This window comes from Parasteatoda tepidariorum, chromosome 11 (genome assembly GCF_982258835.1).
Source record: "Parasteatoda tepidariorum strain Cologne lab strain chromosome 11, Ptep-v5.0, whole genome shotgun sequence".
Classification (NCBI taxonomy): domain Eukaryota; kingdom Metazoa; phylum Arthropoda; class Arachnida; order Araneae; family Theridiidae; genus Parasteatoda; species Parasteatoda tepidariorum.
In genome coordinates, this window is record NC_141765.1 from 100,951,421 (window position 1) to 101,073,316 (window position 121,896).

Below are 121,896 nucleotides of genomic sequence, written 5' to 3' on the forward strand. Positions count from 1 at the left end.
AACTTGTAACAAATCGTTTTCAAAAAGTTGTTTTAAATGTTTCGGAAACAAACTTGCCAGAGGAAGTCCGGTTGTAAGATTAAAGACATGACAACTGATTTTAAGCGCAAAAAGATTCCCCAAAACATTTGAGATGCTAAAATGAATTGAAATTAAGTATTATCTGGACAAATAATTTAAAGGTGCTTTGCTAAAAGTGAAGCATTGGTAGATGGGAAAAAAGGGAAAACAATCAGAAGATCAACATAAACCTATCAAGAAGGCGGAAATTAAACAAAGAAGTAAACGATATTATAGATGAAGTAGCAAACCAAAAACGAATAAAATATCCAGATAAAGGAAGAGGGTTAATGACGATATGCTAAAGAAGAAAACAAATATAGGGTAGACTCTGAATCATGAAGAAAAGAATATGTAAATCTATTTGAATATACATAAAAATAAATAGGAAAAAATTCAATTACATTAACAATTACATGCAAAGATTTAAAAATTCAGTTACATGCAAAGCAACAAAGTAGCAAATGCGAAATTATTATATTCTTCTTCAGGAGCGCAACAGCCCTTTGCAGGCCTTGGCTGCCTCAACAGCACGCCTTCTCCAGCTCCTTCTGTCCATGGCAACTCCCCTCCAGTTTTTAAGTTTTAGGACTTTGAGGTCGTTTTCGGTGTCGTTGAGCCATCGAGTAGATGGTCTACCTCTAGAGCGGGACCCCTGAGGGTTCTTGAAGGTGGCAATTTTTACAGGGCTATCTTCAGAGCCTCTCCAGATATGGCCGAGCCATCTTAAATTATTAATTATTATATTGGCAAAGTGTAAAATGAAATGTTATCGTGTTGACGTGGTTGGAAAATTTTGTCACTGAAACTGTAAGATGAGGACGAAAAATTTGATAATGTGGTTAATGTTGGTGAAAATGAAGATTCAAAAAATAGTTGCTGAAGTTATAAGAAAATTTGAAGAAAAATTCCTGATTTTAAAAAATAATGAATTCATGATATAAGTTACATAGCTAAAACTTAATGTTCTTAAATATTATTAACAGCAAAATCATTCATCAAAATTTCTAGCAAAAGCCAAAATTAGAATAAATATTCTAAAGTGAAATTGTTTAGCAAAGATTGTGAAAATATATATACTAAACGAACGTAGCGTCAGCAAGAATGTTGATTTGTATGTAGGTACTTCTATACTGTTACAATGGCAAAGTTATTTATTTTTACCGAGATTAAAAAAGTTGAACTAATACATTATGTAGAGCTATATTGTACATAGTTTTAATTTGTGCAGACATTAGTTTTATGCGTAGCAACAATTAAATAAAGATTTCGGCTAGTAGGTTATGTAGGGCGTTATAAATGTTTGTTGCTCACAGTTAAGTTTGTTGCTCAAAGTTATGATTCGTGATTTTTAAATGACGCAAATTAACTCTTCAATTGAGAAAAATTTGCCAGAAAAGATGCGCATTTTTTATTTGTCGGCTAAATATAAATAATTCGAAGCCTTCTTATGCTATTAATAAATTTAAAGCAAAGAGTGGACAATACTAGAATTCAGCGATAGCAAGAAATACGCATAGAAAAGTTAACATACTAAGCAGAAGCTTGCATGCTTGTGAGAAAAGGGAGAATAAGTTTTTTTGAATAGATGAAACTGGAACATGTGGAGAAATGTTTGTATCATGGTTGAAGACGGCAAGCAACGAGAATATTAGTTTTTATATTACGACAAATGCTGTATTGAGATCTTCAAAATGTTCAAATTTTTTCTTAATTTAATAAAGTTTTGAAATTACTTCAAGTCAAACAGATTTATCTGTACCATCAAAAATAACTAGTTTTTCTGAACTGTTACTGCAGGCCTTGACGGCAAGTCCTGACACTTGTTAAGAAATATCGTGTTAAAATTTAAATTAAGTTTAATTTACCGTACTAGAAATAAATGGCCCATGAAAGAGATCATGACATTATGTTTGAAGGTTTACTGTCGATAGAAACATAGGCATCAAAATATTTCTGCACTCTGAGCATGAAAAATACAAAAAAGTCATAGAACTAAGAACAATTTAAATAGATTTTGTACTAGACGTCCCTCTGGAATCTACAGAACTCTCATTCGTGGTGGTAGTGCCTTTTTTTTAATTAAATTTTGCACATGATATATGAATATGAAGGCTAAATATAAAGACATATTTTCTTATATTAAATTACAATTCTATTTATTTCTCAAAAATGCTTATTTAGGATGTAGTAGGAATGTTCTTCCTTAATCTAAACCTATATTCAATTTTATGAGAAAATTACAAAGCAAAAATAATAATTACCACGGGAATAACTGAGCAAAATATAGATACTTTTTTGCCAGATTATACAAAAAGATGATTTTGGTGGAAATATAAAATACTTCATTCAACTTATATACAAAAAATCTCCTTCAGTTGGAAATAGATTGTGAAGCATATGCTAAAGTGAAGAAATAAATTAAATATAGTATTGAAATAGCAGTTGCTAGAGGCAGTATAAAATCTTCCTGTTGTAAAACCAGTAAGCGAGAGTAGTAGGAAATTCATTGAAAATTCGATGGTATTGTTTTGACACGAAATTAATTACCTTCGATGAGAAAGTAAAAAAAAAAGTTAAACATTTTGAATAATTTCCCAGTGAGATAAAAATTGCTTGATTTAAATTATTCAGGAAAAAAAAAATACGCGTAAAAAGGGCTGGTAGGATTCAAATATGAGAAAATGGTACATCTGGAATTTATAAATCACAAATTCCTGTACCAGCTGTAAAACACGACCGATTGTAATTGTTAATAAGCACATTAAAATAGGATTAAAAAAACTGTAATTTTTGGTTTCATACTTCATTTGTTTCATATTTCATTGAAACGTTAAAGAGATAATGAATTTTATTACATTCATTTATTAAATTAATAAAAGAAGTTGTTTCATTTTGAAGTATTTTGATACATTTTAAACCTTTAATAGCTAATATGGAGTTTAAAAAAAGTTTGTAGTTGTTTCATTATGAATTATCACATGCTGGAGGTTGCCCGATTTTCCATAGAGTCTTACACGTGATGAGCTTATGATGAATTAAAAAAGAAATATTTGCAATATTATAATACCAATATTACTGAAAATGTTTTTATAATATCCAAATAGATATGCTGAATAATCAAATTTTATACTGAATATGCTGAATCATCTATTAATTTCTAAAAATATATCCCCCCAGGGGCACACTCTTGTGTGACGGGTACGGCGCACCCGGGGCCCCGAGCCGGACCTGAGCATTTTTCCATTTCTCTCTTGCGACGGTCCTGTTTTGAGTTTCCGACTTTTTATCAAATATTTATAATGACCTAGTGAGCGAATGTTATTTCATTTCATTCAAAAACACTTTATCATTTACAGATCTTCAGATTTTTGTTTGTGTTTTACTGTTTTTGTCAGGTTTCCTGATTTATCATGTTTCACCTATTTATTTTAAGTAACCAATTTTTCTCTAAAGCTTACAGACTAACAACGTTAGCTTTTGCTGACCAGCACGTTTGCCGTGTGCTGCGTCTCGTAAGGTGGAAAACGGGAGCCTGGAGCTACCTGTCTGCTCGCTCATACGAGTGTGGCGCCCAAGGGGGCATTTCAATCTCGGAGTTGGTAGACTGCGTACTCTTTGGCCCGAGCTTCACTGTAGACGAGTGGAAGGAGGTTAGGTCCCCCTCCCTTTCAACCGGCTGGTAGGGCATGCTTAGCATCCTGCTAGGGACTAGCGCTGCATAAGGAGAGTGCCCCTGAACTCTGATAGTTTTGGCGGATACACACTCCCCTGGTGTAGTACTATATCTGACACTACTCTGGGCAGAGCACCGAGGCTGAGGTGTTCAGAGCCGGTGTTTCTACCCCCCTTGTTGGGCTCGGTGGTGGGCGTGAGAGTGTTCAGACGAAAATTATCTATTGCTATGGTTTCAACTGGTGTTTCACCCAGTCTCAACAAATATCCACCTAGATTTGATCTTTCCAAATGTCCAAACTTTGATGCTGCAAAATCTAGATTCTTAATACTTAGCTCACCAGAAAAGAAACTCTCCACCATGTCCCCATTTATAGTACAAAAATTTCTAGAATCACAAATAGGAAATCCGAAAAATGTGCGTCAAATGCCATCTGGCGATTTACTAGTCGAAACAGTTTCTAATAAGCAAACTATGTCTCTTCTGAAATCAAATAAAATAGACAATATTCCTATCATTGTAACTCCTCATAATTCTCTAAACATATCCAAAGGTGTTATCACTGTTAAATCTCTTCAAGACCTTTCTGTTACTGATATCGTTCAAGGACTCTCTAATCAAGATGTAATCGATGCTCTCCATATAACTATTAAAAAAGGCAATGACATTATAACTACTCAACACTTAATCTTGACATTTAACTCAGCCACGCTACCTACCGACATTAAAGTAGGCTATATCAATTGCAAAGTGAGACCATATATACCAAATCCATTGCGCTGCTTCAAGTGCCAGAAATTCGGTCACTCAACCAACAACTGCAGAGGAAAAGAAACATGTTCGCGTTGCAGTCAACCTAATCATACATTTAAAACCTGTACACTCCCTGAGCAATGCATAAACTGTAACGAACCACACTCTGCTAATTCTCGTCAGTGTCTGAAATGGAAACAAGAAAAACAAATTCTAAACATAAAGGTATTACAAAACTTATCGTATACTGAAGCTAAAGCTAAATTCCTGAATTCCCAGCCCCGACAAAATATTTCATATGCTGCCGCAGTTTCTAACACAAAAAGTACAAAATCTATTGGCATCCAATATGATATCAATGAAACAGAGCCACATAATGAAAAACTAAAAACTCTATCACCAAGACAAACAGCTAGCAAATCAAAAACAATATCTTCCCAATCTCATCGACAAACACAAAATATTGAAAAATCTATAACACCTTCACAAAGCACTTCAGAAAAACAAAAATACTTGAAATTGACTCCAAAATTAGTAAGTGTACTACAACAGAAACTAACCCAGTCTCCATTAGTTTCCAAACACAAATACATACCAAAAAGCAGGCAAAACAGATTTCATAAAAACAAACTAAAACAATCTAAAGATCAGCAAGAACATCAATGTTCCCAATCTGATGCAATGAGCACAGATGAAAATACTGCAGATGAACTTCCAAACCCACAAATGCAAATCGATGTAGGGTTGGATACTCCACCAAACCTCTGTCCGAAAAATACAAAACTTAAAATTAAAAGGTAATGGCCAAAATAATATCCTGGAATTGCAGAAGCTTTAACTCTACGAAACCCGACGTCATTGACATTATTAATAAATTCGCACCATGTTGCATTTGTATTCAAGAAACCTCCTTAAAGCCAAATCAAACAACCAAACTTCGCGGCTATAATGTAATTAGAAAAGACAATACAGACAATAATAAAGCTTGTGGTGGAGTCATGATCATGACTTCCATTGTATATCCATCCCATACAATCACAATTAACACTCATTTACAAGCAATTGCTGTTCAAATTTCCATTCAATTTCTGCTTACAGTTTGTTGCATTTACCTCCCTCCTCGAGATAACGTGTCTCAAACTGATTTAGATAACTTGATCTCTCAACTTCCGCAACCCTTTATAATATTGGGAGATTTTAACGGCCATAGCCCTATTTGGGGAAGCTCTGATTCCAATAGTAGAGGACTCATAATTGAGAAATTTATTGACGATCATCGCTTATGCATTATGAATACAGGAGAAAACACTCATTTCCACGCACCTTCACGATCATTTCACGCCATAGATCTAGCTATCTGTAGTCCATCTCAACTTCCATACTGGTCATTTCATGTGCATGACAATCTCTTCAATAGTGACCATTTTCCATTAATACTTACTCATACCGCCTTCAATAATTACCAAATTCCCAGAACTCCTCGACTTAAGATGAACACCACAAATTGGACTAAATTTATATCATGCATACAAGTCGATGAAGATTTGATAAATCAAGCTAGTATTAATAATGCAGTTGAATATTTCACAGACACATTACTTGAAGCAGCTAAACAAAGTACAAAAATGTCATCACATAAATTGCCAAAACATCCAAAACCGTGGTGGAATGATGATTGTCAGCAAGCACAAAAGGAACAAAAACGACAGTGGCAAGTTTTCCGCAGACACCCTACTATAGATAACCTCATTGCATTTAAAAAAGCTCGCTCCGTAGCTCGTAGAGTTCGACGGAACGCCCAAAATATATCCTGGAAAAAGTACGTTAATTCCATAACATATAATACACCCTCTAACATTATCTGGAATAAAATTAAAGCAATATCCGGTAAATACACTCAGCATAATATTCCAATCCTCAAAAGTAATAATGTAACTTTCTCGCACATTCCAGATATTGCAAATGCTCTCGCCGATGCTTTTGCTAAGGTCTCTAGCTCATCTAGTTATCAAGAACCATTCGCCACAACAAAAAGAAAGAGTGAAAAAATTAAATTAATGCCTAAGAACTCAAACAGTGATTATGATAAACCTTTCACACTTAATGAAATTCAATATGTTTTAAAAAACACCCATTCAACAACGCCTGGTCCCGATGGAATTCACTACTCTATGTTACAGAATCTACCAAATACAGCCTTAAACCAACTTCTGCAATTATATAATCGCATATGGACAGAGAGAATTTTCCCCCAAAACTGGTCGACAGCATTTGTGATTCCCATTCTCAAGCCTGGAAAAAATCCCGAAGAGACCTCAAGTTATAGGCCTATCGCACTAACAAGTTGCCTTTGTAAGATGTTCGAAAAAATGGTCAATCGACGTTTAATCTCTTTCCTTGAAACCCGACACTGCCTTACTCAATATCAAAGTGGCTTTCGCAGAGGGCGAAGCACTATTGATAATTTAATTAAATTAGAAACTGATATTCGCCTTGCCTTTTTAAAAAATCAACATTTAGTTTCAGTTTTCTTTGACATGGAGAAGGCCTACGACAGAACGTGGCGCTACGGAATACTTCGGGATCTTATCAATTGCGGTATAGGTGGAAATATGTTTCATTTTATTGAAAACTTTTTATCCAACAGAACTTTCAGAGTAAAAATTAATTCAATTTTATCTGACATTTACCCTCAGGAACAGGGAGTTCCCCAGGGAAGTGTATTAAGTGTGACGCTTTTCATTTTGAAAATAAACGGCATTTTAAATGAACTTCCTGCTTCAGTTTATGGCGAGTTATTTGTGGATGACTTCCGCATTTCATGCCGATCAACAAATATGTCACTCATTGAACGACAAATGCAACTGGCTGTAAATAAAATTTTAAAATGGGCAAATGAAAATGGTTTTACCTTCTCATCTCAGAAAACTCATTGTGTGCATTTTTGCCGCAAACGTGGTCTTCACCCCCATCCCGAAATCACTCTAAATAACATCGTCATTCCGGTTTTCGAAGAAACAAAATATCTGGGTCTGATTTTTGATTCTAAATTAACCTTCAAGCCACATATTAATTATATCAGGAAAAAATGCTCTCAATCATTAAATATTCTAAAAGTCCTCACAAATTGTTCTTGGGGTGCTGATATGGACTCAATGATTAAAATTTATCGTGCAGTTATACGCTCGAAACTAGACTATGGCATCCCTATATATTCATCAGCTCGTCAATCTGTTTTAAAATATCTGGATACCATCCATCATCAAGGTCTAAGAATCTCATCAGGTGCATTTAGAACCTCACCAGTTGAAAGTCTGTATGCGTTGTGTTCTGAGCCATCTCTTCATTTTCGTAATCTTAAACTTTCATTGGATTATTATTTTAAAATTAAATCGAGTCTAAATCACCCACTGTATTCAAGTATTACTGACCCACAGTACGTCACTCACTTCTCTTCACGGCCCTCTTATATTCCTTCATTTAGAATTAGAATCATCCGCATTTTAAATGACCTTAACATTTTAAATTTCCATGTTTTTACTAATACAGAGACAATTCCACCCTGGGTTGATCTTTCAGTTTACATTTTAGATGTTTTTAATAATTTAAAAAAAACTGACACGAGCTCAAGTATTTTTATTCAAAAATTTTATGAACATCGTAATGATTATGTTGATTTTATACCGATTTTTACAGATGGATCTAAGCACGATAATCATGTTGGTTGCGGTGTAGTCATAGAAAATTTGACTATATCTGAACAGTTATATCATGACTCATCAGTTTTCACTGCGGAATGTTATGCTATTTTGTTATCACTTAATTTTATTTCAAACCAAACTTACCGTAAGTGGATTATCTATACAGACTCTTATAGTTTCATTTCAAGCTTTTCTCACATTGGAAAAAGCCCCATATTGCAGAAAATTCAAAGTCGCTTCACAAAATTATGTGGTGAAAATTACAGTATTCACTTTTGCTGGATACCGTCCCATGTTGGCATACACGGGAATGACCGCGCTGATACCGCGGCTAAAACCACTCAAAACGTATGCAGGAACCTCTTAACACCTTTGGATCTGAAACGAATATGTAAATTTGCAATACAGCTGGCTTGGAAACAACACTGGAGCAAACAAAAAGACAATAAAATGCACGAAATTTTTCCCTCTCTAGAAGACCACAAATTAGTATCCGTTGATCGCAAAACCAAAGTTATAATTAATAGACTGCGTATTGGTCATTCCCGTTTCACCCATAAACATTTACTGACTGCTGATCCTGCACCTTGTTGTTCTCTATGTCAAGTCGACATAACAATTAAGCATGTTTTAACCAACTGCAAACGATTCGAGTACTTGAGGAACAAACTCTTTGGCAGCTCTTACCCTGATCTTAAATCCTTAATCGGTGACCCTATACATCACAACCTTATTACGTTTGTTAAAAAAATAGGACTATACTCCCTGCTTTAAAAATAAAGTATTCTTTAACCTAGTGGCTGGCGCAGTATAGCCATGTCTGGCTCTTGTGCCAATAAACTTTAATCAACCAACCAATCTAAAAATATATTTATGCATTTTAAGCTCCATTCCACAAGTGGCACTTTCTTTGATCATTATAGATATTCTATTTTTTGACTTAAAAAAGAACATTTTTTTAATTAACAAAGAAAATATTCACTCTATAAAATCATGAAGAGTACATAAAATTTCTGCATTGTTTTAAAGAAAAAAGCTACATTAAAACACATTTAATGTTAAAAATGTCCCACACGTAATCATGGAATGATACAATGTTTGAAGTCGATGCAATTGGTGAAATGGCCTATATTGGCCTATATTTTTTAGCTAATTTACTTTGCTTAGTGCAACTGAACACTAAAATCGTATTGTTATTCTGAAAGACACTGGTTATTTCTCTTTAATTTAAATCGTGGTTTTATGTCCATTAAGTCCTTGGCGCTATGCAGCCTAATTTGACTTTTATGTAAAAAACATGCATTAATATTGAATGAAGAGATAGTTTACAATAGAGACTTTGAAAAAAGTGCACTACATATTACGAATTATTTTTAAATGATTTCTAAAATTCCATCACACACACTTCAAAGACGACTGGTTTGGAGAAGATTCTGTCAATACCCCATCGTAAAAACCCGTCTACTACACAGAAAAATTAGAATATAATGTCAAGAAGAATCCTGGATGAATTTTATCAATACCATAAATAATACAAAAATCAAAAGAAATTTGGAATAAAATTAAAGCAATTTATCTGGACAAAACAAATTAAAAAATAAAGCAACAAATAAAATAAGTTATAAAAAATAGAAATTAATAATAATAAAATAAGTAAGGTAAATTTAAAATTGATCACAATGAAAAAAAAAATAAAAAAGTGAATTCATATCTTTCTATTTGAATCAATACTGCCCTTTAAAAAAAGTCATCGAATAAAGAACATCAAACCACTCAGCGCCCTGAGTCGTACGAAGCTGTCAGATTTTTCCGCGAAGTGGCGTGAAAAAAGTTATTAGTTAAGAATATCATCCTTGTAAGTTAAAAGATTTAATTTTTAGACAATGACTTACAAATTTGTTTTTCTAATAAATGAGTAAATTTGGCCTACATGGGAAATGGAACTGAAAGGGTTTATCTGGAAATACGCTGCTGGACAATTGCTAAGGACGGATAACACTATCATCCATAGCAACCACAAAATGCAAGAAAGCAAAATGTGTAAAATTAGAATATGTGCGGGGATATAGTAAGAAGAGTTATGCGTATGCAAATTTTTTTTCCACGTCTGTTCATCACGCGATAGCGCTAATAAGATCTTGAAAGGTTTTGACGCGTGTGGAGAGTTGTTGTTTCAAGTCAAAGTTTTACAGGAAAGTTTTAGTTGACGAACTTGAAATTTTCGGCACGTCTTCCCGATATCATTTAGATGATTTTAAGCCTGGCCGAATTATTGGAAAGATCGAAGAAAAATAACAGATGTTGCCAGGAAGTTCGACATCGCTCACAGCGTTGTTTCACGGCTGTGGAAATCATTTAAAACTACTGGTAGTAGGCGGCACGGGGGAGGTCGTGGTAGAAGTACGACGCCTGCAGAAGACAGATACATCGTCCTATCCGCAAAAAGGAACACTACAGCTCAGCAGGTGGCAAATCAGTTTCTTGCTACCACCGGAAAGCAGATCTCCCGAAAAACTGTTGCCAGACGTTTGAGGGGAGGAGGACTATACGCCCGCAGACCTGTTGTGTGTGTCCCATTGACCAGACGGCACCGTACTGCCCGTTTGCAATAGTGTCATGAGCATCACAATTGGACTGAACAGGACTGGGCATGCGTACTATTCTCAGATGAGAGTAGGTTCAGTCTGTCATCGGATTGTAGACGCCAATTGATCTGGCGTGAGAGTGGTACTGGTTATCGTCCAGGAAATATCCAGGAAAGGGACCGATATCCGACATGCAGTGTCATGGTGTGGGCCGGCATCATGAAAAATGGCCACAAGGGCCTACATGTGGTTGTGAATGAGACTATGACGGGCCAACGATACTTTGATGAAGTTCTACTTCCTCATGTTCGTCTTTTCCGTGGTGCTGTCGGTGATGAATTTGTTTTTATGGATGACAGCGCAACATGTCATCGAACACTCGCTGTTCAGGATTGTCTAGACAGCGAGGGTATTCAACGCCTCGTATGGCCATCACGTTCTCCAGATCTAAACCCCATTGAAAATGTTAGGGATGCTTTGGGGAGGTAACTTGCTGGTCGAAACTATCCTCCGACAAACAAGAACACCCTCATCCGTGCACTGACAGTGGAATGGGATAAATTGCTTCAACAGCTGCTGGATAATGATGTGCAAAGTATGATACGACGTGTAGAATGTTGCATCACACTCCACGGTGGACATATACCGTACTGACACCTTTCTTCAAGTTGCCTGCTGACATTTAGATGCATTGTTCCATTTTTCCGTACGCAGCATCAAATGAACATTTTTTTTCTTTTAAATGTTTCATAGCTTTTGTACTTTCCAGAACAATGAATATTCTTTATTCTAATGTCTGAACAGTGTGGCAACTATATTTTATCATACTAGGCCTCAAGCCTAGCTTAATGTTATGCTACATTGCAATTTGTGATCCGTCCTTAGCAATTGTCCAGCAGTGTATCTAAACAAATAAAAAAAATAGTTATGATTCAGAAGAAGAAACATATTCTTATCTTATGAAAGATTTTGAACAGTTTTTCAAACAAAAATACGCTTTAAGAATTAGTATTTTTAAAAGCTGAAAAAAAAATGAAATATTACATTTGAAATAGATAAAATGTTTTCTTTATTACATTTTTCAAATTCGTGTGCTTTAAAAAGAGTTTAAATTATAAATATTTTACAATTAAATATGCGATTAGTCTAATATCCCTAGTAGTATAAAGATATTTTACAGAAAAGATGATGGAATTTGAAATTCTTTTATAGATTACTTTATAAATGTTAAGTCAAATCATAAGTATAAAAAAATGTTCCCTAATAAGTGGAGAACATTATTTGTAAAAAATTTGCTTCTTTAAAAGAATTAAACTAATTAGAGGAAATAGAACAAAATTTACTTGATTAAATTAGTGACAAACTATATAAGAATTACAAATATAAACCTGTTATAGTTGAATTATTAAATTTATATGTATTAAATTATATGGAAATGAAAATAGTTAGGAATTTTTTTTTATTCTATAGGTAAATTCTATAACAATGATTTTAAAAACAAAAAAATAATAATAATAAATATATAAATAATGATTATAATAAAACAGAAATAAAACTGACTTTTTTGATTCCAAATTATGAAATCAATCATTATATAAGAAATATATTGTAAATCGAAAGTATAATATAACTAAATTTAATAAAATTATATCAAAGCAGTATCATAATGTTTTAAAACTTATTTAGAAATTGAAAACTGTTGGAAACATTTGTAAACAAGTAGACATTTCAATACACAACTCATTATTAGGTAAATTCTTTTACCCAAAATTAAAGCGTACAGAAAAAGCTTTCGAAAGTTAGCTAGAAATAATAACATAGAATTTAAACAAAAAATCAAATATCACTTAGTGTACGAGTAATATTAATTTGATTTGAATGAAGAAAAAGAAGTAAGCATCTAAAAATAGTTAATGATGAAACAATTTCGAATTATTTAAATAAAAAATTGTGATAATTAATGCTTAGCTATGTTTATAACTGCCCTTTCAAAACAAAATCCTGATTTGCTATGTGATGAATTATAAAAAATCTCTTTAAAAGATATCAATGAAGGACGGTATGAAATTACAAAAAACATTGGCAGAAAAATTACATGAATTATGCAATATACTGTGTAGAGAAAATTTTAATGAAAAAATATACAATGTGATAGATGTTTTGTACAAAATTCTAATTGTGAAGGAGAGTAGGTGTTTTGTAAAAAATGTTTTAGACAATGTAAATGTAAAGAAATGTTTAGATGATCATAATATGATATATAAAAATGAAAGTTACGTCCGCAAAATGTTTAAAATGCAAATGTAACATTAATAGAAGTGAAACTACTTAAAAGTATAAATGTGAAGAAATGAAATGTAAAAAGTATATTTGTTTCGAACAAGAAGTAACGAAGGAGATAAATGCGACGCTAGTTAAAAAAAAGAAGAAGAAAAATCCATTTTGTAGGTATGGTTGTTTTAAATAGCTATTAATCAACAAAAAAAACACCATTTTTTACTGTTACTCAGATAATACAGAAATATTTTTTCGATTTCAAAACAAATAACTAATGAAGTAAATCATGATTGCAATTGTAGAGAAAACAAACTCAGTTATGAAAAATGAATTGTTATTTCGTCTAGAGCATTGTTTCTCAACGAGGGCGATACCGCCCCCCTAGGGGATGTGGAAGTATACTGTAGGGAGCTAAATTTGTTTTGGGTGGTAGGGGGGCGATCAACATATTTGGTCATTCAAATTTTAAAACTCGGAAATAAAATTATTAAAATGAGATTAATTTAATAAATAAAATTAATCTAAAATTATAACATTGAAGAAAAAAAGATTACAATAATATAACAAATCCGATTCAGCATTTGTATCAACCATAAAACGAACTTAAAGCGACACCCATTCTTCAATGCGAAGCCATGAGTCAGTTGTTTTTGCCACATTCAAGCTATTTGGAATTGAATGTGGGGTTTAGTAGCACAAGGTCCAAAAAAGGACATACTGCACCTAACACACTGTTTTAAAAACAGATTAAAAGGTTGAGTAAAGGACATGTATAAAATCAGATTAGATAGTGAAAATTGTAAAACAATTTTGTAAAGTTACATACATTAAAATCAATAAAACTTCATGGTAAATTTACCAAAACGGTAAGTAGTATAAAACAATTTTATACAACTTAAAATTCCAATAGAACGTAAAAATACAAAGATGTTAGGATGGTGATTTTTATCTAACAAGTCTTTTATGCATAAAATCGTGCTTCCAAAAAAGATAAGGCGTTGTTGGTTAAAACATGGGCAAGCGATTAAAATATGGTGAATTGAAAGCGAAACGTTACAATTATCGCATCCAGGAGGCGGTTCTCTGAACAGCAAGTGAAGATGAGTCAGTCGAATATGTCCTATATGTAGGCGGGTGAGCTTGACATCTGCTCTGCGCAATTTCAACACTGGCCAAGGCTCTAGCATAGACTTAATTGTATGCAGTTTGTAAATGTAAGTGTTGCTGCCACAAAGACATAATAAAATGTCTATACAATTCTTCATGTCAGAAATGGGGGCTCATAGGATTAATGGAGTCGTAGCAGATCGGGCAGCTGAGTCAGCCATGTCATTACCTGAAATACCTACATGGCTGGGGGTCCAACAAAACAAACTGTTGAAATCATTTTTGTGATGACTAACTAACAGATGTTTAATGATACATAAAATAGCTTCGATGTTTACATGATTATTCAGCTGACGTAAAACACTTTGGCTGTCAGAGTGAATGTAAAACTTTCAGTGTTGAGATAAGTCGTAGAGTAATGAGAATGGCTTCAGCAGTAAATACAGAACATATGGCAGATATGATATAACTGTATGTTCGATCAGCTATAATGATTCCACATGCCCAGGAGATTTTGACCCATACGTAAAAACAGAAACATACTGACAATACTCATGACGATGAGAGATGAATATTCACGCTGGGAGATATACTGGATTTTCTGTATGAAGCAAATGGAGAATAAAAGTGATATGACGGAATAACCCAAGGTTTGTTAAGAAAGTGATCAGCTGATTGAGATAGTGATTCGCAAAAATTGAATGACTGAACGCATACGAGCATTAATGAGCGTAAGCTTAGTGGAATAACCTCATGTCGAAGAGGATGGGAGTTAAATGACATAACACGAAAGTAAAATGTAAGACAGAGCTGCATACGCCGAAAATAGAGTGCGGATAAATTACATATACTATATAAGCTTTCGACTGAGGACGTTCGAAATGCGCCGCTACAGATTCGCATCGCAGTATGATGCACTGCATCTAACAGCTTCAAATTTGAGGCAGTTGCAGTGCCATAGACTGCGCAAGCGTAATCTATGCGTGATAATATCAACGCTTTGTAGATTCTGATTAGGCCGATGCGATCCGCAGCCCAGAAAGTATTTGAGAGTGTTAAAATTATAATCAAAACCTTTAAATCCTTAAAACCTTTTAATCGTTTACCTATTTTGTATTTTTGTGTTTTGGCAACGCCTCTCTGCTTGTAGATCTGTGTGTTCACAAACAAGCTGCGTGCCAGCTGTGTGCTAATTTGTTTCTTAATTATTTAATCTAGTATCTAATAAATTTATGTCAACTGTTAATGTCTATGTGAATTATTTATAATTGGTTATGGGCCCAGTAACGCGGATTAACTTGACATTTAGAAAGATAGCTAGGGAAAGCTTTGATTAGGCTTACTGGAAGTGAAACTCATGCTGTGTTGCATTCCTAGGACTAACACCTTTTTTTAACAATGGAATTTAAAGCTCATGTCGACAAACTTGTTGGTGCTTCTAACTGGAGTAAATGGAAACGTCAGATTGAACTTTTGCTTCGTTATCACGATGTTCATGATTTAATAACTGGTGAGCAGGTATGTCCTGCTCTTTCCGAAAATGCAACAACGGAAGCAAAGGCGCTTCATGAAAAGAACAGAAAATCTTTCATGAAGAATGACTCTCTAGCACAACTTGTTTTAAAATAGCAGCATGGATGATGCAAATGTTGAACTCACAGCAACATGCGACAGTGCGATAAGTATTTGGCAAAAGTTACTTTCTATTTATGAGCAAAGCTCGGGTCAAAGGCTCCATCGCTTAATGGAACAATTCTTTCGCTGTGAAAGGGATGCAAATGATGATGTTGTCACACATATTGCCAAATTGCAAAAGAATTTTAGTGAACTTAACGAAGAACTTAAAAGAGTTGCTAAGACAACTCTTCCAAATTTGCTACTAATGAGTAGAATCATGTCAACCCTTCCATGTGAGTACTTTGAGTTCAAGAGCGTATGGGAGTCTATTCCAATTGAAGATCGTTCTATAAGTATGCTGACAGAACGACTTCGTCTAATTGAAATGAGATTGCCACCGAAGAAGTCAGATTCTACAGCTTTTCTTGTAACAAAGAAAAAAGCTCCAAAGAAAGTGGAAAGAAAATGCTACCCTTGTAGAAAAACAGGGCACATTGCCAAAGACCAGGGCTCGAAAAACCACCCGTCCGCCCGTCCTCGGCGGTCAAAAATTCCCTGCGGACAACAAATATCTCGAATCCGGCGTCCGCGCGGACGGCCAGTTTTCCGTTAAAATTCGTGATACATTTTAAATTTTTGTTATCTTACAAGAGTCTAGCGCCTCACTTCTAAAATGACCCTCTAATCTAGAAATACAGCAACATACTGCGCTTGGTGGAATTGATGTTTTCTCTGTCTGGGAGTACTGCAGTGGTTGAAAGAGGCTTTTCAGCAATGAGCTTACAAAAAAAACACATTACGTACTGGTCTTATACAAGAAGCGTTAAACGCAATTATGACAATCCACCTAAATGGAAAATTCCTTTCGGATTTCTGTGCAGAAACCACTGTAAATCGTTGGCTTGATTGTGGAACTGGCAAACGTCATATTTGTTTCATTTAAAAAAGGAAGTACAGTGAAACCTGCCAAGTTGACCACCCTTGTTAACAGTCCCCACGACAACATCTTCTCATACCTCAAAGCCATTGGTTTTGATACATCAATATAGATATTTAATAAAAACCAAGTTGTAGGTGCGATATAGCCACAACTGGCTCTTGCGCCAATAACTAAAAACTAACTAACTAACTAACCACCCTTGTAAGTTGGGCACCTGCATAAGTTGACCTCAATTATCAAGAACGGAATTTTTCCTATATAAAGAAGCGAAACCTTTGTAACTTGACCACCTGTTTATCTTGTATGTTGACCACTGAAATAAGTCAATTTTATCTAGGAGTATTATGAAATTCTATTCTAAAAACCTCATAAGTTGACCAGAAAAAAAATTCAGAAAATTTTCTGGCATTTTGGTAATGTATGTTAAAATTTCACTTGTTTGGTGAAATAGTGTAAAAAACTAATCTAAACCCTTATGTGAGTTGACCATCAGGGGAAACTGTAAGGAGTCAGCTTTTTACCATTTCTTTCATCCGTTCATTGAAAACAGGTGTGTTAGTTGAAAAGTTGCTCTTCCTGTTGCAATAGTCAGCATTTGAATAAATGAATACTCTGAATCTTTGATCTTTAAGTGTAGTAAATAAATTTTAAAGTTTCCAAATAATTTTCTTTTGTGAAAGATTTCAAATTACATGTTTTCGTGTTCTGATATTTTAAGAAATTATATTTATTAAACACTTCACATGCATAACTAACCAAATAATTTTTAAAAAAAAATTAGTTAAATATTAGAATTATATGTATCAAATTGAAGTTCATTCAGGTTTAAATACATTTCTTAACATATTCATTTGCATATTTTCTGAATAAAATTTTTAAGTCAAGTAAAAAAAAAAATTCAATATATAGCAACATGATATAGGAAAAGAAAAAGTAAACAATGACCCACCCCCTCTATAAGTTGACCACTGAAACAATGCACCACAAGTGATCAACTTACACAAGTTTTACTGTACCCTCGGATAAATTGACATTCCAGATAACTTGACCTATGTCATTTAAACTATTTCATAAAAGAAATACTAGGTTTTACTATTAGTAACCCAGTATTTGTAATCCTACTAACTACTAATTCATTGTGCAATTTATAATCATGGTTGTAATAAATAAGAGAAAATTATATTTTTATTTAATTATAAGCTACGGGTTAGTTTCAAAGGAGGACGGGTACCTTGTTGAACAAGCTTGGCTTAACCCCGACCCGTCCCATAGCGGGACATCCGGGAAATACGTGAAGACTATCGTAGCTGCAAACCTCGAATCAGTCGGAGGACCCAGTGGTGCATGGATACGTGGTTCCATGGCCCCGAGTCACGCCCGACGAGAGCAACACTGTCGTTCGACGGACAGAGGAGGCCGAAGGGACAAGCCCGAGACGGGTGCGGCGGTGCCGGCTGCGAACGACTCACCAGGAATGTTGCACCGAGAGACGACCGCCACGACCCATCGAGGCACCCTCTGACTGGAAGATTACGAAACCCCTTAGAACTTTATTAAATATGCAACAAAATGGATTATACAACAAAATGGACCACCAACTCGGTAATCAAACAAAGGAAACAGATTTAAATAAAATTAATTACAGCATTAACGCCCCAGGAAGGGGTGGAGGACGCCTTAGAACCATGGGCGGATCGTGAATTTGTGGGGCCCTGGGCTGAAACTACTTTGGGGCCCTAATAGCCGTTTTGTCAAAAAACTGTTTTCTATAGGAATGTAGATAAGTATATAGAAAAAAATAGGACAGTAAATTAATCTTATTTATTTATTTATTTTTTTTGTCTATACAAACAGCAACTGTACAACATTATTGCAAAAGAAATAGACAGGTTATGTGTAGTTATGTTATATAAATTATAAAGCAACCTTTCTGCATTTTGGAGTTGCAAATTCCTTTATTTACTCATCACATTGTAAGTCCTTCGTTAAATCACAATTTATGGAAAGAACTGATTAATGATTTAGTCGATGGTTCGACATTGTTGTCCTATATTTGTTTTCTATATATGACATCCTGGAGAGAGAGCGCTCAGCTTCACAGCTAGTAATTGGCAAAAGTTAAAAAAATCTTTAAGACAGTGTAGCAATTTGGGAAAACATCAACAAATTTATTTTCATAAATTAGCATAAAAATTTCACTGCAAGAGGTGTAAGACTCTGGCTTAGACTGAAGTAAATAAGATTTTAACTGAATGCACTCATTCACTAAATGCTCGTCTACGTCATCTGGATAATAATCATTATTATTACGTACACTTTCCAGATTTCCATATTTTTGTCTTGCAAATCCATTAAAAATTTGAATTTCTTGTTATACATCTCATAGACTTGACTCCTTTTATTTAAATCCATAATCAGCTTATCCAACGCAACGTTTAAAGTGTCTCTTTTAAATTTTTCTGCTCCGTATACTGAGAATTTATCTGTAGACTTATCTGAAAATTTTGGAGTAATGCGTCTCTTGTTTATGTCATTGTAGTCTATTCCCACACTAGTACTTAATTCTTTAGCTTTCTCTCCGTATTCCTTTAGCTTCTGATCTGATTGGTGCCTTATGTTTTTCACGAGGTCTTTTAATGATACAATTAATTTGTTGCCTTCACAAATAACTTGTTGCCTTCACGTGTCAACCACACTAACATTGATTTCTTATATTCATTAGAATTTTCATGATTTTCTAAACAAGTTCCTATGTGTTTCCAATCAGAAAATTCGGTTGTGTATTGAGAAGAAATTTTAGAAAAAAGTTTGCAAGTCAAACAAAAAACAGTACCAACCCTGATTGAATAACATAACCAAGATCTTTCCAATGATTGACCATTTTTCATTTTCTTAATGAAATACCTATTTGAAAATGTTCTGTTTTGTTCTTTGCATTTCTATATTGAAGCTGAATATATATTTTTCGGATCTTTATTTTGAAAATCAGTCATTTCATGTGAGAGTATGTCATTAATAAAATCATTATTTAGCAATTCTGACCACAAGCCCACGTCAACATATTTCTCAAACTTAATATTCTCTAAATTTCTTTCCGCCTCGGTATTACCGTCCTCTTGCTGCTGAACACCAATATAGTTTTCAGTGGGATCAGGGGGTTTCTGGTAGTCAAGACAGTTATTAGTAAACTAAACAAGTTTGTCACTTTGACGACGAGAACAGAAGTGTGGGAAAAAAACAAAATTGCATCGGGCGTTAAGCGGCGCTGCGGGAAGTCCCCCATAATAGACGCGAAAAAATACACTGACCAAAAACAAGCGACGTGTAATTCCCTGTTCCGTTCGATAGACGCGCACATGCATGGGTTGATTGATCTCAGGGTTGCCTACCTTATAATATATATTTTTTTTAATATTAGATATTTTTTTTAATTCAAAATATCACATATTGTTTCCAGTGGGGACTGGGGCCCTTTATATCCACGGGGCCCTGGGCTGCAGCCCAAAAAGCCCTTAAGTAGATCCGTCCCTGCTTAGAACGGCTCACAAAAAGTGGGTCAATATTTGATGTGTTTTCGCAGGGCTGCTATTGCTCTTTGGAACGATGGGCAAGTTCTTTGGTTTGCTGAGTGATTCATGTTTAGCTTTAGGCCAAATCTTCGGTTTGCTGTCTCGCAGTTTACGCATTTGCTCTTATTTTTGCAGTTATTTCTTTTGTGCCCTTCGTCGCCGCAATTTGCGCAGCATTCTTCCTTAGTGCAGTCTCGCGCCATGTGTCCGAAGCAGTTGCACTTGTAGCACCTAAGGGATCTTAGGTATTCTTTGATTCGGTTTATAGACCATCCAAGTTTTAGTATTCCTTTTCTCATTATGTTCTTAAAAACACTTGGGTCAGTTTGAATAACGCAGTTGGTACCATTTAAGGATTTTATGGGAAAACAGATTTCAAATTTGTCGTCTACCATTTCATTATTTTGGTCGCTTAGCTTTTGCTTTAGCTCTTCTTTTTCCATTTCTTTGTCAACATTGAAGAGTATGACTCTTGGAAATTTCTTTATCGGCAATGAGCACTTCAGTTTGGTATCTAGTCCCTGGTCCACGATTTCTTCGTGAACTTTCTTAACATCTTTCTTGGACACCATTCGAACTACAATCCCGCCTTCCTTGATTGGTCTTATGTTTCTGGCGCCAATAGCAAGCGCTGCTGTGTCAATGGTCTCTTTTAAGGTTTTTTCAGTCTCTTCGGAGGTGCACGGGACAGCCGGACGAACAACCAGCACGTGGTTCAGAGCCACCTTTGAGGCTCCTGTTTTGGTTCCGCTCTTCGCAATTTCTGCGTAAGATTTTTGCACTTTCTTCGCACTTTTTTCTACCACTTCTTTGAGAGTTTTTTGTGCCTCGTCGTAGAGCCCTCTTGTATAGGCCAGAACCTCTGATTGACTCACAAAAAGATTATTATGAGAAAGAGCAATTTTTAGTAACTCACTGATTTTTAGTGCATCAAGTTTTTTATTATAAAAGTCACTTGTAAATTTCGTAAATCGCTCATTCAGCTCTTCAACCGACTTAGCCCATTCCTTCCTTGACAGATCAAAAGATTCGTTAAAATCCTCCGGGATCGAATCCCCTTCCTCGTCGCTGCTCATATCCAGAATACAACTCGTATTCGTCAGGGTTCCTTGATTGAAAGGCTCTGTAGTCAGCCTCGATTGGGAAATTTCGTTCAGGTCTTGAGTGAACCAGCTCTTATGAATAAATCGAGCTTTCTTATTATTTGAGGATCTATTGCCCAATTGGCTGTCTTCGGTCTACCGTCCCCTCTGTCTGCGTTAGCCACCCAAGGTGTTACTCCCTCGTACCACGAAGAGGTGCAGAGCAGGTACTATAAAGCTGATGATTTGGTGTTAGATGGTAGACCTTTTAAGAATTCGACGCAGGGAATAGACTCTCGGCCGTTGTTCCACTGCGAGTATTCGTTCTCGAATTACTTAGCTAGCTCGTTCGAATTCTAAGGGACACGAGGGACCTTGTTGAACAAGCCGTCCTCGGGGACAGGTAAAATTTCTGACTTTCTTCGAGCCCTGCCAAAGACTGTTGAAAGGCAAATAAATTGAAAGCCTCTGGTGATGCATTTGTGTGTGTTGAAGGAGTGGAGGAAAACGAACTCTGGATAGCTGATAGTGGAGCGTCAGCTCATATGACCAGTTTTAAAAATTATTTTCTCGATTTTAAGAAGTTTCCCTTTTCAAAGCCAGTGCATGTCGGCAACAACAACACAATTTTAGCTTATGGACAAGGAACAGTAAATGTTGAAATGAAAGCAAATGGAAAATGGGTCAGCAACCATTTCTCAGAAGTATGGTATGTACCTGATGTGAGCAGAAATCTGTTTTCTGTTAGTCAGACACTTGAAAAAGGTTTTGCTTTTCAAGCTGAAGGAAAAGAATGCTTTTTCACAAAAGATGGAAGTGTACGCTTAAGAGGCGTTAAGACAAATAGACTATATGCTTTAAAAATGAGAGTTGTGTGTCCATTAATGTCTGCTGAAATATATGTTGCTTCTGCAGATCAGTCCTTTCAACTATGGTATGAGAAACTATGGTATGAGAAATTATGTCATCAAAACAATACTTACGTTAAAGAGTTTCTTGGTCGAAAGGGAATTAAAGTCTGTGAAAGTAAGGAATCTTGTGAAGGATGCTTGTATGGTAAACAACAACGTGGGAGATTTCATGACAGACCTTGTCGACCAACAGAAACTGGAGCACTTACACACGCAGATGTGTGTGGACCTATGCAGGAGAAGTCAATAAGTGGATCTCGCTATTTTGTGTGTTTCAAAGACGATTTCTCAAAATTTCGTAGAGTTTTCCTCATGGAGGCAAAGTCTGAAGTGCCGAATTGTCTCAAGATCTTCTTAAATGAAGCTAAAATTGCAGGTCATACTGTTAAAGAATTTCTCAGTGATGGAGGAGGAGAGTTTAAAAATTCTCAGGTTTGTGAAATGTTGCAAAATAGGGGAATAAATATCAGATACTCTATGCCTTACACCCCAGAGCAGAACGGTGCTGCAGAAAGAGAAAACCGAACTATAGTGGAAACTGCTAAATCTATCCTTCATCATAAATGTCTTCCTCTAAAGTTGTGGGCGGAGGCAGTAAAGCACTGCAGTATATGTCTTAAATAGAACAGGTCCAACTAGACAGAAGAATAAAACTCCTATTGAACTTTGGTCAGGCAGCGCTTTTGATATAGCGAACTTGAAAATATTTGGAAACAAGTGCTTCGTGCATGTTCCTAAGCAGCGAAGGCAAAAATGGGATCCGAAAAGTGTTTCCGGCTATTTTGTTGGTTACTGCGGCAATAAAGATGGCTATAGAGTTAGGGTAAAGGATCAAAACAAAATCGTTTTGAGTAGAGATGTTATTTTTCAAAATGAATCCTATTGCTCTATGATACCTCAGAATGAGAAGTCGTGTAATGATGTCAACGAACCATCAATTAATCATGAATCAGATATAGAATTCATCAGACCCTCTGACAAGAAAGATTTAGATGTGAGCCAGGAAATAGGAGAAGATTCATCTGATCCAGTAGATTTTGAAAATTTATCTGATAAGCAAGAGATAAACTTGCGAAACAGGTCACTGATAAAGAAACCAGCAAGATATGACAATTGTGTTCTTCTAGCTGAATATACAGAGCCTGAAACATATAAAGAGGCTATTGCTTCAAAAGAAAGCAATGAGTGGCTTGCAGCTATGAAAGAAGAGATGAGTTCTTTAGAAGCCAACAATACCTGGAAGCTTGTGAATCTACCTCAAGGCAGAAAAGCGATTGCTAGTCGCTGGGTTTATAAAGTAAAGAAAAATACTGATGGGACTGTTCAGCGTTTTAAAGCACGCCTCGTCGCCAAAGGCTACAGCCAAAAAGTTGGTGTTGATTTCAAAGAAACCTTTAGTCCTGTTGTGCGTTGGGATACCATCAGAACAGTACTCAGTATTGCTGCATTTAATAAGCTGAAACTAATTCAATTTGATGTCAAAACTGCATTTCTCTATGGAGATTTGCAAGAAGATATTTACATGTATCAACCTGAGGGCTTTGAAGATGGTACACTGAACAAGTCTGTATATTGCTCAAGAGCATTTATGGATTGAAGCAAACTCCAAGAGTTTGGAATGAACTCTTCAAAAGTTTCGCTGTGAATTGTGGTTTGAAACAATCAAACTCAGATCCCTGTTTGTTTTTGAATGATGAGAAATCAATTTATCTCATTGTGTATGTTGATGATGGAATAATTGCATCGCTAGATGAAAGTGTTGTAAAACAATTCTTATAGAAACTTAAAAGTGATTTTAGTTTTGTGATTGGTAAGGCCAACTACTTTCTAGGTATGCAAATTGAATGCCTTGATGATGGTGGTATATTTATACACCAGGAAGCTTACTGTAAGAAAATTTTGAATAGGTTTGAAATGAATGAGTGCAATTCAGTAAGTACTCCAATAGAAAAAGGTAGTATTACCACTGATCAATCAGAACCCCTCCCAGCTGTTGTGCGTTATCGTGAAGCTATTGGTAGCTTGATGTTCTTAGCAATTGTTTCCAGGCCTGATATATCGTATGCAGTAGGAGTGTTATCTCAGGTCTTAGACAAGCCTCAGCAGGTGCACTGGAATATGACCAAAAGAATTATGCGTTACCTGAAAAGAACTGAAAAATGTGGGATTCTGTTCCAAAGTAAGAAAGATTCTCAGATTACTCTTCAGTGTTATACTAACTCTGATTATGCAGGAGATCCTCTTTCGAGAAGATCCACTTCAGGAATGATTTTCCTATCTAATGGTGGTGCTGTTTCATGGAGGAGCCAACGACAAAACTGCATTGCTCTTTCAACTACTGAAGCTGAATTTGTTGCAGCTAGTCAAGCTGCAAAGGTGGCCATTTGGTTAGGTAATCTTTTAAGAGAATTACAGTGTATTTCTACAATACCAGTCCTACAAATGGACAACCCAAAGTGCTATGAGATTAGTGAAAAACCCTGAATTTCATCACAGAACCAAACATATCGACATCAGATATAAGTTCATACGTGAACAATATGAATCAAAACAACTAGATGTTAATTATTGTAATAGTGATATGCAAATTGCTGATATCTTAACTAAACCTCTAGTGAAAGACAGGTTTCTAAAGCTCAGAAATTTAATTGGAATACATAATCTTAATTAAGTGTATCTGTGTATTTATGTTAATATTTATAGTGCTATATACTATTTAAGTTTTTATTGTGTAATCTTTGCTTTTCAATGTGCTTAAGAAGACAAATATTGCTATTAGTAGTATTTTGATTTAGGGGAAGTGTTAAAATGATAATCAAAACCTTTAATCGTAATCGTTTACCTATTTTGTATTTTTGTGTTTTGGCAACGCCTCTCTGCTTGTAGATCTGTGTGTTTACAAACAAGCTGCGTGCCGGCTGTGTGCTAATTTGTTTCTTAATTATTTAATCTAGTATCTAATAAATTTATGTCAACTGTTAATGTCTATGTGAATTATTTATAATTGAGAGAACACGTAACACATTTAAAGTTTTTTCACAACGTTTTCTAAGATAAAGAATATGGGTCAGAAAAGTGAGTGTGTTGTCAAAAATCACGCCTAAATATTTTGTTTTCGAAACAGTATGTATATTAACGTTATGAATAGAAATAACAGGATCATTGTGTAATCTGCGTAATTGACAAAAATGTATGCAAGAGCTTTTAGTGGGTGAAAGTGTGTGGCCATTTTACTCACACCATTTTGAAATTTTATTGAGAGCCAGCTGGAGCTGACGCTCAATAACGCGCATATCAGAGCCAGAACGGAAAACATTTAAATCGTCCACATAAAGTGAGCCAAACACATGAGGTGGTAATACGTTCGAAATGAGCACCTTCGGCCTGAATGAAGAGGTCTGAAAACGTAGAACCCAGTTTAACACGAAAATACCATTTCATCAGAAAGTTCTTCAGGAAGATGGGTAAATTACTACTGAGTCCCATATCGTAGAGCATCTTAAGAATTCCATATCACCATGTCCGATCGTAAGCCTTCTCAATATCGAAGAAGATAGAGACAAAATGGTTACATCGGACAAAGGCGTTACGAATTCTTGACTCTAAAGCAATAACCAGACCTCCAGTAGACCTCCCCTTTTCGAAAACTACTCTGCAACCCAGGTATATGACGGTTCTTTTCTAGGAAATATACTAAGCGGGTATTAATCATGCGCTCAAAGGACTTTCCCAGGCAGCTTGTTAACGCTATAGGGAGATAGCTTTCCGGTTCCTTAGAATCCTTGCCTGGTTTCAATATGGGGTTCACAATTGCTCGCGCCAACATGATGGATAAGTCTGTACCTTCCATATTCTATTAAATAGAACCAGGACGTTACACAAAGACGTAATATCCAAATGGCGGAGCATGTGGTAAGTTCGAGACCAGGGGTAGTGTTCGCAGCTGTTGATAAGGCTTTCTGTAGTTCCAGAAAAGTAAAATTGCCATTGTATGAAGACGATCGACGAGTGTGAAAATTCATGGTATGTCATTCAGCGTTTTGTTTATAGTATTGAAAAGACAGGCTGTAACTTTCTGCATTAAAGATTGCGGCAAATGTCTTACCAAGCATATTACATACATCAATGGGGGCAGAGTAGATTGTATAATTCTTTTTTAATATAGAAAAATGAAATTCGCGGTATATGCAGTTTGCCTTTTTAACTGTCGATCAAACTTGTTTGGGAGATGTCATTTAATATGTAGCTGAGACATAGCGCTTCCAGGATTCTCTTTGGCTACTGCGTCGGACCTTACGAGCAAACGCTTTAGCTCGTTTAAATACTGCAAGATTTGAAGTGGAAGGGGAACGACGGAAGAGGCTCCAAAGTCGTTTCTGCTCCTTGTAAGCTGTGGAACACTCTGAATTCCACCAATTACGATGGCGAGGAGGAGTAGATGAAGACTTTGTAATAATCTCTTCTGCAGTCTTAATGATTACAGAAGTTACAGTATTCACTGCAGCATTTACGTTTCTACCTGTTACCATCTGTAATCTGATCAAGTCGAGTAAATAAGTGCCACTGATGGTCTCCTGGGACTATTAATAGAATATGAAACTATGGATGAAAAATGATCACTATTGTGAAGATCATCACTCACGGAAAAGTTTATGAGAGCTGGTGAACATAATACTAAATCAATGGAGTGAAAGATACTAGTCGGCATATGAAAGTAAGTCTTTTCGCCTTTGTTTAACAAACATAGATTATGGTCCTGTATAAGTTGCTTTATTTTACGTCCCCGATCATTGGAGGCGGAACTGCCCCACAATTCATTATGACCCTTAAAATCCCCGAGCAAAATGGACGGTGAAGCTAATTGTACAATCAATTAATTTAGTTCTATTTGAGAAACAGATGTATTAGGAGGTAGATAAATTGAACAAACAGTGAGGAGTACATTAATGTGGATTTGAACAACAGTTGCTTGTAATGAAGTTGATAATAAAAAAGATGGTAATGCATTACAGATTAAAACGCCTCCATGAGGATCACATGCATCATTGAAATCCTGTCGGGAGTAATTACGAAATTTAAAATTATGAGAAGACGTTAAATGAGTTTCCTGCAGAGCAAAACATGCAGCTGATAATTATAAATAATATCCTTGATATCTGAAAGCTTATTTCTTACGCCACGACAATTCCAGGAGATAAAATTAATGGACATTATGAAGTGGATGGATATTATTGTAATTTAACGTCAAGTATTTTAAGATGAGTCAAGTATGAATTCATCGTCGGAAGGGACAATTCTACGTCAACATCCATCTCCTTCAGAGCATCAGAAGTGGATTGATTGACGTACTGATTGATCTCTCTTCTTCTGAGATATGTCAGGTTTTTTACTTAGGGGTATTTTCGTTGATACAAGCTGCTGGGGGAAAAGTAGGGTTCGTCCTGAGTTGTCAATTTTGGAAGTCTTTTTAGAAGGAGGAGATGTTGTTCTGTTTGATGTTGATGGTGTTTTAAAGTTAAATTTTGGTTTTTTAGTAGTATTTTTAACCTGCTGATGAGAGGTAGATGACAAAGGTGGAAGGTCCGTTTGCGTATTGACAGAGCAAAATGAACTCTTGGCTACTGCAGAATAGGACACACCCGGACGAGGAGTGACTATTCGGTGGGCTTCATTGAAGGCCACGTTTTGCAATACTTTGACACTTTGTATCTCTTTCTCTTGGGATCATTTTGGACAACTCCAGGAGCATGCAGCATGAGCTCCCTTACAGCTAATGTAAAGGGGTGGCAACTCACAGGTAGCGTCTCCATGCTCGGAACCAGAGCATCGAGCACAAATAAGCTTGCTACGACAAGATGTTTTAGAGTATCCAAACCTTTGGCACTGAAAGCATCTTAATGGGTTTGGCATATACGGTCGTACGGGGCAGTTATGCCAGGCAAGCTTAACCGAAGATGATAATTTCGGTGTGTCAAAGATAAGGATCAGATGTTTTGTGGAGATCAGTTTTCCTTCTCTCCTAATTTTGATCCTACGGACGACAGCAGTAACATGCTGTTCTTTCAAATTTCCAACAATTGTTTCCTCTGCATCATCGAGGAATTCATACTCTGATATGACACCTCGAGAAGTGTTTAGAGTCTTATGGGGTGATACAGTAACAGTGAAGGAGCAGATATTGGTGCATTTCGATAGAATAGTTGCCTGTAATTTTGAAACCTCAACTAAAATGTCACCTGAGAGTTACTTTTTTACATAAGCTACTTCTCCCAATACAGAGAGCTGAACCTTGTGAATTAAAAATGGCGAGATCTTGGTATATGAAGTGTTGGACACTTCTGGGTTTGTGAGCCTAATAATGTAAAATCGTTGTTCGGCTGTTTTTGTTTTGGTGAGCGGAACTGGACACCTTACTACTTTCAGCCTTAGAAAATATAAAAAATCACTTCGACTATCAACGGCACCACCTGGGAATGCAAATAACAGATAGGTACTGAGACTAATCTGTTATTTGAACATCGATGCTGACTAATAGCTATACGTCCGCAAGTCACCCCTGAAGAAGCCCCCACCCTTCACGTGGTGCCCAGTAAGTGACCCCGGGCTTGACCCTAGCCACCAGATGACGTTCGTGGCTAGCCGGTTGATGCATGCAGGTCAATATGCACCTCCTTCCGTTTACCTGAAGCAAGGGCCAAAGCAGTGTATTGGGGTACCAGGATGCCCCTCAACTGCTAGGATCCCCTTTTCCAGGGACACGGGTCTCCACGCACGGTGAACACGTGGGTGGTCTCTTCCCATCTGGGTCCGAAACAACAGGGTGGTAATCGAACACAGACAAAAAGCCCTTACCAATAAATTCGACAACCACGACAAGGGGGAAGAGGAGAGAGAGGAAACAGAAGGGAGGAGAACCCGAGGCGTGACTCCCTGTGTTTACCTAAAGAAGGTAACCCCCCCCCCTCGAGGTAACCGTAAAGTAAACCGTTTATAAACTCCAACGTGATTTTAGTAAGAAGAATTTGTAGTAAGCATTTTACTTATGATTTATTTTAAAACCGTTCGTTTGGCACAGCATGCCCCTTTGTGGAGTTTGTGCCATTCAACTCTACACCCAATTCAATTCATTAGTTTCGAGGGGAAAAAAGTTAAATATATTAGAAAATAGATGGTTTTTATGAAAACACCATCCATCAACTTCATGGATGTCACTGGCTGAAAGTAAGAGATGCCGTAGAAAATCAACAATGAATTTTCAAGCAAATACATGCATGAAATATTTGTACAATAAGACACAAAAATTAATTTAAGAAATGGTTTTTTCGTAATAATAAAAATATTAATAAGTGCATTAAAACGGAGAAGGAAAAGAGATGTTGTAGAACCATTGAAACCTAAAGAAGCTTCATGGACTTACAAAACTGAAATATGAAATGAATAATAAATAGATTTATATTCTTTATATCGTATACTGTTGTTATGTATTTTGATGACTATTCATAGTTATCTTATCAAAACCTAATGAAATTTGTCACGGATATATATAATTTACAGTATTACAGTCTAGAAAATTATATCTTCCTGTATTACCATACAAGGAAGGAAGATTAATAATTAGTTTAAGTGAATCTCGATCTAAAACAATTTACAGTAAACATTTTAGCAGTACAATCGAAAAGAAAAAATGGATATGATATGAAATAAGAAATTCAATATCATTACGATATTGAAATAGGTTTCGTAGAAACACAGGAAACTGAAGAAGCGAAATTAGCAATCGAAAGGAAGTTTGAAATGTTGGAATATTTCATAAGTATAGCATTCTGAAAAGAAATCAAATAAGCTATTAAAATAAATTATGTTAGGCTTTTAAAAATAAAATTAGAAATGAATGATAAACTCAAAGAATATGGAGACTTTGAAACTAGAAAATAATACGAATTAAATGCTAAGCGCTACAAGAAAACTGCTAAAGGTGTATTATACACAGAATTTGATAAATTGGGTAAAAAATCCAGGTCAAAGATTTATGCTAGTTTAATTTTTTTATAGCATGGGGCAACTTTGGACAGAAAGAAAATGTGTTTAAAATAAAAATTTTATAGAATTAGAAGATTTTTATAAAATAATACTTGATGGGGAAATTAAAGATTTAAAATTATTTCTATGACCGATGTTTGCACAGAAATGTTTTATAACTATGAAGATAAAAGCACAAAAAACAATTTTTATACAAATTTATACATATCAATCTTTACAATTAGTTCTGCTAGTAGAAAGTTGTACGAAATACTCGATAAATTGGGTGAAAAAGTAAAGTACTATGATACAATTGATATAGTATACATAGATGACAGGAGCAACACAGTTCAAACAGGTCGCATGTCAAGGAAGTTAAAAGACAAATATGGATATTAGAGCCATTAAAGATTATGCGTGTATAGTAAATGATAAAACTGTAGAATGAGTTACGTAAGTGAAACAACACTAATTTTCAATGAAAGAATGAAAATAATTGCAGGTGAAACAGTTTATTGAAATGTAGAAATAAATCAGTTTAAAATGTAAAGTGGCAGATCTTCTCAAGTAAGTAAAATGAATAAAAAAGACTTGTTTCGAATTTCAGAAGATTTCAATACTGTACCTTTCGGCTTTTAAATATTCAATAAAACGTTTTCAAATGAATGGAAAAATTCAATTCACTGAAATCAAAAATTGAAGGAATTGAAGCCTAGGATATGTAATCTAATATAATTGAGAAAAAGTAAATATGAAATTTGGTGATTCTATACTTGTAAATTCAGAAAAGGAAGAAACAGAATATTTTGTTCCAAAAAAAATAGAACTTTCAGAGAGAATTTGATGAAATTGATCGTAATGACGATAAAGGTATCGTAGCATAGTGAAGGCATGGTTGAGGAAAATATGAATATATTTTTATGGATGAGATATAAAACAATTTATTTCTGTTATTTTCTTTATCGTCATTTTAGTTAACCTTGTAAAACAAAAGAAATGACTATTTTATTGTCTAACATGGCAATAAATTCATAATAAGGATTTTTTATATAAGAAAATTGGAATTTTTTTACGATTTCCAATTATTAAGATTAAATTAGTTATTAGAATCAAATGTGGAATTTTTTATGGTTATTTTTCAATGTCCTGTGTAACCACATGAAAAAGAGGTTAAAGTTTGTCATTTTGCACATGAGTCTTAAAAATAAAAGTGCGTCATAGTATGGATCATATACTACTTCCAAACACCAAGGGCTGCTCCAAAAGTATAAACACATAGAAAGTTGTTTAAAAAATAGGGACTAAGGAAAGGTTGGAACAAATTAATAAAAAGAAGGGTTACAAGAAACAGGTGAGAGGGCTTAGCCGAAACCCCTGGGTAAAAAAGAAGAAAAAGATGAAATTAATATAGATTTCAAAAACTTTAAGAAAGGGTGGGACCCCCGAGAAGTAAGAGGCCTGCTAGCTTGAGGAATGAGTCACCGCATCTAGGGGAAGGGGTATACTATTCGTCGTGGTAGAAGATGATCGCGGAGTATCGTGTTTACAAAATCCTTTTTTTTTTTTCTTCCTACAATTTTCTTTCTGAAGTCAGTGAAAAAAAACTCTGGATTATATCAGGGTTTGTTGATTTAAATCAATTGATTTTTTTTATACATATATTAATTTAAGAAGTTAAAAAACAATGTTTTAAATTATTGATACTTTTATTATGTCTTTTCGTAGTTTTAAAATTTATTCTAAATAAATTGCTGCATTAGTTTTAAAATTTATTACTGCTGCATTAATTAATTTCAGCTAATGAAATTACTTTCTTTCTTGGTATGTTTTAAATTTCAACACATTTGAAATAACATTTTTTCAAATATTTCGATTCTGGAGATTGAAAGGACACATTCAAGCAAACATTTAAGCATTTTTCTCTCATAATATGTTTACAGTATCTTTAACGTTATCAGATTTTCTATAAAGTAATTTTGTGAGAAAAAAAATTCCAATGAGTACATAGATTTTTTACAAATTTTTTTAGCTTAACTTCTCTATTTTGATATCAGATTAGAAAGGAATATTTTAATATAAAAAGTCAAAGTATAGTCATAAATCGAAGTTCTTGCAGTGTATTTGAATAAAAAAAAAATCTTTTTTAAATAAAAAAAATCAGATTTACATCAAAATTTTTTTTTCATTTTCAAAAAATTCAAAAAAGTCACGAACCCTGGTTTATATTTCGGAGTTTTTAATAAGCACTAATTTTTTAATTCGTTTTATGTTTCTTCTGTCAGATAAAAACCAAAAAGTTTATACATTTGCTCGAACCACACAATTAAATGAATAAAAATTTTAAGACAGCGTGATTAAAAAATTTCAATATTGCATACAATCCCATTAATTTTTACCGTATATGCTTTAATGATACTATAGCCAATTTTCATAACAGCTAATTGTAATTGGTTTACTTTGGTATAACACATAAAAAAAGATTATAAGTATTAATAATTTTCATTATAAGTTAGATAAAATAAACTTTTCTGATATAAGATATGCATAAAAATATTTTTATAAAATTAAAGTCATAATAAATGTTACAAATGCTTGTAATATTTTTTATTGGTATGTTTTGAAAATAGTTCACTGAAAGTATAAGTTTATTCAACTATAAGTTTAATACTGTTATAAAATAGTTTTTAATTTACACAACACAATTAAAATCATTATAAATTGAATTGAAATAAATGACTAATCTAAAAGTAATTGCTTAAGTGAAAAAATGACTGAATGCAAAAGACTACTTTCATTTAAGAAGCATTAATGTCATTATTTCAATAATATTTTACATATTTATAATTTTGTATTAATCAAGTGCCTTTAAATGAGACAAACCTAGATCTGTAAAAATTTTAGAAATAATTTATTATTCTATATGTTAGAAAATTCTTGTTCTATGTAACACGGTTTGTTTCTAGATAAAGTTTAGAGACCTATTCAGATTGAAAACAATAAATTTATTCAATTACACAAAATATAATAATAAAGTGAGCTAAAGTATTTTAAGCATTGATATTAATAATGAATGCAAATCTCCAAGTATACAAATAAAACAAACAAAAATAATTTAAGTATTTATTTTGACATTGCATACAAATCTCAAAACATATCAAGAAAGTAACTAAAACTATTTAAAGTATCGAGGTGAAGAATTATACATAATTACATATAAACATCAGATATTATTTTCGAGATATTACATACAAACCTTAACATAAAACAAAAATTTTTTGCAAAGTAGAAACAAAAATATTTGAAGGATCCTGATGAAAAAATATTAATACTGTATAAAAATCTCAAAGAACACAGATAAAATGATAATAATAAAAAAATATAACAATTGAGATGAAGGGGATTTGACTCTTAAAGCAGCCAATGCTAAAAAATTTACAAATAATAAAATTTAATTTATCATTTTTAAAAAAGGAAGGTAAAACTGATCAATAAATGAATTAAATCCAGATATATTAGAATTATATTCATTAAAATTGGAACAAAATTATCTATACTATATATTAGCTTCATCTTTTTCTTTATTGAACTCTTAGAATAAGTTTCCAATTTCCTTTTATTTTTTGTAACTACGGTAATGTTAGGAATTTTCTTAACTTTTAAATTATCATTTTTTACCTTACAATAATTATTTAGTAAACTGTTAGTAGCAGCTTTTAGAATTATTTTTATTAATGGTAACAAGTCATGTCCCTTTAGGCAGGTATCAAAACACAGAAATGAATCTGCAAGAACCTGGAACTGAACAAGTGTAGACCATCTGCAAGAAAAAGCATAATTTAAACTACTAAAAAAGTTGGTTCATTACGACAAATAGAGAATTTTTTCCCATCTTAAATGTATAGCTGATATTTTTATAAACTTATCACACTAATTATCAAGCAGTTTTAACTTAAAAAAATGCTAAATACGACTCTTAACATTAATTATATTAATCTTTATATTAATTTATAGAGAAAAATTTTAATGCACATACAAAATACTACAGCTATCATGCACAGTCAATGTTGCATGCACTTTAAAAAATAACTGAACCTAAATTAAGGCTGGAAATATTTATTTAATTTAGTCATATCAAAACTTTTTAAATGTTCCATAAATACATTTAAATACCTTTTTAATTATATTTAATATAGAACATATAACAAACCTTGAATTCCTCAATAATTTAGGCTATCAGAGAATCAGAGCACTGAATCAGAACAAGATGGCACATAAGCTAGAAAAGAAAAAGAAATATATTAAAACAAATTTCTATTAAAGAAACAATAAATATTTACTAATAAATCACTCTATTGAATATACGTATTACTTAAAATAATATGCATCAATATAATAATACTGTGAAATAATATTAAAGTAGCAATTATATTTAATACAGAACATATAACAAACCTTGAATTCCTCAATAATTTAGGCTATCAGAGAATCAGAACACTGAATCAGAACAAGGTGGCACATAAGCTAGAAAAGAAAAAGAAATATATTAAAACAAATTTCTATTAAAGAAACAATAAATATTTACTACTAAATCACTCTATTGAATATCTTCCTTAAAATAATATGCATCAATATAATAATACTGGGAAATAATATTAAAGTAGCAATTATAAGGATAATCTTGTCCTCTGTTTGACATTTAATTAAAAAATAAAAACCTTTAAAAATTAGAGATCTCTATGAAAACAGTAACTTAGAATAAATAGAATTAGTATACTTAGAATAAATAGAATTTGTATATTTAGAATTATGCTAAACTCGTTATCTCTTCTAAGGCTGCGAGTAATGTCAATAACAAAATTTAAAACATTAAAAATCACTAAAACATTAATTGATTTTACATCTGTTGCAATTATTTTCAGACTGGGAAAAAATTATTTTCAAAACCATAATTACAATTACAATTTACTAAATAAATAAGATTGTGAAAGAAATTATATCAAAAGTATAATTTTAACTACTAAAAAAGTTGGTTCATTATCACAAATAAAGAATTTTTTCTCATCTAAAATGTATAAGTGATATCTTTATAAACTAATGAAATATAACTTTAAATGAAAAATCAAGACACCTGAGAATAAATAAAATATAAGCTATTTTCAAATAGTTCTAAATGTAAACAAAGCATGCATAGGCCTGTAAACAAAGGATGCATAGGCCATACACATTACATCTATACTAATTTTTACTTTATCTACCTATAAAAACATAAATAAACTTACCCTTTTAACGTCAATGCTTTAATGAATTGATATCGTACGTGCTCACTTTCCTGTAGTTAATTTTAATTGCATAGTTTTAAAGATGAACGAGACAACATTCCACCATTGCTTTACTACACTCGTCTTCACCTAAATAGAATGACTCATACACTGGAGGGAGAGCAAGCCTCCTACTTCTCGGGGGTCACGTCTATATCCTTTCCTCTTTGTGTGAATGTGACCCGTCCTATAAACGGGTTTGGGGTTGTGTGACGTGGGCGACGCTGCTCCACCGCCGTGGCTTCGCTACAGGTGCCCACTGGGTAACGTAAAAAGAGTAGCAGTTCTGGCATTTCTGTGGCCAATGGGACAAAACCCAAGTGCCCGCCATCAAAAAAAAAATATTTTTACTTATAATTAGAGAGCTTGAAAATATGTATAAAGAATACCTGTGTCCGATCTGCGTCGGTTAAAGAATTTTTCTCATTGCGTTCTAATATGTTAACAAACTAAATTCCGTTATTTTATGTAATCCTTTTTATTCATTGAAAGCTCTTTATGCACCTCGTTACCAAATTTAAAAAGTTTTTGTATTTAAAAATTAGATTAATGAAGTTTCTGAAATTTTAGAGCATTTTGAAAACTTAGTTAAATTTTATGAATAGGTCAAATAGAACAAAATTTACTGAATACAATCAACTATTCAAATGGTTCACTTAGCTTCTTCAGAATTCTCATTTTCCAAATACTGAAGGGGTGGAAAAAAAACCTTGTCAAAACCATTATTAAATCTTAATCTCCATTATTACACGAGCGTAATATTCTAGCTATATAAGTTCTCCATTATGCTAAGCAATGTCGACCAAGATAATTTTCTACTGACAAAAGTGTACACACCAATAATGAAGTTTTTTGAACTGTTTTATATCCTCGAAATTAAATTCGAATAAAACAACAAATGGTTTTTCATTGTGCTTAAGATACAGAACTGGGTACATACTGAGGGTAAAGAACTGGAGATGGATTGTTCTCTGCTTTAGGTCTAAATTACGATCTGTGGATGTATGAACGGATCCGCCCTATAAACAGGTGTGACGTATGGTGTGGCAGAAGTCGAATTCTTGGCCATAGATGGCGCTTCTGAAAAAAAAGAACAATCGCACCCATCTACCTTAACAAGCGTACGAGAGAGAGAGAATTGAATGGTTCCACTTTTGTATAAACTCCTTATTGACGGGGAATTTGTAATCCAAAACATTAGGCCCATTTTTATAATAACTTATACATTTCGGTACTGTACATGTATAAATATAATATTATTTATACAATGATATAAAGAATAGCATATCCGACGGACATACCGAAGCTGTTGTTCAATAACAAATATTTAAAATTGTCGGTTTTAATCAGTTAAGAGCTACTGTTTGTGACGTCGCTAAAAGACCTTGGAGATCTCAACGGCTTTATTTCTCGGAGGCTATGGTTCAAGGTCGGAGTTTTTTCTTTTAAGGTTAAATTTTATAACCGTGGTTGAACAGCCAACCCAATTTTATGGGTTTACGACTACTAATGTTTAACTCCGCAGCCTTGTAATTTTTAGCCCAATCCAGAAGACAAGGTAACTCCTGGATTGAGTATTGGGAGAAATTTGCCTTCGTGATGGACTTTTTGATGGAGCTATCCCGCATCTGCGCTACATGGAGAGGAAGACCACGAGAACCTGGCATTGATAACCTGACGGCAAAGGGAACCCATGAATCATCTACTACTACGGAGAATATTTCTTGTTAGTATTGTGGTCAGTGCAAGCGGGATTCGGACCCGGTTCGCCTCATTGGAAGGCGAACCCTTAGTCATCGCGGCTCTTTAAGCTTAAATTCGTGAAATCTCCAAAACATAAACGCGTTTTTTGATAATGTAGATTAGACGTGGTGGCTCAGGGGATAAAGTGCCCGCCTTCTAACGAGGTGAATCTGGTTCGAATGCCAACTGTGACAAGTCGATACAAAATCCGCACCGACTACAGTGCTGACATAAAATGCCCTCAGTGGTAGGCGGATCATTGGCCACCTTGTTGTCAGGCTAACTGTGGGAACTTTTCTTCTCCATATTGCGCCAATGAGGGTTAGTTGCATCAAAAAATCCTCCACGAAGGTAAATTTCTCCAAATACGTGATACAAGAGTTCCCTTGGGCTCTGGATTGGGATCAAAATTACTTGTAATAGTGTGCCCTACCAGAGGAAATAATTATAGGCTACACAATGTTGCTGCCCTATAGGTTACTATGTATATATATATATATATATATATATATATATATGAGTGTGCTAAATAGCGTTAAAATGAGGAAATTCGAAACCAATATTTTGTATTACAGCATGGTCCTATATCTCCCCTTAATATTGAAATTGAACCACGTATTATATTACCGGGTACTAGTGTACCCTACATGATTTTAAAGGAGATAATTACATGCTTAATAGGGGGCCCACAATGTGGCCCTATAAGTTACTAATTTATTTTTTTTATTGTTCTTTACTGAAAATAAATCGACACGTATTTTTGAGTTTTTGTTTAAATTGCATATTTTTGACTAAACGAATTTTTTAAAATTTCGCTTTTTTGAGCGCACGACTTTGCAAGTTATTTCTTAACGTATTGTCATCCAACAACAAAAATATTTAAATACACTTTCTTGAAGTGATTTTTCTCAAATTTTAAGAAAAACAACATTAAAATATAAAATTTTTTGTTTTTGACATAAAAAAATTCATTTTTTGAAGAAAAAAAATTTTTTTTTTGCAATTTGGACATCTTTGATTTTTTTAATATTTCGACAGTGTGAAGTATAATCAATAATGATATTAATTCCAAATTTTTGGAATGGTAAGACACTTTGTTCGAAAGATATAAACGAAACAGCACGCACGCCTCGCTCTAGTTTAGTAGGGGTAGAGGATGAGTTCGAGAACAACCGAGCCATATTCTAAATGCATACGCGGATTTCACCTCATTTTGAGACTCTAAAACAATGTTTCCCAACCTTTTTTGTGCCATGCCCCACCTAAGCCTTTTTAAATTTCTTATGCCCCCCTATGTAACCTATACATTATTTTTGCCATTAAAAAATTGAATTGTTCACTTAAAAAACTTAAATGATAGGTTTTCAGAAGAAATCACTAGGAAATTGTTAACGAAACACAGTATGTAAATTTTCAAAAAGTATAATGAAAAACTAAAAATTCAAATGCGAAATAATTTAATCAAAATTTTTCTACAATAATTTAATATTTTAATTTAGTGAGATCCTTGCAGTTGATGCTTGCTGCACAGAGATTTTATGTTAGGTTCCAATTTCGTTAGCTTCAGTCTCAAGTCTCCCCGTTGTGTTATATCCAGACGATTTCTTTTTTTTAACAGTAAATCATTTACAGCACTAAATCCACATTCAGCAAAATATGAAGATGGAAGCGGTAACAATAGTTTTCTTGCCCATTTGGTTGAATTTGAGTATTTGATTTCTGTTTCCTCTCAAAGCCGTGCCATCACTCCTTTTGTATTAAATAAAGTTTTAACTGACTCATCATTTTGCATTTCTGCGAGCTCTTTTTGATACTGCATATTTGGTATATCTGACAAATCCATTAACATTGGCTGCATCATCCATGTTGGAAAATAATTAATTTTAAATCAGAAAATCTTTCTTTTAAATCAGTCGGTACAATTTTCAGTTGATCGACAATAACAAGTAAAGCGGTATCATTTACTTCACATATTTGGAGCCAATGAAACTGTTCGAAGATTTTGTTGTTAATATATTTCTGACATAACTCAATAAGGTAATGAAACAAAATATCTTCGCTTTTGCGTCAACAAGAGTTCTATTTGTTCCTTGAAGTTGCTTATTTAAAATATTTAGTTTTTCAAAGATATCTGCTAAATAACTCACAAATGCTTTACCATCGACTGTTAACAGATACTTCATTTCAGGTTTGTTGCTTAAAAAATCACTAAGAGTATCAAACAATTCCATAAATCTCTTCAAGCAGTACCCTTTAGAGAGCCATCTTACATCAGTGTGAAGTAAAAGTCACATGGTCTGCATTTTGTTCTTCACAAAATAGCTTGAAGAGACGCTCACATTTGGCATTAGCTTTAATAGCATTGATACACTTTATTACTGAATGTAGTACTTTATTTAGAACAGTCGAGATGTTTTTAGCTACCAAGCTTTCCCTATGAATAACACAATGCACAAGAATCATTTCTGGATTCTCATATTTCATCAATTTTAAGCAACCATTTTTTTTGCCCATTATATTAGGAGCACCATCTGCAGCACAAGATGTTATAGTTTTCATTGGAATATTATTGATATCTAAGTAGTTTTTTAGCTCATTATATATATCTTTGGAGGTAGTGGTGCTTTCTAATCTTTTACAGAGCAACTTTTCTTCAGCAAAATGTTTATCAATATCTTTATCAATATTTACAATATTATCAATCTTTATCAATATATCTTACATAAGTTATCAATACTGCAGCACTATCTATCTAAGCTGATTCATCCATTAGCACTGAGAATTTTCTTGTTTTCAGCTTTTCAACAAGTTGTTTTTCAATATTTTCCAGGGGTCGGTCCAGGCCGAATTTACTACCGTTTAACGGTACCTTCACAAATTCAATTTTAGGAAAAACAGTAGTTTCACAAAATACATTTTCTTAAAATTTTATTTTTTTATCCCTTAAGAAACGATAAATCCATATTTTTGTGTTGATCTTTTAATATAATTTTTAATTGTTCACAAATTATGACAACATTTTCACAAAATGGGTACCTCTCAGAAAAACCTAGACAGACCCCTGTTCACTCATTTCGTCTATTTTTCAGATGCAAACAACTGCAGTGTTTAGCGAGATTTTAAAGCGTCCGAGGGTTCGAGCGGAGCCTGCAGCAGCGAGGTCAACTTGACGCCGCCAAAAACCCAGTTGATATTTTGGTCTCGTCAAACAAATTTATAATATTAATTGGCTGCAATTATTTAAGAATTTGCTTTTTTCTTTCAATTTTGGCATCGAAATCTAGTATTACATTCAAATGGCCCAGAGCAAAAGGGTTAAACTCGTGTCGAGTCCATTTTCATTTTGCCCCCCCCCCCCAGTGGGGCGTGGGCCCCACGTTGGGAAACACTGCTCTAAAATGATGGCGGTCCCGTGGGCTCGAATCACCAAACTTTCGGTTAAAAATGCTCTACAGTGGACAAATATTCAATCAACATAATATACTTCATGTATTTTTTGACTATAAGTTTTATTGCACTTAAGTTGAATATTACAGAGCGCCCCACCTTCAGGTGACCATCGGTAAGATTAACGTTCTAATGAATGAAAAAAAAGTGCGTAGGAAGTTATTAAAGACCATAGGATAGCCTGGTTGGTAGGGCACTGGGCCCATGTTCAAGAGGTTGTGGATTCGATCCCCGCCGGCCGAAGACTCCCTGTGTAGTAAATGGTGACTCGTGCACGTTAAATCTGTGGAGTCACAACGTCCTCCCTGTTCACAAAACAAATCATACCTTTGGGGGTACTGATCCAAGAATTTCCTTGTCTTTAATATAATATCATGTCGAGTTTGTTGTTAATTTACGTCGCACTAGAGCTGCACAATGGGCTATTGGCGACGGTCTGGGAAGCATTCCGGAGGATGATCCGAAGACATGCCATCACAATTTTGATCCTCTGCGGAGGGGATGGCACCCCCGCTTCGGTAGCCCGACGATCTGCGCGCTTAGTCGCGCACTTTACGGTAGCACAGTTTAACGAGGACCAATACCGCACACCCTCGGTCCCTACGCAGACTGATCCAAGTGGTCACCCACCCGCACACTGACCGCAGCCAGTGATGCTTGACTTCGGTGATCTGCTGGGAACCGTGTCTTAACGATCAGTCCACTGCGGGACAGGTCGAGTTTGGAAATTATAGTTAAATATTGAAGGGAGATATGGGGCCATTTATATGTACAGTATATGAGCAAGAATTTCTCCATTTTACTGCTATTGTATGTGATTAAAAATAATAATTTTTAAAAAAATGTTTTATTTAAGTTACAAGATTTAAAAATAAATAAAAAAAGCACATTTATTTTCATTAAATATAATTTTTAAATATTGAACATGACCGAAGCTAGAGTTCCGAACCCTCGGGACTAGAAATACTTGTTTCCTAACACTCAACCCATAGATGTAGACGGGGAAGATGAATCAGTTCACCTGAAGGGCGTCAGGGTAAACTTGAACATTGTAGTCTTTACTCTATATTCGCGCCATCTAATGATCATTTATATAACATTTTGTTCTCAAATATTTTTAAAGAATTATCGAAGAGCTTGGTTTTGAACATAACAATATAATGTAAATAATTTTTAAAAATTGAATCTTCAACGATATCATTGTTCAAAATGATATTTATTTATAAGGAACGACGGTGCGAAATAATATTTTTTTTTTTTATTGAACACTTTGCATTTTTACATTTTCCACAATTTCCAAATAAAATTACCAAAGATCAAAGTATTTTTCGTAAAATTTTTTTTATTTGTTCGCAAATTTCAAAGAAAATTCTTTTCGTTCAAAAATAAAAAGGTCAAAATTAAATCATGGCAAATCAGTTAATTCATAAATTAAGGAACACATAAAACGTTTTTAAATTAAATAATCATCTATATGAAAAATAAAATGAAACAAAAAAATAAATATGTTTACAATAGTTTTAAAAAAATTTCTTTAGAGCTGACATTTTTGTAATTATACCTTAAGATTTTATTTAAAAGAAATTAAAGGCTAATAAGAATACTAAGTTTTCTTGCAAGAAATTTACACAATTGGCATATTTGGAATTGCTTTACAATATAAGTTTGGATTGCTTTATTATTTCAGTTTTAATGGTACTTTTATTCAATTGTTAATTCCTTTACTCTAACAATGTATTTTTATTAAAACTAAAGTGTATTTAAGTTTTTTTGTTTAAAAAATTAAAGAGAAAACTTTATTTTGACTTAATATCAAGAAAAATAAATTAATGCCCAATTATTATTAATCATAATTAAGTTCCTTTAAAAAGTTGTTAAAAATCATTTCTCACTATATATCATACCTTACGATAAAAAAAACTTTTATTTATTGCCATAGAGTATTAGTGTAACTAACACAATTTCAAACTCTACACATACTATAAATAATAATAATAATGTATGGATACCATTACTCATTCTTAGGAAGGATAATATTCTTCCTCACATCATAAAAACTTTTTATATAATATAAATTTTCTAAACTTTTAGTCACTTGTTACATTTAAGACCTTTTTTAAAACTTTCAGGACAAATTTTTAAGGTCATACAAATTATGCTGTTATCTCTATCTATTTGTTTAATTGACTTAATCATATGATTTTGAAAAATAGCAAAAGGTTGCATGGCCCTGCATACAAGGTTAAAAATCAAAAATTAATAATATAAAATTTCTACTAAAAACTAACAAAAACTTAATAATTTTGTTAAATATCTTATGATTATTATATACATACCTAGATTTAAAATCAGGAAGGATAATAATTTCTAACCTTCTATACCAACCTTTTCCATAAAACTCTACGTACAAAACTCATTCAGCTAGGATATAGTATATACTCAGATTACAATTAAACCAAGCAATAGCTCTTGCTTCACTGTCCACCATTTGGCCAAGAAGTAATCCAACTAAATATTTAAACTATATTGGATTTTTGGCAATTTCACTGAAACCCTAATATAGTTCACCATTTAGTTCACGTTTGGATATGTTAAAAATCTGAAAATATAGCTTAAATCTACTGGGATTTTATAAAATAATTTTCAAGCAGAAACTAAAAAATAAATAAAAAAGTGTAGTTTTACATAAAAAAATATACTATGCAAAAATATAATAACATATAGGACTATGTAAAAATATAATACTATGTGAAAATATAATAAAATGTAGGACAAAATTAATTTTAAAAAAACTAGTAGTTTTGAAAAAAAATTACTAAAAATATTGCAATTTATTCAATTATCAAAGAATTCATTTTAAAAATAAACTATTGTAAGGACGCAAGACGATGGCAGAAAAACACCATCATAAAGAGCTCAGTATTTTTAATCATACTTTCACATTAAACATTTAACAATAAAGGGTAATAACATAACATTATCTAACAAAACAAAAAAAAGAACTTGAAAGTTTTACTCAAATGAGTGGGAAAAAGGGAACCATGATGGTTCGCAGAGCTCGTCTTGCGTCATCTCCAATTAAGTCAGAATGAAGATTATTGTCACTGTTTTTGCGGATAGAGGGGTAGCGCCATCTGGTGCTATGAATTAACTATCCGTTACACTATGAATATTGTTAAATACATACCAAAGTAAAACATCATACAGGAAAGTAATTTTCACCACATTCTAGAAATTATGACAAACAATAATAATAACAACAATTAATAATATCAAAGTTCCAGACGCTAATAAAAGCATGCATTAAGAAAGAAAATATTATAAAATTCTTAAAAATAAATAAATAACAAAACTGTATTTAAACCTATAATTTTCCCAGCTTCAGCCTGATGCAAAAATCACACGCAATATAAAATTAATTATTATTATATTTATTTATAATATAATCAATGATGAAAAATTTCAAACATTAATAAAAGCATGCACTGAAAAAGAAAATATAAAAGTAATTCTTATAAGAAAAAACAGTAGGTATAAATCTCTGTACAAAGTTTCCAGGCTCCAGCCAGATGTAAAAATGATATGCAACATATATTTAATTATTATTATATTTATATATAATAATATGGTTCTAAAACATAACTATGTCAACTCAAAATATTATTTTGAGCAGCGCCAAAGTCTAATAACTTAGATACTTGGCACTACTGTGCCACTAATTCTTTCTCTTAACGATAGGAATAAAACTGTTTTTTAAAAAGAAAATAATTTAAATAAAAAGAAACTTTGAGAATCAATATTTAAAAAATTGAGTAATTTATTTATACATATTTTTATTCAAAACATTAAAATCAATGTATCAGAAATATCTGTAATTAGCATTTGTGACCAGTTTGGTTCTGATAAGGAACTTGTCATTTTTCTGTTCCTCACTACATGGTCGGGTGTTGTGGTAATATAATATTTCAAATATAATTTAATAATTTATAGAACCAAACTTCAAATAAACCTTTACTGGCCTTTATGGATTGTGTGCCTGGTCAGAACATTATGTCCAAGGCATACACACATTTCAGTTATATCATTTTATTTCAATTAGTCAGTAATATTTAAACAAAAATTTCAAATAGTCGCTAGTGGTCTTTATGAAATGTGCATCAGTTTTTTTACTGTACCCAAAGTGCACACAACAAAGCTTGAATTCATAGTATATAGCAAAGAGGATGTTTGCAGCTTTCAAAATCCAATTTTTTTAAAAAATTTATTACTTGTTTTTTTAAACAATTACAGCAAAAAGTATATAAATCATAACATCTTTCAAGTAGGTAACAAATCAAAGTAAAGATATTTATAATCAAATTTTAAGTTGAACACAATAACAATAAGCAAATTAATGAAAATAGCTAAATATAATTCTATGCATAGCACTAACAATGAAATTAGATTTTACGATTTAAAATCAAAATTATTTTTAAAAGAAATAAATCTATGTATTTTTTATTGTTTAGTTATTGTAAAGTAAATTTTTTTAAGTGAATTTTTATGTTATTCTCAATTATTTTTTTTCTTTTGAGTAAAAGAACAATTGATTACATAATGTAAAGACTAACAGAATAAATAATATTGATTTTGTTTCATTAGAAAACTGTAAATGTAATTTAAAAGCCACTTTAAAGCACTAGTTTTTTTAAATGGTTTAAAAAATTCCTTGATGTAACTTTATTCTTGGATGTGATGGTCATAAAATAAGTTAATTGTCTTGATATGAAAATACTTACATCCTCTATTAATTACAAAATGTCAACCGTTAGAAACTGACTATGTAGCTTTGTTATTGATTACTATAGTTGCTATCAACTTGGATAGAGAAAGAAGGAATTTAATGAAACAATAGGGAAAGATATATGCAGATTATATATGACTTTGCTCAGGTATCTGAATTGTTTTCCATGTGCAATAACAGAACAGTGCATTTTCATGAGCAAACAATTCAATTTACGCCAAAGGAAACCCATAAAATTCTACATATTTTATACCAATGTGATGAAGGTTACAAGATGACATGCGATGGTATATGATAATCTCTGATAGACAGGATTTATTATCCAGGAAATAACAACGAGAAACAATAAACTAGTTTTAATACTAGATCTGGTAGGAATATTTTACCCTCATTAAGAGTTAGACAAACAAGAATTTCTTAAAAATAAAATTTTATGAAAATTTGCTGCAAGACCATGGTGAACATTTCAAATTATATCAAGGACATGATATATGACCCATTTGAAATAATGAATGTGATGCAAGTGTTTTATAAAAAAAATTTAAATTGTCTTTAAAAATAAATTGTTTTATAGTAAAAGATAAATCTAATATTTAAGCTGTTTTTACTTTCATATGTCATTCTGGTATCATAACAGTTACTGCTCTTCCATTATCATTGGAAAGTAAAAAACTAAAAATTATGTTTGTTTATAGAACACAAATAATTAAAGTCTGTGTCAAGACACTGAAACAAATGCCCATTGAATGAGAGTATGGGGCCATGCGTCCAAGACATAAAAAAGAGATAAATTTAAGAGTGTAACAACTACAGAGTAATCACCTCTTTAAACAAAGCATTTTAAATCCTAACAAACATTTTAATACAAAAGACTGTTACCATACATTGCAAAAGTCATCGAAAATTATCAATGTGGATTAGAAAGAGAAAGGTCAAGACCAGATCCACACAAATCTGGGGGGAAAAACAAAAGAAATTAATATTTATACATACTATATACTATTTTTTGACTTTAAGACAGCATATGATGGCATAGATAGAAAAAAATTATATTATGCAATACTCGATTTAGAAATACCCCCGTAACTAGATAAATCTTACAAAAATGACAATTAATAGAGTTAAATGCAAAGCAAAACAAGGTTAAGTAAAACCTATACGAATATCTATAAGACTGAGATTCCATGTCATTGAAAAAGTTATTAAAGACACAGTATAACAGTTTAAATGTTAGATTAATTTATTAAATATAGCAAACAAATGTTAATATGGATTAAGAAATCACTTGAAATTAAAACACTTAAGCATAAATTAAAGACTGATCAATATAAAACTTTAGTAAAACAAAAAAGCATGTGTGGAAGCGCATTCTGGACCATGAACAAAACAAAGGAAAACATGTTCTAAGAGAAAAGAAAATATTTGGCACTATCAAATAAATAATGTCTGGAGTATAAAAACCAAATATTGTGAAAACTAAAAAGGTATATCAATTAAAATGACATGTCTACAGATACAATGATTTAAACCCAAAGAAAAAGATGGCAAACTTGAAGTGGCTTGATACACTTGAGAAAATGTCACATAAAATTGGGATCAACCATTGGAAAACTGTAACAGTGGATCATTCCCAATGAAAGAAACTTAAGGAGAGAGTCTTGGCCTTCAACAGGCTGTAAAAATGCAAAAAAGAAAGAACTATTAATTTTTTTTTAAAATGTTAAAAAAGGTTAAAAATAATAAATCAATAAGATTATTAAATAAGGTTAAGAATTGTCCTTAGAAAAAATAATTAAAGTGAAATATGCAAATTTTTTCAACAGGTAAAATATTATTTTGTTAATAAGTAATACGTTAATCAAAAAGAATATCATTTAAAATTATACAGATATCAATGTTTAAAAGGGTCAACTAATAAAATTTCAGTATGGTCGAAATTTATTTTGAAATAATTTATCTAACAAATAGTAGAAAATACTGAAGGGAACAGCAACAATTTTTTTCTGGTCTGAATTAAGAGAAAAACTAGTCATTTCATCAAAAATTAATTTTAACACAATATTTTCAATTTAGAAAAAAATCATAAATAATATTTATTGCTAATAGATGTGACACTTTCTCATGAATCAGGCATACTTTCAGTTTGAGAAACAAAAGATTGCACATAGCAGTTTTTATACAATTTTTTGTATAAAAATAATATTGTTCATTAAAGATTAAAAGAAATGCAGGGTTATTCATAATTCCCTCTGGGGTATTGAAGCGTTATAGTAAAAAAAAGAAGACGAATATGAAAAAAAGAAACATATGAAATTATTCCGAAACTATTAAAGTTTTACTTACATACATTACAGGTGTTCTATGTGTGAACCCTTGATCACACGGCATACATCAATGCGATAGTCCAGTTCCTGCCCGGAGGGAGTTATGAATAACCCTGTACAAAGAAACTCCAAATGTAAGCTTCTTTTTCATTACAGACAGCATATTTTGCAGAAGAAAAAAAAAGAATTACTTTTAACATAGGTGAAACAGCAGGTATGCAAAAGTGATGATGGAGCAGCAGCTGTGGGTTTGACTCCTTATGTTTCCATTGCTAAATGAAAAGAAAATAATTAAAGAGAATGACAAATACACAAAATTACTATGCTATTTCTGGTTATTGTGAAAACAACTACATAAAAATATGCATGGAGAAAATTTCTTAATAACAAAAAATGGTTACATGGAGAGAATTTTTTTTTTTTATCAAAAGCAGTTATGTTAAAAGATTTTTTAATAACCTGTTGACACATTGTTCAACTATCTATAGAAAAATTAACTAGTTCATTAATAGTAAAACCATGAAATTTAAACCTCTTTTACAAACATTTCTGTTTTATATTTTAAATATTATATAGTAATAAGTAGGAAAACTTTTAAAACATTCATGATTCAAGTAAAAGTGTAAAAACAATAAAAACCTATAATCAGGAACCTTAAAGTTGACTTGATTTCAGATTTTTTCACCTTGAACATTAATTACATAATAAAAAGTATCAGTTAAGAAAATAGTTTTAATTCGACAGCATAGATACAAAAAATTAAGTTCTTCTTAAAATACACAGTGAGATGGCAGATAAATGTTTTCAGAAATCTTGATTACTAAATTGTAGTTTATAAGAAAAATTTGAATTTTGTTAATTATGATTTGTTTTTATAAGCTAAAATTCAATACAGAAGAACCTCAATCGATCCTTCTCGAGGAACTATTCTTCACAAACCACAGATGCAGGAAAACGACGACTGAGGGTTAACTTTTAATAATTTGGAAATGTATGAAAATTAATACAATTGTAATAAGTATAAAACATTTAACTGAAAAATTATTCAAAATATTTACAGTGCAAAAAAGGGATAAATAAATGTATTAACTTCCTAAAAATATTTGGAAATTTCGGTTTTCTTTTTTCTTAGGACAAACAATAAATTTTTAACAGCTGCTACAGATTGTAGTTCATTTTCTGAAAGTTCCTGTGAATACAGAAAGCTCCTTATTGTTTTTAAGGCTTTCAGACCTCCTGCAAATGTTTGCTTTAATTGGTTGTGTTAAGTTCAGTCTTCATTGGAATTATATTGCACTTCTTCTACTTTTACAACTACTTCTTTAACCAACTACATCACAATGTTTTTATCAATTGATGCATAAACATCAAACCTGTTGCTTCAGGTATTTTACCCAAATTGTAATAAATCCACACTTTTTCTTTCACTATTAGCATTAGGATTCAGAAGATATTGTTTGGCTTCTCAAAACAAATTAATTTCAATATTTTTATCAAATGTTGGTAAAAATTCTTAAAAAGGAAAAAAGTACATGTAAGGAGCATAAATATATCTTGATTAGAGTCAATTCTTTTTAGTGAAATATCATCTTAAAGTAAAAATAAACAGAAATTAAAAAAAAATTGCAAGCTATATTATTTCAAAAAATAAAAATACCTTATTTTAAGAAGCCTTGACACTGACTTAGCTTATTATTGAGTAAGCGTACATAACTCAATAAATCTACTCATCATTATTTTTTCAAGATAATGATTTGTGTTAGCCTTTATTTAAATGTTACATATTAAATTCTAAGTTAATTTTTCTTAATTTAAATTTAATTTTAATGTTACAAAAAATTAGACAAGAGTCAAAACTTTCCTCTTTACACAGATTTAATATTACCAATATGCTTTTAAACATTTAACAGTTAAAACATTTGCACAGATTCTGTATTGTAATGCATGAATGAAAGTCTACAGATTTGCTTGCAGTTTATGACCACAGAAAAATAGTAAAAATCTAAGTTGCCGCTTTAAAATATAATAATTTTAAATACACTCTCCATTCATTATGTAGAATAAATAAGTACACCTATGTGTCTCAAATTGTTACTATACATTTTTGCATACCTTGAAAGTTTTACTTGTCAGAAAGTATCATCAATAGTTATTTCATTGGACTGTAAAAAGAAATATTTAAAGTATGGAAATAATTAGCAATTCAAAATTATCACAAAAATTAAAAACCATGTAAGCAATAAAAATTGAAAATGACAGTTTTTTCCACGTTCAAAAAAATACTAGTACATGAAAATAAGGATTGCAAGCCAAAAATAAAATAGTGCAAAATTTTTAGCAAATATATAACATCTAATCTATCATTTTTACTAAATTAAAGTCCTGTATAAAATAAAATGATCCAAAAATAACGAACGATGAATACCAAAATGAGAATCACATAGTTTCATACACTTATGCTTCAGAGACATGGACTTTAACAAAAAGGGAAGAGAAGTTATTAGCAACCTTCCAAAGGAAGGTCCTACGAACCATCTTTGGCGCTATCCTCGATAACAACAACTGGAGAAAAAGATATAATTTTGAAATATATAAGATCCTTAATAGTGATGATATCATTAAATCTATTAAACTAAGTAGAATGAGATGGGCTGGGCATGTAGTGAGAATGAGCCCAGAACGTACAGCATAAAGAGTCTTTATTGCAACCCCCTCCAATAAAAGGCCAAGAGGAAGGCCCAAAAAGAGATAGAAAGATGGTGTAGATGAGGATTTTGCCATCCTTAAAGCAAAGAACTGGAAATCAATTGCTGGGAGAAGGGCAGAATGGAAAAAGCTTCTGAGTAAGGCCCAGGCTCACAAAGAGCTGTTGTGCCAATGCTGATGCTTGATTTAATGATCCAATATTATATATACATAATTTTATTCCCTAGCGACGTTATTGAAATTTAAAATAACTTTTATGTGTGGAAAAATGAGTACTTACATCATATTTACTCCGTTAATCACAAAGCTATGGGACTAGTAAAAATAGGAGTCTTTATTACTCAAAATTGGAAAAAAATTTCTAAAATAATTCTACCAAAATAAGTGAACATGAAAATATTTAGAGTAAAGCTGTTAATTGTTTCAAAAGTTATAGAAAAATGTAGATATTTTAAGTTCAATGTGAGCTTTTGAAGCTATCTTGAATTTACACAAGAGGTCAGAGTGGTACAAAACTTAAACTATGCTATCTAGACAGGGAGGTGTAGTTTCTGATGAATTTGTTCATGTCAATAGAACCAAAAGTTTAATAGTTAATATGATTTAATGAAGAAAAAAAACAATACAAATTTAGACTGATAAATATTTAAGCATCAGACGCTGCTGTCTGGGCAAGTGAGGTAATGTTTCGTAAGTTTCCTTTATTCTAAATTGAACATGATCAAAAGAAAATAAATAAATAAAAATTTTGTTTTTAAATCTGAACCAAGTAGTTGGCGCCAGAACAGAATTTGAAGACATTCAAATAGTCAATGATGAAATAATAATTTCTCTCAAAAGACAAGAGCTTTAAAAGCTTTGAATTTTAATTTGCACTTTTCAACGCTTAGCTGTCAAGCGAAGTTATGTATTTTTTCATGTGCTTTTTTTTTAAGTAATATCAAAAAAGGCAAGATCCAAAAACCTAGATTTTAAAATTTAGAAGTAATAAGAAAATAAGAGAGAAAAGAAATAAGTGTGTAAAAAAATACAACTTTACGCATTTGTGTGCTTAAAATTGCTATTAAATAGGTCCTGCATATTGTTTTGTTCTGAATATGATTTAAAAAAAAAGACAAGAATACAAAACTAAAAGTTTACGTATAAAAACTTTTAAATTACTATTTATCTAAAAAAAATTAATTAATATGCATCAGATATACAAACAAGTAAAGGTATTGAAGTTTGAAAGTTTCATAGTTTGGAAGTTATAAGGGTTTTAATATGCAAATAGGTTTAACTGAACATATTTACTTTTTATGAAAGAGTTGGGATTTAGCAATTTTTACTGTACTATGATCAGTTTAAGTACTCAAAGAGCTTTTCCAGGGTGTGTAGTTAAACATCTCAAAATTAAGTGAAAAAAGTACTTTTTAAGCACTCAAAAAATATTTTTAAGCCCTATATACTTTCACAAAATGTGAAATAATTTTTAAAGACCTTACATGATCCAGATAAAATAACTAGTTTCTAACAAAGAACTCCAAATTTTAAAATTATTATCATCCTCATTACTTTTCCCCATATCTCATAAGGATAGATCCCATATCTTGTAAAGATAGGAACACAAATCCACAACTTTCTTCCAGTTGGCATTCTAAGTAATATAATCATGCAGTACCTGCCTATTTTACAATACCTAGACACTTTAATAGCTGCAGACATTTTAAAATAGCTGCAGCTGTTTGGAAGTTAAAAGGGTGCATTGATACTTTAACTTTACTGAGCACTATGTATATATACTGTATTAGTTTATTTCGTTATATAGAAGCTCCCCTGATTTTGATGTACTTTAATTTAGGACAAAATAAACATATGCCAAACATTTAAATGGTTTAATAATATCTGACTCTTACTAAATAAAAATTATCCATTAAAAATTATACATTTAATTAGTATTTGAATACGGACTTATAAGTTTAGAAATCTAACAAAAAGTTTTTATAATAAAAATTTAGGGTAAGTCAATTTTCAAATAAACTTTTCTTTTGAAGGTAGATATTTTTTGCAAAATAAGCTTGTTTAACTAGTAAAGTACATGATTATTATAATTTTATGTTGGAATATTTTCTTAATATTTTATTTAAAATCATATGATCGATTATCTTGACTTGAAAAACAGTGGACTGCACTTGAGAAAAAATAAATTAAAACGTAGGAAAACAGAATATGTCATACAATACAGGCTTTATAGTGAGCTAAGGAAAAATTTATGAAAAAATAAGAACATTTTTTTGAAAAGAAGACATATGCCAGACTACTTTTAAAAAAGACAAAGGGCAAACTAAAAAACATATAATTTGGTCTACAGAAATATATAAAAAAATAATTTAGTGATTTGTAAAACAATTAATTTGATTTTCTGTGTTTTATGCTTGTTTCAAAATTGAAAGTTTTTCCTGATATTTCAGAATCAATAAAACTCAGAGTTAATGACTCATATCAAACAGGTAAAATTCAAACATATATAGCTAACAATTCAGATTATTCTCATCAAGAATCATATAACAGTATCTGTAGAGTAAATAGAAATAATCATTTTAATGTAAATTAGACATCAAATGCATATTTTTTAGTACAAATCTATTTTTAGAGTAATAATGATGGTTAATGTATAAATGTAATTTTTAGTAATGAAAAGCAAAAAAAAATTTAAAAAGAAATAGCAAATAAAATGTATGCTTTTCAACAATGCTTTTAAAATAAGAAAGGAATTATTAATAGAAAATTTGAGAAACTTCACAATAAAAAGGAAATTTTATAAGAAAAAAATAAATCCAATTCTTTAACAATTGCAGCAGGCCTTAAAGTTCATCAAAATATTATGAACAAAACAGTAATTTAAGCACAGTTGCTGGAGAAAATAATTTTAACAAAATAATTTTACAAATCATAAATGAATTCATACTTTTAAAATATGCTTAAAAATGCAGTTAATTATTATTATTTTAACTAAACTCTTTTCAGAAATTAAATAGTTATAATTCATAATTAATGAAGTTTTTTTAATGCTTCATATATCATATGACAAATATTAGGCACAGTCATTAAATGTAGCAACAGCAACTGTTTTTACAAATCATAAATGAATTCATACTTTTAAAATATGCTGAAAAATGCAGTTAATTATTATTATTTTAACTAAACTCTTTTCAGAAATTAAATAGTTATAATTCATAACTAATGAAGCTTTTTTAATGCTTCATATATCATATGACAAATATTAGGCACAGTCATTAAATGTAGCAACAGCTACTTCATAAAATTTATTTGATGAAACTAAAAATGATTATCAATAATTTTAAATGCATTGTAAATTTCAATGGCATATGGTCCATTTTTGGCCTACAACATATTATAGTTAAAATAAAGATTTTGATGACATTTGCAGTTTTGGATACTTCTGCAATATTAGAGAAAGTTTTTCAATTTTTGGGGCACATTATTTGTTTCAGGAAGGTAATTTTTCCTTTTTAGAGCAAATGTATTTTTTTTTTAAATTTTTTGGAAATACCAATATCATTCTTACACCTTAAACAGAAATTAAGTCTAGAAGACTATTCTAGTTATAAATAACTTTGAAGTTAACTTATAGCTGATACAAAAGTACAGTCTATTTAAATATGAATCTAAACCCTCTAAATCTAGTCTTTTGTGAAAGTTTATTTATGAACAATGTTCAACGGTGCATATGTATCAAAACAATTTTTCTTTCTTTAGTCTTTTGTTATTTTAGATCTTCATATTAATTTCAAAGTATAATAGAAATTACATCTCATTTTTTTCAAGTATTTAAATACAATTGTATGTTATATGAAAGTTCAGAAAAGAAACCATGTCTCAGATTAAAATTTTTATTTAATTACAAAGGATTTATTTATTTTATTTTAAGAGCATTTATGGGCATTTTTTATTAACAGAAAATTACTTTTAGAAATAACAGAAATGATTTGGTCATTTTTCTAAACTCTAAAAGGGAGTATGACACAGGATTAAAAAAAAAAACAATCGAAAAAAGTCATGTTAGTATACAACCATGAAATGAGTCAAAAACAAGCCAAAAAAAACTTCAAGAAATTTTCTTTAACAAAATCATACCTTTTTATGCTCAGATCTAGATAATTTTCTGTTCATCAGATATTCTGTTATTATTATAATAAAAAATTATTATTTATAAGCTGCTTACATACATTCTATACTCCCCCCCCCAAAAAAAATTTTTTTTTTTACTATCTCAAGCAAAAAGGGAGTGAAAGACTATACGAGGACTTACAATAGCTCAGAAATATGTACGAGAATCAAAGTCATATCCAAACAAGGGCAAGGGGGAGGGCGATTTCATAATGTTAAAAACTTTGAGTGAGGACAGCAAAATAGAAAGGAGGGAAATATTGATGAAGATATTGAAGATTTTTTTCACCTCTCTGTTTGACATGTTTCACGGGTTACGCTTTCTACAAAATTTTGAAACATTCCTTGTGGATGATTATAACCCAATGCGACAATTTAATGTGATTGCCACAGACCTCTAATATCATACAATAAATTACAAATTTTATTAAACTTTGAGTTAATACCATTATTGATTACATTTTAAAATGATTTTGTACACTTAAAAATTTAAACGTTTTTACCGTTTTAGAATGAATGATTTTAAAAATTATATGTGATTAAAATGCATGCTAAGTTTCAAAAACCATTTTCCTGGCATGGCACCAGCGATCTTTTCAATAATTACTGTTGTAAAATTGCATACATGTCTGTCTGATTTTTTATTTCTTAACTGCTAAAGACCTTTCTGAACAAGGAATGATTTCCAAAATATTTTTTAAAAATAAGTTTTTCAGACAATTTTTTGTTTACCAATTAAAAACTCTTGCCCTACAAGATTAAGAGTGTTTTCGGAAATTCTTTTACAAAGGAAAATAAATAAAAGCCAGTGCAGCAAACATGAAAGTTATAATTTTAAATGCTATAAAATTTCAAAATCCATAGAAAATTACCTAATGTGCATTGCATAAACCAATAAACAGAGCACCCTGAATAACTTTTTATCTAATGATCAGATCTTCATATTCTAGGACTCAATGGTTTGAGTGGGTGACCTCAAATATGCTAAATTATTTGAGCAGATAATAGTTTAGGTCACAAAATCAGACACATAAACATACTTTCTCTGAACAAACACACCCTTTTTCTGACGAATTAGAATTATTTACCCCCTCAATGAAGGGGAATATTTCTCGCTATCTCGGAAATATGGTCACTAAAGTTTGATCAGGAGAGCAGTCTAAATTTGGACCCTTAATGTTAATTTTACTATTTGCATATTTCCCCAAAGGAACAGAAATTGTTATGCAAATTAAAAAAATTGTTGGACGCAATTATAAAATCCGTTTAGACACAGATAATTCCATGCAAAAAATAAATTTTAGCGAGTATTTACTACTTTTTATTATTTTATTTAATAGTCAAGAAACTTATGAATTGTAAGGTATACAGTTATTTGCATTATTTCAAAGAATGTAATTTTAAAAGCCAAACTACGCTGTTTGAGTGAAATCGGTCCAATGGTTTCCGAGAAATCCTCCTCTGAAAATTTTGTATTTTTAAAATTTGATTTCTCAGGAACCATTTGACCAAATTTGCTCAAATTTTGTAATTTGCAATTCAAAAATACATTCTTAAAAACAATGTAAAAAATTGCATGTCTTAATGTTAAATTTTTCTTCCGATTATTATTAAATAAAGTAATGAAAATTAATAAATATTCCCTAAATATTATTGCTTACACGGACTTATCTAAGGCTAAACGAACTTTATAACTGCGAGCAAATTTTTTCCTTTTTTCACTTAAAACTTTCTTCAGATATGGCGAATTAAGCAAAAAGGTAAAATATTAAGGGGTTCAAATCTTTGGAGCATTCTCCTGTCAAACTATTGAGACCATATTGCAGCTACCCCCAATAATTTTGGGGGACAGAAATTTTAATTCATCGAAAAAGATATGTTTATTTAGAGAAAGTACATTTTTGTGTCTTATTTCATAATTTAAAATATCATTTGCACTAATTAATTAGCATAATTGAAGTCCTTTTTTGAAGTCATTAAGATTAACCCCTAGAATGTGAAGATCTGAATCATCAAATCAAAAATTATTCATGGTGGTTTGTCTTTCATTTTGAGCACTGTGTGTTATATATTTATAAAGAGAGAAAGAGAAATTATCTTGCTGTAAAGAAGTGTCAATGTTTTACAAAAAAAAGTTTAAATATTAAAAAAAAAAAAAGAATCTTAAACTTTTTTTTAAAAAGCCTTTAATTTGGCCAGATTTTTCTACCAACAAGAAAATTATAAAAAATCAAAGAATAATTCTTAAATTCTTTTCAAAGTTCTGCAAACTTAGAAAATGCAATCTACAGTAATTTTTCAAATATTAAAAAATTAGATTACAATTGCTTTATATTTCCATTAACTGTGACTCTTCTTCATATTGACATTTTGTCCCATTTTCATAATTAGCATAAAGAGTGCAGACTAAGAATACTCAAATGGTGAACTAACAGTTGTTCTGTCTAGATGACAGCGAAAGAAAAAAAATTCAGAACATTTTTTTTTTTTGCAAAGTATTTATATACCAAACTATTAAAAAAAAAAAAGCACATTTTGATTAACTTAAATACATTAAAAGTGAATTTTATAGCAAAAGAATTACACAATATACTATTTTTAGTTTCAAAACTTTGTTTAGTCAGATAGTTTAACAGTATCCAGTATAATTCCATTAATGGAGTACTGAACAATTCATAAGATTTAGAGATCAATACATATACAATTTTACAGTGCTGTTACATTGAAATAAAAAAATAAATAATCAGTATCAATCAGTTAACATTTTCTCATACCAATGTTTAATTAAATTTTATAATAGAGTTCAAGACTTCCTTAACACATAGACACGCATTTACAGTGAAATCACCTTCACGCCATGAGTAAAGCGTATTCTGCTTCCAAAGATATTTTAATAACGTGAGTCTCTGGAGATCATGAGAATAATATATCGCTCTGTGTGTTTCCATAGTATCATGTCTGTTTATTTGTGTCCGTTGCTTCTTATCTCGCCACTTCACACAATCAGTTCGGATCAATGAGGAATATTACTTAAAATCTTTACTCTAACTAGTTAAACTTTCGAAAAGAAAATGGAAAACTTATTTCTTAGCGAGTCAAATAGAAGTGAAGAAGAAAGCTTTTATGAGGCTCACAATAATTTCCTTTAATAAATCATTTTTGTACTACTTTTATAAAAATTTGGTGGTTTTGTTACGTCCTGTGAAATATCTTTTCAAATACATACGAATATCCTTCACAAGGAGTTAAATAAGCGTCACCCCAATATGGGTGACGTGGTCTGATCAGAAACTAAGCTGATATCTGAATATGGGTGATGTGGCAGTCAACATATTAAACAAATAAGTTTAAAGTAGGGTTTCTTGATACAAATCTTGAAACAAAAGCGCAGTGAATGTGTTTCTTAACACTCTTGTACAAAAGTAATTTAGTGGATAATACCTCAATTTCCCATTTGAAAATGTTACGACATGATAAGTATTGATTATTTTTTAAATTAGATGAAAGAGATAAATCAATATAACTTTTAAAACTACAAAAATCAACACTTTAATGTTTGTTATTGTATTTGCATAAATAAGTTTATGGGCCGTGAATTATTTACCATAAAAATTTGATACTACATAAGATTTATTGAGTATCTTTTTTAAAAGTGACTGCATTCCTAAATAATTTGAAACAAAGTATCCTGCAAGTAAGGTTGTATGACTTAATAGTGTATATAAGTTAGTGGTTCATAAATTTGAACCATCGAATAGTGTGCGTTTTAAAAGATGTTGGATTGAAAATTCAATTTTTTCAAAATAATTTAACCATTCCCAAAATAATAGAAAATTAAACTCTCTTATGGGCAGTTCAGTAATTATAAACATGATTTGTATTTGTAGAAAATGGAATGTTCTGAACACACAAAAATCAGGAATATCATGACAAAGTAGATAAAAATCAGGACAATATATGATCAAAAATATCAAGAATATCAGGACAACTAAGAACCCTGAGATGTTCCAAACTCTTAATAGTTATAAAAATAGCATATTATTCATTAAAAAGCATTATTTTGTTTAAGACTTTAAAAGAAAGAAAATCAAGCAAATATTTGACCTTTCCAGCAAGATACACCTTTTAAGTATCATGATCATAAAAAGGGAAGAGAAGGCCAGAAGGAGTGTCAGAGGAGTGTCCAAATTGTGCTGAAAACATAAACATTTTTTTAGTTTACAATTCAAACATTATTAATGAACTTTTTAAGGTGAAATATTTTATAGGAGGTGAGGGTTTGGTTATGTGTGTTAACATACACCCTTCTGGTGGTTAGTTTTGGAGAGATACATTTCTTACAAATTTGTCTAAAAATCTAATTAAATATAGTTTTCAACTAGTCAAGAATTTTTTTCAATAATAATCTGAACCTGTATTCTGGTTTATATCTAGAATTACAAAGTTGTTTAAGTTTTCTGTAGTAATTTCCCCCCTCGCTATCTTTACTAAACCGGACTAATGTGGACAAGTTAAGGTGCTAGCTACAAATTTGATAATTTATTAAGTAGTCATTTATCATAACTCTGAATGGTATATCTAAAGCAAAAATGAAATCAATTACAATCTAAGCCTTATTGGAGGGCATTTCACTTAACTAAAAAAGACATTTTAAACAAAATCAATACATTAAAAATTACTATTTAATTCGATTTATTTGATAGCACTGAATCAACTTAAAATTGAATCAGTTTTAATAACCATAATTTTAAATTGATGATGTAATGGTTTGAATGGATAACACGAGGTGTGCATGGTTTAGTGATATTTCCCTCACTGGGGTAATGAAAACCATTGTTGTTTTAATTTAACGTATGGCAAAAATTCTTTAATTTATCTATATTGAATGGTATTCTTTTATCAAACCTGATAAAACACCACCTTTAAATTTTCTTAAAACTTTTAAGGGATGAATTAATCTAAAGGTTTTGTGCTAAATATTGAAATCATTAATTGTAAAGGTATATTATTTTGCAAAATCATTTTGATTTAGGAAATGAGTGAATTATATATTTAATCAATATCAAATGAATTATATATTTAACCAATATCAAATGAATTATATATTTAACCAATAAACATTTATTCCATTGGAAGTTGAACAGAGTCATTGTCCACACTACCCATACCACCATTTGTCTACACTAGTAGCATGAAGACATGTTGTATTTGTTTAAGCTTAATACTGATTAATTGAAAATATACAGAGCAAAAGGTAATATCAAAATAGGCAAAAATGTATAATTTTAAACTTATTGGCACCTCTTTTGAAATAATGAAAATAAAATATGCTATAAAAGAGAAAATATAAAAGTTTCTTTTGCACCTTAAAAACCCTCTTTTACAAATTTAAACAAAAATATTCAGTCTAACTTTACAATTGCATGGAAGTGTACAGTCCGCAAAAAAAAAAGAAGAATCACCCTGAATAACTTTCGTTCTAATGATCAGATTTTCACGAACTAAGTGTCAATCTTAATGGTTTCTGGGGGTGACCTCAAACATGCTAATTAATTAGTGCTAACTATTAATTAAGTTTCGAAATCGGACACAAAAACGTACTTTCTCTGAATAAACATATATTTTTTTTTACATATTTGGAATCTTGACATGTAAATTAGGGGGGGGGGTAGATAAAATTTAAAAAAAATTGGGTAGTAAATTGGGTCGCAATAAAGGTTTATATATTTGGCGATAGTCCAGAAAACCGCCAAAAAAGTCGCCTGCGCAAATGATTATTTTAAGATAACCCATTGACTAATTCAAAAGAGGAATGCTTAATTTTACTAGATTGCTAGGCAACCAATCCCTGACTGTAAAAAAAATGAAATAATGTTTCGTGATTGCTCGGAGAGGTTTAATTAGTTGATAATAGTAAATATCTCGTAGTTTCTAGGCAATAGACAATTTTTAAGCTGATTTCTGTCCAAAATGCAAAAAAAATAATTTTTTAATCCTATTTGAAAAGAAAATTTGAATTGATTTATAAATTACTTATGATTTTCTAAGTTTTTAGAATTTAAATACATGAACTTTTTATCTGATATTATTTAGATTATGCTGCTTTTGCTATATTTATTAGAGGATCTCATACTAAAATCAAATTAACATAACTTATTATAGCTATATACAAAATTTTAGGGATAATCATTTTTACAGCTTTAATAGAGTCTTCGAGGCAAGAAAGTTTGAAGGAAAAAAGTGCTTGAAAATTAAATGTAGATTGTATAGTAATTCTAATGCACATTAACAAGGTTTTCCATAATTTACGATATTTCTTTTTTCCATAACTCAAGGAATTGCTGAATGTTTAGCGGCATTTTAAAGACATTGAAATATGTTATGTTTAAGAATAAGATATTGAAATAATGTTGCATATTGTAAGATTCATTGTTTAAAAAATCGCTTCATTCTGCTAGATATTTAGGTTACATGGTTTTCTTTGGATAAAGATGATTAGCAAATAGCATCCTCATGTTTCGATACATACCGAAACTTATGTTCGTAAATTCACCATAAAATGTCACACAGCATATTCTTCAATTACGATAAGCTACATTTACCACCAAATACTGCTACTATGATTATTTTCGTTTTCTTATACAGGGTGATTCTAAAAAGACGGGCAAAATTTTAGGAAGTGATAGTACACACCCAAACAAACAATTTTTATCAAAGAATGCATGGTCGAAAACAAAACGCAAAGGTGCTGGCGCATTTGGAAAGTTGTTTGATGCAAACGTCTTATGTATAAGACTCCCATTGAAACTGCAGAAGAACTTGTCGCCAAGCTTTCGGCCGCTGCAGGGAAAGTTTGTGATATGTCTGGTGTGTTTCAGAATGTTCACCTATCTTTTCTTCGCTGTTGTACTGCATGCATAGTCGCTGCCGGCCACTGTTTTGAACACTTATTGTAATCACATGCCATTAAATTTGCTTTTATAACTTAATTTCATCGTTCTTTGTGTGTTTTTGCCTCATATAAGAACATGAACTTTGACGCCCTTTAGCGGTTTTGCGTTTTGTTTTCGACCTTGCATCCTTTGATGAAAATTGTTTGCTTGGGTGTGTACTATCACTTACTAAAATTTTGCCCATCTTTTTAGAATCACCCTGTATATATCTGATACTCTCTTTTTAAACAGAGCTCGTAAGATCCTTAAGATACTGAAATGGGGGCACAAAAACTTAAAATATTTAATTTCATTAACTCAAAGTATCTGGTCTCAAAACTTTAATTTTTAAGTTAAATATAACTTTTACAATATTGATGCTCTTACGTTTTCAAAGACCACATGAATCCTGTTAAAATATTGAAATGCATATGTTTACTTTAACGAGTGTAAAATCCTTATCAAAATAATGATCAAGATCCAAATGTAAAACAGTATAATTGACGATAAAAACTCATCTGGCTTTTATCGTATATTTCAATATCTTATTCTTAAACATAACATATTTCAATGCTTTTAAAATGCCACTAAGCATTCAGCAATTCTTTGAGTTATAGAAATATCGTAGATTATAGAAAACCTTACGAATGTGCATTAGAATATGAAGAGGGAAGTAAAAGTCGACATGTTTCGAGAGTTCAAATATAATCACCCATTCTCAAGACTTGTCAGGCTTGAATAACTTCAGAAAAGAATTCAAAAGAATAAAAGAATTACTGAAGAATCCTTTGAGATATTACAGAATCAGTCCCTGCTAAATATTTCATTGGAAAAAGCGATTCATGAAATAAAACGATGACTGCAGCAACATTTTACAAATATATTGCAAATGTTACTACCCATGGGTAATTAAAAATGCTATTAAATTCCCTATTCCCTAGGTATAAAACTCATATCAATTTGAAACTGAGCAAGTTTCGTTCATCAAAACAAATTTTCTGGTTTAGTTTTCTACCTAATTCATGGAAATTTCCCGTTAGATCTTGAAAACAAAAGAATTGTAAAACAATATGTTGAGAAAGTTTTACATCCATTTTTAAATAAGATTTTGAGGCATCAACTGATGAAGTTAAAATGCTTTTATGAAATGCGATATTTTTCCATTCGATGTAGAAAACTTTGACTTTAACAAATGCATGCAAAACAGACACCAAGATTTAATGAGCAATACAGCTTATCAACAAAACACGTGCTTCGAGAGTAACGATGCACTATTTCTTCAGGAGCTTGAGAAGGAAATCTCACAAGTTCTGTTGCAAATTTTTAAAAGAATATTGACAGAAAAGTTTAATCTCCCAAATATCCAATAGCCTGTGCTTTTCTCCATATGGAAGAATTTATTTCAAAAAGAACATTTGGTTAATCAAATTTTGGCACTGAAGCTGATACAACTAGCATTGATAATGAAAGTATCTTGAAAACTGATTTTGAGATAAGTCCTCTTAAGGCATTGTTAGTTGCAAAAACAATTGGTTCCATAAGTAAATGGTAAGTACTGCTGAAGACCCACTAGATATAAGTCAATGAGAGATGGATTTTACTCAAACTTCGAAACTCCTTTTTCTCATTTATTATCCAGTGAGGAATTCTAGAAATGGTACTGAAAAATCAAAAGAAATTTCGAAGATACATTTACATTAGCCAAAAATTTTGAAAAAAGAGGAAGGTTAAATCAAAAGAAAAAGAAATAAATTACTTTTTTGCATTAACTTCAGAAAAAGAACGAAAATTTAAAGAGATTGAAAGAGCTGAAAAAAAGTTAAAGCAGAAAGTATGACAAAGAGAAAAAAAATACTTAAAAAGATTTTAAAAAAAGCTTCAAAAAATATGGGGAAAAGAGTAAACAAAAAAATAAACATTCATAATTTAGAATAGACTATTAAACTGTGAGAAAAAAAATGAAATATTTTTTTTTTAAATTATGTATTCAAACATATTTTACTTTCCATTCCATGACTGAAAAAAAAGTAACATTTTCCACGTTAACTGTGGTTATATGTTGTAATTCCAAATAAAATCTAAAATCTTGTAAAATCTTGTTTTTAGACATTTGTGTGGCCTATGAATTCCTAACGAGCATCAAACATTCTCAAAATTAAGTGTTCATTCACAGGAAAATTTAGTGTTTATTCACTGGTAAGAACTGTTCCTTCACTTGGTTATCTTACTACTTATTATTTAAACCACCAAAAGCTTAAAACAATATTATGTAAGTTATCTAATTTTTTTTTTACCTAATTCTCATTTAATAACAAATATGTCGACAACATCATTTAGCTAAAATTAAAAATTTTGAAATGTTCATGATTTTTTTTAAAGGCAAGCTAAGCTTAAATGTTCCTTCATTGGTTAGTTTACTGTTGAGAGATTTGTGATGTGAGAGATGCTTAAAAATGTTGACTGTGTATTTTTATTAGTATTTATGAAATATATATTCAAGAAATTGATAAATATATTATTCCAAACCTATGCATACGTATGTATATTATTGAAATTGTATCAGTGTTTGAAAAACAAAATCAAAAAATAAAAAATAATCACATTAAATAAGCACAATCTGATGTAAAATCATATTCTATCAGATGCACGCTTTTATAAACCTAGGCATTCGTTGAATAAAGTGTTTTTTATTCAAAATGCTTCATTCAAATTTCTTTACTAAATTGTAAATAAAATATTAAACGAATAAAAAAGAAACATTATATCTTATGGTTTGAAAGAAATTAAAATAAAAAGATTAGCAAATGATTAATAGGGAAAAAAATATGAATGAAATTTTACGCTACGCGCGCAAAGTCCAGTTCCTCGCAAGTTTATCACATTTTAATATTAATCGCCCCAATTAGTTATTTCTTTATTGTCGCCAAATTATTTTTTTAAAAATAATTAATTTTAATTTTTCTCAGCTTCTAATAAATAAAAACAGTTGAAACTTTAGATTTTTCAATTGAAAAATATGTAGATTAATATGGCATAAAAAAATTCATACCTTCTAATTCAAAATTTTTTCATCCTCAATTTAATTAAATAATAAAAAATAATTAATAATTATTAAAAATTATTTTTTTCATGAAATTATCTTTGGGTAAGTGAGTTTTATGAGTGGGTGCAATTTTCTTTGAATTGCTTCATTAATTTTAAAAATATGGCTAAAAACGCAAAAAGTGAAATTAACATTAAGGGGTACGAACTTTGAATCGCTCTCCTGATCAAACTATGGGGACCATGTTTCCCAGATTGCGGCTACCCCCTATATTTCGAAGGTTAAGAATCCAAATATGTTAAAAAAAATGTATGTTTAGTCAGAGAAAGTACGTTTTTGTGTCTGATTTCGTAACTTAATTGATAATTAGCACTAATTAATTAGCATATTTGAGGTCACCCCCCGGAACCTTTAAGACTGACACTTAGTTCGTGAAAATCCAATCATTAGAACGAAAGTTATTCAGGGTGATTCGTTTTTTTTTTCTTTTCTTTTTTTTTGCGGACTGTACATCAATGTACACTTCACTTTGACATTTTGCATTTTAAATTTTTATTTTTACATTTTAATCATTCAAAATTCAATTTTGATGACTAAAAATACTTTGTTTAATCAGCAAATCACATAAATAACGAAATAAATAATCAAGTAATCAAATATATAATGAACAAAAACATTTTCTTTTGAGTTTTAAAAAAAATCTAAATCATTTAGGCAGATTTTACATTTATTTTAATCTATTTTGAAAAAAATGGGTTTTTGAAGTTTCTTCTTAATTCTGAGAAAACATAAACTATCTTTTAAGTTTTCCTGTTCTGTTATACAAATTAACAAAATTAATATTTAAGATTTTTCTGCATTTGTAATTTTAGTAAAAAAAAAGAAAATAATAATTAACTTATGCTGTGTCCATTTTATCAGTGTTAAAATCATGTTTTGTTTAAGAAATACAGATTTAACAGTGTAACATTTTATTTCAATCAGAATTTTTTTTAAATTCTTTTTGTGTTTAATGATTAAAATTCTAATAAGATGTATAAATACTAAATACCATTTAACTATAAAACTACACTAAAATTCTTAATATTAGTAATAAAAAAAAGGTTAATATTATTTAATTAATGCAAACCATTTAAAACTAATTAACCAAAATCAACCCGACTTATTAACAATGATATATAAAGAACTTTTTTTTATAAGGTCTCTCTGCCAAAGTAGTTTTAGCAAACAAATAATTAACTTGCTAAGCAAAGAAATATACCAGGTGATTTCGTGTTTAGGGTTGTAGCAGCCTTGAACGAAACATCGGAGGACAAATTTATCAGGGTACATAAAAATCAGATTTTGTTTAAAAGAAAGATATATATATTAAATATTATAAATTTTACTTCAATAAGATTTTTTATTTTAAATTATTTTAACTATTAAGGATCTGAACTCTAAAATGCACAAATAATATATAATATTACTTAACAGTAATGCAATTGATTTCCCAAAAACTAATCGAACAATTTTGCTAAATTTTTGCATTTCGCAATTCACAACTGCATTCTTTAAAATTATCTAAAAACTTATATACCTTACAATCCAATAGTTTTTTGACTATTACTATTAAATTTTTAAAAAAAGTTATATATACTAAAAGTTGTATTTTGTATAGAATCTTCATAATTTTTTTTTAACATAATTATAAGCAAAAACTTTTGAATTCGCTTAAAAAGTTCTAAGACTGATGGTGAAATACGTAAAAGTAAGAATTTCCTTTTCTTCTCTACAAAAGTTTATGATTAATACCTTATAAAATGCATAAATTAATTTAGCGTAAAAATGCTCTTTAATTTAGTTGAATTCGGATTAGATAATTGTTGGCTGACCACCAAAAAATCAAGAAAGCTATTGTTTAAATTACAATAAGAAAAAAAAATCTTATGAAAAAAATTTTTTTTTCTATAATGGAATAAGAAAAAGCCTTTAGAATTAAATTTAAAAAAAAAATAGACAAATAACTAACTTACTTCTGACTCTGCCTGGAGGTAAGGATACAGAAGAAGACATTGACCAGCAAGAGGAACTGGTAGAAGGAGGGCTGGGATTCAAATGCTGATCTGTTAGAAGCGAATCAGTGTAGCTCGCCTGCTGAAAAACGTAAAATATTTTCAAGCAATGAATGTCAGATACATGAAAATACAATTTGAAGAAAAATATAACCTTCAGAACAAGAATACTTTTAAATAAAAGGCATTTTTGGAGAATCACACTATCTTATGGTTTTTGGGTTTCATTATTAGCCAGTTTAACATTTATAACAGTAACGTTTCTTGTGCCTTGCAAGACAAATTAACTATGAAATTTGTCGTTGGCTTATCCCGCTTGAACAGTTCGTCATAGAATGCTATGACACTGACCTTCTTAGTGCTGCGAGTTATAAATATGCCAAATTTCATTATTTTTGGAACACAGACTTAGCACAAAGACATACAAACATTCATTCCTATATATATATAATTTTATTTCCCAGTGACATTATTAAAATTTTAAATAACTTCTATGTTTGGAAAAATGAGTACTTACATCATATTTACTCCTTTAATCTCAAATATGTAATCACAAAGCTAAGGAACTAGTAAAACTAGGAGACTTTATTACTTAAAATTGGAAGAAAAATAAATTCTAGAATCATTCTACCAAAATAAGTGAACATAAAAATATTTAGAACAAAGCTGTTAAATGTTTCAAAAGTTATAGTTTAAAGCAAAATGCAGATATTTTAAGTTTAAAGTGAGTTTCTGCAGCAGACAAGTAAAGTCAGACATAAAGACAAGCAAAGATAATGAAGTTTGAAAGTTTCATAGTTTGGAAGTTATAAGGGTTTTTATGTGCAAATAGGCTTAACTGAACATATTTACTTTTTATGAAAGAGTTGGGATTTAGCAATTTTTATTGTACTATGATCAGTTTAAGTACTCAAAGAGCTTTTCCAGGGTGTGTAGCGTAATCACACAAAAATAAGTAAAAGTAATTTTTAAGCACTTAAAAAATATTTTTAAGCACTATATACGTTATCAAAATGAGAAATAATTTTCAAAGACTTTACATTATCATTACTTTTCCCCTAATCTCTTAAGGATAGAGCTAATATCTTGTCGAGACAAATCCCCAACTCTCTTCGGGTTGGCATTCTAAATAATATAATCATGCAGTACTAGCTATTTTACAATACCTAGACACAATAATAGCCACAGACATTTTAAAATAGCTGCATCTGTTTGAAAGTTAAAAGAGTGCATAGAGACTTCAACTTTACTGAGTTTTAGGTATATATACTGCATTAGTTTATTACTTTATAATGAAGCTCCTCTGATTTTGATGTACTTCAATTTAGGACAAAATAAACATAAGTCAAACATTTAAATGGAATATCTGACCCTTACTGAATAAAAATTATAAATTTAAAGTTATACATTTAGTTAGTATTTGAATATGGACTTATAAGTTTAGAAGTTGAACAAAAAGTTTTTATAATAAAAATTCAGGGTTAGTCAATTTTCAAATAAACTTTTCTTTTAAAGGTCGATATTTTTTGCGAAATAAGCTTATTTTACTAGTCAAATACATAGTTATTATAATTTTATGTTGGAATAGTTTCTTAATATTTTATTTATAACGATATGAACGATGTATTTTATTTATAATGATCTTGACTTGAAAAGTGAGACTGCACTCGAGAAAAAATAAATTAAAACATAGAAAAACAGAATATGTCATACAATACAAGCTTTATAATGGGCTAAGGAAAAATTAAAGAAAAAAATAAGGAAATTTTTTATAACAGCAGATATATGCCAGACTACGTTTAAAAAAGACAAAGGGCAAACTAAAAAAAAAAATTTGTTTTACTGAAATATATATTAAATATCCAAGAAAAAAACTAATTTATTGATTTGTTAAACGATTATTTTGATTTTCTGAGTTTTATGCTTGTTTCAAAAGGGAACGTTTTTCCTGATATTTCAGAATCAATAAAACTTAGTTAATAACTCATATCAAACAAGTAAAATTCAAATATATATAGCTAACAGTTCAGATTATTCTCACCAAAAATCATATAGCAGTATCAGTAGAATAAAAAGAAATAATAATTTTAATGGTTACCAAAAATCAAACATAAATTGAAAAAAAAAAACTGAATGGTGAAGTTAAAAAAAAATCAATTCAGCACCTTCAATTTCATATTTCTCTCAAACAAAACTATTTTAGACCATAAAACAAAACCTTAAAAGAAAGTGATGATACAAATCAAGTTTGTTATGAGGATTGAAAGACTGAAAGAAAATATTAGTGACGAAACTATGTTCTGTGCCTCTTATGAAAATCAAGGCATTTGAGTTTGGATATGCATTTATACAATAGTATCGGAAAAAGTGCGTGAAGCTGGTGTGATAGTATGGAATTGCATGAGCACAAATAAAGATGATTTTATTTCTCAACTAGCCTCACACCATACACTAAAATATTTCAAGATCTTGCTTAATACAAAATCACAACGGCACCGTAGCCAGTTAATTCCCCAGATCTTACCCAACTGATAGTTTATGGATAATAAAGAAAGAACTATAAGAAGTTGCTCTAATTAACAAAAAGCGAAAAGCATTAGGACTACTAAGACTTGAAAGAAAATTGTCAAACACTTGTTTATTCCATGTAATTGTTTATATGCAGTGATCAAAGCTAAAGGTGATGTTAAAAAATATTTAATTTTTTTTCTCCTTTTATAAATGAATTGTAGTGCTTATAATAAAATATTTTAATATTTTGGACCACATCAATTTTTATTCTTATGTTATGTTATTATTTCATTCAAAAATACATTGTGCAATGTTACTTTTAATTTTCATGTTACTTTTTAATTTTTTCAATGTTTAAAAATAACATATATATATATATATATATATATATATATATATATATATATATATATATATATATATATATATATAAATATATATATATATATAATACATTCTTTATATAGTTGTGAACTCAGCTTTAAAGAAACAAAACTGGAAATTACATATATGAAATTCATACATTGGAATTAATTAAGATCAAGTACTTGTATAAACACAACAAAAAATTTGTTCCCTAGGGTATAATTATTTTATTATGAGTTATTTAATAAAAGGAATAACAAATATCACAATTTTGACCAGAAAAGGTTATAAAAATTAGTAGTTTAAATGAAGAAGCCACTTTTTAATAAAACTTCTTTTTAATAGCGAATTTTGTGATTTTAACTACTATTTGGTTTATGTAAATGGTAAACTAAAGACTAGTTTGGCTGTTTTTTAATTTATTAATTTATTTTTTTGGTGTCAACTTTTCCAAAACAGAGAAAGGAAATTAAATTTTATTATTTTAAAAAAATGTAAAGCTTTAATATTTAAATTTAAGCAAAAAATAATTTTTTTCATAGTTTAGCTATGCTACATGCCATAAAATGCTCTGAAAATCTTAACAAAATATCAAACAATTTAGCTCTCTAGGTCAACTCTCTATCTATTAATTTACAAATTGTAAAAAATTTGTAAATTTTCAAAATTTCAAACATGTTTAGATTATCCAAATTATTGACCTTAATTTTTTTATTGAATGATTGATGTAGAAATGTCCATTACTCTCAAGAGTGCATAGAAAATCTGCTACAAAATTAATTTTATTTAAAAGTAGGCAACATAAGTTATATATATATATGGAACAAGTTATTAAAGAATTAAAATATACAAGTGGGCTGCGCCCCCTGCTCGCTAACGCTCACCAACCCCCGCAAATTGCTACGCAATCTTAAATGGTTTGCTTCGCAAGCCAAGCTCGTTTTGCTCGCTACTAACTTAGGTACATTGCAAATGCGCGAAATTCTCAAAACAACCATTCAAATCCATATAACAACTTTTTTTTTTAAAAATTACATCTTTGTAGTAAATACTAAGTCATTAAAATAAATTTGAATTCAAATAAATGACATGCAATTCGTTAAGCCCATTAGAAATGTGCTATAGTATAAAATCTTAAGATAAAATTTCTAAAACTGATATCTCTTTAAAAAGGTTAAAATTTTGGCTATAATTAAGTCTATTAAAAATTGAAATAAGTGAATTGCAAAGGAAAAACCTGCATAAACAAAACATTATGTTTTTAAAAAATAATAACCATGAAAGATTCACAACTTTGTTAAAAACATAAGAATAAATCTTTGAACTTTGACATACATAAGAAAAACTTGCAGATACTAAACATTAATTTGAAATAAATACTAAATATGAACAAATACTGAGAAAGATTAAGGGCTTTGTTAATAACAAAAAATAATTACTATTAAAGATTAAGAACTTCCTTAAACACACAATTATAAATTTCTGGACTTGGAGCTATCACTGTTAGGCTGTCAAATGATCTAACCCTAGAGAGGACAACATAAAGTTGCCCATGACTAAAAACTGGTTCAGTCTATATAAATTTGTGAAAAAAAGCGCTTTTGACAAAATATTAAAATGGAGATCTATCAACAAAGACTACTCACTTCTGCCTAGCTTAATAGTATGAGATTGCCGCAGCTGAATTGAACAACCTGCTGATGCTCTCTCTGGTTATTCCAGTTTCCGTTTTTAAAAGGGCTATATGTCGAGCCACTTCAGCTAGATTTGGCATGTGAAATTTTTAGCGGCAATCATTGGTTGATTTTCTAGCGTTGCCATTCGGGAAGTTGTAATGAGGCTTTTTTTTGTCACCGTGTAAGAGAAATATATATATATAGATTTACAAATAAATCAGTTTCCTGAGTTATAACTTAATTAAAAAAAGAAAAATTTTTAAATATTGCATAAGAATTTCGAAAAATTCATTAAATGCTTTAATAAAAAAAATTATACTAAAAATAAACAGTATTAAACAATGAGAAATAAGTTTTATTTCTTTTAGAATTCATAATTTAAATAGTGAAAACTAAACTATTTCATTCATGTAAATGTTAATATAACTGATAAAATGATTTTTATGAATAAAAAAAATTTTTTTAATGTGTGATATACATTTTGCAAGTTGCATAGTAAGAAAGGAAAGTTATTTTGATATTAGTAACTATATTAAATTTAACTAAACTTATTTGCAAATAGCATAAAATATTTAAATTTTTTTTTCTTGCCAGAAGAGATTCAGAATATCAAAATTGTACTATGTTAAGAGAAATTCAGCAGAGTTTAAAATGAAGATTTTATTTTGCTCATTTTTCAGGTATCCACAGAATATTACTTAAGATTTCAGGAGACAAAATATATTTCAATTCTTCAGATTTAATTACAATTTTTTAAATAAAGATTTAACCCCTAACAAGCCTATCAATAATTATGATCACAGTGAATGAATAAATATTAAATTTGACTTTAAGGCAATAGAATAAAGAATTGTTTGATATTTGCACTACTTTAACTAATATTTAAAGTTTCCCTGTATTTGATCTTGCTTAACACAATTAATTAAATGTATTTCATTACTATTTCATGAAAATGTTATATTGACTAATTGAAAAAAGGTAGCATGCTTAAAAAATAATGAAAAGTAATGGAATCTTATTAAAGTGATAGAAAAAAATTTTCACAAAAAAATATTCTATTATTATTTACAAAATAAACAAATTTTAAAGAACTGTAAAAAACTTAGTAGAAGGGTTAAATCTTGCTTATATTGATGCTTTATAATGAGCAGGAAAATCGTGTCACCAAATTCATACATGTCAAAAATTAAAAGAGTCATTTTTCTCAATTCTTTTCTTTAACTTGTCCATGCTAAAGCATTCTTTTTTATTTGTCTTATTTTTTTAATTACTATTATTTCATGTTAAACTGTGATTAAAAATTCTAAATGAGCAAAAAAAAATATGCACCAATTACACTTTGTATTTAAATTATATTTTTAAGAAAATAATGCAGATGAAATATCATAACTGTTCCTTTGTTCCCAAAATGGAATTTTGAACTTTTAAGTAATTTATTACATTAATCAAGAAATCTATAGATGAATTCACATCTAATCTGATTTAGTATGAATTTCTAATTGATTTAAGTATACATGATTCATATTCATAGATTAATTTGAGTACTTTGTTCTACACATAATTTTGAATATATCCCCAATATTTGTGTATAAACTATCCCAAATACATAAAGTGGCAATAAAACTCATTTGGTGGCTTTAGATGAATAAAATAAAATTCCCGGGTTATAAAGAGCATTTTTCTTGAAAGAATATTAAAGTTTGCTTTTATAGTATATAAGTTTTACTTAATCTTAAAAAACTCCATGTGTTACTTTATTGAGTGTAATTACTGTCCCCCCAGCTTTCTTCAATAAATTGGGAGTAAAAAAAAATTTTATTTGTACAAACTATATAATAACTTACCTTTATAGCAATTTCTTTCAATGTATAATTACCGAAATAATTACATTAGGAAAATGACTGCCAAATAAGGGATTGTATTCAAATAAGAGATAAATATTATTAATTGAGAAAATGTTAAAAAAATTTAATTGAAAGTGTTTGGATAATTATGAATACATTATTTTTTGTGTCCCACAGATAGTTTTGATTTAAAAACGTGAGCTTTGTAAAAAACAAATAAACTGAATAGCTAAAAAAAACTATATCCAAAATTAGATGTATTTTTTTAAATTTATCTTCATAATTTTTATTGGAAGTTTGCTCAACATATATTTCTTTCTTTTTTGCACCAAAAAAAATTTAGAATATTTGCATAAAAAGTTTCACTTATAGTTTTAACTAGATTAAGATCTAAATGTTGTAATTTCAATTTGGATCTTTTAGTTAGCTCTACTTATAAAAAGTTATTAATATTATATATATTTTATTTTTACATATAATAAACAAAGATTCGGTTCTTTTAAAAAAAGAAAAACAATTTCCCCATGACCTAGAAGTTAGCAATTTCAGCATTAGTAATTTGTTGATAGTTTTTAACTATACAGTAACCTCCCGATTATTTACTGAATTAAGTGACCCCTGAAGCACGGATAAGCAAATTTGGGGATAATCTGTTAAGGGTTCCAAGAATGTGTTGACTAAATAAATGACCATGAGGATAATACATTCCTAGTCATCAAATTAAGGCAAGATGGAAAAACTTTGCTATCAATATTATTGCTTTGAATAGCAACAATACCATCCAGGAGAAGAAACTGCTTTGATGGAATCTATTCATTGAAATTTAAACTTCATCCTGTATTCGTAGTTCCACAACTGTAAATCATGACTCACATTGTTTTGCTGTTTCTCACCATTTTCAGTGCTCTTTATTACTAATTTATTGCACTTGAAGCTGCAATGTTTCAGTGTAGACCTATTATTTGATTAGTTGCGAACATTTAGACTACAAACATGAATCTTTGCTAGTATGTTGTTCTCAAAAGTCTTGAAATAGTTTCATCTCTATGAATTTATTAGTTCTCAATTCTAAACGTTATGTTGCTTGTCCTTGTGAAAAAAAGATGAAGCGCTGATGATCTGAATTCTCTACCTGTGGATAATCGGAAGTTTACTGTAAAACAATTGCATAAATATGGGTAATAAAATCAATATCAAGAATAAAAGTTCTACTTATGCCAAAAGTGAAGAACAAACGTGGCATAAATAAAAAGATTACACAAAGCATGCATATTTATCAAAACTCAATAAAGAGTTAACTTATGAGCTTCTAAGTTAACATATAAATAGGAAGAATCCACAATGTGCTAGTTTAGAAAAGAAAGAGTAGCAAGAATTGTTAGAAAAAAATAGGCTAGGCCTTTTAAGAATAAGTTAACATTAATATCCTCATAAAAATCGATGCAAATACCTGCATAGTTAATTAGAGGTATGACTTTTTACAGTAACGAAGAATGGCACTGAAAATCCTGAGTCATTACTGCCAAATGAACTTTATTCCAAACATCCTGAAACTCCAACAGATAGTATGGAATAAAGCAAATAAATCAGTGTTAGGTTTGCAAGTACTCACTTGGAAAATGATTTTAATTTATAAACATTATGCTTTACTTTCATCAAAAGTCTACATTTTATTCAAGAAATAATAATAATACAGTCGAATCCCGCTATAGTGAACCTGGGATATAGTGAACACTCGGATGTAGTGAACTTTTTTAGCGGTCCCGTCCTTATTCCTATTTAAATAATGTTATTTTTAATGCTTATAGTGAACAGCTTAGAACTCGGAAACTCGGTTATAGTGAACTCAAATTTCATTTCTTTAAATATCTTTTTCAGTCCTCCAACTTTAAACTTGTAGGTGTTGGGACTGAAAATGAATGCATTCCAATAAAATGTGTCATATTACTCTCCTTTATGCTTATCACTTTTAACTATACTGTAATAAATGTCAAACAGATCATTTATCTTATACTCCCCCCTCCCTGACAAGCCTTGCTTTATCTCTTTTCCCCAAGCTTGCTCTACAACTAGTTAACTTGGCCACCTGCTGAATTTTTGGAATTTTCTTATCTGTTCAAACCATATTCTTTACAAATCACCCCTTGACAATCAAGAAGGGGAACAATTTAACTCATTCTACAGCTGCTCTCTTTATATTCTTACATTATCTATTTGAGACAAGATTTTTATTTCAAAAGCAGTGAAATTGGCAAATTCTCTAAAGAGAAAAGCGTTTTCGATAGAGGACAAAGTTAAAATTGTAAAGCGTATTGATGATGGAACCAATCAATCGACACTGTGTAAGGAATTTTCCTTGTCAAAATCTACAGTTTCAAACATTTGGAAAAATCGAAGTGCAATTCTTGCGGCATACGACAAAAACATGGTTTCATCGAAAAAACTGGGTGGAGCTGAAAGAGAAAACGTTGAAGATGCTTTGTTAAGATGGTTCGAAATCTTGTTCAAAATGTAAAAATCTTGCATTCTTTGCACATTGTAGATAAGAAAATTGATGAACTCAATTTAAAATCAAATTGTGTTCAATCAAAAATCAAAATTTTTTTTCATAAAAAGTGAAAATAAAACTAATATTTAGCGACGTAATTACTTTTTCCATCAATTTTTGCTTTATTATCTGTTAATTAGTTAAAAAATTTTTAAATAACTTATGCAAAATTGCAAAGCCAATTTTCAATCATTCAACTGTCTTATGCAAAAAATATTCTTCAAAAAATTTGGATATAGTGAACCATTGGTTACAGTGGACACATTACTGAGCCCGCAGACGGTTAACTATAGCGTGGTTCGACTGTAATTGGAAATAATAATAATAATAGGAATTGGTTTTCAAGAATATATTGTAATAAATTCAAAAATATTTGTTTCATTTTTAAGAAAAAATATGTGGTAAGTGGTTGCGATTATTTACGATAGCAATTTGTAATCAAGTACTTAGTAATACAGATTCAAAAACATTCTTATTTTTTTATATTAAATTGTTTAGACAATAAAGTAAAAGTATATTTTACTATGTGTTTAGGTATTGTGTATAATGCACAAGAAAATGAAGGAGATAAGATTATCATTAATGGGTTGTTTGAATGAAAATGTTTACTGGTTGTAGGCACAAAATATATGACAAATTTTCAAAAAGTGAAATGAACTGTCATTTACATATTTCCTAGCAATATTATTTATTTTCTTAAAAATATTCAATAACTTTTCAAAAAAATATCATTTAAAATATTTTTCATGTTTTTTTAATAAATTATTTATTGATAAGAAAAAAGTTAATTATTTTCTTTGTATGTTTTAAAAGCATTTAAGTGAGCATGCAGTAATTAATTAAATTTTCTCATGCAATGGCAATTTAAAACTTTAACTAAATTTTTGTCTTAAAGTTTCTTTATTGCTAGTCATTGATTTGCAGACTTCAATCAACAGTTTTAATGAAAAAATTATCAACATTTAGTTAATTATGATATGAATTCCTAATTGACTGAGAATGACATATAGGGTACATGGGTGGAAAAAGATGCAAAGAGTGAACTCATATTATATTGCAAAATATGAAAACATTTGCAGAAGTAAATTGAATGATGAATTTTATATAATCAATTAAAAAAAATTTTGTACCAGATTACAGTTACTCTTGTACATGCTATTAAACAGAGCAAATGCTGGGCTGAATAAAGTTCAGCAACAAGGGCTACACTACATGGAATTTAATATATAAAGTTTTTATATGTAATAATGTAGTACAATTTTACAAAAGTAATTGAATGAATTTTAAAAAAAATATTCAAATGTACTTAATACATGATTCTCACTCTTTTAAGAAAGCAAAAATAAAGGACTTTAAAAATAATAGGATTGTTTATCATCGAATATGCATATATACCACCAGTGACAGTGCCAATTATTGACCTTTCATGGAAAAGAAAATCAATCAATAAAAAAAAACAATAAAAGGCAACTTTATTAAAATATAATTACTGATAAAATTGTATTTACTAACAGGGTTCGTCAAAGTGAGACCGAGTAATTTTTGCAAACCTAAGTCGGATTTTTGAAGGGAAAAAAAAACCATTTTCAGACTGTTAACGGTTAACAATATCTATGAAACTAATCAGTATTCCATCTTTAATAATTTCATTGAAATTGAATTGTAAAATTAATTGGTGAAATCAAGATTTGCAATTTTCTTTTCATATATTTAAAAAAATAAAGAAAGTTGAGAAAAAATTATTACAACAAGTTTTTATATTGCGGTTTCTAGAAAAGATCTGCCTACTTGTTTAAAACAAAAAGAGGAACACAAAGCTTGATAAGCTAATCATGGGAAATTATGACACAAAGTGAAAACAAAATATCAAAAACTAAACTATTGATATAAAAATATCAATTTATAAATGTTTCATGCTGAAAATAATTTTTTGAGCAAACAGTTTTAATTAAATTACTTACTAATAAAGAATATCACATGTTTATAGTAATTAATTCAAGAAAAAACTTACTTCTTACATGAATCATAATACTTGGTTTTAAAAAAATTGAGTGAATATGAATCGTGAAATTGGATTTTAAAAAAGCGAAAATACAAATTACAATACTGAATTTTTAAATCGCGTAAATAGGAATCATGATGCATAACTTTTAAATCATGAGAATATGAATCACATCGCATAACTTTTAAATTAGCTAAATATCAAAATTGAAGATTGATATTAAAATCGTGTGAATGAGAATCGTGATATTAGCAGATTCCGATGGAGTTCCTAATATTCAGAACGGCGAAAATCAGCCAAATCAAAGGAATCAAATTGGCAGAAGAATCATAAACGTCTCGTCAATGTGATTTAGCAATAGTTTCAAAATCTCGTCGGATTATAAAACTTTGATTCGCGAAGCGCGCTAACCAATGGTCTAACAGAATTCCGTGATATTTGCGGAAAAATCACATGCCCTGCTTCTCGTTTTTAGACCTGCCCTGGGTTGAAAGAAAATTGGTATAAGGAGTGAAAAGGCACTAGAATGTCGAAAAATCAGAACATTTTGGCCTAAAACCGTAGTTTCAAAACAAAGCTAAAAAATCGGAACAAACGCGATTTAACCGGAACAGTTGGCAACTATGCCAGACATACATCACATATTTAGTTGTGGGCCAATCTCGCTAAATATTCAGTTATGCCGAAAAAATTCCTTCTTTTCCATTAATAAAATGTTTCAAATGAATATTAAAAGAATTAATACTAAAAAGTATAATTAGAGTCATGCATGATAGTTTTCTTAATATGTCATGTCAAATTAAGTCCTTCTTCAAGTAAAAACAGACAATGCTGGTATTTAAGCACCTTAAATCATTCACTTTTTTTCATTTGGTTTGAACTTTTTTTTTTTTAAATTTACTGAAATAAATATTTTTATGAAATTTTTATAGAATAAAAACACAATTATGTTCAGAAGACTTATAATTTTCAAACCAATGTTTTTCAGTGAAACTTATTAATAAAAGGCTCTAAAACCATTTTTTAAGGGTATCAACACATTCCTTAGGCAGAAAATTGATAAAGTTACTTAATTAATAAATACTGGTAAATTATTTAATTTTTAATCATTTATAGACATTTACTTGTAATATTTTTTATTATCCTCTATCATTCTTAATATTACTCTCTACTATTACTATGATTTGATATTTTATTTTTATTGCAAATTAACAGTTTAAAACAAAACAGTATTCTTCATTATTACTGGCATTTTCTTATCCTGCAATATCACCTTATCATATTATGTTTATGGTACCTCAACTTTTATAATGAGGATTACATAAAATTATTTCCAGCCAAAACTGTTATTAGGAATTAACTTTACATAGGATTACTAAACAATCTGATGAAAAACATGAACTAATTTTACTACCAAAAGTTAATTAGAAATTTTAAAAGAAGAAGAAGAAACATTTTAAGTTGCAATGTTAACTCAATAAAATGATTATTAAAATCTAAGTTAGAATTTTATTCTAATCGACATTTATAACAAAAGGTTTGGGACAGATTTTAGACAAAATGCAGAATATATTAATGAAAGAACCAGTATATGAATGAAATATGCTTACCCCCCTTGCTCAGACACACCCTTTCTTGTCTCTCTTAAATGCTCTACCATAGTCTAATTCTAGGTGATAAAAGATCAACTTTTTGTTTTAAAAAATTGAACTGAAAAAATTGTTCCCATCAACTATAGTGATGCTGAAAAATTAAATATTTTTAAAAACCTTGTAACAAAATAAAGTACTTTTAATAGCCCTTATTTCCCAAAATAAAAATTAAGCAGTTTTTAAGGACTTCTAAGGAGTGTGGGAATATTGTAATAAGGAGGTCACCCAAGTCTGCACAACACTTGGGTTATCTGTATATGTAATAAAGAAATTTACAAGTTTTATATTATTTAAAACTTACTGTAGAGGTATTCTTTATCCTCTCCCAGACTGTTTCATGATTAATCTCAAGTTGATCATCTTTTTCCAACAAAACAATTTAATTATAGGTGAAGCAGGACTGTGAAGATGAGTCCTACAAGTAATTAATATTATGATATAAAGATTGATAAGTATAAAAGAGATACAAAAAATCAAAACAAATTAAAACCATGAAAATAATACACAAGCATCAAAACTATGATGGAGCATTATATTTGGTAAAAAGCACATTACAGAAAAATTATACAGAAAAACATTACAAATAGGTATAAAAAAAATTTGAAAACAAATATAACTGAATTTCAAAAAATAAAAAGAGCAGCAAAAAAAAATTTAGGCTGATTTTTCTTAAGTATTTAAGCCCTTTCTCATAGGCTGATGAAAATATTCCACACTATTTGTAACATTTGTTTTTGCAATGTTTTCTGCATTGTACTTTGCATTAAAGATGATTTAATGTAACTGTATACAATTGTGCACTCTAATTGAAACTTGCATACAATTTTCAATTTGTAACATGTATTTTTGATTTTTTGATATTTATACTATTTATAATATTCAAACAAATGTAACAGAATTAAAAAATGTCATCAAGCTCTCTGTTAGAAGTGCTTAAACCCCTCTCTAAAAAGTATTTAAAGAGAAATTTTAAAATATATTTTAAATGTTTCTTTGAATATCAGTTTAAGAATCTACCAGTTATTTAAAATTCAACTAAAATTTACTGCAAACATAGAAAATAAGAAGCTTTTGATAAATGTGAAACTTTACAGCTTGTTGTTAAAAAAAAAAAAAAAAAAAAAATATATATATATATATATATATATATATATATATATATATATATATATATATATATATATATATATATATATATATATATATATATATATATATGTATGTATGTATGTATATATATTTTAAAGTGTCGATATAAAAAGTGAAGAGAAATTCTTATTGAAGAGAAAAAGGAATAGCAAATCTTAAAACATTATTAGAGGTCAATGCATTAAGGATCTTATTTTAAGAATCTTGTGAAAATTATATATATCAAAAACTATGGTTCTATATTCATCAAAATACTATATGATTTTTTTAATAACCATATTAAGAAAAATATATGACCATATTAAGAAAAATGTATGTGACCATCACCATATTAAGAGAAATACATGAACTTTTAAATTAAGAAATAACAAGTTAATAACCACTTCAAAACCTGAAAGATAAATAAAAGTCTTCAAAAGACACAATAGCAATTGCAACTTCTAAGTTAACTCTTGTTAAATTTTAGATACAAGTTAGAAAAATATTCCACCTGATAGAAATATTTATTATAAACAAATCATTGTGAAATAATGGAAATGTACAAGAATTAAATAAGTTTAATTGAAGTATAAAATAAAAATTTTCAAAAACAACAAAGTAATACAAACAGCAGTATTGAATTGTTTATCCACATACAGAAAAGGAATACTTAGAAAATAAAACGGACAAAATCTAAAAATGTTTAAATTAGACAGCACAAAAAATATCCTTATAATAAATACCATTCTTGAATTTGCAAAAAAAAACTATATAATTGCTCAAAAATATCTTTCTGAGACAAACTAAAAAGCGCAGTAGAGTTTTAAAGCAGTCTTATCGATATGCTATCAGTTCATAATATACTGAACAAAATTAATTTAATTCTATTCAAAGAGGATTAAACATTTTAGAGAATGCTTGCAATTTCAATTGCGATTTTTGGTGTAACCCAGAAAAGTAAGCTTATGCCCAAATATTGTTGTTCAGTTCTCACAAGCGATTGCATGCACACAAGTTTGTATCTAACAAGGGTGGAACACATCTAGAAAATTCCTATTGAAACAAAATTAAGCTTAAATTAAGGAGCATGTGGCTAAGATAGGGCACAAATTAAACGTGAGATAATATTTAAGAATAGCCAAGACAAGTTATTGGTCGAAAATGTCATCACAGTTTGTGGGGAGGGAGATGGTGGGTATTGCATGAGGCAATTTTGAAAAATCGCTGAAAACCTTTTCTTAAAATAAGTTTTTTTATTTATTTTTATTTAATCATTTATAATTGATTTCTTATTAGTTTCAAGAAATATAACTTCATTATTTTCAAATGCGTATTTTAGTTTATTTTAAAACTAAGTTAATATTGGTTTAGTTGAATTTTTTTTTCTTTCGTGGTGTAACAGTTAGGCTGTTCACCTTCTACCTGTGAGGTCAGGAGTTCAATTCAAATTTCTTTATCTAAAAAGGTTAATAACTATTTAATAAGTTTTATTCAAGTTATATATTATAATTTTTTTAATCAAAATTAATTTGTTTAAAAAATTAAATTTTTAAGACAAAAATTTATAAATGTTTCATTTTTCTTATTTTTTAATCAAAATATTTGAATTAATTTTTAACTAATTATAACATTTCAATGCGAATTTTAAATTACAAAATTTCTTAACTTAAATTTGTAATTTAAAAAAATAACAACAAAATTTTAACTTGAATTACACATTTTTTAATTAATCCATATATTTTAATAAGATAAAATTAAACAGATACTGATATTTTTTGTTTTTAAAATAATTTATAAATTGCATAAAACATGTTAAATAGTTCATTTTTAGAAAAGAAAGTTAAAGATAATAAATATTCTATCGAAATCCGAACCTCTCAACAGAAAATGGAAAGTCTAAATGCTGCACCACAACTGCAGGTGAGTTTCAAAGTTTTTCTGAATTTAAAGGTAAATGAACAGAAACTTTAAAGGGTAATATTTTACCCTTGGGGCATCTCCTTGTAAAACATGCACAATCTTAACTTTTTACATTAGGCATTTTTGTGTGCCATAGTTGTAAAATTATTTTTGAATTATTTGCTTTATACTTTTATCCTATCTTACGAATTAGAGAATATGAATTATCAATCAAATATAAAATAGTACTTACAATTAAAGCAAAATATATATACATTAAAAAAAAGAATTCGGAAGTTATAATACTTACAAAAATTTAGCAAGATTAACCATACATTTTTTTCTTAATTAGCCATTTTGTAATGCTTATCAAACATAATGCTAAAAAGTACGCATTAGGAATTTCAACTTAATATTTAAGGAAAAAGGAAACAAAAAGCACTCTTAAATTGTGCTTAAAGATGTACAAAAAGATCTGTATGATTGCTAGCAGAAATAATAATCGAATTGTTTTTTCATAACGTTAAATCTTTTTTTCTCTAGCTCCAGCAATCGAATGTGTTTTAATGTTTTCAGTCCAAGTTTCCTTTATAGTGATTCGTTTGATTGTAATAATATTTTTAATTTTTCCTTGTTTAAATTTACCAACCTTAATGACAGGGTAGTAAGTAAATTTGAACTAAAATAATGAGTGTTTAGGGAACTAGTACTTAAAAATAAGGACCTAAAAAATTTTTTATACGAAATAAAATAATGTCTCAAATAAATTCAAAAAAGAAAGAAAACACCAAAAAAAAAAAAAAAATGTCTCGTTTCAGTAAAAAAAAAATTATATTATTTCTTTCAAATTAACTAATTTATAGTTTTTTATTCATAAAATTTGTAACTAATACATTTTTCTTAAATTTATAACAATGGGTAAATCTTTTGATTTTGTAGTAAAAACTTTGAAAGAAAAATCTTCAACAAAAACTCTTATAGTTAAGATGAGGTTCGATTTATTGAGATTGCAACTATAAATCAGGGTCAGGTAAATATTCAGTGGGTAGGGTATTTACTCTTGCAATGGGTAAGTACACCAAAATGAATGCAAAAATTAAATTTATTGTTAATTACTGACTAACCATTATATCAGCTGATAGCTTCTTGTTTTTGGCAACCAAGGATACCACCATCAATTTTTTCATGCTTACAATCTTCAGCTTCCAAAAAGGATGTCCAACATTTTCATCTTCTAGATAAGAAAGAAAAAATATTTTCAATTGAAAGCATGAATAAGCATAATTATAAACATGAAAAGAAAAAAAATCTGATTTTCATCATCTAGATAGGAAGGAAAAATATATTTTAAATTAAGTGTATAAATAAGCATAGTATAATAGTGTATAAATAAGCAACATGAAAAGAAAAACAATATTAGGATTTTACAAATATGGAAATTTCGCACCAACTCTCGAACCATATAGATATTTTATCATGCGCTTCAAAATTTCATAATTACGCTCACTTTAAAATCAACTTATAGAATGTACCAATTGAATTAAGGGAATTATTTTAAACTAATTACCTCAACAACAAAAAAAATTTTTAGTGATAAAATTAAAAACTTTTTATATTTTGGGTGTCCTAAAAGTAAAGTAAATATTTTTAAATAATGCTCTTTTTTATGATGTGAGCCCTTTTTTAGGGGCTCTTTCAAGCTTCTTGTGCCCTGCCCTTTTTAAGGTCTAGAATGAACATTTTCTTAGTATCTTAATATAAAAGTTACAGAACAATGAAATATAGATTATCTTTCAATTAAAAATAGCAATTGGAATTCTGAGAAATAATAATGTTTAAAAACATCAGAACATTTCAGATTAACAAAGCTAAGTATTACAGAATACACACAAATTTATTCAGAAAAAAAAATAAACAAATGAGCTAGTTCCTTGAATGTTTAGCACTGTTTTAAACTAGCAAATGAATTATTTGAGTTTTGTTATCTTTCCGGATTGAGTAAATTTCTTGTTTACATCGTTACAGAATATAATACATATTTATCACACCCTTGGCCACCAGAATTAAGGTATTATATTATTGTATATTATTGTTTGCCAAGATCACACTAAATAGGTTTACACCATTTATAATATTCTACACAATTCGGTAATTTACCCCCAAATAAAACTTCAAAATAAAAGAGAGCAGTTATAATAAATTTAAACTAAAACTAGCTTAAAAATACTATCGACCTAAATAAAGAAAAAATCGAAATACTATTTCGATCTGATGATATCCATATACGCGCCATCCCAGCATATACTTTTATTTCTGGATGTATTTCCTGGATAACCTGGGTCTTGGCAAATTTAGTTGGCTTCACAGGTCAGATTACGAATATATCCCTGCATAATTTAAACTGCTACTTGAAACAACCGAAATAATAAAATATAAAATAGCACTTTTACTTAAAAACTAATTTTGCTGGGCTTAAATGACATGTTTACATAATTTCACGAACATTCACATAAATTAAATTCATTAGCGCATTAAAAATTCATGATCAACAATGCAGTCACAAGAAACATCCAGCAGCACAAGCACAAGAACTTTAACACGGGTCAACATCAGCAGAGCTATTACAATTTAGTTAAGTTTCAAAAACCTATTAATTTTAGTCAAATTTTTGATTTAAAAATACTCTTTTGGTAATTATATCAACCAATGCTAAAAGCAAATTCAAATGCTGCAAATAAAAAAAAAAATTGTTGGCTTTGAATTAATTTCGAAAGATTGTGTGAAAATATTTTTACGCTCTTAGCTTACTTGTTTTCTATGACGTTTTTAGATTTTTTTGGGTGTAGTCGCATTTACGTCGCAGTAGAGTTTTGTTGACTTTGGTTGACTTACTGGGAGGAGGTGCTTGAAGCTAAGTATACGCGGGGCAGATATGTGAAGCGTGACGCAGTTGGTAGCGCTGTGTGCAAGGTTGATACGTAGTCCCGGAAGTCCTGGGATCGAAACCCTGCACAATGGGGTCTCTATCTTTTAAGGAATTGGTAACTAATTTTGAACCATAGTTTCTACTACAGAATGGCAACAAGGAAATGATAACGTCGGATCAATGGGCTTTTCGCATTGTGATTGGCTGTTGACTATCACTCATGGTTGCAAGAATTTAGGAAGTTATCGCGTTTATTGTGAATTAAAATAAAAATTTCAGTAATTTTGTGCACGCCTGTCTGTGTTCTCGCGTAATCTCGTATTTGGTGTGATGAAACAATTGGTTCATTGATGGATTGTGTTTACATTTATTTGGTAAACAGACACTGGAAAAGAGGAGATTTGTGTTTAAAAAAGAAATTAGGCGAAAATGTTTTCGAATTTTTAGATATTTATAAATGTAACAATAAAAATGAATGTTTTCTTTGCTATGTTTATTATTTATTTTTAAATAAAAGTATGTCATTTTGATATTAAGAGTATGTTCTTAATACTTTGCTCTTAATACTTTTAAATTAAGTATTCTCTTATAAAAGCTTAGCTGCAATATATATATAATTTTCTTACATTCTGTTGTAAGGAAAAGAAAATTCGGATCTAAATTAAAAGAATAATTATGCCATGTAATGTCTAATCATCCTATGCATATTTCCTAATATTTGTACTTAATTATTAAGCATTATAATTGTAACATAAAAAATAATTCTGGAGTAAAGTTCAAATTGATGTTTAAGTGTTTATATATTATGTTTATTCGACATTAAAAGTGTTTCTACTTCTAACATTTTATAAATGAATTTGTAACCCGCAGTTTTAATAAAATAAAATTATCGCTAGTTAATAAAACTATGGCAAGAGAAAAATTATCGGTAAAATTTTTATGTGGTTATCAATTATTATATATTTATTTGGAAGTAATGAAAAGTAATAATATATTTGTGAATCTAAGCACATCATGATAAGCAATAATATTGAAATGATAAAAATTCTGTGGAAATAACAATAATATTGGAAATGAAAAAAATTCATGTTACATGAAATTTATTTTCAAATAGTTGACTACTTACTTTCATGATGATAGATTAGATTTTTGATTACATATTATTTACTGCTGTGTATTAAGAGTTAGGTCAAATGTACATCAAGTGGCAGTATAAAAATGTTGCTTTTTTTAAACTTACCACTGCTTTATTAGAAAAACAATTTTGTAACAATCAAATAATAAATATATAAAAATCTATATTTGAAGCATATAAGAGTAAAATTTTTTATTTTTTTATTTAGAAACTATCAATCAAAAAGATCCTTTAAAATTTGAATTATATTTATATAATAAGTAGAAGGAAATATTAGCAAAGGAAAAATTTCATAATGAGTCATTGAACAATATATCAATCCCTTTTGAACTGACCCCCCTACTATTTTAATGAAATTTGGTGGAACATGCACACATGATAAAGTAAACAATTCGAACAGTTTTTAATTTGAAATTTGTCCAAGTTATAAACACTTGAAAAAATAAAATTTTCACTGAAAAAACCACTAACTTGCATACTTGCAAATAACTGTATTTTTTTTTTTACTTAAAAAAAGTTACTTTAAGAACTTTTATTTTATAAGTTACTTTTTTTTTACTTTAGAAGAAAGTAAATGGTGTTTAAAAAAAGATTTGAAACACCATTGCAATAAACCTTTCATTTGATACCTTATATGACTTTCTGAGGCTAGGTCAACTTTCAAAGCAACCTGATTTGACCTGTGATATGTGGTCTCAAAGAATTATGAAAGAAATATTTTTTTTTAACTACAACATTCTTCTACACCTTTCAAATTTGTAGCATAGAAATTGAAATTTAAAAAAAAAAAAAAAAACATTAATTATTGCAAACCAAAATTTTTATTAATTGAAAGTGGTATGCTGTACAACTTTTTTCCCCTTTAAGACATTTCATACAATATACATGGAAAACTGAGTAAAAAGCCTAAAATTCTTAAACCAATATATAAATCAATGATCATTCATACCAAAAGTAGTATTTATCCCATACTTTTGTCTCCTAAAATGTATCGAAAATAACATTTTTATTTTTAGCAAGTGTATTATATTTTTCTTATTAAAAAATGGTTTACCTTTTGATATGCAAAAAATATGTGAAATAGTTACAAGATATGAATAACATTTATTTCATAGAAAATATTTTTTTAAATTATGATTATTAACTCTGTTACAATATGTTATGAACAGAATTAGTAATTTTTTAAACATATAAGCATTATAAAATTTTATGAAATAGTTAGGAATGATGTAGTGCTATTTTTTTGTTAATTATTTTTATCTCATTAGACGGTATGAAAAAATCTTAACCTGTTGTTGTTAGTACTTCAACCTTCTAAATGATCTGTGATTTATTTACTTTCAATATCAAAGGCTTCTGTGGGTACGAGTATGACAGTGAGGGTCCATGGGGCTGTAGAAAACGTATCTTAACTTCTTCGTAGTTTATATTTACATCTAAAATACATCGTATCCACCATTGGCTGTACTGCAAAATTACAACATACCCTCTAATATCTTCTAAGAGCAGTTCTAAAGGATGTAACGCCACTGACTGGATCTTACTTTCAGATGAATTTTAATACATTTTCGTTTTAATTGATGTGTGGCTTTCGTGTCTGTTTTCATATATTTTTTTGTGTACCGGAGATTGTGTGGCTTTTCAAAAAAGTGTCTCTATTTCTCACAATCATAATATGATTTTATAATACACAAAATTTGTTTATTGAACACAATATTAAAAAGTGTAAATAATTTACTCTAATTTTTATTTCATCAAAGTTTTTTTTTATAGGATTGTTTTGTGTTGAATGAATATCTAATTTAAATTGGTCTAAATGTTGCTAGCATATATATATATATATATATATATATAGATTTTTTTTTCTGAAAAAGTTATGTATGAATGCTGGAACATGAAGGAAGAAATTTTTTTTACAGTACAACTATCGTTTTATGTTAAAAGGGCATTTATTTTTTATGCTTTGTTTAGAAACATAAAGAGACCAAAGAACATCTTAAGGGATTGTGGATCTCATTTCAAATCAGCTTAAGTAAATAGATTTAAATTGTTTTTTATTATTTGAATTAACAGTATTTGTTTATGCTTACATGGTTACTGCTACTTTATAGCCTAAAATAATAATTTCTTGTTTTGTAATCAAATGGAGAAGTGTATTATTTCTTCTTAGTCTAAATCAACTACAGTTTAAATGGTCATAAAAAGTATATTTAATTCTTAATTTATTTACCATTTGTATCAATGTTAATGTACTCAAAGTTTGGTATGAAATAAAACCTAATATAAAAATGAAGCTGCTTTTGTACATAGTCTTAAAAAAAAGCTACAAGTAAAGTAAAGTTTCATTTTTTCATAACATGTTACACATATATAATTTTTTTTTTCATTTTTTTATCATGGCTAAAATAAATTTTCATAAATTTAATACAGAAAATGAGATTTGTTAAATATTTAGTTAATTTTTTACTCATGAAAAATATATATATATATATAATTTTTATTTTATTTGCATGTATAGAATTGGCCTTTTATGTATAATCTGCACTAAGGCTCTTTCTCATACTGTTTAGCAGTTTTGGAATTTTGACATTTTTTTCAAAAAAATTATTGAATATAGCTTTTTTTATTTTATTTATTTTTGTCATTTCTTAGATGACCCTTTGACTGTCCTTGGGCTGCAACCCGCAAACAGTTAGCCTATACTTATCCCCATGATTCATGCATAGAATAAAAAGGCATACCCCATTAATTTAACAGTACTTTTTATTATTTATTTTTAATTGTTTATTTGTAAAATCGCTGTTTGAACTCTAATGCACCATTGAAAAAGATTTTCCTTAGAGCATGAGTGGTGAGTTTTCATTGCTTATTACTAAGGAAAATAGTGAGGTTAACTGGTAATCAATAAATAATGTTTCAATTTTGATTTGCTACGTTTTATATATGGATTAATTGTATTTGAAGAGAAGTGTGCTTAGGATAAAGCTCAAACTGGACTGACTCTTTCTAGATGAAATTTCAGTTATAGTTTAATGACAGCATTACCAGAATCGACTACACTGTTCCAAACATCAATGATATTAAAGAAAGCTCATCAATATTTGCAACATGCCTGATAAACCTAGTATGAAACACAAGGATAAAAGCAGCAGAATTTTATTTATTTACTTTTTTTTTTCCAGAGTGCCTTCGACATTCTAAATGCTCCTCAATATCGTTTGAACACTAAGTTGTTCTTTTTTTCGTAAAATCTATGCAACTTTTTACAATAGCTCATTCTAAAGAGCGGTCGAAAATATGAGCACAAATGCTATGGCAATTCGCATTTCCGTCGTATCTATGAAGTTAAATTCAAGAATTTAAAAATATTTTCACATTACAGTAAAATTTATTTGTCCAAAACTAATGTTGAAGTTCCTTTAAGAATTAAATATTATTTGTATTTTATTCATTAATGATTATAAAAAGAAGTGTATTTTAAAAGGTATGAAACATTTTATATCATTCTTAACATCATAATTTTTCAACATAATTTTGAAGAGACGTAGTAATTACAAGAAGTTAAAAAATGATATTTTTAAATTTTAGGTATTAGAAAAGCTATTTATCTTATTAAAATTTAAATTTGATTGTGAAAATTACCTAATTAATAATCACGTAAAATACTGTATATCATACAGGGGGTCCTGTAATTACATCTAACACGTTGTGAAATCTGCAAATTGATATTTCATAGAGGAGAAAAAATGACAACTTCATCGTATCAGTTAAATTAATTGGTAAATAGGCGGTATGAAAAATAGAAAACCAGTTTGAATGGCCGATGACACACGAACGTGTTAGTTTTAATCGCCTTTCTAAGTTTTGTTTTCTCTAGTAATCACAAGTTTTTAGTCAATCCCACCTTCATCAGTCGTGATTCATTAAATTTTGATTTTTTTTCCTTGCCTAAATATTAATTTATGACCCTTAATGTGTGTACTCGTTTTTTTACTTAAATTTCATCAAGGATTTTAAAAATATACATTAAGGTTGAACTTTATGAAATGTCCTGTTTAAGTTGAAACCTTTTATTGTTTTTAAATGAAATTATTACGACAACCAGTTTCGACAACAATGATTGTAATAGGATGATTTGAATGCAGTCATCCAACTCCATCCAAACTCAAATATGTTATGCAGTTTAAGTAATGATATTTAAGAGCTTTAAATCTGACTCTCTGAAAAAAAATCGGGATATTACTGAAAAATATTGTGATTGGAGCGCGTGGTTTTTATTTTATTTCATAATCGTTCAACAGCCGACCCAATTTTGGGTTTACTGTTACCAATGTTCAACAACGTCGCCTTGTAATTTTGTACCCAATCCAGAAGACAAGGGAACTCTTGGATCAAGTGTTGGGAAATTTTTTTTTATTGAAACTAACCCGCGTTTGCGTTACACGAAGAAAAAAACCACGAAATCCTATAATCCGTCTACCGTGGAGGATATTTTGCATCAGTACTGTAGTAGGTGCAAGCCGGGTGCGGAATTCGTATCGACCAGCCATTATTGGGATTCGAATCTGGTTCACCTCATTCGGAGGCGAATACTCTTTCCCTTGGTTCCATCTTCACTGAGTATTAACTCTACAGGATGTTCCAATTTTATTGATTGGTACCAATTTTATTGTTTTGTCTAAATTTAGTCATCTTCAAAATGTAAATAGCAATTCGATCGCAATTTAAGGAAATAAACGATTTTTTTCTCTTAATCCGCAATGATTAATGAGAAGCAACCATGAGGGTTGATCAGCAACGTAAACAAGGGGCGGAACTTTCCAGTTTTTAATTATAAAATAACAAAACTACGGAGTTGAACATTAGTGGTCGTAAACCCAAAAATTGGATCAGCTGTTCTACGACGGATATAAAATAAAATAAAATCTATCTATTATAGGCCTGGATAGTAGGGCACTGAACCCATGCCCAAGAGTTCGTGGGTTCATCCACAGCCGGCCGAAGACTGCCCGTGTAGTAAATGGTGACTGATGCAAGTTAAATCTATCGAGTTGCAAAGTCCTCCATGTTCCTATAACAAATCAAAACCTCTGAGGGTACTGAAACAAAAATTTCCTTGTCTTCTGAATTTGTTCAAAATTACAAGGTTACAGAGTTGAACATTAGGAGTCGTAAACCTAAAATTGGGTCGGCTGTTCAACGATGGTTATAAAACAAAATCTATATTTTAAATAAGGCGAGTGAAAAAGTCTTTCTCACAGTTCAAATAAGGGGAAAAATCAAAACTGTTACTCGAGTAACCAAAAGTAGATTACAAGACAGGATGTGAATATTAAAGTGCAAGAGCGTTTAGTTTAGAATAGTAAATTAAGAAAAAGACTTCGACAAAGGAATAACATAAAAAGATTAGTTGAAGCGCTTTATGTTACACACACACATATATATATAGGGAGGGGGGAGAGACTCCCCCCACTCTATAGGTACTGCCGCGGTCATAATTTTACTTCTTATAATCTTAGCTTAACTAAATTACGCCGAAGGAAAAAAATGTAGCTTTAACTTAAACTAAACTCAGTGGCGCGACAGCCCCTAGGGGGCCAAGGCCTACTGGGCCCATCTCAGTTTTCTTGACATTGGGCTCTGGGGGACAGGAGCAGATGTTCCAGTTAGGTGGTCAGCCGAACGCGGAACCCCAAGTGTTTAGTTCCCAAGCATGCTTGGTACTCATTTGTCTACCCACTTAAGGGATGAAAGGCTGAGTCAACCTTGCCCGGCCTGAGGATCGAACCCAGGACCGGTGGCACGGGAGCGCAAAGCACTACCACTCAGCCACCGGGCGTCTAGCTTTAACTTAAGATAATTTAAAATCTGTTCTCCTATTTATATCCAATTTTGTTAGAGGCTATGTGTCCTTTTCGCTCGCACTCACTTGTTTTTTCCTATATTTTAAAAACATGAATGTAATTATAAATGGATGCAGAATTTAACAGAGTATTTATAGTTTGTCTAAGCTAAGAACTCCCCCCGCCACATGGTCTGAGGCCGTCTGCTGCTATGGATACAAGAATAGCGTATTCCAGGGAAGGTAGCTAGCCGACCGGCCTGTGGAGGGGTTAGGGAACTGCATTTGCACCAGAAAGGTTCTGGGATCGAATCCCGGGCAAGGCATGGATGTTCTTTTCTTCTCTGTACTATCTGTCCTTACTGTGGGAGCAACGTAGGCTCACCTAATATGGTGCCCTTGTAAGAGAGGCCAACAAATCTGCCCTGTTAATGTCCGAATTGACGAACAATGTTAACACAGGAGGGCATTGGGGGGGAGGGAAGGTAGCTTCTCTTCACTCTAGGGCTAACACAATAGACTGGAAAAAAAGTCCTCTTACTCTCGCTGAATCTTAGCCAAAATCTGTCCTAAGCAATGACCCCACATCCCTTGAAATAGTTAGACCTCGTTATCATAGTCACCGCCAAGGGTCTTGACAAATGGCTAGGCGAGTTTTTACTTTAGACAAACTAACTATACATTAACTAGTTCATTAAACATTTTTTTAGAAAAAATTGCACGTTGAGACATAAAGGTTTGCCACCCCTGGACTAAACCATCCGACAGAGAGCAATGAAATTTGGCATACTAATAGTTCGTCGCACGAAGGTTACTGTTCACATTAAAACATTATATTACAAACCGTTCGAGCGAAAAACGGATTGGAACTTTCTTGCGTCATGTCCACTTAATTACATGTCGGATAATCGAATAACAAGCTTACACGAATGGAACCAAATCATTTTGTATGCAACTAATGTTAAACTTCCCCGTTTAAACTGACATTCTTTGTTTTTTGTCCCCGCCTAATTGCATGAAGAAGGTACTGAAATGAAAAAAATTTGTTTATTTTGGAGAAATGCTTCACTAACTAAAATGAAATTTTCGTTTTTCAGTTAAGATAAGGATACAATAGGTGGTCACTTCAAGAGGGTCCTGTTCATTAGTTGGTCTAAACAGGTGTTTGGGGTAAAATTGAAAAAAAAAAAATCTAATCTTGCTGCTAGTTATACATTGAAGTGAGCGACGAGTGTTTTACCCCTCTTTGAATTATAGTTTGTTTACGGTAAGAACTCCCCCCCGCCACTAAATCTGAGGCCGTCTGCTGCTAAGGAAACAAGAATAGCGAATTTCAGGGAGGGTAGCTTCTCTTTACTTTAGGGCAGTGTTTCCCAAACTTATGACTTTTGTGTACCCTTTCTAAATTTTTCGTAATGCTGTGTACCACTAATAAAAAAATGAGTGTATTTTTTACTATAAAAAAATTGCACAAAAGTTAAAAATCACTACTGGCTGTTGACACCACTAATTATTAACTGCAAACTCCGCAAAAAATAGCAAATAGAAAAATACGTAATCGTAAATTTTCATGGCTAGCTTTGTTTTTAAATAAGTTTGTTTGAAATTTTCGTTTATTGCAAGATATTTCGCATAAGGACGCGTACCCTCGCTAAACTGTTCCCGTACCCCTGGGGGTACGCGTACCACACTTTGGGAAACACTGCTTTAGGGCAATATGAAGAAAAATGATTCCCTTTCTCTCCCCCACCCGAGACAAAATATATTCTAAATAGTGACCCACACCCCTATTTGAAATAGTTATACCTTGTTACCATAGTCACCCCCACAGGTCCAGACGAATAGGGGAGTTCTTACTTTAGACAAATTGTACTTACTTACACATCATTTAGAATTTTAAAAAGGTACAGAGTGATTTGTTTTGTAGTCAAGATTTGTGGTCCCCTCCTGGTGCGCTATTAGCTTTCATAAGAAAAAATTTCAAAAACGTAACAAATCAGTATACAGTGTGTCTTTCTCTTAAGTAAGAATAATTATTGCTTAATCCAGAGAATAACTCTGAGAATGATTGCAAGTTCAGCGAGAAAAGGATGGATTTGAATTAATAGAGGGGGGGGGGCAATGAATCTGGGAAACGATATATTAAAAAAAATTCCAAACTAAAACAGCTCATTAATTTGGAAATTCTCAAGACGAGGTTAGAAAAAAAAATTTAAAATAAATAATCTGACTATACGTTTGAGAGGAATACGCAATTATTCATGAAAGTCTTAATAGAAACTGAAAGGGAAAATCTAATTTTGATAAATTGACGAATTAAACGGGTATAAAAATAGTCTTCAATTATAGATTTTTTCGGAAGGGATCAAATAATATTTTAGTACCTATATATTATACTATTCACTAATATTGATTTATTTTTATATAACTTTAAATGACATTTATATTTTATGATACTAACACAGATACTATTAATCAAAATTGTTTATTGATCATAAAACTAAGTTTATTTAATCAAAACACTATAATTTGCATTAAATACCATTAAAAATAAAATTTCGCAGAAATTTAGGATAGAATATTGCACTATCCTTTTAATCGAATAACCCGCTCAATTGCATAGATTTGGCTGGAACTGATGATATTCCTTTAAGCGGGGTTGACTGGTTAAACGTTAGCCGTTGTTTCCTCAAAAATCTTAAAGATAACATCATTGATACTTTATAGCTCTATTTAATAACAATAAAAAAGAGTTATTGCTTGTACTTTATTTAGTTTTTTTTTCTCGCTACGTCATAATTTCAATCAACAACAGTTCCGCAATTGACTGATTGTTGACACGTTCTCAGCAGATCACCGAAGTCGAGCATAACTGGCTGCTGTCAGCGTGCGGGTGAAAAACTACTTGGATCAATCTGTGAAGGGACCGAGGGTGTGAGGTATTGGTTCTCGTTAAAATGTTATACGTAAGTACTTGACTTCACGCGCATGTCGTCGGTCTATCGAAGAGAAGGGAGCCTCACCTCGGCAGAGTTCAAAATTGTGATGGCATGTCTTCAGATGATTGTCAGGAATGTTTACCAGACCGTTACCAATAGCCCATTGAGCAGCTTTAGTGCGACGTAAACAACAACAATGAAAAAAAAAATTTACGTGGTGGCACTATGTCACCAAATTATCTCTGAAGTTATCTGAAATCACGTATTTAATTTGTCACGTCTGTCAAAATGTGTTTCGGTATAAGTAAATAATTTAAAAACAGCGGTAATTAAAATTAAAAAAAAATTCTTTTGCAATGAAAGGCAAAATTAATGGGAAAGTGGTACTAATTTGCTTAGGAAAAACGTAGAAAATTACTTCAGTTTTATTAACAGCTGTCCCTCTTTTCTTTTTCTCTGGCCTTTTAATTCCTAGTAAGAATATATATATTTTTTTGGTATTCTCTCTTTAAAAATAAAAAGTCAAACAGCTGATAAAAAATATTTGTTAGATTACGGAATTATATATTTTACTGAAATATAAAATTCAAAATAATTAGTTTGGAAAAATCTTTTTTTGATTCATATTCAAAAATGTATTAATGATTTTGTAAATTAAAGAAGTTTCAATTATAAATAACTGTTTCGCTAAGATTTAAATTACTGCATATTAGTTAAATTGTTTGGAAGTGAACCGCGTTTGAAATATTTGACTTTTTATGCAGGAAAAGACACGGTGTTTCACGTTATATTTCATCTCACCAAATATTATTAAACTTCTAAATTTATTTCTCACCTATCCTGACATGAATAAATACAAAGAAATAATGAAAAAAAATATATTTAATGAAAATTCTGAGTCAAAGTGTTAATGCTGACGCTCAGTTCATTTAAGTAATGTAATAGATGCATATTGAAATACTAAAAAGTAAGCCATTATGTTACAAAAAGCAACATTTATGGAGTTCAGGTACTTATTCGTATAGATTAATCGTAAACAAGAGCCATACTATTATTGTCGCCAATGATGCTTAATTAATATGGGTAATTCCTATTATATAAATTAAAAAAATTACTTATTTACAAAAATTCCAAGTTAATGGTTAATTTCGATATTATGCCTAGTAATGTTGAATACAGTTAATCTCAATTTTAATGGGCTGAACAACAAAAAACAGGTTTTGTTATGTTTTTGCTTATTAATTTTGTCAGTATATACCGTTCAGTTTTGTCCACGATTTCATTGGGTTGTTCAGTACCGAGTTATTGTTTTTTTTGATTTTATTAATCCTGTTCGAAGAGTGGATATTTAGCTAGTTGAAAATAAAAAAAAGTTGAATTACAGTTCGTTAAAAATAAGTTAACTAACGCTTTTCGTTTCCCGAAACTCTTGTTTTTTTCTCAGGTCAAGAGCTAGCCCTTGTACAATACTTATCAATATTTTAGTCAAATAACTTCTAAACGTACTATTGGACGTATTTTCAAAATTTTAATTGAATATAGTAGCATTAAATTCTAACTTGAGATTCATTTAAACTGAAATAGTTGCAGTGTTATAGTAGTAGCACCTTGGATACATATGTACTATAAAATAGTATCTTTCTCTTGATAAAATAGTATCTTTCTCTTGATAAAATAGTATCTTTCTCTTGTTAGTATCTTCAAGAAAGAATAAATAAATGAGATAAATTTTCTTTTGAATATATTTATTTTTAGTGGTAAGAGTACAGCATATGTAAAAAGTATAAAAAAGGAAGAAAAAAAAATTATTCAATTTGAAATTTCAATCTGAGAATTTGAAGCACATATATTTGTTTTTGTTCTTACACAATAGACAGAGTATGGTAGCTAGTTTGACTCTATGAAGGTGCTTGCAGATGCAATCATATAAGGTCTATGACCACTATCAGTGGCATCATCCTGAGAAAAAGAGCAGCTAAGTCTTTCTTTATAACTATTGCATAGCTGCCAACCTTATGAATCAAAAATGAGGAACACTATATGCGACAAAATTATACGCACTAATTACGAGAGTAAGATAAAAATTTAATTATTAAATCATAACATTAATAGACATACATTTAAATATGTAAATTAGTAAAACAAAACTATAAACACTATCTTTTGTGGGAAACTTATAATATTAATGTTTTATAATTAAGAATACCGGTATAATATATTAAAAACAAACATTACCTATTAATATATAATTATTTATCTCCAAATTATAAAACACTGGTAAATAATAATCTACATCATAAACAAATATTTCTGATGCAAGTGTTTAAATACTACAAAAAAAAAAATTTCCAAAAATAATAATTTAGTGAAATAATCAGCAACAGACAGCTATTGGAATAATATTTTCCAATGAAAAGCTACTAAAAATTACTTTAGCACAATAATCACAGGATGCATGCTTGTGGCGATCAGAAAAAAGGATTGGTTTAAAATCAAAAATTTTATGAAAATTCAGAATTTTTATAAAAATATCAGATTGGATTTAAAAATTAGGAACAAATCCGAAAAATTCTGAACAGTTGGCAGCTATGCTATTGTCTGCTTAGTCATCTGTAAAATAAAAGCATTTTTCTAGATAAAAAAATAGAAATCATGTTACTTTAAAATTCTACAGTGGATCAGAATCCAATCAAAGACTTCAGTTATATTAATAACTGACAACCGTGCCGGAAAATAAAGAGCTTAATTATTTTTATGAATTAAAAAAAATATACAATTATATTTAATACATATAGCAAAATCAATGACTGAAATGTTATCTTGTTACGGTACAGAGATATTCTTCAAACTAAATGAGACTCTGCATAAACCATTGTAGAAAATCAAGTCCTGGTAAATATATCTCACAGAAAAGCTTTAAGCAGACAATGCTGTGAGACCATTCCCCGGGACAAACATGAATCATCAGCAGAATCCAGGCAAAAGCTAGAAGAGAACAAGTTGCTTCAAATTAATATTGTAATCAAGATACCTTGTTAAGATTTCAACCAATGGTTAAGTATATAGATAAAAGCACAACTCTTCAAATTGTGAATCTAATAAAGGATTGCATACATTAGTTTGAATCAATTTGAATTACAGAGTGAAAGAACTTATAGCACAGAAGTATAAGTTTTAAGCACAGATTAACAGAATTTTTTTTATTATTATTAAATCTGGCATATCCATCTTTTTCCACGCATATGGCATACTTGCGACACTTTCAGAGTGGTCTCACAACTCTTTTGGGAGGAAGCATCACTCAAACTCATACTCGGGGATTTGACACATCTGTCACTTTAAAATCAAGACATAAAAAAGGAGTGTAAATTATTGCAACATTAGCTTTGTTGCTCGATTTTTTCTTTTTGCAGATCCCCAATTTAGTCAGGTTACTTACATCTGAAAGAGAGGGAAAGTGTCTGATTAATATTATTTAATATTTCTATTGCAGCATCAATCAGGGTTTACATATAAAGACTAATGGCTTTAAGAACAAGACAATCACAGGACATTACATCACAGCATTTAATAGTTAGTCACAGCACAGATTTTATTATATTTTCTTTACACAACATAAATGACCCCACAGCCAATTGTTCAGTTGGTGTGTGCACTGTTGAGTCACCGTTTACCCTAGAGACAGCCACGTAGGCTTCTTAAAGGCACGAGTCCATGATGGATCATGGAATGTGCATGTTGTGTTATCCCCACGCTGACTTTTAATGATGAGCCAGTACATGTTGATGTGTTTGTCCATTGTTCAGGTTTGATTGCACTGTTCCCAGTTTTTTAGTATCTAATCATCTAAATTCTGTCGACATCACCAGTTCCTTAATGAATATTATTTTCTAAACCTTTTACAAGAATAAAAAATAAAATCATAAAATAATTTTCTAAACTTATTAGTATCTAGATCAAACATTAAATTAGTTTTTATTTAGAATGCAATAAATGCCACTGATAAAAACAAAAGTAATAAATATTTTTGAAATAATCAAAGTAAAAGAATATATATTATTAATAAAAGAGGAATATACTAACTGGTAGGGCACTGTCTTTTCCTTAACCACGGTGTGATTAAAGACAAATACTGATAAACATTAAAAGATCATTTAATTCATTCTGACTTTAATTATTTTATTAATACTGTAATAATTTATAAACAGTGCTGTACTAACAGTAAACAATCCATACTATAACAATACAGTTGGGGAAAAAAAACTCACAACGATCAAGGTATAATGCCACTGTTAAAAATATACAATTCTCCGAATAATCAAAACATTATAGTAATAAAAGAGAAAGATACTGAGACACTCATATTAGCTTCTGTTAAGTCTAGATCTCATTTAAGCTAACAAAGAATAGAATTAGATCAATCTCCGTGCAATCTAAAATTTTTTATAATCTCTTTTAGTGTTGAACATATACCCATTGCTATTTAGAAATAGCAATTGGCATTATTCATTAGCGTTATTAGCATTATTCATTTAGTATATTTTACCAAAGGCATTTAAAGTGGAAGAGTATTTATAATTCAGGTACAATAATCAGGTTCTCTAAACAATCTTCCCTCTGTCCTTTAAGGGTAGAACCAGAATCATTGAGAGAGAGAACTAGTCATAAAATATTCTATTGCATCTAAAAAATTTTCTGCATTGTGTAAAGTAGCACAGATAAGAATATTAGAAAAAAACACTCTCTACTGAATATTTTTCTTTACAGCATCATAGTACTAAATCTGTTCAAGTACTGTCAGGGATCTGTCCAGACATTCTGTAAAAGGTCCGTATTTGTAAAATTGGAAAAAAATTACTTGTAATTTGTGAATATAAAATAAACGTTAAGTCACATTCTTTCAACCAGGGTCCTGCTTTTGTGAATTTGTGCAAATAGGGTCTGTTATTGCAAAAAAAAAAAAAAAAAAAACTTTTTCAAGGAGTTTTTAAATTGTAAAGACTTACAAGATTATGTCCAACACTGTAAAATTATAATTACAAGGTATTTTGCCTATACTGCTGAACGCAGAATATTCATTTCGGACGAATAAAGGAAGAAGTGTCTGCTGAAGACAAAATTTATTTAGATTACATCTGTCGTTCCCTCCCCCTCCCCGGGAAGGGCTTATTCGATTAACAAAACAATAATGAAGATAAACGAATTTGTGAAGGGTCTGAGTAAAGGATAAATTATTTTGTGAAATGTCCGTTTTTATGAAAAGATATTTTGTGAATAGTTCGTTAACGGACCCAAATCTCTTCTAAACAGATATCTGACTGTGACTACTCTTTCTTATTTGTATGGGATGAGTTCTGGTTATCTGGCTAAATGTCAAGACAAGATTACAATATTTTCATATAATTAGTATATAAAGTTGTGTATAAATACTCTTCTTTTTTTAGCAACTTTGCTATGCATTCTTCAAAGATGTTTGCCAGTTGAATATGGCCCTGGCAGTTTAAATGTATGTGATCTTAACCAATACATTCATCCACAGATAAAGCTGATTCACAGAACATTAGCCCAAGTAAAATTCACCAAGTTTTAATTACTTCATTGAATCGCTTTATAGTGACATTTTCAAGATTAACAAAATGTTGATGCATACGCTGATCTTTCAGTAAGAGAAATTTCTAAACTCTTCGTTCGAGAAAAACAACTCAGAAATATTTCTGTATTGTGATCTGCCGTGCCAACTACAATCGCCAAGGTGCTAAACAGATTGTAAACTTGCAAATTTAATAACAAAAAAAAAAAAAAAAACACATGTAGATAGTTGTCCGAGGGTGGTTACGAGTTATACCTTCTGAGTTCCCTTCTCTTTTTATTAGTTCCTGGCGGCTGGCTACCCAGGATTATTCTTCCACAGATAACCAAACAAAATCTCCCCAATAACCCCACAAATTTTATTAACCACACAAGCCAGTTTTTTAAAGTTGGGCATTGTACCCAATTGCACATCATTAGTTCCTTTATTTTTAAGAAAAGCAAAATAAATTATTATTATATAGTACAACCATAAGTAATATTAATAAAAAAATAAATAAGTATCTGAATTAGAATAGTTACACAAGATACTAACAATGCCAACAAATGGTTTAGATACATAATCATTAAATATGTAAATAAATTACATTTCAACTTACCAACATGAATTAAGACAAAAACACAATCGTCCCTTCACAACTGCACACTTAATTTGTCCACACCGATTCCAGGGTGTGCAAACATCGATATCCCATTTTCATTCAGCATTTAAGTAATTAGCCAAATACTTCTCCAAGGAATCACCTAGTAAAAAAGTATTTTATGAAGAGAAAGAAGAAATATGAAAAGTTTGCTTTACATTGTCCACGTAAACTGTCAAAAATCTTAGGGTAATGAAAAAAATACAATTATAGATATAGTTTGAGAAGTTAAATAATTGAAAAAATTCAATTTCATATTATTATCCAATAAAGATAACTTAAATTTAAGATAACTTGCTAATCTGAATTATGTTCTAATTTATTATAGTATTTGTATTATGTATTTTAAATAAAACAAATTATTGAGTACAAATTGTTTTGCACATAATTGTGATACACCTATAGAATAAAAATTTTTTTTGAAAGTATGCATGCTCATAATTTATTCAATAGTTAAGACAACCTAAAAGAATAATAATGAATGCAGTAACTGTGAATGAAAATGATAAATATTATCTAAATTTGTTCCATTTCTCTCAGAATTTTTTTTTAGATTAGTTTACAATAAAATTGAAACAAATTATTTTAGACATGATCAAAACCCTCTTCACTATTTTTAAGAAAATTCAATATTAATCTTTCTATATATAATAAATTTTAATTAGCAATATATTTCATAGAAAAAAAAGATACCTCTGTATAATAAACATAAATCAAGTAATTCAACTAAATGAAATTTCATTACTAAACTGCTTCACACAATTTCGGCAGATCAAACAAAGGATTTCTAAGGAAGCAGAGAAAAACTTTGATAAATGAATTTTTATAACGATTTTCTTAAAATACATACATTTTACAAACTATTTACTTTAAAATCTAACGCGTGGTATTCACAGATATTTAATAAAATTCATTAATCTTTTTAAAAATTTCATGCAATTTTTTTATATACTGCTATGAAACGTACACTAATATTATAAATCTTTAATTAATAAGAATTACCTGTAATTAAAACTTTCACGATGATAAAATATGAAATCCCGCGCAGCCAAATACAGAAAATGGCTTCCTCTAACAATAGCTTTTGTTTAAACAACGCCAATTGCTTTGGCGAAAAAGTTTGGTCACACAATCAATATAGGGTTATAAGAAGATTGATGGATAAAAGCTAGCGTCAAGCTCACTCCGCCCAGTTACCAATTCCTAAATTGACCAAATATCTGCACAGGGTCGTCTTTAGTTTTTTTTTATTTATTTTATATTATATTTTTTAATATACTTTTCGACAATTTAACGTGAATCAAGTGTTCTGTATATAGAAATAACTATTTTTCCTTTCTGAAATAGCGAATAATAGCTAATAAGCAGATAAATTTTGATTATTTTTTATTAAAGAAAACAAATAGTTTGGGGAGCAATTTAGACGAGAGAATTTTTTTTTTTAAGTACATAAATAAAAGAAGCATTGTCATAATAAGAGTAAGCAAAGTAGCACTATTTCGAAGAAGCTAACATGGAACTGGGAAGTTAGCAATTTTTTTGTGGGGAGATGGGGGCCACTGGGTACCATCTCGTCTGCAGAGGATCAAAATTGGGTATAATATGAAAAAAAACACAACTACTTCGATTTAGTAGGAACAACATATGACGCAATGCTAAACGAATGGAATTTAGTTGTTGTTTATTTAGTTATTGTTATTAGTAGTTGTTGTTATTTGTTTTAGTTGTTGTTGTTTATTTAGTTGTATTTAGTTTCAATAACTTTTCTTTATAATGCAACAAAATCTGGAGAGCAGCTATTTAAACGATCGAACACTTCGTTTGTTTATTTGTGGCTTGAAGTTAGGCTCGCAGAAAATGCCGCTCATGGGTTAAATTTAGTAGGAACAACACAACCTGTGATGTAGGCTATATTATACCCAATTGTTTGTTACATTAAACTCTAATTTCGGGAAGAGTTTGAAAATTATAGGTTAATATTATAGGGAGTAACGGAGTGTGATGTGTGTTCCTCATGATACTACTTTTGGCCCTTTTTCAGCAATTATTCGCTCTTTAACAGAGAAAAATAATTCTCTTCATACATAGAATACTTTATTCACTTACAAATATTGAAAAAGAAGTTTAAAAAATAACATTAAATAAAATAAATAAATAAATAAAAAATAATCAAAATTTATCTGTTTATTCGCTATTATTCGATATTTCATGAAGGAAAAATAGTTATTTCGATATACAGAACACTTTATTCACGCTAAATTGTCGAAAAGTATATTAAAAAACATAATATAAAATAAATAAAAAAAATTTAAAGTCGACCCTTGCAGGGTATCGAACCCAGGACTTCCGGGACTACAAATCATCCTTGCCCACTGCGCTATCAACTGCACCACGATTCACATACCTGCTCCGCGTATATTTAGCTTTAAGCACCTCCTCACGGTTAATCAACAAATAATATTTTGGAACATTGTGGGCCCACTAATTAGTTTATAAACAATTCCTTCAATACAATTGTTTGTTACATTAGACTCAAATTTCAGGCCGAGTTTGAAATTTATAGGTTAATATTACAGGGAGTAACGGGGTGCAATGTTTGCGTGCCTCCTGATACGACTTTTGTCTTTTTTTCAGCCATTATTCGCTCTTTAACAAAAAAAATAATTCTTTTCATATTTAAAACACTTTATTCACTTAAAAAAATTGAGAAAGAAGTTAAAAAAATAACATAATTAAAATAAATAAAAAATAATCAAAATTTATCTGTTTATTAGTTATTATTCGCTATTTCATAAACGAAAAATAGTTATTTCTATATACAGAACACTTCATTCACGCTAAATTGTCGAAAAGTATATTTAAAAACATAATATAAAATAAATAAAAATTTTAAAGTCGACCATAGCAGGGTATCGAACCAAGGAATTCCGGGACTTCATATCATCCTTGCCCACAGCGCTACCAACTGCACCACGTTTCACATACCTGCTCCGCGTATATTTAGCAAAAAGCACCTATTCCATGTTAGTCAACAAAACATATTTTGGAACATTATGGGACCACTAATTAGTCTACAAAAAAAAAATTCGGTTCAATTGTTTGTTACATTAGATTCTAATTTCAGGCCGAGTTTGAAATTTATAGGTTAATATTAAAGGGAGTAACGGGGTGAGATGAGTGCGTGCCTCCTGATACGACTTTTGTCTTTTTTTCAGCCATTATTCGCTCTTTAACAAAGAAAAATAATTCTTTTCATATATAAAACACTTTATTCTCTTAAAAATATTGAGAAAGAAGTTAAAAAAATTACATTAAATAAAATAAATAAATAAATAAAAAATAATCAAAATTTATCTGTTTATTAGCTATTATTCGCAATTTCATAAAGGAAAAATAGTTATTTCTATATACAGAACACTTCATTCACGCTAAATTGTCGAAAAGTATATTAAAAAACATAATATAAAATAAATAAAAAAATTTAAAGTCGACCCTTGCAGAGTATCGAACCCAGGACTTCCGGGACTACAAATCATCCTTGTCCATAGCGTTACCAACTGCAACACGATTCACTTACCTGCTCCGCGTATATTTAGCTTTAAGCACCTCCTCACGGATAATCGACAAATAATATTTTGGAACATTGTGGGCCCACTAATTAGTCTATAAAAAATTCCTTCAATACAATTGTTTGTTACATTAGACTCTAATTTCAGGCCGAGTTTGAAATTTATAGGTTAATATTATAGGGAGTAACGGGGCGTAATGTTTGCGTGCCTCCTGATACGACTTTTGTCTTTTTTTCATCCATTATTCGCTCTTTAACAAAGAAAAATAATTCTTTTCATATATAAAACACTTTATTCACTTAAAAATATTAAGAAAGAAGTTAAAAAAATAACATTAAATAAAATAAATAAATAAATAAAAAATAATCAAAATTTATCTGTTTATTAGCTATTATTCGATATTTCATGAAGGAAAAATAGTTATTTCTATTTAGTTGGCCCACGAAGGGCAAAAAAAAGTTTTGTTGACTAACCGGGAGTAGGTGTATTAAGCTAAATATTCGCGAACCTGGAATGTGAAGCGTGGCACTGTTGGTAGCGCTGTGTGCAAGGTTGATGTGTAGTCCCGGAGGTCCTGGGTTCGAAACCCTGTGATGGTCGATTTTAAATTTTTTTTATTTATATTGTATTGATTTTTTAAAAATACTTTTCGATATTATAACGCGAATCAAGTGATCTGTATATAAAAATAACTATTTTTTCTTTGGGAAATAGCTAATAATAGCTAATAAACGAATAAATTTTGGATAATTTTTATTTATTCATATATTTTATTTTATGTTATTTTTTTAACTTCTTTTAAAATATTTTTAAGTGAATAAAGTGTTCTATATATGAAAAGAATTATTTTTCTTTGTTAAAGAACGAATAATGGCTGAAAAAGGGACAAAAGTCATGTCAGGAGGCACGCACACATCACACCCCTTATCTCCCTATAATATTAACCTATAAATTTCAAACTCGGCCAGAAACTAGAGTTTAATGCAAATAGCTATTGTACCAATGGAATTTTTTATATACTATTTAGAAGGCCCACAAAGGGCCAAAATAAGTTTTGTTGAGTGACCGGGAGTAGGTGTATTAAGCTAAATATTCATGAGGCTGGCATGTGAAGCGAGGCACGGTTGGTAGCGCCGTGTGCAAGGTTGATGTGTAGTCAAGGAGGACCTGGATTCGAAACCCAGTGATGGTCGATTTCAAGTTTTTTTTTAAATTTATTTTATTTATTTTTTTTAAAAATACTTTTCGATATTATAGAGCGAATCAAGTGTTCTGTATATAAAAATAACAATTTTTTCTTTGGAAAATAGCGAAAAATAGGTAATAAACGAATAAATTTTGGATAATTTTTATTGATTCATTTATTTTATTTTATGTGATTTTTTTTAACTTCTTTTTAAATATTGTTAAGTGAATAAAGTGTTCTATATGTGAAAAGAATTATTTTTCTTTGTTAAAGAGCGAATAATGGCTAAAAAAGGGACAAAAGTCATATCAGGAGGCACGCACACATCACACCCCGTAACTACCTATAATATTAACCTATAAATTTCAAACTCGGCCTGAAATTAGAGTTTAATGCAACTAGCTATTTTACCAATGGAATTTTTTATAGACTATTTAGTAGGCCCTCAAAGGGCCAAAATAAGATTTGTTAACTGACCGGGAGTAGGTGTATTTAGCTAAATATTCGTGAGGCTGACATGTGAAGAGTAGCGCAGTTGGTAGCGTTGTGTACAAGGTTGATGTGTAATCTCGGAGGTCCTGGGTTCGAAACCCTGTGATGGTCGAATTTAAATTTTTTTTATTTATATTATGTTGATTTTTTAAAAATACTTTTCGATATTATAACGCGAATCAAGCGTTCTGTATATAAAATTAACTATTTTTTCTTTGGGAAATAACGAATAATAGCTAATAAACAAATAAATTTTGGATAATTTTAATTTATTCATTTATTTTATTTTATGTGATTTTTTTAAACTTCTTTTTCAATATTTTTAAGTGAATAAAGTGTTCTATATGTGAAAAGAATTATTTTTCTTTGTTAAAGAGCGAATAATGGCTGAAAAAGAGACGAAATTCATATCAGGAGGCACGCACACATCACACCCCGTAACTCCCTATAATATTAACCTATAAATTTAAAACTCGACCTGAAATTAGAGTTTAATGCAACAAGCTATTGTACCAATGGGATTTTTTATAGACTATTTAATAGGCCCACAAAGGGCCAAAATAAGTTTTGTTGACTGACCGGGAGTAGGTGTATTTAGCTAAATATTCGTAAGGCTTGCTTGTGAAGAGTGGCGCAGTTGGTAGCGCTGTGTACAAGGTTGATGTGTAATCCCGGAGGTCCGGGGTTCGAAACTCTGTGATGGTCGATTTTAAAATTTTTTATTTATTTCATATTATTTTTTTAAAAATACTTTTCGGTATTATAACGCGAATCAAGTGTTCTGTATATAAAAATAACTATTTTTTCCTTGGAAAATAGCGAAAAATAGCTAATAAACGAATAAATTTTGGATATTTTTTATTTATTCATTTATTTCATTTTATGTTATTTTTTTAACTTCTTTTTCAATATTTTTAAGTGAATAAAGTGTTCTATATGTGAAAAGAATTATTTTTCTTTGTTAAAGAGCGAATAATGACTGAAAAAGAGACAAAATTCATATCAGGAGGCACGCACACATCACACCCCGCAACTCCCAATAATATTAACCTATAAATTTAAAACTCGACCTGAAATTAGAGTTTAATGCAACAAGCTATTGTACCAATGGGATTTTTTTATAGACTATTTAATAGGCCCACAAAGGGCCAAAATAAGTTTTGTTGACTGACCGGGAGTAGGTGTATTTAGCTAAATATTCGTAAGGCTTGCTTGTGAAGAGTGGCGCAGTTGGTAGCGCTGTGTACAAGGTTGATGTGTAATCCCGGATGTCCGGGGTTCGAAACTCTGTGATGGTCGATTTCAAAATTTTTTATTTATTTTATATTATTTTTTTAAAAATACTTTTCGGTATTATAACGCGAATCAAGTGTTCTGTATATAAAAATAACTATTTTTTCCTTGGAAAATAGCGAAAAATAGCTAATAAACGAATAAATTTTGGATATTTTTTATTTATTCATTTATATCATTTCATGTTATTTTTCTAACTTCTTTTAAAATATTTTTAAGTGAATAAAGTGTTCTATATATGAAAAGAATTATTTTTCTTTGTTAAAGAACGAATAATGGCGGAAAAAGGGACAAAATTCATATCAGGATGCACGCACATATCGCACACCGTAACTCCCTATAATATTAACCTATAAATTTCAAACTCGGCCTGAAATTAGAGATTAATGCAACAAGCTATTGTACCAATGGGATTTTTTATAGACTATTTAGAAGGCCCACAAAGGGCCAAAATAAGTTTTGTTGAATGACCGGGAGTAGGTGTATTTAGCTAAATATTCGTGAGGCTGGCATGTGAAGAGTGGCGCAGTTGGTAGCGCAGTGTACAAGGTTGATGTGTAGTCCTGGAGGTCCGGGGTTCGAAACTCTGTGATGTTCGATTTTAAATTTTTTTATTTATTTTATATTATTTTTTTAAAAATACTTTTCGGTATTATAACGCGAATCAAGTGTTCTGTATATAAAAATAACTATTTTTTCCTTGGAAAATAGCTAATAATAGCTAATAAACGAATAAATTTTGGATATTTTTTATTTATTCATTTATTTCATTTTATGTTATTTTTTTAACTTCTTTTAAAATATTTTAAAGTGAATAAAGTGTTCTATATATGAAAAGAATTATTTTTCTTTGTTAAAGAACGAATAATGGCTGAAAAAGGGACAAAAGTCATGTCAGGAGGCACGCACACATCACACCCCTTATCTCCCTATAATATTAACCTATAAATTTCAAACTCGGCCAGAAATTAGAGATTAATGCAACAAGCTATTGTAGCAATGGGATTTTTTATAAATTATATAGAAGGCCCACAAAGGGCAAAAATAAGTTTTGTTGACTGACCGGGAGTAGGTGTATCTAGCTAAATATTCGTGAGGCTGGCATGTGAAGCGAGGCACGGTTGGTAGCGCCGTGTGCAAGGTTGATGTGTAGTCAAGGAGGACCTGGATTCGAAACCCTGTGATGGTCGATTTCAAGTTTTTTTTTAAATTTATTTTATTTATTTTTTTTAAAAATACTTTTCGATATTATAGAGCGAATCAAGTGTTCTGTATATAAAAATAACAATTTTTTCTTTGGAAAATAGCGAAAAATAGGTAATAAACGAATAAATTTTGGATAATTTTTATTGATTCATTTATTTTATTTTATGTGATTTTTTTTAACTTCTTTTTAAATATTTTTAAGTGAATAAAGTGTTCTATATGTGAAAAGAATTATTTTTCTTTGTTAAAGAGCGAATAATGGCTGAAAAAGGGACAAAAGTCATATCAGGAGGCACGCACACATCACACCCCGTAACTACCTATAATATTAACCTATAAATTTCAAACTCGGCCTGAAATTAGAGTTTAATGCAACTAGCTATTTTACCAATGGAATTTTTTATAGACTATTTAGTAGGCCCTCAAAGGGCCAAAATAAGATTTGTTAACTGACCGGGAGTAGGTGTATTTAGCTAAATATTCGTGAGGCTGACATGTGAAGAGTAGCGCAGTTGGTAGCGTTGTGTACAAGGTTGATGTGTAATCTCGGAGGTCCTGGGTTCGAAACCCTGTGATGGTCGAATTTAAATTTTTTTTATTTATATTATGTTGATTTTTTAAAAATACTTTTCGATATTATAACGCGAATCAAGCGTTCTGTATATAAAATTAACTATTTTTTCTTTGGGAAATAACGAATAATAGCTAATAAACAAATAAATTTTGGATAATTTTAATTTATTCATTTATTTTATTTTATGTGATTTTTTTAAACTTCTTTTTCAATATTTTTAAGTGAATAAAGTGTTCTATATGTGAAAAGAATTATTTTTCTTTGTTAAAGAGCGAATAATGGCTGAAAAAGAGACGAAATTCATATCAGGAGGCACGCACACATCACACCCCGTAACTCCCTATAATATTAACCTATAAATTTAAAACTCGACCTGAAATTAGAGTTTAATGCAACAAGCTATTGTACCAATGGGATTTTTTATAGACTATTTAATAGGCCCACAAAGGGCCAAAATAAGTTTTGTTGACTGACCGGGAGTAGGTGTATTTAGCTAAATATTCGTAAGGCTTGCTTGTGAAGAGTGGCGCAGTTGGTAGCGCTGTGTACAAGGTTGATGTGTAATCCCGGAGGTCCGGGGTTCGAAACTCTGTGATGGTCGATTTTAAAATTTTTTATTTATTTCATATTATTTTTTTAAAAATACTTTTCGGTATTATAACGCGAATCAAGTGTTCTGTATATAAAAATAACTATTTTTTCCTTGGAAAATAGCGAAAAATAGCTAATAAACGAATAAATTTTGGATATTTTTTATTTATTCATTTATTTCATTTTATGTTATTTTTCTAACTTCTTTTAAAATATTTTTAAGTGAATAAAGTGTTCTATATATGAAAAGATTTATTTTTCTTTGTTAAAGAACGAATAATGGCGGAAAAAGGGACAAAATTCATATCAGGAGGCACGCACTCATCGCACCCCGTAACTCCCTATAATATTAACCTATAAATTTCAAATTCGGCCTGAAATTAGAGATTAATGCAACAAGCTATTATACCAATGGGATTTTTTATAGACTATTTAGAAGGCCCACAAAGGGCCAAAATAAGTTTTGTTGACTGACCGGGAGTAGGTGTATTTAGCTAAATATTCGTGAGGCTGGCATGTGAAGAGTGGCGCAGTTGGTAGCGCAGTGTACAAGGTTGATGTGTAGTCCCGGAGGTCCGGGGTTCGAAACTCTGTTGATGTTCGATTTTAAATTTTTTTATTTATTTTATATTATTTTTTTAAAAATACTTTTCGGTATTATAACGCGAATCAAGTGTTCTGTATATAAAAATAACTATTTTTTCCTTGGAAAATAGCGAAAAATAGCTAATAAACGAATAAATTTTGGATATTTTTTATTTATTCATTTATTTCATTTTATTTTATTTTTTTAACTTCTTTTTCAATATTTTTAAGTGAATAAAGTGTTCTATATGTGAAAAGAATTATTTTTCTTTGTTAAAGAGCGAATAATGACTGAAAAAGAGACAAAATTCATATCAGGAGGCACGCACACATCACACCCCGCAACTCCCAATAATATTAACCTATAAATTTAAAACTCGACCTGAAATTAGAGTTTAATGCAACAAGCTATTGTACCAATGGGATTTTTTTATAGACTATTTAATAGGCCCACAAAGGGCCAAAATAAGTTTTGTTGACTGACCGGGAGTAGGTGTATTTAGCTAAATATTCGTAAGGCTTGCTTGTGAAGAGTGGCGCAGTTGGTAGCGCTGTGTACAAGGTTGATGTGTAATCCCGGATGTCCGGGGTTCGAAACTCTGTGATGGTCGATTTCAAAATTTTTTATTTATTTTATATTATTTTTTTAAAAATACTTTTCGGTATTATAACTCGAATCAAGTGTTCTGTATATAAAAATAACTATTTTTTCCTTGGAAAATAGCGAAAAATAGCTAATAAACGAATAAATTTTGGATATTTTTTATTTATTCATTTATATCATTTTATGTTATTTTTCTAACTTCTTTTAAAGTATTTTTAAGTGAATAAAGTGTTCTATATATGAAAAGAATTATTTTTCTTTGTTAAAGAACGAATAATGGCGGAAAAAGGGACAAAATTCATATCAGGATGCACGCACATATCGCACACCGTAACTCCCTATAATATTAACCTATAAATTTCAAACTCGGCCTGAAATTAGAGATTAATGCAACAAGCTATTGTACCAATGGGATTTTTTATAGACTATTTAGAAGGCCCACAAAGGGCCAAAATAAGTTTTGTTGACTGACCGGGAGTAGGTGTATTTAGCTAAATATTCGTGAGGCTGGCATGTGAAGAGTGGCGCAGTTGGTAGCGCAGTGTACAAGGTTGATGTGTAGTCCTGGAGGTCCGGGGTTCGAAACTCTGTGATGTTCGATTTTAAATTTTTTTATTTATTTTATATTATTTTTTTAAAAATACTTTTCGGTATTATAACGCGAATCAAGTGTTCTGTATATAAAAATAACTATTTTTTCCTTGGAAAATAGCTAATAATAGCTAATAAACGAATAAATTTTGGATATTTTTTATTTATTCATTTATTTCATTTTATGTTATTTTTTTAACTTCTTTTAAAATATTTTTAAGTGAATAAAGTGTTCTATATATGAAAAGAATTATTTTTCTTTGTTAAAGAACGAATAATGGCTGAAAAAGGGACAAAAGTCATGTCAGGAGGCACGCACACATCACACCCCTTATCTCCCTATAATATTAACCTATAAATTTCAAACTCGGCCAGAAACTAGAGTTTAATGCAACTAGCTATTGTACCAATGGAATTTTTTATATACTATTTAGAAGGCCCACAAAGGGCCAAAATAAGTTTTGTTGAGTGACCGGGAGTAGGTGTATTAAGCTAAATATTCATGAGGCTGGCATGTGAAGCGAGGCACGGTTGGTAGCGCCGTGTGCAAGGTTGATGTGTAGTCAAGGAGGACCTGGATTCGAAACCCTGTGATGGTCGATTTCAAGTTTTTTTTTAAATTGATTTTATTTATTTTTTTTAAAAATACTTTTCGATATTATAGAGCGAATCAAGTGTTCTGTATATAAAAATAACAATTTTTTCTTTGGAAAATAGCGAAAAATAGGTAATAAACGAATAAATTTTGGATAATTTTTATTGATTCATTTATTTTATTTTATGTGATTTTTTTTAACTTCTTTTTAAATATTTTTAAGTGAATAAAGTGTTCTATATGTGAAAAGAATTATTTTTCTTTGTTAAAGAGCGAATAATGGCTGAAAAAGGGACAAAAGTCATATCAGGAGGCACGCACACATCACACCCCGTAACTACCTATAATATTAACCTATAAATTTCAAACTCAGCCTGAAATTAGAGTTTAATGCAACTAGCTATTTTACCAATGGAATTTTTTATAGACTATTTAGTAGGCCCTCAAAGGGCCAAAATAAGTTTTGTTGACTGACCGGGAGTAGGTGTATTTAGCTAAATATTCGTGAGGCTGACATGTGAAGAGTAGCGCAGTTGGTAGCGTTGTGTTCAAGGTTGATGTGTAATCTCGGAGGTCCTGGGTTCGATACCCTGTGATGGTCGAATTTAAATTTTTTTTATTTATATTATGTTGATTTTTTAAAAATACTTTTCGATATTATAACGCGAATCAAGCGTTCTGTATACAAAATTAACTATTTTTTCTTTGGGAAATAACGAATAATAGCTAATAAACAAATAAATTTTGGATAATTTTAATTTATTCATTTATTTTATTTTATGTGATTTTTTTAAACTTCTTTTTCAATATTTTTAAGTGAATAAAGTATTCTATATGTGAAAAGAATTATTTTTCTTTGTTAAAGAGCGAATAATGGCTGAAAAAGAGACGAAATTCATATCAGGAGGCACGCACACATCACACCCCGTAACTCCCTATAATATTAACCTATAAATTTAAAACTCGACCTGAAATTAGAGTTTAATGCAACAAGCTATTGTACCAATGGGATTTTTTATAGACTATTTAATAGGCCCACAAAGGGCCAAAATAAGTTTTGTTGACTGACCGGGAGTAGGTGTATTTAGCTAAATATTCGTAAGGCTTGCTTGTGAAGAGTGGCGCAGTTGGTAGCGCTGTGTACAAGGTTGATGTGTAATCCCAGAGGTCCGGGGTTCGAAACTCTGTGATGGTCGATTTTAAAATTTTTTATTTATTTTATATTATTTTTTTAAAAATACTTTTCGGTATTATAACGCGAATCAAGTGTTCTGTATATAAAAATAACTATTTTTTCCTTGGAAAATAGCGAAAAATAGCTAATAAACGAATAAATTTTGGATATTTTTTATTTATTCATTTATTTCATTTTATGTTATTTTTCTAACTTCTTTTAAAATATTTTTAAGTGAATAAAGTGTTCTATATATGAAAAGATTTATTTTTCTTTGTTAAAGAACGAATAATGGCGGAAAAAGGGACAAAATTCATATCAGGAGGCACGCACACATCGCACCCCGTAACTCCCTATAATATTAACCTATAAATTTCAAATTCGGATTGAAATTAGAGATTAATGCAACAAGCTATTATACCAATGGGATTTTATATAGACTATTTAGAAGGCCCACAAAGGGCCAAAATAAGTTTTGTTGACTGACCGGGAGTAGGTGTATTTAGCTAAATATTCGTGAGGCTGGCATGTGAAGAGTGGCGCAGTTGGTAGCGCAGTGTACAAGGTTGATGTGTAGTCCCGGAGGTCCGGGGTTCGAAACTCTGTTGATGTTCGATTTTAAATTTTTTTATTAATTTTATATTATTTTTTTAAAAATACTTTTCGGTATTATAACGCGAATCAAGTGTTCTGTATATAAAAATAACTATTTTTTCCTTGGAAAATAGCGAAAAATAGCTAATAAACGAATAAATTTTGGATATTTTTTATTTATTCATTTATTTCATTTTATGTTATTTTTTTAACTTCTTTTTCAATATTTTTAAGTGAATAAAGTGTTCTATATGTGAAAAGAATTATTTTTCTTTGTTAAAGAGCGAATAATGACTGAAAAAGAGACAAAATTCATATCAGGAGGCACGCACACATCACACCCCGTAACTCCCAATAATATTAACCTATAAATTTAAAACTCGACCTGAAATTAGAGTTTAATGCAACAAGCTATTGTACCAATGGGATTTTTTTATAGACTATTTAATAGGCCCACAAAGGGCCAAAATAAGTTTTGTTGACTGACCGGGAGTAGGTGTATTTAGCTAAATATTCGTAAGGCTTGCTTGTGAAGAGTGGCGCAGTTGGTAGCGCTGTGTACAAGGTTGATGTGTAATCCCGGATGTCCGGGGTTCGAATCTCTGTGATGGTCGATTTCAAAATTTTTTATTTATTTTATATTATTTTTTTAAAAATACTTTTCGGTATTATAACGCGAATCAAGTGTTCTGTATATAAAAATAACTATTTTTTCCTTGGAAAATAGCGAAAAATAGCTAATAAACGAATAAATTTTGGATATTTTTTATTTATTCATTTATATCATTTTATGTTATTTTTCTAACTTCTTTTAAAATATTTTTAAGTGAATAAAGTGTTCTATATATGAAAAGAATTATTTTTCTTTGTTAAAGAACGAATAATGGCGGAAAAAGGGACAAAATTCATATCAGGATGCACGCACATATCGCACACCGTAACTCCCTATAATATTAACCTATAAATTTCAAACTCGGCCTGAAATTAGAGATTAATGCAACAAGCTATTGTACCAATGGGATATTTTATAGACTATTTAGAAGGCCCACAAAGGGCCAAAATAAGTTTTGTTGACTGACCGGGAGTAGGTGTATTTAGCTAAATATTCGTGAGGCTGGCATGTGAAGAGTGGCGCAGTTGGTAGCGCAGTGTACAAGGTTGATGTGTAGTCCCGGAGGTCCAGGGTTCGAAACTCTGTGATGTTCGATTTTAAATTTTTTTATTTATTTTATATTATTTTTTTAAAAATACTTTTCGGTATTATAACGCGAATCAAGTGTTCTGTATATAAAAATAACTATTTTTTCCTTGGAAAATAGCGAAAAATAGCTAATAAACGAATAAATTTTGGATATTTTTTATTTATTCATTTATTTCATTTTATGTTATTTTTCTAACTTCTTTTAAAATATTTTTAAGTGAATAAAGTGTTCTATATGTGAAAAGAATTATTTTTCTTTGTTAAAGAACGAATAATGGCGGAAAAGGGGACAAAAGTCATGTCAGGAGGCACGCACACATCACGCCCCTTATCTCCCTATAATATTAACCTATAAATTTCAAACTCGGCCAGAAACTAGAGTTTAATGCAACTAGCTATTGTACCAATGGAATTTTTTATATACTATTTAGAAGGCCCACAAAGGGCCAAAATAAGTTTTGTTGAGTGACCGGGAGTAGGTGTATGAAGCTAAATATTCATGAGGCTGGCATGTGAAGCGAGGCACGGTTGGTAGCGCCGTGTGCAAGGCTGATGTGTAGTCAAGGAGGACCTGGGTTCGAAACCCTGTGATGGTCGATTTCAAGTTTTTTTTAAAATTTATTTTATATATTTTTTTAAAAAATACTTTTCGATATTATAGAGCGAATCAAGTGTTCTTTATATAAAAATAACAATTTTTTCTTTGGAAAATAGCGAAAAATAGGTAATAAACGAATAAATTTTGGATAATTTTTATTGATTCATTTATTTTATTTTATGTGATTTTTTTTAACTTCTTTTTAAATATTTTTAAGTGAATTAAGTGTTCTATATGTGAAAAGAATTATTTTTCTTTGTTAAAGTGCGAATAATGGCTGAAAAAGGGACAAAAGTCATATCAGGAGGCACGCACACATCACACCCCGTAACTACCTATAATATTAACCTATAAATTTCAAACTCGGCCTGAAATTAGAGTTTAATGCAACTAGCTATTTTACCAATGGAATTTTTTATAGACTATTTAGTAGGCCCTCAAAGGGCCAAAATAAGTTTTGTTAACTGACCGGGAGTAGGTGTATTTAGCTAAATATTCGTGAGGCTGGCATGTGAAGAGTAGCGCAGTTGGTAGCGTTGTGTACAAGGTTGATGTGTAATCTCGGAGGTCCTGGGTTCGAAAACCTGTGATGGTCGAATTTAAATTTTTTTTATTTATATTATGTTGATTTTTTAAAAATACTTTTCGATATTATAACGCGAATCAAGCGTTCTGTATATAAAATTAACTATTTTTTCTTTAGGAAATAGCGAATAATAGCTAATAAACAAATAAATTTTGGATAATTTTTATTTATTCATTTATTTTATTTTATGTGATTTTTTTTAACTTCTTTTTCAATATTTTTAAGTGAATAAAGTGTTCTATATGTGAAAAGAATTATTTTTCTTTGTTAAAGAGCGAATAATGGCTGAAAAAGAGACAAAATTCATATCAGGAGGCACGCACACATCGCACCCCGTAACTCCCTATAATATTAACCTATAAATTTCAAACTCGGCCTGAAATTAGAGATTAATGCAACAAGCTATTGTACCAATGGGATTTTTTATAGACTATTTAGAAGGCCCACAAAGGGCCAAAATAAGTTTGGTTGACTGACCGGGAGTAGGTGTATTTAACTAAATATTCGTGAGGCTGGCATGTGAAGAGTGGCGCAGTTGGTAGCGCAGTGTACAAGGTTTATGTGTAGTCCCGGAGGTCCGGGGTTCGAAACTCTGTGATGTTCGATTTTAAATTTTTTTATTTATTTTATATTATTTTTTTCAAAATACTTTTCGGTATTATAACGCGAATCAAGTGTTCTGTATATAAAAATAACTATTTTTTTTTTGGAAAATAGCGAAAAATAGCTAATAAACGAATAAATTTTGGATATTTTTTATTTATTCATTTATTTCATTTTATGTTATTTTTCTAACTTCTTTTAAAATATTTTTAAGTGAATAAAGTGTTCTATATATGAAAAGAATTATTTTTCTTTGTTAAAGAACGAATAATGGCGGAAAAAGGGACAAAAGTCATGTCAGGAGGCACGCACACATCACACCCCTTATCTCCCTATAATATTAACCTATAAATTTCAAACTCGGCCAGAAACTAGAGTTTAATGCAACTAGCTATTGTACCAATGGAATTTTTTATATACTATTTAGAAGGCCCACAAAGGGCCAAAATAAGTTTTGTTGAGTGACCGGGAGTAGGTGTATGAAGCTAAATATTCATGAGGCTGGCATGTGAAGCGAGGCACGGTTGGTAGCGCCGTGTGCAAGGCTGATGTGTAGTCAAGGAGGACCTGGGTTCGAAACCCTGTGATGGTCGATTTCAAGTTTTTTTTAAAATTTATTTTATATATTTTTTTAAAAAATACTTTTCGATATTATAGAGCGAATCAAGTGTTCTTTATATAAAAATAACAATTTTTTCTTTGGAAAATAGCGAAAAATAGGTAATAAACGAATAAATTTTGGATAATTTTTATTGATTCATTTATTTTATTTTATGTGATTTTTTTTAACTTCTTTTTAAATATTTTTAAGTGAATTAAGTGTTCTATATGTGAAAAGAATTATTTTTCTTTGTTAAAGTGCGAATAATGGCTGAAAAAGGGACAAAAGTCATATCAGGAGGCACGCACACATCACACCCCGTAACTACCTATAATATTAACCTATAAATTTCAAACTCGGCCTGAAATTAGAGTTTAATGCAACTAGCTATTTTACCAATGGAATTTTTTATAGACTATTTAGTAGGCCCTCAAAGGGCCAAAATAAGTTTTGTTAACTGACCGGGAGTAGGTGTATTTAGCTAAATATTCGTGAGGCTGGCATGTGAAGAGTAGCGCAGTTGGTAGCGTTGTGTACAAGGTTGATGTGTAATCTCGGAGGTCCTGGGTTCGAAAACCTGTGATGGTCGAATTTAAATTTTTTTTATTTATATTATGTTGATTTTTTAAAAATACTTTTCGATATTATAACGCGAATCAAGCGTTCTGTATATAAAATTAACTATTTTTTCTTTGGGAAATAGCGAATAATAGCTAATAAACAAATAAATTTTGGATATTTTTTATTTATTCATTTATTTCATTTTATGTTATTTTTCTAACTTCTTTTAAAATATTTTTAAGTGAATAAAGTGTTCTATATATGAAAAGAATTATTTTTCTTTGTTAAAGAACGAATAATGGCGGAAAAAGGGACAAAAGTCATGTCAGGAGGCACGCACACATCACACCCCTTATCTCCCTATAATATTAACCTATAAATTTCAAACTCGGCCAGAAACTAGAGTTTAATGCAACTAGCTATTGTACATATGGAATTTTTTATATACTATTTAGAAGGCCCACAAAGGGCCAAAATAAGTTTTGTTGAGTGACCGGGAGTAGGTGTATTAAGCTAAATATTCATGAGGCTGGCATGTGAAGCGAGGCACGGTTGGTAGAGCCGTGTGCAAGGTTGATGTGTAGCCAAGGAGGACCTGGGTTCGAAACCCTGGGATGGTCGATTTCAAGTTTTTTTTAAAATTTATTTTATATTTTTTTTTAAAAAATACTTTTCGATATTATAGAGCGAATCAAGTGTTCTGTATATAAAAACAACAATTTTTTCTTTGGAAAATAGCGAAAAATAGGTAATAAACGAATAAATTTTGGATAATTTTTATAGATTCATTTATTTTATTTTATGTGATTTTTTTTTAACTTCTTTTTAAATAATTTTTAAGTGAATAAAGTGTTCTATATGTGAAAAGAATTATTTTTCTTTGTTAAAGAGCGAATAATGGCTGAAAAAGGGACAAAAGTCATATCAGGAGGCACGCACACATCACACCCCGTAACTACCTATAATATTAACCTATAAATTTCAAACTCGGCCTGAAATTAGAGTTTAATGCAACTAGCTATTTTACCAATGGAATTTTTTATAGACTATTTAGTAGGCCCTCAAAGGGCCAAAATAAGTTTTGTTAACTGACCGGGAGTAGGTGTATTCAGCTAAATATTCGTGAGGCTGGCATGTGAAGAGTAGCGCAGTTGGTAGCGTTGTGTACAAGGTTGATGTGTAATCTCGGAGGTCCTGGGTTCGAAACCCTGTGATGGTCGAATTTAAATTTTTTTTATTTATATTATGTTGATTTTTTAAAAATACTTTTCGATATTATAACGCGAATCAAGCGTTCTGTGTATAAAATTAACTATTTTTTCTTAGGGAAATAGCGAATAATATCTAATAAACAAATAAATTTTGGATAATTTTTATTTATTCATTTATTTTATTTTATGTGATTTTTTTTAACTCCTTTTTCAATATTTTTAAGTGAATAAAGTGTTCTATATGTGAAAAGAATTATTTTTCTTTGTTAAAGAGCGAATAATGGCTGAAAAAGAGACAAAATTCATATCAGGAGGCACGCACACATCACACCCCGTAACTCCCTATAATATTAACCTATAAATTTAAAACTCGACCTGAAATTAGAGTTTAATGCAACAAGCTATTGTACCAATGGGATTTTTTTATAGACTATTTAATAGGCCCACAAAGGGCCAAAATAAGTTTTGTTGACTGACCGGGAGTAGGTGTATTTAGCTAAATATTCGTAAGGCTTGCTTGTGAAGAGTGGCGCAGTTGGTAGCGCTGTGTACAAGGTTGATGTGTAATCCCGGAGGTCCGGGGTTCGAAACTCTGTGATGGTCGATTTTAAAATTTTTTATTTATTTTATATTCTTTTTTTAAAAATACTTTTCGGTATTATAACGCGAATCAAGTGTTCTGTATATAAAAATAAATATTTTTTCCTTGGAAAATAGCGAAAAATAGCTAATAAACGAATAAATTTTGGATATTTTTTATTTATTCATTTATTTCATTTTATGTTATTTTTCTAACTTCTTTTAAAATATTTTTAAGTGAATAAAGTGTTCTATATATGAAAAGAATCATTTTTCTTTGTTAAAGAACGAATAATGGCGGAAAAAGGGACAAAATTCATATCAGGAGTCACGCACACATCGCACCCCGTAACTCCCTATAATATTAACCTATAAATTTCAAACTCGGCCTGAAATTAGAGATTAATGCAACAAGCTATTGTACCAATGGGATTTTTTATAGACTATTTAGAAGGCCCACAAAGGGCTAAAATAAGTTTTGTTGACTGACCGGGAGTAGGTGTATTTAGCTAAATATTCGTGAGGCTGGCATGTGAAGAGTGGCGCAGTTGGTAGCGCAGTGTACAAGGTTGATGTGTAGTCCCGGAGGTCCGGGGTTCGAAACTCTGTGATGTTCGATTTTGAATTTTTTTATTTATTTTATATTATTTTTTTAAAAATACTTTTCGGTATTATAACGCGAATCAAGTGTTCTGTATATAAAAATAAGTATTTTTTCCTTGGAAAATAGCGAAAAATAGCTAATAAACGAATCAATTTTGGATATTTTTTATTTATTCATTTATTTCATTTTATGTTATTTTTCTAACTTCTTTTAAAATATTTTTAAGTGAATAAAGTGTTCTATATGTGAAAAGAATTATTTTTCTTTGTTAAAGAGCGAATAATGACTGAAAAAGAGACAAAATTCATATCAGGAGGCACGCACACATCACACCCCGCAACTCCCAATAATATTAACCTATAAATTTAAAACTCGACCTGAAATTAGAGTTTAATGCAACAAGCTATTGTACCAATGGGATTTTTTTATAGACTATTTAATAGGCCCACAAAGGGCCAAAATAAGTTTTGTTGACTGACCGGGAGTAGGTGTATTTAGCTAAATATTCGTAAGGCTTGCTTGTGAAGAGTGGCGCAGTTGGTAGCGCTGTGTACAAGGTTGATGTGTAATCCCGGATGTCCGGGGTTCGAAACTCTGTGATGGTCGATTTCAAAATTTTTTATTTATTTTATATTATTTTTTTAAAAATACTTTTCGGTATTATAACTCGAATCAAGTGTTCTGTATATAAAAATAACTATTTTTTCCTTGGAAAATAGCGAAAAATAGCTAATAAACGAATAAATTTTGGATATTTTTTATTTATTCATTTATATCATTTTA

The 121,896-nt window shown here is 30.3% G+C and overlaps 1 protein-coding gene, 4 long non-coding RNA genes and 2 pseudogenes across 8 annotated transcripts; 3 read left to right on the forward strand and 4 right to left on the reverse strand.

Annotated features, from left to right (window-relative positions):
• The first annotated feature begins 4,096 nt into the window (after window positions 1–4,096).
• Window positions 4,097–5,290, forward strand: LOC147802036 (uncharacterized). The gene has a single exon (XM_087154557.1). It carries the CDS (start codon window positions 4,097–4,099, stop codon window positions 5,288–5,290), a length of 1,194 nt encoding a protein of 397 aa, XP_087010683.1.
• A 9,981-nt stretch (window positions 5,291–15,271) lies between these two features.
• LOC147802037 (uncharacterized) lies at window positions 15,272–16,552 on the forward strand (annotated as a pseudogene).
• A 7,559-nt stretch (window positions 16,553–24,111) lies between these two features.
• LOC122270358 (uncharacterized) lies at window positions 24,112–24,762 on the forward strand (annotated as a pseudogene).
• Window positions 24,763–33,403: 8,641 nt separating this feature from the next.
• LOC147802038 (uncharacterized) lies at window positions 33,404–36,501 on the reverse strand. Its single transcript, XR_015430257.1, has 4 exons — window positions 35,577–36,501; window positions 34,750–34,818; window positions 34,505–34,573; window positions 33,404–34,114 (listed from the first exon to the last, which is right to left on the reverse strand). It is a non-coding gene; the product is annotated as an uncharacterized LOC147802038 (long non-coding RNA).
• Window positions 36,502–43,396: 6,895 nt separating this feature from the next.
• Window positions 43,397–77,714, reverse strand: LOC147802039 (uncharacterized). Of its 4 annotated transcripts, none has more exons than XR_015430458.1 (6): window positions 74,665–77,713; window positions 66,779–66,899; window positions 58,893–58,981; window positions 48,104–48,184; window positions 47,932–48,025; window positions 43,397–47,261 (listed from the first exon to the last, which is right to left on the reverse strand). It is a non-coding gene; the product is annotated as an uncharacterized LOC147802039 (long non-coding RNA). The 4 variants fall into 4 exon arrangements; XR_015430461.1 differs by lacking the exon at window positions 74,665–77,713 and adding an exon at window positions 71,341–71,708; XR_015430459.1 differs by lacking the exon at window positions 47,932–48,025.
• Window positions 77,715–78,954: 1,240 nt separating this feature from the next.
• Window positions 78,955–85,222, reverse strand: LOC147802040 (uncharacterized). The gene is made up of 4 exons (XR_015430457.1): window positions 84,678–85,222; window positions 83,568–83,677; window positions 79,718–79,831; window positions 78,955–79,507 (listed from the first exon to the last, which is right to left on the reverse strand). It is a non-coding gene; the product is annotated as an uncharacterized LOC147802040 (long non-coding RNA).
• An 11,791-nt stretch (window positions 85,223–97,013) lies between these two features.
• Window positions 97,014–102,725, reverse strand: LOC147802041 (uncharacterized). The gene is made up of 3 exons (XR_015430271.1): window positions 102,518–102,725; window positions 101,474–101,618; window positions 97,014–98,726 (listed from the first exon to the last, which is right to left on the reverse strand). It is a non-coding gene; the product is annotated as an uncharacterized LOC147802041 (long non-coding RNA).
• Between the last annotated feature and the right edge of the window lie 19,171 nt (window positions 102,726–121,896).

Excerpts from the sequence above, each read along its gene's own strand:
- LOC147802036 (XM_087154557.1), top strand. The coding sequence starts at position 4,097 with ATGTCCCCATTTATAGTACAAAAATTTCTAGAATCACAAATAGGAAAT.